General features: G+C 38.6%; 1 protein-coding gene across 4 annotated transcripts; it reads right to left on the bottom strand.

The window, feature by feature from the left end:
• Nucleotides 1-72,426: 72,426 nt before the first annotated feature.
• VRK1 (VRK serine/threonine kinase 1) lies at nt 72,427-118,476 on the bottom strand. Of its 4 annotated transcripts, none has more exons than XM_054275943.1 (13): nt 118,379-118,476; nt 98,033-98,188; nt 96,518-96,573; nt 91,839-91,908; nt 91,360-91,447; nt 89,854-89,962; nt 89,620-89,712; nt 88,490-88,622; nt 87,151-87,271; nt 86,217-86,275; nt 85,194-85,372; nt 81,139-81,238; nt 72,427-74,092 (listed from the first exon to the last, which is right to left on the bottom strand). In XM_054275943.1, exons 2-13 carry the CDS (start codon nt 98,181-98,183, stop codon nt 74,016-74,018), a joined length of 1,236 nt encoding a protein of 411 aa, XP_054131918.1. In that variant the 5' UTR covers nt 98,184-98,188; nt 118,379-118,476; the 3' UTR covers nt 72,427-74,015. The 4 variants fall into 4 exon arrangements, with proteins under 4 accessions (XP_054131918.1, XP_054131915.1, XP_054131916.1 ...); XM_054275940.1 differs by lacking the exon at nt 118,379-118,476 and adding an exon at nt 103,296-103,369; XM_054275941.1 differs by lacking the exon at nt 118,379-118,476 and adding an exon at nt 99,482-99,520.
• Between the last annotated feature and the right edge of the window lie 1,524 nt (nt 118,477-120,000).

The following is a 120,000-nucleotide window of genomic DNA, read 5'->3' as shown; positions in this document are numbered from 1 at the left end:
CAATATACAAGTGGCGGACATTAATTTTCACTTTGATATTCTGTCATACCAAAGCTCATACTTTCATATGAAAATTTAAAGATGTACTGTCTTAATACCGTGGTACAATTAGAGTGCATTTAAAAAAAAACCACCAAACACAGACTCGCTTCCTCTAGTCCCCACCAAAGAAAAGAACAAAGCCCTGCTGAACAGACTTCAAAGTATTATAACTTTTCACTGTTTTCTCCAGCTATATCCCCTTCATTATAGGAGCTGTTCAAAGGATTGACAAGAGCTGGTAAATTCTACTTAATGCCAATGATGCAGATGTGACGAAGTCAAGGAAGCAGTCAAAATTTCTCACCAATTTGGATTATTCCCAAATTTATGAAACTGGTAATTGAATATGGCCATTATTACCTGTGTCCCCATTTCAAAACATATTTGAATAAAAGAAATTATTTAATCTTCAAGAAGTTCACTCTACTCCCACATTCCTTTTCTCCCCACAAGTAACACAACAAATTGAAGCAACCAGCTGCAATTATGTTTACAGGAATATTCACAAACCTATTGAACATGAAATATTTCTAATAAATAGCCTGGTCTGGAAAAGAATTCCACTGAAAATGTTATTTTATTCTCTTCCCTTTCCCCCAGAGGATTAAAAAACATATATTGATGTCTTCTTTTGCAAAATATTTTTTGCCATTTCTCTCCATGTCTATTTACTGTTATTGTAAAAAGAGAAACAATAAATTAATCTTCCTAAATTAAGATGCTGTGACTTCCTAATTTGCCTGTCCAACTGCGGCTTCCATCAGGAGGAGACCACTTGGACTTGATACAAACTTGAGGGAGGATATCACCTCCAGTCATTTAACATGTATCCCACTTACAAGGAGTTGTGGAACTAGCGTAAGTGTCTCAAATTCCATTCTACCTGGACAATGAGTGATAGGCTGATATCTAGGAGTAGTGTCTGGAAGAGGCTTCTCAGAATCCTTTTCCACATTTCATACATTTTGCTCAAATAAGTATTTGGAGTACTGGAAAATAATCTGTATTAAAACCTTTTTCAGCATTTCCCCAGGACTGAAAGTATACTCACACTCAAGGTATTTAAGACACTTCTTCCACCCGTGTGTATAGGATTGCATGCATATTTTCTCTATCTTGTTCCTTCTGTTCCTAACACTGTCATGAGATTCAAGAACCTCTATGTCAGGGAACACAGCACAGTAGAGAGCTTCCATGTCTTGCAACACCTTTCAAGTTTTCCAAAGTATTCCCACTACAGCTGTAGAAATACAAAAATTGTCTGAAGTTGCATCATGACTGTGACAATACTAATGAGCACTGAAAATATGAATCTCACTGGTCTCTCCCAGAGAAATCCCTACTTCAACTGATTTCATCACAGCTTTTAGAGGATTGATACATAAAGGACCATGTCACAGTAAGAAAAAGAAATGTGCCAATCTCATCCTCAAAAAGGACCCTTCTCCCCAGTTCCAAATCTCAAAATCTCCTTGGTATGGCAGTACAGCCTATCAACGCCTGAAGGCTTCTCAATGACATCAGGAGTACAGATGAAACAGATTGAGCATGTCATGGGTTTGCTACCCAGCAAAGCTTGTGACCCAGGAAAGGGTGGATGAAAATGTGACAGTGAGCTCTGCTTCTCCCTTGCAAAAGAGTAGAACTCTTGTACCCTCAAAGACCAGAAAGTCAGTTTCTTGTTAGAAGTGCAGGAAATGAAAATGTACACATTTCATTCTCTGAGGACACAATGTTTTCTGGGAGCTTTCTGGATGATACAGACCAAAAGCTGAGCAACACAGCTGTACTGCAAGGCAGACCTTACAGGACAGGTTTAATAGGCAGTAGCTTTGCTTTGTTTATGGTCACATTACTTGCTTACACAGAGATATCACTAGAGGTTCCTCATTCTTTTGCCAGATTTTTAACAGCTGTAGAATAATCCATTTTCCTAGTTGTCTGTTCCCCAGTTTTCAGCAAATCACTGCTGGGAAGATGTGCACTGTCTGTGCAGGCAGAGCAACACAGAGATCTCCCCCATATCCCATAAGCATAGGGTCACTCAGCATCCTTAACAACACTAACAAATACTTGCTTTGACTCCCTCTCTCCAAGAAAATGCATCCCCAGCCACCCATCCTAACTTCCTACACAAGTTTTCTGCTGCATAAAAGTCAGCAGAGCAGTTCCTCTGTTGCCACGGGAGCAAAGTATCTAGACCCAAACTTAGCTCCTGGGTTTGAGCAAGTGTGGTTGCATGAGGGCAGGGTGATAAAATCACCAGGCACTGTCTCAGGAATTCAGGTAGAAGGGAGAAAAAATACCTACTGTCTCTGAGGAAAGGGATCCCCCACCACACATGGCCCTCATGAGACCAGAGGTTCTGCCTCAGTACTCCCAAGTGAATAATCCCTCCAATAACAAAATTAGGTACCTCATATTGTTTTACTCTAATTTTGACACAAGCAGTGGCTCTGCCTTTAAGTTAAATCTGTGTGCAACACAAAACTAAGTGTGGAGGGACAAATGGCCACTTACAGCTTGTCAAACCTCATTTCTCTGACTGTGGTAAATCTCCGTGGAAGGTTGCCACTTTGTGGTTATCTGCCCACAGTCCTGGATATCAAACTGGAAGCTACTTCCAGCAACTCCAGTCTGCTGAATGCCAAATGGAATGTCCACATCACCTGAGATATGCCTCTGGAGAACTGCAGCCAAAGGGTCACAGGATCTGGTTCTTCCCACAACCATCTCTAAAATCAGAAAGGGATTTTTTCCTTGCTTTAGTCTTTGCAGTTTTCTTCCTCAACTCCTAAGGTCATGGAATATTACAGGACTTGTGGAATTGCAGCAACAAAAACACAGATAAATATTTGGTCATGCTGAGCCTCGCTGCAGCCAGCAACTGCATTAATATAATGCTTGCTCCAACATGCCTCAGCTCCCCACAAGGTTTCTCCACTGGACAACTGATGGTGAGAGAGAAAATAGTCAAAAGGCTAATGCGAGCAGAAATAAATAAATATATAATAGCAGATTGAAGAACCTAAGGTTTAAATAAAGAGGTAGAGCATCCTCCTATATGGTCCAAAGACAGAGAGTGGAAACTAAATATACCAAGATTTTTAAGTTTCCAGTTGATTATTTCTAAATAGGCATATAAGGCAAATAGGCAAATAGGCATTATTTCTAAATAGTTGTTTGAAAATTCGTTTTTACCACTGTATACACAGAAAAACTTCACTGATTTTCTGAACTGGAAGGGATCGTTGCCTCTTTCCATACCTGGAGGTTACACACCCTTATAGGAAGAATTTCAGGTGTTAACTCTTTTATGGGTTTACTTGAAACATGGAAATAAAAACCAAAAAAACCACCTCTTCCTCCCCACACATATCTCTAGATGTCCATTCCCAGTGCAGAGGCAGGACCTTTGTTAGGAGTTTCTGTCTCTTTGAAGTATAACACTAAGCAACTATTGTTTTTCTAAATATACTCAGAGTTTTCAGTTTATTGCTCTGGTATCCAAAGAACTGAAATCAAACTCGGGGGGAAAGAGAATAGGGCACCCCACAAACACTCCAAGCTCCAGAGCAAACTTGACAGCTCCTTAGGAATTCAATCATCGTTTGAATAAAACCAGCCTGTTTGAATAAAACCAGCCTGTTCACTGCATGGCAATTGGTTTCCTGTCATTTCCAGTAGGATTTTTTTCTTTTTTTTTTTCCAGTTCACAACTGCCTTCTATTGTCAGTGTTTTGAATAGCCAACAACGATTTAAAGTGGTGAGGTCCTATCAGCATTGTTCTCCTGTTCAGAGGCACAGAGAACAAGAATACATCTATGTTTTCCATACAGTGTAGAAAAATGTAATTCTCTGTTTAGTGTCATATCAACAGCTCGTGTCCCAATTCACCGCCATGGGCAATGAATGACAGACTGTGCTGTCCATCCTGACAATGTGACCAAGATATCTGTGGTTTAGACTGCCATATCAGTTTTCCCCTTTCCAAAAAATGTTGCCAGAGAAATCTATTTTTGTTCCTTTATTTGTTTCTTTATCTAAATACAAAGTAGAGATAAAAATGAAATTGAGTTCATTAAACAAGCTGCAAATAATGTCTTGATAGCACAGGAAATGTTTCATTCCCCGCAATTTAACATTGCAGCATGTGCTCTCAATGGAGCACGGATTTCTTTATAACACTAATAAAAATAGCTGTAGTCCCATTCTTTCAACAAAGGCTTCCCCCCACCCCAGCAATTCTGTAGAATATATCTTATTTTCTAGTATAAAAAAGGAGCCTTTTTTTCTTTATAGGTAGCAGGCACATCACAGTTAAAAATATGTAGCTGAAGGGTGATTAACTCCTGGTACCATAGGTCTGGAACTGGCAATAAAGAGGTAGCTTGGAGCTGTGCAATGGAAACAGCACTTATTCAAGAGAAGAGGAGAAATGAAACAAAAGTTTGACAATGTTAGAAAAGAAATGTGAGAAATAGGTTGAGGCAGCTATGGCACAGCAATGATTTACATGCTGTTAATGTACAGTGGCTGTATGTTGTGCTCAGGACAATATTTAAATAAAAGCAGCGTTAGCCTTGGCAGCCTGTGTATTAACACCCTGAATTTATGTTGCCTCCAAGGTAAAGAGCATTTTCTTATTGTAACATATACAGGAATTACAGTGTCAAGAGAATCTTTGGCAGTATATTCTACCTTAAGAAGAGATTACTGGATTTCTTTCAATTTATTTTTATTTTTCCATCATTTCTTGAGTGTTTTCATTTGTTTGTAAGTTGTTGAGTGTGATGATAATTTTTTCTTTCTACTGCTTCAGACTTAAAAGCATTTCCAGCAGAGGAAAAAAGTAAATTTACACAGGCAACAAAGAAAAGTAGAGGTTTTAGCTTAATCGATGGTTGAAGTTGATGGAGTAGGGAAGCTGATGGAGTAGGGGCACCCAGGCTGCAGACCTGTGGCCCAAGAGTTTTCCTATCATGCCATGGTTACCTTTATATGAGCAGCAGTCTGGTGCTGTGGAGAGCAGAGACAACAACAATGTCTCTGAACAGGCCTTTGACACTCTGCCAGCATCAGAGTCATCTCTGTCTTGATCCTCCTTTGCTTTTTACATGGCTCCCCCAAAACTATCTGAGCTGCCAGGTAATGTTGGTCATAGGGGGATCTTAGCAGCTGGCTGTTTTGTGACAAATGACACAGAATCAGCAACAGTACATGACCTTTATGGATTCTGGCTGTCTCTTAGAAGAATGTGAAATATTCACAATGAAATACAAAACCTACTTGAAATTCAAGTTGTTCCTCAGACAATTACTATGGAACCAAAAGACCTAACTGCCCCGTATTGGTAAGATATTTATATTTCTACTGCCCCCATAAAGTTCTCTGCCTTGTGCATCATTACAGAAAATAACAAGAAGTCAGAGCTTTTTTAAGTACAAGGCCAGTCCTAGATGGCTGTCTGAAGTACAGATGAATGACAGTGAAAATAGCAATCCCAATGGTAGCAATATGATCTGGAGGCACAGCCTTGGAGCAGAGGTGTGAAACCTTCAGACTCAGCCAAAATAAACCACTGCTACTGTGGGGAGGGGATGTTGGGAAAAGGCACATAAAATTCAGGCATTAGTTCAGAAAAGCAACTGCAGCATTTGCTACAAACTTCTGAACAAAGCCCACTGAATCAGCAATATGAGTAAATCACAACATCTTCTGCCTCCCAGAGCAAAAAAGCTAATCATGTTAAGTCCCTCTGAACATCTGTCATCCTCCACAGTATGGAAAAGGTGAGTTTTAGATCAACAGACTCCAACACTGTCAGATGAACTGTAAGGAACTCAGTGACATACTTCAAGGGCCTCTTTTTTCTTTTCTTTCTTGTGACATGCCCCCTTCCAATTTAATTGAGAGCAGGTTTCCCTGCCCAAATTCCTTAGGCTATTATTTAGCATCACATGCAGAGAATATAATTCTGGGCATTAAATGGTTGTGGTAGGGAAATTAACAATCCCACAAGGTTTAGGACCTCTCCATGTGCTCTTGGTGGCCAGAATGTAAAAAGTTGGTAGCTTAAAAGACTGGAAAAAAGAATCCTGTGTTACTGCCAGAGCTGAAAGATATGAGTACTGAGTTTAGCAAGGAGAAGGATAATGGAGGGCTTCAGTCAAATTATAGGTATGCATAAAGGAAAAAGACTTCTGATTGTAAAAGTAGCCTAAATCAGTAAACAAAAATGGTATCAGATGCCAGGCAGAATTTGTATCTACACTTATAAATGTAGAATAAGACACAGATTTTGAAAGCAATAAAATATTGAAGCATCCTGCTTTATGACAAGCATCATGATAAGCCTCAAAACAAGTATAACCAGACAGTTTTGCTGAAGGATATCTCTGACTCAGTAATCATCCAATAAAGCTTTGCAACTCATGCTATGCATAACCAGTAGGATGCTAGACTAAGTTGTCACAACAGTCCTTCCTAGACTTAAAATTCTTTAAGAATTTAGAATTATCACAGTATCCATCCTCCTCTCTCCACCTGATGGTTATTCTGTGGGAGAATGACATAACACATTTCTGAGAGTTACCAAAAGCTATTGCCCTGTCACAAAAATATGTGTAAAGGTAAGGCAAAATCTGGGCCGATAAAGTAACCTCCAGAGAGAAACACAAGTATAAAAAGTATTTTCAGGTGAACTGATGCAAGTGCACAAATTAGTGCACAAGCACAAAGCGCATGCTGATCATAATATGGTATGATTTAAAATATTCCTTCAGGTAAGGTTTTAATAATACTTTAAAAGTCCTGACAGCTCCCTGTCAAGGTATCTCCATGTTACTAATTTGTAAAGCAACTGTCTTGCTCACAAAAGAATCCAAACTGGAAAACACATGGTGGACAAAGCCAAGGACAGCAGCAGAAATCAGTGCTGAGCCTTGGTCTGGTGATGTGTTGAGATGTGCCTCCTAAGAACCTGCATTAGCTTTGACGAGTCACATCTTCATGCAATTCATTTTCATCACACTGAAAGATGAACAAATAACTACCAGGCAAATAGAAGCTCTGCAAGGAGGAGGCAACACTGACAAGAGCATCACTAGGAAAAATTTCCCAAGTCACTCCCAGAGCTGAACACTAGAGCTGCAGTAAGTGAGAGACAAGATGACGATCTGTAAAAACCTTCTGTCGCTATGTCAAGTGAATGCAGTGGGACCATTTCATGCCTGCACTCCAGCCAGTGTTTGGGCTTTTCTCCACCCTTCTCTGAGGCAAATCTGTGTTCTTCTATAACTTCCTGTTCTCCTCATCCATACATCATTTACATCCTTTCATCTGATCTTAACCTGATACTAATCTATTATTTCTTTTCCAGGAACTTCATCGTAGTCATGGATTGATTTTATTTTTTGTACTCTGCAATTCAGTTCTCCATTCTTCTGTTGTTTCACACACTCCCCATCTTGTCACTATACATCCCAGCCTTCTGGTTTTCTTTCTTGCACTTCAGCTCTGTATTGTAGATACAATTCATTTTGCTTTCAGCACCTTCTCTTAGGACCATTGTGATGTTTGCTACATTTTTTTTTTACTTTTCCAGCTTGGTGTGTTCAAAAATCTTAAATTATGCAGCCTTGTGTTTTCCCTGGCAAACTGGCCAAGCTTCTTAAGATTACACTAAATTTGTCCCAGCCAGTCAGAACAAAAACCTGACTTTACTGCTTCTGAGTTCCTGGTTCACCTGTATATAATGAATTTCATTACAGCCTATGAATATAGTTATTTTCTAAAGTTTCTCTCACATCTGCTTTGATGGGATAGCATAATGTTTGAGACCCTTCAATGTGTTTGGACTGAAAGTTTTTCTTGGAAGTCTATCTATCTCCTTCACAAATACTTACCATTTACATCCGGCCCTGGTCACAAAGTGCTTTATTAAAAACTCCCTAAAACTAAAAAAATATCCATGGACGTTAAGCACTTCCCAATTTTGAAATGAATCACAGATTGCAGGAGCACACTGACAGACCTCAAGACTGTTTGCATTAGACCACTCAGCCCTCCTTGCTGCTATGTCCAGATTACATGGGACATGTTTAAACTCCATAAGTTGCATAGCCTGAGTTGGGAAACAACAATCCCCTAACCTGCTACAAAAAACTGAATAATCATGTCAAGATTCAAAGTGAATGGAGCATGTAACGTTTCCCTCATATTCCTGTCAATTTTTTGTCTTTTGTCTGAAAATTCAGGCAAGTTTGAAGCCCCATTGCTCTGACTGCTCCATGTAACTCCCTCATGTGATCCCAGGAGGATCACAAGCAGCAGAAGTCCAAGCCTCTTCCAAGTCCTGTTTTAAATTATGAGACAACTTCTGTGTGCTTTGCTGCCTGCAGGGCAATATCCCTCACTGCAGCACTGCATCTCAAGCTCCAGGATGCTTTCTCACACACCTTTATTCTCTCCTTCCTAGTTCCCAGGATGGTACAGAGCAAGATGCTGGTTGCTGTTGAGAGCTAAGGGGGTGGAGGGGGGAAAGGGCTACACATTATACTGCCAAAGTTCAGCAGCTGTAGTGAGAGAGAAAAGACAGCTGAGGTAATAAAAGCTTAGCCAAAATTTCTACACATAGAATAGGTAACCTATTTATTTTTAAAGGTTAACAACAACAACAACAAAAAAGACTCTAAAGAGGTAAAACTGGGAAGATGGATATATGTCTTCAATAACAAGTGGACTGGTATGACCCTGGCAACATCAAGCTCCCTACAGTAGCTCTTTCTCTGTCATCTTGGATATCACTTATTTTAATAACACATTTACTGATGAGAGTAAAACTAATGTAGCATGCAGAGAAGGATGGAATGGAAGGCATCTTATTTGTCAATACATCGTCACTGTCAGCCTGCTTTGGTAATAAGGTGAGATATGAAGAGCAGTCTGATTTTCAAAAACACCATGCACCAGCATGTCTCTTCATTTTCATCAGGAAGTGAGGGAGATCAGAAGTGTTGAAAAAAGTTGTCATTTATTGCTTTTTTTCCTCCCATAACTTATATACTTGTTGTCAAGGACTTTATCCATTTGAGATTAATTTTAGAGTTTATTAAAATAAAATATTTATGTATTAAATATCCTATTCTCATGATTCTGCCATTATATTGATATTTTTAGGTACTTTATAGTACAGCTCATGCTAATAAGGTGACTACTATTTTTCAGAAAGCACAAACTCTCCAGTTGGAAAAAAGAGTTTGAAAATACAGCCTTTGAGAACATGTACGACAATATTTTGCTTCATGTCTTGGGGGTAAAAAGATTTGACTCATGATTTTTGAAAATCTGAGGTCAGGAACAATTTGCAGATTGTTTTACTAAACCACAAAGTAATAATAATAATCAAAATCTTAGACAAAAGTTATTCTGTTGTTGCTACTGAGGAGAGATTTACCTCTATTTCCCAGGGATTACCAATATAATAGTCTTTAATAACCTGCAATTGTCAGAAGCATGTTTTATTCCTGCACTTTAACAATAGCCCAAAAGTGCCAAAAGCATTTGCATTTATCTTTAGCCAGTGAAGTAGATGGCAAGACCAGAAGGAGCTTTATCTAACAATAGCTCTGATGCCTTACAATTGTCTTAAATATTTCAACAAAGAGGTACCTCAGCATATTTCCCTGGCTACCAATGATTTGCCAAAGGTCAATAACTTTAGCTTTAAAGCCCAACTGATTTCTAAAGTTTTTCTTGCAGTTGGGAGATTAATCCAGACTCTTATAAACATATTTATGAAATAAGAGCAAGGGACTTTAGCCTAGCAGTTTGGAATGTAACACCATTTTGTATCTATATTATTTTTGGGATTAGAAACCATTAATTTCTAAAATTGTGCTGTGGAGCATAAGTGGCAACAGCTGTAGCTATCTGTTTGCTGTCTTTCCACATGGGCTATTTTCTGTGCAAGATATGCATGAAGAACACAAATAAATGGGGTACTACCTCTTTAGACAGGGCCTGGCAAATTTAAAGTAAAAACTAAAAAGCATGAACCATGTTTGCCTTAAAATGATGAACTTAGGTGTTAATAAAAATGGCATCTTAAGGCAAGTCCTTACACACTTCCTGTTTCTGTAATCAATTCTTCTTCATGCACAAACTAATACAATGCCTCTTCTTATTATGTCACTACTGTACATGAAACATTTCATGCATAAAATATTAATCCCAGACACAGGTCTCTGAGACAATGATTGCACTGGCTAAAGGAAGAAAGAGAGAGAGAGGTTTCTGAATATAGCTCCAGTAATGCTTTCCAGTCCCAAAACAAAACTGCAACTGTATTTAAGCCCATGGCTTTTCAGTAGCACATAAAAGCAAATCTTTGGACAGTTTAATGATGTGGACAAGACGACTGAGGGAGTCAGAATGAGACACACCATGTGTCCCATTCAAATTTGATCTATAAAAACCCAAAATAAACCAAAACTCAGTTACCTGGGTAGTCTTTGTACTTTACTTTTCACAAAATTTACCTTTTTAAAGAATTCATTCCAAAGTGAATCTGGGAAAAGTAAAAGTTGTGATTCTTGCCCCCTAAGAGGGGGTGTGAGATTGGGGTGGGGAAAGAGGGGGGAAAAAAGAGGAAAGAAATAACCTCAATAAAGGCAGCCTTAAAGTCTTCAAAAGATTTTTATTGTTAGGAATTGTCACTCCTTATTTCACACGGCCAGAATACTGCACTGTCAGTAAACTATTCATTGAAATATAAATATCTAACACACAGCAATTTAATTAGGAGAATCAGGCATGTCTCTGCTTTTATTCCTTTTTGATAGTACTATGGACTGTGTGAACTGTGCGCATGCCAGGTCCTTGCTGCCCCTTGCACCCAGATCCAGACCTTGGCTGGATCACACTTTTCCCCTGTGGTTCACAATTCCTTGGCAATTGAATCCACAGCACAGGGGGCAGAAAAGGTACAATTATTTCTTGCCACAACACCAAATCAGAACATGGCTGAGGTTTTACAGTATTAGAACAATTTCAACTCTGTCCTAACCTCAGATCTGCTGTTTAAGAAAGGGACCCATGAAAGTCTTCTGCCTTCCACAGAAAGACCATCCTCCAGAGTTAACTACTCAGGGTTTCATCCAAACCATTACTAAATATTTTCCCTGCTGGAACCTCATTTTCTTTTCTTGCCAGAGAATTTTGCAGTCTAAGAGGCCCACATAGAAAAACAATGTCAAGAAATCTTTTCAAAGAAGTAGTCCATCTGTGGCCAGGGGGATAGTTCACCTGAATGAAGAGTTTTAAACACAATAGAGTTCAACAACAGAATATGTTTTTCAGTAGATACAACTCTGCTAGACTGCAATCATTCCAGATAATCCCTCTGTGGTGTGTTGACCCTGGCTGGATGCCAGGTGCCCCCCAAAGCTGGTCTCTCACTGCCCTCTTCAGCTGGACAGAGGTTTCCTTGGTCAAGACTGGGACAGGGACCCTGATCCAGCACAGGCTCCCTACAGGGTCACAGCCTCCTTTGGGCACCCACCTGCTCCATTGTGGGCTCCTCCAAGGGCTGCTGGTGTATCTCTGCTCCCCTGTGGTCCTCCAGGGGCTGCAGGGCCAATGCTGCCTCACCATGGGCATCACCATGTCCAGAGCTCCTCTTCCCTCTTTCTCTGCACTGACCTGAGTGTCTGCAAAGCTGCTTCTCTCACACATTCTCACTCCTCTCTCCAGCTGAAGTTGCAGCTGTGCCAAAACTTCTTCCTCTTCTTAAGTATGTTATCTGAGAGGTACCACCAACATCAACTGATGGGCTCAGCCAGCATCAGGTCCAGCTGGCACTGGCTGCCCTGGGCATGGGGGAAGCAGCTCACAGCTTCCCACAGATGCCAGTAGCCCCCTCACTACCAGAAGCTGGCCACACACACCCAATATACTCCTTTTGGAATATGCCAGCTAGTTATTCTCTTGTCTCATTGCCCACAGTCTCCAGATCCTTCTAGATATTTATTTTCCTCTTTTGTCTTTATGAGTGATTCTCTCCATCTTCTGCTTTCCATTTCTCCACTTACTGACCTCTGAAGAGGTCAGTATGGTTTGTGGTGTAGTAGTTGTGGTTTCACCTCTGGACTGTGAAGTAGTGCTTTGTACACACAGGCCACAGAAAACCACATATTAAATAGAAATTAAAGGCTGCTCTACAATATGAATAACCGTACATTGAGATAAGGCATGTGCTGCTGGAACAAAAAAGCTCCACTTGTGCTCAGTATTGGGTGGGAACAATGTCCAATTGTCCAATTGCTTCTCTTGCAAAACAAATTAGAACTTCACTGGGGGTATCAACTAATTATCTCACAGAAAAAAAAGGTATTTCATTTGATATCAGTAAGCCTAAAGGAATATTTAGCTCCATCATTTCTGTATAAAATGACACTCTAAGTCCTGTAGTATCAAGAGGCTAAATGCTTAAATAGCCATGGTCACACACAGTAAACTTGCTACCTTTTGCCATTTGGAATAATGCATGGAAAATTGCCAAAGCTGTACCACAGGATTAATTACAGACCCATCACAAAATTCTAAAACCACAATACTTAGGCAGCTAAGTAAGAGTAGCTGTCTAATAGATTTAATCAACTGTAGGGTAAACCCTGAAAGTAGTAGATGTGATATAAAAAAAGATCAATGAATTTGAGTAGGCTATGATTCTAGTCTGCAGCTTTTTTCTTGGTGAAAAAAAAGCACTGATTTATTATATGCATTCCCCAACAATATTCTAAAAAAAGTATTTAAGTATAATTTAAAGCTATTTAAAAGTGACAGAATTCATGCTTCCTTTATATTAAAGACTGAAAAAAACCCAATTTCTTAACCTACTAAAGGTGATCCTCCTTGCCAGAAGGACTCCTACCAGGAAATGCAAGGGCAGCTTATCTGAAGGTTTTGTAACTGTTAGATGCTATAAATGTCACTCCTTACTGCTGGCACCAGGCTGCCATTTAGTTCTCAGTACAGAGAATGGGGAGTGTCCTTTCCTAAATTTGTTTAAGTGTCTAAGACTATTACCTTGGGCTCTTGGTCTCTCTCAGACATAGTACATTATTTTATAGCACAAACAAGTACACTAGCACGGCCAAACCCTCTTAAAACCAATTAAAAATAAATAGGACCTGACCATACTCACTGTCAGTTAGCAATTAGCTGGTTGTTTTGATAATCGCATTACAGAAGGGGCATCCACAGAAATTCAATCACTCCAAACATTAGCAGTATACCAAAGGCTATGGACACATAGACAAAGCAGTTCTGGAGCACAGGAAGGTTAATTTTCTCTCCCTCTCAACACCTACTCCCCGGCCTCAAAAAGGGAGATAGAACCAGGCCATTTCCCCCTCTAACATGCTAAAGCTTTCAAATAGCTCCCAGGCATTTTAGAAGCAGTTGTAGAGTGTTTGCTTGCCACTTTCAATTAAACATGGTACAGCAGTCTGATGTCACTGGGATCTACTAATAGGAAGAGTTTATTTAAGAGTGTTAAAACTCCAAACAAAGAACTGTCCACAGAGGTCTGCATTTTCTGGATAAACACTGAGGCATTTTATAGAGACAAGAACAGAGGGAATAACACAAAGCACTACTACTCTGCCTATAAACTCTCTCAACATTTGGTAAATGCAGATCATTTACTGCATGTCATCAAAATAATTGACTTGTGGGATTCAATAAAATTGCAGATAGCTTTGTATATCTCCTTGGAAGCAGTAGGTATCTTGAGAAGGAAAATTATTAGAAGTATTTTAGCCTCTAGTAGATTCTATCACCATTACATTTAACCAAGTTTGTTTCCCCATATGCTTTGATTAAATGGAAGCTTTTCTGGTTGGCCACCCTCCCATTTTAACATTGTGTTTTCAACTATTTTAATACACCTGAAGGGATTAAAAGTAGACCAAAATCCAAGTTGTTCCTGGGCCTATCTAAAGAGGCAGAGTGAGCAGCTTCAAGGTGGCAATAGAGATCAGAGAAAAAGTGGGTAAAAGGAAAAGAAACACGACTTGATTGGAAAAATGGTATGGAAGGAAGGAGATGATAAAAGTAGAATGGAAGTGCTTGATAACTAGAAAGAAGCTGTCAGGGGAAAGGGTTCATAAAAGTCTTTGTTTTTTAAACCAAGGGTACAATTAACTCTGTCTGTGAGAGCTGAACTCCAATTCCTTTCAAGCACCTTGAAAGTACATTAAGGTTCTCACTAGAGTCAAGTATGAATACTTAACAGAGCTGTTACTTAACTAGGTATTTATCATGTGTAACCATGAAGTTTGGTCCCAGCATCACATACCTTGATTTATTGGATGCTGCTGCTTTGACTTGTAAGTTGTTTCAGGATTAACTTAACAGCAACATTATGAAGACCAAGCAGCAAACACATCTGGAAGACCTCCAAACCTTCTTGATGAGCCCCAGATAGAAGTTCTAATCAGTTCCCTCCCTGTCCAAATAGTGCCTTCAATGATCTGAAGAATTGAAGGCCAAATATTGTTCTGAATTTTGCAAACGCACTAGGAGTAGAAAATATAAAGTGATAACAACATAAAGACTAGTAATCTCATTTTTATATTAAAAAAATGAAACATCTCAGTTTTATTCAAAAGGCATAAGATTATCAAAACAAAGTCACATCTCCCCATTCTATTTAATGCTTTTATATAACTCAAAGACTGAAGAAAGGACAGATCAATCTCACTTTTATTGATTGTGCCTCCTTCTAATCAGGTTCCCTGCCTCTTTTTCACACATGAATATACAGTGATGTCTGAGCAACAAATAATGCAGAGCAATGCTGCATCTTTAAAATTAAGATTCCTCCAGACTTTTTGAATGTCATGGATGTTTTTCTATTGCTGCCAGGCTTTATACATCATTGATTTACAAAACCTCTGGTTTGATATTAGATTGACTTGAAGTGCCTCACATAATGAGTAAAATATAAAAAGCAGCAAAAGATTTTACTCTTGGCATGCAGACCCTTGCTTGACTGGAGGCTGAAAAGAGAGAGGTGTTTCCCTTCCACATAACTGTGGCCTCTTGGGGTGTTTCAGACATGGGTCTACTCAGAAAAGCCAGTAAGGGACACTACTCACTGTGTGTAGCTACTGTCACTTCTGCTCCACAGGGGTAAAAATCCAATGTCTTCTGCATTGAGTTCTGGTGGCAGAGGACTTGCACAGAGGTAACTAAAGCCTGCAAAATTTTTGACCTGACAAGGCCCAGGAAATAAATCAGCTTGGGTCTCAGATGAAATTGGACAGGTCTCTAGTGCTCCTTAAACAAGGCATTTAATTTAAGAAATGTGCCTATTTGATAACAGGCTTTGAGAGACAATAGGAAGCCAAAATCCAAGAACATATTTACAAGGTGTATAATCTGAATTTTTTATGTAAAGAGTTTTGGGGCTCAGCCCACAGCCTTTCTCTGATACAACTCTCTCATGTCCCAGAAAATTGCTTCCTATTTCACAGATATTCAACTGCTTCTCATTTTATTTATTAATACTTCCAAATACCAAACTTTAAACTATAAATTATTCTAATATTGGCCCAAATATATATTTGTCTAAATACTATGAAATTCCAATAATAGATATGTTATGTGAATGTAGGCAAAAGGAATTCTATATATGATAGCATTTAACAGTCTCAGTGCAAAAAGAATGAAAGGAAAAAGGAAGAAGTAGGAAGTAGATACACATACAACATGTTTCCCAAAGTTATTCATGGACAATAGCAAGTAACATATGTGTGATTCAACTCAGCAAGAAATTGCTTACTCCACTGCATAAAATACAGCTGCCCTAGGAATGCAGCCCAAACCTGTTCTGCCTGCATGGAAAGGACAACCTCCCTAAGGTCCTGGCTGCCTCTGCACACAACCAGAACAACCTCAAAAAGACAAGTGGAGAAGACACACACTTTATACCTGACCATGGATAAGAATAGCAGAATTTCTGACTGCAACTCATGTTTCCTGACATTGCCCACATTTGGTCTGCAATTTTTGAATACCCAAAATGTTCTTTAAAAACTTTTCTGTTTTTTCCCAAATGGGTAGGTATTTTTCCATTGTAGAAACAGAAAAGCAAGGTTTAACTCCCTACCTCTTTTGTGGGCTGATTTGCCTTCATGACTTTGTAGTCAATCCATGCACCAACTCTGATTTAGGCAAGAAGCTGAAACAGGGCTAGAACCACCTTTTTTTCACCCTTCCACAAAAACCCTACAGCAAGTATGCACAGCCCCAAGCAGTTGCATTACAGAAAATGAAACTCAGCTGTGAACCCATTATATGGAGCTGACTGAGGCATCCCACATCCAAACTGGAATTCTAGTAAGATTCTCAGCAGATGCAGTTTAATGATGAAATAATTGAAAATCAAGGACTCTATCTTCTGCAAAGACAACATTTTTGAAAGTTTTATTTCCCTTATGCTTTTATGTTTTGTTATGCTTATGCATATATATCTTTTGTGAGAACAAAATTCAATTTTTAATCATTTTTGGCTTTCTAGGTACCTCAGCCTGCTGAATTGCTGAATAGTATTCAAAAAATTTAAGTTTACATGCAGAATAATTTTTGTGAAATTGTCTGTTTTCCATCAGCTGCATCAGAATGTTTGCCCCAGCTTTTACTTTGAGTTTTATTACTTCTTTCTGGATAACTCTCAATTTTCCTTTTCTCCAAAGATTAACATATCTCTTGTGAAATTATAGTATCCCAAAGGAGGTAATTTAATTACCTGCAATTCTACCTTTTTTTTTTTTTTTTGAGATTTCATTAACAAGCTTTTCTTTTTCATTCACAGCTCCTCCAAACTAAAATAAAAGTAGTTAAGTAAGTAGTCATGATGTTTTGGTTCCAGAACTGATTTGTTGGAGGCTATAGTGGTTCTGTTCTGTTGCCTTTCTTTTAGTATTAATTCTAAATAATCTACTGTGAAAAACTCTCACAATTTATCACACTTTCTGCCTGTGGCATTTCCTTTTAGCCCAAGGATAAATCTTTCTAACTCTGGCAAATGTCAGGAATGCTCCTGTGATACAAGTGATCCTACAATAATAAAAATCAACAGCTAAAAGCAGACTTTATTGTATTCATTATGATACTTATAGCCTGATATAAATTTTCATCTCATTCTTATTTAACAAAGGCTATATATTACTATCCTCTATATCACTGTGACCAAAAGCAGAAGACCATCTTGAGTTATGATATGCTATATACATAATCATTTTTACAGTAAAGCTAAATGAAGAAGTTATCATATTGAAATCATACTTAAAGCAGTGAAAACAGTGTTAATATTTTTTTATTTCATTTCAAGTATTTGTACCACAACAGAAACAAAAGAAAGCTAAAGTCTTTAACCATACTTAGATAATTAAATATTAGAATTCAAGAGCCTATTAACGAAATATTTGTACAAATACCCCAACAATCTGGAACCCACCTCAGCTTTGCCAGAATCAGAGCCATTAACATCCTGACAGCCACCAGCAGCACTGTCTTTTCAGTTTCCCAGGTTACTGGCAATGATTTTGTTGAAGTCAGTCACAGCCAGGTTGCCGATGTGTAAAGTTTGTCTCGTCTGTAACGTGCTCAACAAAACTTCAGCACACAGGGACATTGTGAGGTCACATAGCACACATAGTGCCAGGCTAAGGAATATTGAAAATGAACACTTCTCACCTTCCCAGTATGTTAGCGTCTATATCTTAGTGTTTGTCCCTCTATATCTTATCTTATCTTTGTTATGCAAGTGAGTATATCTTGTACTCTTTTTGCTGGGCAGAAATGACATTATTTTAGTTTCATGAAAATTACATTAAAATAGCTACACTATCATGTTTCTATATCCCACCCACCTCCCAAAAATAAACAAGATCCAAAGCTTTCCTTTGAAAATAGAGAGCTGATCCCAAACATGTTTCTCAGGACAATCACCATTCATGTCAAGCATTGTCCAGAATGCCAAGGAGGAATAACTTATTTTGTTTCCCATCCCTTAGAAAACATTGCCTTTGCAATCAAGGAAATTTCTCTTTGCATCAAGGGAACTCTTATTTACAATTGCAGCTCTGTTGATTTCTCTCATTACAAGGTTTATATATGAGAGGACTAGCTTAGCCCACTACTTCTGACACTAACATGCACTTTTCCAAGAACACAGACTATGGAAACAAAGCTTTGCATAGAAGAGCTTTCTTTGATTTTTGTCATCTTTGAGCCAGTGCTTAACCATCATCACATTTTTAGATCTGTCACCGGATACTTCTGAAGTACAGAAATAACTGCATTTTCCAAGTTGTTGTGTGTGCAATGTGTTGACTCCAGACTGGAAAACCACCCTGCCAGAACAACTCCAATGGGAGTATGCAAATCCTTTTTAGTAACACTGTTCACCATAAAACATCAAAACACTATCTGAATACATCTGGGAGATGAACAATAATTTTTTTCTGGTCAGGCTAATCTCTAGTCTTTAATATAAACTCACAGCTACAGAAGTGAGATGAGAAATAGAGTATGCAATGAATAAAAAGAATTTCAATGAGTGTGAGTGTTTTAGAGGTCCTTATATTTTGCCATTAAAATCACCCTTGACACACACAGTTTAGAGGGAAATTTTTAATTTTTCCCATAACATTTTAATCAGAAGATCACAGTTTAAATCAAAGCTACTTTTAGAAGCACAAATTTTACACTTCTTATTCCACAGCAAAAAAAAAAAGGGCATGAGAACAGTGACTTCAGAAATCTTCCCAGTTCTGGAGTTCAACCAAAAATTAGAAAAATTGATGATTACTTAAAGGAACCTTTTTTTTTTTTTTTATTTAATGGTGGTCAAATTTTTCAGGGCAAGTTTCTCTAGAATCAAAATATGATTAAAATTGCAAATCTATTTTACAACATCAAATAACTCAACTTGGCAATTAAGACAAATGGATATTGCACACAGCACACTTAATCTTATGAGAATTCAGCCACGAGGTTTACTTCACAGCACACAGCACACTTCCAGGTTATATCTTTTTCCCAGAACTGACATTTGACTGGGACATCACCAGACCAGCAACCTGGAATGCTGAATGTTTTTCCAGTTATTTCAACACCACAAATCCCCACCAAAGATACATTTTCTTACCAATTATGTCATTGTCCCATTGCCAAATATTAAGCCTAAGAGCTCCTGGAACCACTTTGGGTCTATTGTCATTAACAGCTTGCCTGTGTGGAAGCCATGCACACATCTCAGTGACAGCACACTAGATCTTTCCTATTCCCACAACAGACTTGTTATGATTAAAGCAATCACAAGATCATTTGTCCATCCTGAGCATTTACCAACAAACCCCTCCTGTTGATTGTTTCAATATTTCAAGTACAGACTCCCTCTCTTACCAAAAGTCTTAGGAAACAGCATCCTGTGATAGGAAAAGGCCAGGTTCAGTTCCCAGGACAGCCACCTGCTCTCTCAAGTGACCTCAAGGAAGCCACTTGTCCTAAAAAATGGCCAGTGACTCAGGAATGTCAAACCTGGTATTTCTTCAGTATAGTTTTCAGAAACCATTCATTTAATTCAGCAATAAGGTGTCTACCATCTGGGCAGCAAAACAGAGAGCAGCCCCTATGGAGGAGGCAAGGTAGAAAGTCCTGGGTGCCTCAAGCCAGGCCCTCCAAAACCAGTTTTGAGGCTCCAAATCTCTTTGTCATACTTCTCAATCTATAAAATGGAGACAAGAACATTTTCCTTCTGCCCAGGGATTGTAAGGATAAATACATTCCTGTTTGTGAGGCACTTACATAAGATAGCTAAGGGAGCTATGTAAGTTGATAGATTCCTTGATCTTAAGGAACTGTACTCTTGAAAGAAGCAGCTTGACTGAGTTATAAATGTCCATATTATTCACAATATGAAACTGCCAAAAGATAAAAAACATTCTAATGATATTTGAGAGCAGGAACTCCCCTTCGCCCCCTCATACTTTGAGGACTCTGTCCCTTTGGAAATGGTATGCTTTCCAGTGAGGAGGATTCCCTATTGTTTTCTTCCCTATTCTTTATAATGTAAATGTAACCTCATTTATTTATTTATTTATTTTGTCTCCCAGGCCTCTTTTCATCTGGCAAGATGGTGGGGGAGGGGGGGAGGGAAGAGGAGCTGAAGGAGGGGGGCTATTTAATAATGTCCTATTAATCGCAGCGCACTATCAGCAGGCTTTAACCCCGTTCCAATTCTTTGATTGCTTTTTAGGGATTAGAGCAAACTTCATTGTCATCCATTGCATTGCAAATAGGTAAATTTGAGTGATATGTACACAAAATATAGATAGGTGGATAGTGCCTCAATATATGTGCAGAGTATATACATGCATTTATATGGCTTGTACACACACACACACACACACTTATAAAAATAAGCTACATCTCCCTGTATGCCTAAGAGAAAAATCAAATCAAGGCACGGAGAAACTGAAAAAAAAACCCTACATGTATCATTCACCTGATTTCAATTGTGACTCCCTTTGAACCTCGGCCAAATCATTTTGTACATTAAAAATTGGTCAAGGATGATAAGATTCCATTTTCATGGTTGGTAATGCAGAACCGGTGAAAGAATACAATTACAGACCCCTGAGTAAACTCTGCGAATGTCAACTTGATGTAAATGATCAAGTGTCGACAAAGGGCTGGGGGGGCTGGGGGGTGGTGGGCAGGCAGAAATGGAGGGGAAAGAGAAGCAGAGGGAGAGAGAAAAAAAGGCTTCAACTTCCTCAGCAGCCTCACCCAGTCCCAGCATCTTCCCCGTCCCAGCCATTTGGGACCCGACCTTTCCAAGCCAACGAGGGGCCCCCAGACTCTCACGGCTGCCACCTCCTCTGCCACCTCCACGCTGGGTCGGGGCTGTGACACAAGTGACCTGCCCCTGCCTCCAGCAGGCCAACAAAAGCGAGCAGCCAGCACAAAGAATGCTTGCAAAACAATAGCATGCCTCCACAAAAATCCTGAGCCAGAGCCCAACACTCAGGGCTTGCATTGAGGGACTGTCAGACCCCGACCCCTGCACAGAGTGGCTGCATGGCTGCAGGTGCTCGTCCCCAGTGTCACCCTGGGCCACCCCCTGGCTGCCTTCCCACCCCAGCCCCACCACCCCCAGGGCCCCAGACAGCCCTGCTTGCTTTTCCCTGCCTTCCCTGTGAGCACTAAGCTGATGCCATAGCAACTTCTCTTTTCATATTGAGCTGACATAAGAATCTGAGGGTGAATGTTGTGGTCAAAGGGATGTGCAGAGCTGAAGGAGAGGAAAGGAGGCAGAGGTTCTCATCACTCAGCAGGGAGAGCAATGGTTTAAAAGTCGCTAGAGCATGATCTCTGTATTCCTTATACTTCATGATTCCCCAAGGGAGCTGACAAACCCCTTCACTTACTGGCAGGTAAACTGAGGCACAGAGAAAGTAAGGCACTGACCAAACCGTGTTCCCAAAATGCATCCTGAGCTGAGGGCTGACTGCCAGGGGCCTTTTTCCCCCAGCTTCAAGCTGACAGCCTTGCAAGGGGTTTCATGCTGGCCCTTGAGGATAAGGAAAGTTCATATCTAGGTCATGGCCACACCTCATCTGGTCCCACACTGCAGTGAGAAGCACAAGACTGCAGTGAACTTCTGGGAAGGCGATGCATAACCAAAAGTCTTTTTTGCCATTCATGAGCTGAAAGCAGGAGTCACATTTCCATTTATTTTAGAATTATCACCTGAGCTGATTAAAGCGGTTATCAACTTCAGTTGTTCTTTACATGTCGTTTTTGTTTCACATTTCCAATGTTTTCCCTGTGTGCGCCGCATAAATTATTGAAACATTATTTTATTTATCCATCCCCTTGTGACAGAAATAGGTTCTCTGAAAGCAAATCTTGTCCTAATCAGTTTTGTTTTTCTTGGTTTCTCTCCTCAGTATTGCCACAGCTTTTGGGTTAGTGAACACTAGTTTGCTTTTGTGGAGAACAAAAAGCACTGTGGGCTGATAAAGACAGGCTGCTAAATTAAAGGTTATTCCAAAGTACATCATTGGCTAGGAAACAATGGGCTTGTAAAACTTTTAGCAAGCTGGGTGGTAAAAGAAGATAATGCACTGAAGATAGGCAGGATGGGGATTGTCTAGAGCCCAGCAGCCCTGCTTCCCATTGAGACCTAACCTCAGCACAAAAGCTCCTTGGTTCACAACTACCTCCAGAATTGGCCATCAAGAGTACTAGAAAGTGAAATAAGCAAACCCCAGGGTGCTGAAATATGGGCTTAGGTTTATATCTCATATAAAAACAGCAGACTGGTACTGTCCGTTCCTACCCTGTACTCAATTCTTTTTATACACTAATACATCAATACAAAGTACTGTTACAGAAGCACACACTTAAAATGTTGCACTTTCTTCTCTTTTTGAGTGCTGTGTGTGCCATCCTAATTATAAGCAAAATAAAATTAAGCAATGATAAGCACATGATTTCCTACTAAAAACAAATATCACAAATATCATAATCAAGTTTGATGTCAACGTGATACAAGTTTTTTAGCTGATAAGAGGTCTAAACTCTAGCTAACTACCTGTACTTAAAATTAGCTCTGTTCAAAATATCCCTAGAAATACTATTAAAGACTCAAGTGATGTTTAGAATGTTAGCAGGACCGTTCTGGTTTTGAAGCACAGTTTCAAATAAAATGAATTTTAAACAGTTCAAAATGTTGCAATTTCTCACCTGCACATATGGCTCATGACAAATTTGAATACTGAGTGTTATCTGAATCTTAAACTCTGAACCAGTGTACACAAATACAGTTGGGGGGTTGGGCACTGCAGTCAAATCTATTTGCTTCTCAGGCTAAAATTATTTGAACAGTTATTATGATTTCCCTTTCCTTCCCTTGATTCCACATTCATGGTTCCTTTAAATGACACAAAATTATATTGCATAATATAATATTGAATATTGTATTATTGAATTTTTTCCTCCCCATTACAAAAAATAGACTGGACTGAACCTGTTAACTGGGAAAGTTAAGTCAAAGCACATCATCCTTTTTGACAAACATTATTACATGTTGCCAGTCTTTGCAGGTAATTACAGAAACTTAAACGTAGTTTGTCTTTACTGAATGCAAGGAAATGAAAACATTTTTTCTTTGTCCTACTCATATAATGAGAAAGAACTCAGGGATTAAATCTACATAGCATTCTTATAATATACAGCACAATCTATTTCAGCAAATGCAGAAATGACCATTTATATCTACCATTGCTGAAGCACTCCAGATTTGACATAAAAAAGACACAGCTCTAATATTAGATTTAAATACTGCAAATTACAGCACATGTTAAATAACTATTCCCTTGTGTATTTATAGCTTTAGGTTCTGAACTTGCTGTCTTGCATATTTCTTCAGACTGAAATTTTTAAAAGTTTTCAGTTCTTTATATAATTATTATTATTATTAATAACTATATGTTAATTATTCTTGATAAAAATAAACATATAGTCTTTGCCATGCTAAAGATGATTTACAAATATTGTTTTGCTAATAAATGGAGTGGAATGGTTTATTCTTTCAAGGTACTTGAATGGCAAATATTTTTTCAACTGTTTCTTTTAGCAATTCAAATAATTTTTTTCATTTTTTGTTTGTTTTTTTAAAATACCCATGCTTAATTTAGAAAGCAAAAAGCTAAATTAAAACTATTTGTAGAAAAATTAGGATATTCTTCCAGTCTGATTTGCCAATTGCATTTTACCACAGCTTTGTAAGTAGTTTATATCCTTTTTATTTGAACAATTCTGAGGCAAGTTTTTTAGGGAATAAAAGCATTTCATGCAGACGAGTGGTAGACCTAGGAACAGAAACACAGCAGCAAAACTCAGTAGTCAGAGTGAGTCCAGAAGAGGGCCAGAAAGTTGATTAGGGGGATAGAGCACATGTCCTATGAGGAAAGGCTGAGAGAATTGTGACTGTTCAGCCTGGAAAGGAGGAGGCTTCAGGGTGACCCAATTCCAGCCTTGCAGCAGCTAAAGGGAGCCTGCAGGAAAGACAGACTATTTACAAGAGCATCTAAATACAGTACAAGAGGGAACGGCTTCAAACAGCAAGAAGGCAGGTTTAGATCAGATGTTAGGAAGAAATTCTTTACTCTGAGGGTGATAAGGCACTGGAACAGGTTTTCCAGAGAAGTTGCAATTGCCTTGTCCCTGGAAGTGTTCAAGGCCAGGCTAGATGGAGCTTTGAGCAACTGGCCTAGTGGAAGGTGGGGGGTTGGAACGAGATGATCTTTGATATTCCTTCCAACTCAGGCAATTCTGTCATTTGTGTTCTCACCCTGCCCACTACAGCCAGAAGAATATCAATTAAAACCAGTAAGCAATAATTGCCTACACAAAAGAAAGTGACAAGCAAGGCTGAAACTTTACAGATATGACAATATCTGGGGAATAATGTACAAGGTTCTGTTTCTTTGGGCAAAGACTCTCTGAAATGTCACTGACTTTTAAGTATTTTGACTTTACGAAAAATATAATAAATAAGTTTGAGGTTTTTCTACAGCTACAAAAATCTTGTCTTTACCCTTCATCTACATTTCCATTTGAGAGAGAGCTTTTAGAATCTTGATTAGAGCAGTCAATCAGTAACAATAAAATAGTTTTAAAATTATCTTAAAGTAATATTGTTATAGAAGTACATTTAGGCATCAAGTTTTCAGTAATCTATGTTTGGCAGTACTAAATACATTATCTTCTACTACCCTAGTGGAGGGACAAGTTTCTCTAGCTGGTTTTAGTAGGGGAGCAATTTGCAGCTGAATACAGGAGCAATATAACAAGACAAGTGGATGGGTTACACATCCCGCTGATTTTCTTTATTGTTAACAATTCAGGATTCAGAGTCAGTTTCCAGTGGTAAATCATCCTAAATCTTTTTAACATTAATAGTGTATGGATTTTTTTTTCCAGGCAAAATATTCCCCACTATTAAGAAAACTTAGTAGATGAGTAACAGGTCACTTCCATGAAAGGATACTCAAGCAGCCCTGTCTCACTGCCTGCAAGCCAACAGCCCTGGTGTCCTGGTGTTGGTCTTCAGCCCCTCAAAAGTAGAGCAGTGCAACACATCTTGAAGGAAGAAACACCAGCAGAACAATCTCTGTCACTTCCCAAATAATGGGAATATATAAAGGGAATATAATGTATTTAACTTTCTACAAGAAGCCTGCCTCATTTGGAATACCTACAGTGAACCACACAGTGAAACATTTGTAATAGTCAAACACAGAGACTTAAGGTATAGGGAAAGGAAATGGTCCATGAAAGACTGGTCTACAGAGTTAAATCCCTACACCAGGCTCACCTCGCAGCCAATTTTGAAAACAGATTTCAGGTCAGGAAGTGGTAGGGAATGAGTTTAAGTGAATGTCAAACCAGCTAACCCTTCTCCACAAGGAGAAAAAGTAGTTCATGCAATCAGAAAAGGATTAAGGCAATTCAGCCTCTACAATGCTAAAGAAAAGCTCAGAAAAGTTCAGAATGTGCCCTTGGGCACTGGAACCCCAATAGCCCACATTCATTGATAATTATCTCACCTTTGGGTTTTGTTTTAGACCCTCATGTCTCTCTTCAGGAAGCGAGTATTGCCTGAATCTCAGTATAATCCCCTACATGGACCACTCCCAAAGAGAAGGATGTCCAAGACCACCCCAAGATAAGCCTTTCCTATCCTACAAAGGCCACCAAAAGCACTCTGGGAAGATTCCTGCCTCAAAAGTCTCTTTATATACTTTAGTTTTACTGTTCCTCCTCAGCCAGAAGTACATACAGACCTGGCCCTGCTGGTCCATCGGACTCTTCTGAAGATGCTCAATAGAAAATAAATCATAACCTCTGTCACAAGGACTTGGAGGTCAGTCTGTGTGTGCAAGTGCCCCTCTCCAGAACAGAATGTCCCCCATCTTCCCATGTTTGTCTCACCAGAAAACCCTGGGTTGCTGTAGCTGTTGGGACAACCAAGCACTGAAACAGGGCAGACACAGAGTCTCCATCAGAAAAGTTCTACTCTCCAATTGAAGAAGATATATGAGGCTGGCTTTAAATTTCTCTGTTACCTTAAATGGCCATTGAAGGATATGGCTTCACTCAAGAATTAAAACTTATAAATTTTGTTTGTTCTTCTGGAGTCACCCATACTCACACAGTAGCATTGCCATACTGCCAGGTCACACCCAAACAGATACATGAACTAGTTCAATACCCTTGTGCTGTCACTGCTCTCTCCCAAACAGGCACTAAAAAGGAAAGGGCATTTCCCAGATAGGATCTATCACTTCAAATACATTTGATTTTTTGATTCAAAACAACCTTCAGGTGTCAGTGCAAAACCACTTTTTTCTGTGTAGCTCATTGGCAAAAGATGAGCAAAGAAATGGCTGGAAGGAACTCTGGTGGTGATTTGTTAATAATTTTGATTAAATTTATTGTAGTCACATGGTTGCTGTTGCATTTTTATCCACGGATAATTATGGAGTCTGCTCATTTTATGAGATGTATTTTTAAGAGTTTATCAGTGGCTTGGGATGAGTGCTCTTTTGTTTAGTGATGTATAAATTTGAATAATAATAAATAACAAAGTGGAAGAGAACGAGGGAAGGGAGGAGACTGAAGTCTGGGAAGATGCTGCGCTATGGATGTCTGGTGCATTTGATCACAGCATAGATGATACAGCAGTGGGCATTATAGAGAGCCCTAGTATAAATCAGATTAGATAAATATTAATTGCCATGTACTAACTGTGCACTTTACTGGAGTATATTGATGTTTTCAGTCAAAGACTCATGTTATTAGCATACATTTAATGATCAGTCACTTCCCTTTACGCCGCTGCAATGTTTTGCCGAGCAGACACCAGCAAACAAGGCTGTGCTGGTGCTCGGTGACACTGCCTCACAGCCACATGTGGGTTCAAGCTGGCTCTCCCCAGTGCTGCACCCTGCCAGCCTCACACTGTGGGGCAGCCCAAGATACAGACACCTTCCAGACTGACTCTTCTCAATCAAAGGCTATGCAGGAGCATCTTGTTATTGAGGATGCATATAATATATACATAATATATATATGTATATAATATATACATATACATATACATATAAATATATATATACATATAATTTCAGTACTATCACAGCAGCTAAATAGTTATCATTTTGTCCTTGCTGTACTAATTGTGGTGTAGAGGAATTCTATGACTTATTGGACCACTATTAGCTTCACCTAGGCACTTGCAAGGATTTGCACTCCCCTTCATAAAAAAACAGAAACAGGACTTCATCTCTTACATATTAAATAAAAAGTATTAATTAAAATGTTGTTCCTACTCAGAATTGAACAGCTGCATTCACCACAAAGTTAAATTTGGGGGGAAATTTGAGGTTAACCATCAACGTTGAAATAATACTGATTTGGACAATTTTGATGTGTTAAAAAACCTTCTTAATCATACAAACTTTCAAAGAAAAGAAGGCATGCAAAAATGAAAAAAGCCTAATTGATTGGTTAACATTGAAAAAACCACAAGAAACCTACCCCCTCATCTGTCAAAATGTCATTAAACCAAGACATTACTATGGAAAAGTTTGATTTTGACAAAGCTGCACTTTCCACTAGTAAAAGATCATGTAAGGAATTTTTCTCATGATTAATACAAATAAGTAACAAGGTATTCTCTTTCAAATTATTTTGGTGGATTTGAGGAAAGTTGTATTACTTTTAGGACTGAATGAGGCAAAGTGTTTTTCAGCTGTGCATATACCACAATTAAATCACGAAGCAATGAGTGCACATGTCAGGCATTTATTTGGGGTCTTTTATGAACTTGTGCCGTGGGTCTGTATTTTGTACCAGAGGAGTGAAAGCTGTGTTTTGATGCTGCTTCCTGCACTGCTTGTTTGGCTGTAGGTGCTCGTGCCTGTTTTGGGGTGGGCGCACAGCTGTGGCGAGAGCACTGTGCTGTCTGTGTGCTGAGCACAGCCTGCTCTGCTTCTCTGCACAAACCTGGAACATGCCACCACACTTGGTGGCTGTGCTGAACGCCTTTGATACATGTTATGACAGTGCTGCATTGTGCTCAGCATCACTGCTGCTCGCTCTGTACGGCAGGCATGGATTTAGCTGTGTGATTATACTCTAATATCGCTGGGCTCCACGCTGCCCAGTTGTGCCAGGCTCACACGGTGTGCTGTGTGTTACAGTGATGCTGACAGGGCTGGGTGGCAGCGCTGGGCACTTTGCAGTTCTGCTGGGCTCCTGCAAGGTGGAGCAGGGCTTTGTGCGGTGCCAGGCTGGGCGAGGGCAGCGGGGACGGCTCCTAGCCTGCCTTGTGGGGATGTGCAGAATTAGTTATGTAATCTGAATGCTGTGAGATTTTTGCATTAATGTTGTGTGCAGCTCTCTGCTGCATGATTGTGGGGTATTAATGTCAAAATCTTCCATGATCTACTGCCAAGTGGTTGTGGTGGAGACTCTGATAAAATCGTGGCTTTTCTTAATAATGCAGGATTTTAAGAGACAACAAAATGTATAGGAATTGTTCTATATTAAAAATGCAGCATAATTGTATAATTACAATATTTGCATCATGCTAAACAGATTGGCTGGGTTATTTCAGATTCTTTAAAGTCGGGATGGCATCAGGCCTACAGTATTTCTAAACTGTTTTGCCCGTCTGCAGTTGTATAATGAAACACCACAAATTTTACCCGGCAATACTTGTGCTTTCTAAGTGCTGCATTATGAGCATAAAATTACCAAATGTACTGAACACACTTACCAGCACTGAACTAAAATCCTTTATCTCTCACCCACAAATTAAGTCTCCACAGATCCTTTTTTACAATTCTGAAGTAATAAATACATATATATTTATTTCTACAACCATTTTAAGAAATTATAAGGAAACCCACACAGTAGTTTAGCAGTTAATTTACAACAGTACAGCCTCTCGAGCAAGTATGTAAAACAAACACACATAATTTATTTCCCTCATTTGAAATCCCTGCTCCCTGACAAACAGACAGACAGACTCATACACACAGATCACTACAGCCCAAATTGGACATCAGAGAAGAAACTAGGACTTCTTTGCTATCATCCGTGATAGCCCTGAGGGTTGAGGAGTGGCCAATTTACAGCATGAATATAGTCTGGGGATACATGAATCATGAATCATGTTTGATGTATGGAAAGGCACAGTCACTCTGAAAGGCTGCAAATGCAGTCATCTGCTTTTTAAGTGAAGAAAAAAATGCTTGCAAAACAACAACAAAACTGGTGAGATGAAATACCTGGGAAATATTATTTAAAAGACACCATCTTTGCTTTTTTTTTTTTTTAATTGGGTTGGAAGGGGTTACTTCATTATGCAGCAAATTAGAAAATTCATAATTTATCATTGCACCCAGTCGAAATGCCACCCAACTGAGTCGCACCCCTGTGAAAACCATCACATAGTAACAAACTGTCAAAGCCTGCTGCAGCCGACGGGCAAAATTAATATGCAAATGTATGCAAGAAATTAAAAAGCAGAATTACCCAGGCAAATGAGGTAGCTATACTTGAATTGTTAGAATTATGAATAATTACTGCGAATTTTCTGCTCCTAATATAACTTGTTTTTTGATAAACAAAGACTTAATTATCGAGATGCGCTGGAGAATTTCCGTGGCGCTCATTAATCTTGCAAAAAAAACAAGTCCCTGGTGCCCAAACCGTAATGAAGAGCGCGTGCCCTGAATCTTCAGAAAGATCAGAGGCACCAGGGTGCCAGGGCTAGAGAAAAAAAATGACAGTGCCAATGTCCCCTCCTGTACCCTGGAGTGTCATAACGTCTTCCACTAACTATCAAAGGGACTTATTTATGCCAGCAGCTGAGCTATAAGTCCAATTTACGATGCCTTAAGCAGTGGTGAAATGATCTGTTGATGTGCTATGGAAATGCCATCTTGCAGTAGCTCGATTTGGTCCCAGTGATACCAACAGGATGAGGACCCTCCGCTCCTCTGTTAATGGATGCAGCATGACAGACCATAATACACAAGAGGGACAATCTTTTAGGACCAGTCTCAATGGTCCTCCATTAATCTTGGTTCTGCAGCGCTGTGGTGTCCATGGGAACAAGGGCATTATCATAAGCATTGGTTTTAAATGTTCCCATTAGGGATTGCAATACAGGGGAGAGATGCATGGGGCAAGAAGGCTAGGGGAGACAGTCCACTATTAGTTTACACTATTTTTTATGACCTGGATTTGAACCATAATGGGTGGCTCAGAGAATTTTCTCTTCCTAAATAACATAAAGAAAACAACAAAGGACGAAGCAGCTAAGTGTACAGCATGGTGCAGTGCTGCATGTTTGTCTTCTCTGTTTTTACAGCAAGGAAATCAGCATGGCCCTGGTGGGCTGAGATAATTTACCATGAGAAAGCAAAGGGAAAATAACCCCAGGTACTCTCAGCACAGACCAAATCGAACCCGCTGTGAGCTTATTATTACTTAAAAACTGGCATCTAAGTGGAAATGACTGACTCTCTGTCATTATCCCTATTACCACCATGATAAACCCAAGCAGATGATAAGGCAAAATTACAAAACATCAGTTCTGGAGCTCAGAGGCTACTTCAGGAGCTCAAGGCAAACTGTGTTTTCATATGCTTCCTTCTCTACACACAAGTCCCCAAATTTCCTGATGCCTTGACAGAACCATTTCACTGCATAGGCAAATTGTCACCTTTTAAACCAGGGCATCTGTCATTTTTATACCAGGGTCTTCCACTCAGTCATTCTCCCGCTTAATCCTCCAATTTCTCTACACATACAGAGCGGCTACAGCACTGCAATGTTTGAAATTTCATTCTTACAGCCTGCATTACACTCAGAGAGGGGAAGGATGGGGTGACAACTGCCTCACAACTGACAGAAAGGACACCCCTCCTGACCACAGGGCTAGATTTTTTTAATCAGCTGGAAGAGCAGTTTGCCTGGGGAGGAATGGAACTTCAGAGTGAGAAGAGGGGCACAAGCAAAGATTACAAAAAGGTTCTTCCAATATCTTCTCCCATTCTCTCTCCCTTCACATTACCATGGCCAAGAGAATGAATTTTCCCCACATATTCCTTCTGTCTCCTTCCTCAGCCTCTCCCTACAGAGGGGTGACTGGCACATTAGCATGGAACGCTAACTTCTCCAGCAGCTTCTCCCTGGTGCAACAGAGCTAGAGGGAACCCAGAAAACAAAGCATTGCCTAGATCTGAGTAAGTTACATCTGGCTTAGCAGGCTGATAATTCACTTCACTTGTTGTCTGTAAAAAGGGGTTATTACAAAAGGAGCAGTAATTGTGTCTGACATGGTTGCCTACCCCCATGCTGCTCAGCAAGCAGGACAGCTGCTGAAGTTCTTACCAATAAAAACTTTCCTTTTTCCCCTAGAGATGGGGGAGTTTAATGTTCCAGTCCTGCTAGTGCCCAGGCAAGGTTCCTAGAAAGCATTCCTCTGTTACAAGTAGTGGCGTCACAGCCCTCGTGTCTGACTGTTAACACCCCTGGGGCAGATGGCCCCACCACCTGATGATGTGGGGCTACGAAGGTAGTTGTCATCTTCTTCTATTTCAGATAAGCAGGATCATGCACTTGTTGACACTAAAAGCTGCTTCTCAGCTACTGGCCACTGTAAGTCTCAGCATTTCATGGTGATGAAACCTCAGGAGGAATAATCCCATATGGTACCAGCTTTTGAAAAAGCTTTCAAGAAATAAAATTTCTTTCAAGACTGGTTTCTTTTTTTACCAGAACACTTCAGTACAAATCAGAGTCTTTCCTTCACCTCCTTCATGCACATGCATGGGGAAGAGATCCAAGTGTGCAAGATAGAAATTATTATTATTATCAGTGGCCAAAAAATGCACAGTTTAGATTCTTAACAATCAGTCTTTGCTCTTAGTGAACTGGAAAGGGCTATAAAATATCCCCTGCAGAGGCTGGAGCACCAGTTACAGAGAACTCCCATCCTCTTTCCCATAATTACCACATCTAGGCAGCACACCAGAAAAAGATCTACATATATAAATATAAATATATATATATAAATATAAATATATATATATATATGTACGTGTATGTGTGTATGTATTCATGTAAATATATATCAATGTATGTATGCTCCTGACAGATATCAGATATGGGTGCATATAGAAGGTGGGCATGCAAGATAGAAGAGGACTTCTCAAAATGCTTTTTGCAAGCTATTGCAACAGGACCTGGCAAAAAAAAAAAAAATCAGAGAAATTACTTTCCAGTAGAAGAGACTGACATTGTGAAAAGACAAGCAAGAGTCCTGGTCCACTCAGGTTTGTGCAAGTCCAAGCCTCTCAGTGAAATGTAAATGTTTTCAATCCAGGTCAGTGTGCTACCGTGGCAGAGCTGCACACACACCATGTGCACCTTTCTGACACAACAGTTGTTCAGCTTGCTACACAAATCCCTAAGGAGACTAACAATTTAATGTATTTAAATAACAAATATTTTAGGGTAGAAGAGCTGTGCTTCTAGTTGTCAGCTTGAGGGTCTTTACAGTGATGAAAAGGGGGGAAAATATACTTAGATTATTCCTGGTGACCCACATACAGCAAAACATCTGCTGACGACATGGTTGGCTTTCTGCCCAAGTTCAAGTATGAGCTGTCTCCAGCTGATCATCTTTGCCCTCACCATAATCCATAGAGCCCACAGCAAGCAAAGGAGATAGTCAGGGATGTAAAAAACAATTTGACCAGTTGAATAAGCACAAACCCCCATGAACATGAACACACATACTTCTAACATAAACCTCATCTTAAAAAAGGTGTTACCATCATACACAAAATTCAGATTATGATTCTATAGGTAAGAACTTACTTGTGTTTAGCATGGACCTTCATGTTTGCAAAACTTAAACTGTTAGAAATTTCAGGTCTTAGAGAAATCCATGTGCAATAGGATTAGAGAAAACACTGGAAACAAATAAAAAGCCCCAATAAATATTTTTTGTACTGTCAAATTCCACTGCTGTATTTAGTAAAGAATTAATCGGTTTGTAGGGACATTATCTATAAGCATTTGTGTTATTTACATCTGAAATGGTTTTAGCCTGTCATGGAAAGACATTGATATTACTTGCCTACCAGCCTCACCTTTCATAGTTTGTGGTTATTTCTTTTTTTGTTATTATTTTTTATTCAAATCATTAATTATTCCCAAGTTCCAGGCTTCTTGTGCTTTATTTGCCAGCTAGGGAAGGCTCCTGGCTGGACCTGTGGATTGTGAACAGAGAAGGGCTGGTGGTTGAAGTGCATAATGATCACAAAATTAAAAGAGGTTTTTCATTCTTGGAGAAAAAGGAAAGGGGGTCAGTAGAACTGCTACCTTAGACTTCTAGAGGGCAGACTTTGATCTGGGTAGAAGGCTGGTTGAGAGAGTCCCTTAGCAGTCAGTCCTGAAGGGCAAAGGATCCAGGAAGGCTGTACATTCTTCAAGAAGGAAATGCTAAAGGCACAGGATCAGGCCATCCTCATGTGCCAAAAGACCAGCTAGCATGGAAGAAAACCTGCCTGAAAAGAGAGAGAGACACAGCTGGAGCTCAGGAAAGAAAGGAGAGTTTATGTCCTTTAGAAGGGGCAGGCTGTTCAGGAGGACTACAGGGATATTGTGAAGTTATGCAGAGTGAAAATTAGAAGAACTAAAGCCTAGCTACACCTTAGGCTGGCTACTGCCATAAAAGACAATTAAGAATGTTTCTATAAATAACTCAGGGCTAAATAAAAGGAGGGCTAAGAAGAATTACTATCTTTTATTGGATGTGAGGGGAATGTGAAGATGAGGAAAAAGCTCTGGTAATTAATGAATTCTTTGCCTCAGTCTTTAATAGTAAGACCAGTTAGGAGGCTTCCAAGCTCCCTGAGCTGGAAGACAGGGATGGGGAGCAGAATGAAGCACCTAAATTCAAGGAAAAGTGGTCAGTGAGATGCTACACCACTTAGACACTCACAAGTCCCTGGGTTACTGACAAAGCTGGTGGAAGTGCTTGCTGAGCCACTTTCCATCATTTACCAGCATTCCTGGTCAACTGGGGAAAATTGGCAAACATGACACCCATTTACACAAAGGCCAGAAGGAGGATCCAAGGAACTACAGGCCTATCAATCTGATCTTGGTGCCAGGAGTAGATCATCTTTGGTGCCATCACACAAGACATAGAGGACAACAGAGGATCAGGCCCAGCCAGCATGGGTAAAGGAAATACAGGTCCTGCTTGACCAGCCTGATGTCCTTCTGTGACAAGGTGACCTGCTTAGTGGATGAGGGAAGATGTGTGCATGTTTTCTACCTGGACTTTAGTAAAGTCTTTGGCACCCTTTTCCACACCATTCTCCTAGAGAAACCAGCTTTTCATGGATTGGATGGCAAGCTTTTGTTAGATAAAAAACAGTCTGGCCCAGAGAGGGGTGGTGGTTGGTGCTACTTCCACCTGGTGCCTGGTCACCACTGGTGTTCCCAAGGGCTCAGGCCTGCTTAATATCTTTACTGATGGTATGGACAAGGGGATTGAGGGCACCCTCAATCAGTTTGCAGATGACACCAAGCTGGGCTGGAATATTGTTCTGCTGGAGGGTAGGAAGGCTCTGCAGAAGGATCTATACAGGCTGGATCAATGGGACAAAACCAATGGTGGGACTCCTTGGCCCAAGTGCCATGTTCTGCCCACACGTCAACAATCCCTACAGCTCTACGGGCTGGGGCCAGAATAGATGGAAAGCTTCCTGATGGAAAACAGCCTGAGAGTGCTGGTCAGCAGCAGCTAAACAGGAGCCAGCAGTGCCCAGGTGGCCAAGAAGGCCAATGGCATCCTGGCCTGTGTCAGCAATGGTGTGGCCAGCAGGACCAGCGCAGGGATTGTCCCCATGATTGTCAGCACTCGTGAGGCCACACCTCAAATCCTGTGCTCAGTTCTGGTCCCCTCAGGACAGGACAGGAAAGAAATCTAGGTGCTGGTGCATGTCCAGAGAAGGGCAATGGAGCTGGTGAAGGGTCCAACCTAAATGATTCCAGCCTATTCTATTCTATTCTATTCTATTCTATTCTATTCCTTGTTCCTACACTCAGGTACTCATTATTCTCCTTTTTAAACTCATCGGACTGCTTAGAGCACAGCCATAACCATACCTGATTTTGTTCAAATTAATAATCACTAATTTGTGACCATAAGGGAATTTTTTGCAGCTTGCATTAAAGATGTAAGAAGTGTTGCCATGCAGTTCAGAAACCCGTGCAGCAGTCTCTTATTTTAGTGTTACCAACAGGGAGTACTGCTTATTTTGTTGTACTTTTTATTAGTATCAGTAAGAATATTGTTTCTTCTCAATAAAGGCCAAAGGATACTGTGATTCAATGGGAGGAGAGGGTGCTCAGCCACCTCTCATTACAATCTTTTCTGGCCCAGCAGAAAGCCTTGAACTGTCCCCTAAAATTCCTAAACCAGTGCCTGTATTTGGGTGAGGTCTTGTAATACACAAACTGTTTAGACAATTTGAAATACAAGTATATAGAAATGTAACAGGAAAATGTAACAGCAAGCGACAGAATACATGATCCCTTAGGTGCTGTAGCTGGAGGCTTAGTGGCAGATGATGCAGCAAAATGGCTTCAAGATGGGATATTTACAAAATTGCTTTATGAGAATTTTACACTGCTAATCACAAGGCTCTAATAATAAGTCTTGCCTTACTAATAGAAATCTAAGCACTAGCTTGCATTTTCAGATATTGCCTCTGCTAAACTGTGTTGGAAACTTGTAATATTCCATTTTCATTTCCAAACCCGATTTCATATCTGACAATTTTAGAATTGCCTTAGCCCTTCTGAATGTACTAGAAACAGAACTCCTCATTTGATTAATTCTAATAATTTTTAGTCATTATTACTTTTTAACATATATTGGTATAGCAGATTAAATATTATTTATAGTCTTAATTTGTGTCCTGTTTGGATTGTACAATCACAGGACTAACTTGGCTATCACTATTATCATATTGTTTTATACTGCTCCTAAAATTAAAATCCATTCTTGTCTTTAAGTGTTTTATTGTACTTGTCTTTCTTGCTTTGCATTGCATAGTCCATGATTAATTCTGTTAGCCAAGTGCATATGGCCTGCTTGGCTATCATCCATTATCTTCATCATTGTTGCCTCAAAATGAGCACTTTATTATTACTTTTTTCATCTTTCCAATTACCAGATGTGCTTTTGCATTCCCTTACTTTTCCTACTAGACTGAGATCTACATCTAGAGTAAAAGTCCCAGTTCATTAGTCATTGAAGATTAAGTGATTTTTCCCTGGCTAACTACAGAAAATTTGAGGGTTAGTTCCAGTATTATAGAAATAAGTAACTTCTGAAAAACAGAAGCAAGAATGTCTGGCTGTTCCTCTAGGAAGAAGGCTTCATTTGTTGTCAGAAAATTGGTAGTTTGGTAGATTATTTAGATAAAAGAAGAATTCCCTCTGGAAATCTTGTAACTACATTTGATTCTAGTATCTTTCTGAAGTCTCACAAGTTTTATCTATGCTGTGTTTTGCCCATACCTGCCTGTCATATAACTGATTTCCTGGAATGCATCCCCTCAATACTCTCAATTACAAAAAAAAAAAAAAAAAAAAAGCCCACACAACCTGAAAAGGTTGTGAAAAAAGTCTATAAGCAGCATCACTCACTGGAAAAGCCTCTTGCAAAGTATCCAGCCCATATTTTCAGGTTCAGACAACATAGTGTGGTTCAGTGTGCCAACACCTGAACACTTCTCTGACTGCATTAAAACCCCTAACCATGCAATGTTCATTTAGCCAGCAGGTTAGCTGTGCTAAATGTGACACACAGTAAAACACCTTGACAAAGTAAGGGTAGCTTTTTTTGTTGTTTTTGTTCATTTCATTCATATAATTTAAAGAAAAAAAATTCTTATGCACAAAACACCTCAGTCCACTCCAGTATTATTTCTCTGTCTTAAATACAATTAGGGTATTAATTTTTTGTTGTTGTTGATATTTTATAGTCCCATTATTGAACATTTTAAAAAATCACCAGATAAACATTTCATATAATGCCACCACAAACTCTTCTTATGACATAGATATTTCTAAATGCCCATGATTTTTTTCTATATAAGGTCTTTTGATTAAAGAAAAAATTAAATAAGGGAATATCTATCTCTCAAACCTTTGTACTGTAAATCTGTTTCTAGGCAAGGACTTACTCATTGCCTCACAAAGCAATGTTGGAACCAGACCTGTGCATGACCCGGGGATACATAAGGGAAATGTTATAAGATAAGTAAGGGAGGAAGCTGGCAGACAAAAACACTCTAGCTTCTGTTTTCTGACCTAAGTATGCTGCTCTGGGCATTTCAGAAAAATCTGTTAATAATCACTTTGAAGGAGGAAGAAAACATTACAACAGGAAAAAATCCCATAAAGGAGTGAGAGAATGTAGGCTGAAATGTTCAGAAGTGATTAGGGTGACAAGTTTCAAACCTCCCCCAGTATTCTGATTTTCAGGAGAAAGGCATGTAGTTCCCAAAGCTTGGGTGCCTGAATAAAGCAAACAGAGCAGTGAGTTGTGCAGTCCAGGGCAGGTCAGAGGAACTGCTAAAGTGCTGCCACTTACAAGAAAATTTGCAAGATTCTTTCGTGCTCTAGCACTTAGCCCAAGCTTTCAAAAATATTTTGGGGGACTTATTTGTTCAAGTAGCACTGTATTATTAGCTTGCCTGATGCTGACCACAGCCTCTGAAAATCATGTTCTTTAAACTGTCCCTTTTTGAGCCTCTCAGAATTGAGGCTACCTTCTTCCCCTAAAGAAAAAGCTTTGCTCCTCAGGCAAATTCTTCCCCTTGATCTCTCTAGATCTGATGTTAATACCTTCATGCCTCTCTATAGCCTCTCACTCCAGGCATAGTGACATTTACTTCAACAGAGCTCTGCCCAAGTGTTGTGCCGTAGTGACATATCCAGACTTGGTTCTTCTGTGCCTGCAGAAGTAAAAGATGTCCCATATGTATTAAGATGACAGGGCAATGTGTTGAAAACTTCTACATATGAGGAATCTTATGAAATCAGATGAAAAGAGATTGCAGAAATGATAAATGTCATTTATACGCTGGCAGGTTAATATCGTGGCAATGTCTGGATATTCAACTAAACATCACCGGGAAAAGTTTGACAAGTCTGGGACAGTATGGCATGGCTATTTCTCTCATTTGGGCTGGTATTTGCTTGATCTGCTTTTACCTTAATAAGTTTGCTCTGAGCAGAAGAGCAACTCTGCATCATCCCTGGTGGTGAAAGATACACAAAATGCCTTTTTATCTCAATGAACAGTTTGCATTCTTCTGCAGGAATTCAGAAACTTGCTATTGCTGAAATGCCCTCTCTATCTTCTGGTACTGTGGTTGTACTAACAATGGCAGATTGCCTTTGGTAACCCTTTGTTCTGAAGTTTTAGTGACAAAGTGTCTGGATACAAAACTTTGTCATATTATGTTTTGAAGATTTTGTAGCACCAGAAAGTGGAGTGTGTCTGTGAGCATTTGTAATGGAGAAAAGCTAAGTGATAAAGTGCACCTTTAACATAATGACAGTAATTTAGTCTCAGACAGTGAATGCTATTATACCTTCTTTTAAAGACTAAAATCAGTCAATTGAAATGACAATTATGATAATCCTCATGTAATGAAGATTATTTTGAAACAAAAATCTTTTTTGTTATGTGTGCCTGTGAGTGTGTGTGCATTTACTGGACCCAAGTACAATCTCAAAATTCTCCTTGTCTGGAAATTCTATACAAATATAACAGTATTTCCTAACCATTCTGTTGCTTTCAGTTGATATTTAGTGCAAATTGACTTCTTTAAAAAAAATCATAGAATCATTAAGGTTGGAAAATATCTCAAAGATAATCTGTAGAGATGCTTTGATCAAATGCTCTGAACATAGAGCTTGGAGAAATGGGCACCCTTAACAGGAGTGGTTAGCTTGATCAATCTTAGAATATGACATGATACAACCTTCCCAAAGCACCCCATGTAGGTACCCTCTGTTTTATCTTAACTTTCTAAGGGAAGCTGCTGTGAGCTTCTAATGCACCACATAGGTAATTAACAGTGAGCAGTAATTCCAGAAAATATTGTTCTACCTAGGAGTCAGTCTGTGATGGGTGGGCTGTCAGAGTCATCTGAGTTCAGGAGAGAACATACCCACCATCTGAATTTAGTTCTTATACGGGCTAAATTTTCAAGGTCTAATGGAAGTCTAATCCTACAAAACTACAACTAAATTTATAATTTTTCTCATGTTCCTTTGAAAAACTTAGTCTGTTTTAATGAATTAAGGCACTCAGAAACATTGTACAGCAGAAATAAAATGGCACGAGAGCCTCAACAAAGACGTGCACATACAGAGAGCTCAAATGAAAAGGAAGGTAAAGAAAAGATTTTCTGGGGCAAAAGGGGTAATAAAGGGAATAAGGACAAGATGACCATAGGCCTCCATGGTCTGATGTGAATGTTATATAGAGCTCTTGCACTATGAAACAGCTCTGACCCAAAATACAGCAAATATTATTATTATGAAGATTACAAAACATTGGAGAGATACAGGTATAATTTAGTCAAACAAAGACGTTTGTGAGCAAATGTAGCTACACATTTTGTAAACTACTGGCTGCTTCAGTTTTTCTCAATCTCCTAAAGGTACTTCTCATTCTACAAAATACTTTTTTAGGAAAATTGATATGTAAATACTGGTAAATGTTCTTTTGTTCAAGATTTTCTATTTTCCATTGCTCAGTTGATTTAAAAGTAGAGAACTAATGATGAACCTCACAGAGAATGTCCCAGAGACTTCCTTAAGCCAGGTGACAGTTTACCTGTAGTGTTTAGCAATGCTGTAGGATGCATCCCTTCTTTGTTTAGGGGTGGCGATTAAAATCAGGTTATTTTGCATTTTTTCATTAGCAGAGCTTTATTCGTGCGAACTACCCTAAAAGTGAAGTTCATGTTAATAAAGCTGGTTATTTCTGGTTAACAAAGCTGGTTATTTCTTCTTAGACCTGACCTAGTTCTAATAATTTGCCATTCAAAAGATGCAGAACTTAGATCTTTGCAGGAAGTTGTTACAATTCACTGTGAACAGTGGCCTAAAAGGGTTGCTGTATGCAGTCAAATACACTGGCACAGTAGGGAAATGTGATCTTTTCTAAGGCTATTATTCTAATCATTTCATCTAGTCCCTTGTCCAAATATGATATGCACTAGCACAAAGTTAATTTAATTTTTTTTAATCCCTGCAACAGTACAAAAACCCATGACAAAGCAGGGTGTCAAACATGTGCTTTTAGGAAGTCCTTCATTGCCTGTTAATTGTGGATTGCAATTGTGTCAAAGTGATCTAGATGACATTGCTCTGCTGACTGTTTTGTGGTGATATTTAATAGCTGGAAGGCCAAATGCAGTACCCGGCATTCACTTTAAATATGCCTTAGTACTGAGTACAGCTTCTCACCATGAAACACATCTCAGCCATGAACAGCTGATTGTACCCTTACACACACTCTTTTTTCCTGTTTTTTTAATAATGTCTTGGCCCTGATGCTGACAACAAAGTTCACCCTGGCTCTGCATGAGTCCCTAATGCAGTAGTGAGGAGTTCAGCTGGAAATCTTGCCAGGGTGCCTTCTCAGGCTTGAATCCACTGCAGCACAATGGCCCCAGAACTACCTAATGAGATTGCTGGGCAGATTCTAAAAGTATTGTCTAAATCCTCCAGGCCAAACTTTGCCCTGGTCTCACATCAGCAACCACAGAAGAGAATTCAGCTAGCTGTCCTCTCCTTCCTCTGCTGCAGCTCATGAAGAAAAGGAACAAAGCCTTAGTCTTCTAGCCTCTCCAGAAAGCTGCATCATACCTGAGGGTCTGATATAAGAGACCCACAGAAGCAGGTTGAACCAATTCCCCTCTTTTTCCATCCTCAGCTGTTGACTAACACCAGTGCTGAGAGCCCCAGGGACGTGCATGTGCTCAGCAGCCATTTCAGTGGGAATTAGGCACTCAAAGACACCAGCAGTCCAGGCCCATGAACTCACACAGCATTGCCTTCAAGGCTCCTTGCAAACTCCTCACAAAATTCCTGACAGGTATCTCTACCTGTATTGTCCTGAAGGGAAAACTAAAGGAGGTAATTAGAGCCTTGTAATGAAGTAACATCTGACGACCTGCAGCCCAATCTGCTATCTGGGTCAATAGATAGATTATGTCCTTAGACTGACTAATTGTAGGCACCTAATTGTATTAACACAAAAGCAGTGATTCACGCAGTGGCAAAGAAGTGTTCACCCAGCAGTCCTTCCCTCTTGGAAAATTACGTCACCCCAGGGCTCTGATTCATGATCCCTGTCAAATTTAACTGTGCCAGCTCAAGAAATGACTGCTACTCCTGTCACAGCTAAGTCTGAACACCCCTACTAAGGAATGAGACAGCAAATATTCTCCCTTATTAAGGACAAAATATAGCATTGCACATTATCTTGGAAAAACTGTAGCCCAAGACTGAAAATAGGCAATATGTTACTTTCATCATGTGCAAGAAGATGGAACCAATCACTGCCCATTTCTGCCTCAGTTTCTCTCTTTATTGAAGAAATTGTTAAAACAGGACTTAAACGATCAAATAAATGTTCAACTCCATCCTGATTTGGTGGACTGAACATTGATTGTCTGGTCACACAGAACAGCTTGGGAATTCCAGCCTTGAAGTCAATAAATGTTTGGGGGAAAAGGAAACTCCACTATCATGCTTCAGGCTTACTACTGTGAAAACTGGTCTAAATAACTTCAGCTCAGATAAGCAGATTTTAATTTAGGGATTCTGTCAGCGTTTATTTCTTTCCTGATATTTTTAGCCAAAAAATATCTAGTTTATGAATGGAAAAGCTCTAATATTTTTGTGGCAAACGTCGACAAATTAAAATTTTGGCCAAATGAGAAGGTTCTGAAATTGAAGTCCACAGAAATGTGTATTCTGATTTTTTTGAATCATTGTGTTGTGTGGAGGAACATTGCAATTGCCTGAAGGGCTAAATTTCACCAAATAACTCTTGACAATAACTAAATGCATTCTCCTATAGGGAAGATTGGTTCCATTACTATACACTTAATGCTGGAAAAAATCCTTTCAACCTCAAGTGTTTAGGATTTAGCTTTTTTAATTATTTCTCCTTCCTGCCCAACATATTATTGCTGTCTCAGAAGTCCATGTGTCTTTTATTGACTTTGAAACTATATTTAGGGACACTAAGGAATAAAAAATCACCCACCAAAACAAAACCAAACGTCAGGTATCACTATCTGTCTCATAGGCTGAAATGCAAAGCAATAGCATTCCATCAGAAATGCATGCTTCTCCTCCTCTATTACAGGCACTCCTCAGAATAAAAATTCTATTTGAAAATTTAGACAAGCACTACATTCTGTAGACCTGAGTTTTAACAGAGTAACACGATGAATTTCAGAAGCATCAGCATAAATATGAGTGCAGATTGCCTGGGTTTCTATGCAGCTACATCCATCCTTCAAACTTTTTTTTTAACCTACCTTGTGGCTAATGACCTCAGGTGGGAATATGAGAGTATTGCATTTAAAATCCAGGAAACTTACAGGCACAAGCCAAATATAGGTTTTCTGCAGTTCTATATGCTCTGAAGAGACAGACTAAAATCAGAAACTTAATCAGAACACCTTCCACTTATTTTTGCTGGAGCTGAAGTCAGCAGAACATCAATTGCATTTTTGATTTTCCATCATAGAAGACTGACAAAAGCAAAATACACTGTTGGACACTGACTTCTAAAACACTGTAGAGGCTGAGCACTCTGCAGTTGATCTTTGCTTTTAGAGAGGGCTTTGACACCACAGCCCTGGGAGAGACAACTGGAGAGGGATCCATGCTCTGCTTTAGCAACACATTTCATCCCAGGGGCCCACAGCCACTCCAACCTCAGGAGGACCTGGAGCCTCTGAAGAATACCAGCTCCCACCAGGAAACTCATGGCCAACAGCTACTAATGAACAGATTCATCAAGGGTTTTTTCTGCTAAACTTTGCCAGCCCAAGAAACAATGGTTTTCAGGTTGCTTTGAGACCAAATATCTTTAAGCACTGGGAAATAATTCTCTGACTGAGAGTTCACCATTAAAGATAGTAAACTGATATTATATTAAAAATAGTAAAAATAAAAGCCCCTTACATAATTTTGCATTTTTATAGACTTAAAGAATGTCAATTTATTGAAAAAAAATAATAATAACAGTCCACTTACACCCAGCAGAGTGATCCAATAATAATGATGTATTTTACAATGTATGAACTTTGCCACGTGCTGTAGAGGTATCAAAAAATCAATACAACTAAATTGACAAGTTTGTCAATGATTGAAATTAATTTCCTTTTTTGTAGTACTTCACTAAACTGAATTCCACAGTGTCATATTAATTAACATCCCACTCAGATGGTCTGTCTAGATGGAAAATGACTAGGTTATCTCTGGGCAATTTCAGTGAAAAGTCTGTATTATAAGCAGAATAAAACAGTGGAAGATATTCACATAGAGGCACAAATTATTTATTTACTAATATAATTGCTAAAGTAATTGAAGCAATCAAGGTTAAAATTTCTAGAAGATGCCAGTCATTTTCAGGTGGACTCTAAGGACTCAGTGTTTTCTGAAAAATGTATATTTATGACAGTCCAGAAAATCCATGTCTACCTGAGGCAGCATCACAGTCTTTGACCAGAAGAAGGCCACAAGACCCAGTAATTAATTTCTAAAGTTACCAACACACTGACTAAACTGGGTGGCTGTGTCTCATGGGACTCAGAGAATTAAAAACAAACAAACAAAACAAAATAAAACTCAAAACAGAAACAAAACTTTAACAGGGTCACAGAGGAAGGCCTTTTGCAGTTTCTGAATATAAACTTGTGGAGGTATTCAATTTAATATTAAAAATGTGTAAGATGAAGTTTAGAGGGCTGGACTGCAACTGTTATGAAATTCTATGAAGATAAAAGGGATCAGAACTCTCAGCTGTGATATGCAGTTCTAGTTTTGTTTTAGGGAATTTGGAGAATTTAATTTGAAAGACTCTTTGGCTTCTCTCTTTTTTTTCCTATTTACATTCCAGGCAACAAGAAGTATGGGGTTTTTTTCAGAGTAAACATTTTGTTATTTGCAGTTATGTTTCTGCAGCTGAAATCAAGCAGCTGGATCAGAGTGCCTCTGAGACAGATGCTAAGGACCATGTTTTTCACCTGGGTCTTTTGGGCCATGCCCTTAATTGGAGCTTAGTGTCCCATTAATGGTTATGCCTCCTGGGATTTTTATGACCATTTCAGAAGCGCAGTTTCTGCCTAATGTACTGCTGCACAACAAAGAGTCCTTGTAGTCATATCCCAAAGGCCTCCCTATTAAATATACAGCAGTTCTCAATTAACCTGGCGTTTAAAACCACAATAGCACTAAAGGCTATCTGCTGTGCAAAGCCGCTGGTCTAAACTGATAGCATTTAATTTTCCCCTAATGCAATTCTGTCCATATGCAAAGACCAGCTTGCATGTGACACTAATATTTGACTTTGTGCTCTGTTGTGACCAGGAGAAGGGATTTCTGTATCCATGAGTATCAGTTTCGGGGCATTAGGATACTGAAATTGACCTTGATTGTATCTCAGAGTTCAAAGTAGCTGCAGGTTTAGAGAGTAGCCACAAGTTCCTATGAAGTTTAAGCCACTGCAAGAACTGTGTAACAGCTCTTTCTGAGAGATCTGGATGGTGGATTTTACAAAGAAGGTAATATATTCACCAGTATATACTAATTTCAGCAACAGTGTGAATGAAAAGACAGAGCTGAAATTATTCCTTTCTCAAGAAAATGAGTTCTACTTTCTGAAACACCTGTGACAAGCCAAATCTTAACCAATTATTTAACCACAAAAATACACAGACAACTATGTTAAAAAGTCAGCTTCCCAAATAAAAGTAGATTTTAAGTAAGTGAACTTTTCAGGCTGTTATTATTTTTACATGCTCAAAAAATGTATTTTCTAAGCTTTCTAATGCATTTGCTCCAACTTCAGTCTCAAAAAGGTCTGATGACATAGCCACAAAGAAGTGTATTTAGCTGCTGATCCTCTGAATTTACTGAAGCAAGTAGAGATAAAATACATAAAGTCTGCACAGCCTCAAGTAAATGGCTCAGCAACAGATATATATTTGCACATGTCTAGGACAGGAAATTAAACTCTTTCCCTTGTTTTTTACCTGAGTTTCTGAGTTTTAGGCCCCTAGCATGCTCCTAGAATGCTTCTAGGATGCCTTCCTTGCTGACTGATTCTCTATATCAACTGGAAAACCATATTGATGGGAAGAAAAATCTGGCTTCCTGCAAAAAGCAGAGTAATGTTTGCAAAGTTATGGGAAAGGTAAAAAACCACAAAGAAATAAACAGACATGAAAGCAAACAGTGTGTCCATTCTTCATCTACAATCCCATCATTCAGCATCACCTGAGATTTCTCTCTACCTGCTGCTGAAAAACTTCTCCTGAGCTTTCAAAAAATCAAAGTAAAATTTTAAAAACAGGAAGTTTAAATAAAAAACAAGCCAAAGAAGCAAAACAAAACATAACAAAAATTTTTGAAAATTATTCTGTAAGAATGTAATTTATTTCCAGAGAGAAAGCTTTTAGCAAAAGGAAAACAACTCCCAAGTACTCTGCCAGGGAGAGACAGGCGTAGTGGCCTCAGCACTGTATTAAGTCTGTGGAGGTACCAGTTCAGAGCAACAGGTTTTTTTGTGTGAGCCCAATGTCAAAAACACCTACTAGAAGAACATGAAGATCAGAGACTTTGATTTCCTTAAATATCTAAACTTAGTTCCTGCTACTAAAGTATAAGTTTAAAGGAATATGCTAAGGGAAGCAGATATTGGAAGGGGTGAGAGGGAGCAGAAATTACATTCGTTTTAGGCTGTGATTTGCTACATTTCTATGAATAGATTAACTCTGAAATTTGTTCCACTAAATAATTCCCTCCAGCCAATAGCTTTTAGGTTCTGATTCATCATCCCAAAACTATAACAAATGATAAGGCTAATTTGAGGTCCTTCTCCATAAATAAGGTCCAGCTGAGCACAGAGAGGTACAATTTGTTGTAGAGAAGGAAAGACTGAGGCTGACCATACAAAACGGAATGTTACTCACCACTGATGGCTGGAAAGTGCCTCCTTATGAGAAGGGGAGTCTGGGTAAAGGTTATCAACATCTCCAAGATCTTAAGAATACATTGCTCTGGTTCCTTAACTGTTGTTTGAGTGCTGCTCAAAATAAGCCCAGCCAAACAACAGCCCAAAACTACAAACACTTTCCTCTTTCTTTTGCCACTCCTTCTGCTACAAATCATCAAACATTTTTCTATATGTTTACAGCTTGCTGATTTAATTCATCAACCCAGCAAGGAGATGTGCCATTTAATATCTTTGTTGGTGGCATGGACATGGGATCAAATGCACCTGTAGCAAGTTTGCCAACGACACCAAGCTGTGGTGCCATTGATACAATGGAGAGAAGGGATTCCAGCCAGAGGGACCTGGACAGGCTGGAGAGCTGGGCCTCTGCAAACCTCATGAAGTCCAACAAGGCTGAGTGCAAGATCTTGAACCTGGGTCAGGGCAATCCCAAGCACAAACACAGGCTGGGCAGCTGTGGATGGAGAGCAGCCCCAAGGAGAACAAATTGATGGTGGATGAGAGGCTGGACACGACCCAGCAATGTGTGCTTGGAGCCCAATTGTACCCTGGGCTGCAGCAACATGAGCATGACCAGCAGGTCCAGGCAGGTGATTCTTCCCCTCTACTCCTCCTCTGAGGCCCCATCTGCAGCGCTGTGTCCGTCTCCAGAGCCCAAACATAAGAAGGAGGTGGACCTGTTGGAGTGAGTCCAGAGAAGAGAAACTCAGAGAGAAAATAACTCAGCAAAGAAATACCTACTTTGTTGTTGTTGTTGTTTTCATTTCTCGCCTAGTTTCTGAATTTGAGTGAGCAAAATTGACTAACTCAAACACCCAAACACCTGAGCCAAACCCATCTCAAACTAAGCAACATATGTGCAGTTCTGAGCTGGACTAGGAGTTAGGGTACAGTAGAGTTAAGCTCCACTCCTTGACCATGATGATTTAAAGCATTGGCTCAGATGTCCTGAAAATATGCCTTGCAACACACAAAACTGAAATGACTCCAAGGTAATTCCCATGAAAATTTTTGGTGAAGTTATACCTCACCATCATCAAAAGGAGGTCCCACTAAGCCAACTAATTTGATGAATCAACAGGGGGCAAATAATGAGAAGAAAAATGGCTTTACTTAGCATAAAGAGATGACTTAGCACAACAAAATAAAGAATAATTGTCACGTTAGTCCATGGGAGAGGACTGGAGTACACAGCATGAAAAAAAGAGGTGGCAAAAAAAGCAAAAGTGGCTAGTCATGATTTAGAGATTCACCTGGTGTTTTCATGTTCACCCACCTCTTATCTGAATGCCTGCAGCCACCTCAATGCATTTCATTAACTTCTCTGTGAAGTAGCTAAGATTTCCCATGACTTGCAGATGGTGAATCGAAACAGAGTACCCAAAAAAAGAAAAAATACAGGTCTTCCTGGAATGTGAACTAAAGATCTACCATGTTCGCTGGTTTTAACAAATAAGAACAAGTTTCTCCTGGTTCTGATGGCAAAAAATGAAGGAGATAAATAATAGAACTTACATCAAAAATCCACACTCACCACACTCCCTCACAGAAGCCTTGATTATTCAAGGCATAATGTGTTCCTTCACAATGTTTGTATTATTAAACAAAATTTGTAATGTTAAAGATATTAAAGAAAAAAACTTCAGTTAAGTACATTGAGAAAGCAGCAAAGGCACTTCAAGCAGAAAGCTGCCTTTATCATTATAATAATAGTATGGAAGAGCTTTATGGGAAAAAAAAAATAAAGAATCAAGTGTACAAATTATCCGACATTCATTCCATGACATCCTGAGAGCTATGTTAGTCCTGATAAAAATATCCAGGAGGATGGCACATTGCAGATGGCACTTCATAATGCGCTCACTTAAAAGCAGTCATTCCCTACCTCAGAGAGAGCGCAGCTTGATGAAGGCCATAGGACACTTGGTTCAGCCAGTAAAAGCTGCTTGATGAGGCATCTTTAGTTAGTTACTTAGTAACTTATTCATTCATTCATCTTATGCAGAAAATTTTGATGAAACTTGAAGAAAAAATCATAGCCTTGCACCTTCTTTGTGAAATTCAGAATCCAGAATCTTGTTCAAATAATGTCTGCTTCTCTGAAAATTACAAGTGTGAAAAATGGGTTAAATTGCCCTAGTCTTTCACCTCTGGAAACATGAGCTCAAACCTGACTTCCTACAGGCTACCATTGGAATGACTGACTATTTGTCAGTGCCACAAAGCCAATAAATTACTGGGCAACCTGATAGGATTGATTGTCAAAAGATGCCCAGGAATGGAATATCCTGTCCAGGATGAGATGCCTAAGCAAAACCCTGTAAGTGACCTTCAGGAGCAGTCCATCTCACAGCCCACCCTGTTCTCATCTCCTTTCTGCTTTTCAAAAGAAAACCAGTTTGCCTACAATATCACAGAGAAGAAGATGTCAACAAATACCAAGTACAGAATATAATTTTCTTTGTAAACACAATGTCAACTAACAGCACAAATGTCATATTTACATTCATCTTATTAAGATTTATACCATTAAATGTTGGGCTTTAAGAATTACACTATAAATGGAATATAATTTTCATATAAAAGGGACAGTATATTTTTAAATCAAGCCTGTAGAAACTCACTCATCAGTGGTTTATGAAACTTGAGTACACTGATGCTTCAGTACTCAATTAATGTCAGGCAATATGGATTTCAATCTGGCTTGAAATATATTTAAACAAATGAAGTAGATACAAATGTTGGCTCTTTGGCCAGCTAGAGCTAAAAATCCATTTTCTACCCCATTTATAATAAGAAGTAATCTGAATGTAATTTATCTAAAGCACAATATGTTTCCCTAATTTTTACATGTAACCATTACTTACAGTTTAAGTAATAGTTATATCCACAGATCTTAGTGCACTTAATTGAAAATGCATGGTATTAAAACATAAGGCTCCATCCTTCAAAAATAAAAGCATTATCCTAAGCAATAATTGAAGTGGGGGAGTAGGGGCTGGGAAAAGGCAAAGGAAGGGAACCTTAACAAAAATCCTTAAATGAAAATATTTCTTCCCTTTTATGTTATATTAGGATTGTTTTTGAATAAAATTAGTCTCTCTCAGCCCCATATTTCAGTTTAGATTACAAAATCCTCTCATCTGATTGTCACATTTTACGCTGCAGTCAAATCCTTCTGCAGCAGAGTGACATGTCAAGGGTGACAATGACAAATTGTCACTAAGTAAGGAATAACACATGACAGGGCATTCGGCCATAATGAGATATATGCATGCCTTGAGAGCGTCTGCAGGCATGAGGCTGAAGGGCGATTGCTCCCAGCACTTATCATGTTGCTAGGTCTCATTAAGACTTTACATGCACTGGAATAGATTTCCAGTGATTAAAAGAAAAGAAAAATATTTATGAATGAGTAAATCATGGCGGCGAGTTTTGGTTTTATTCATACTTCCCAAGAAGTGTATATGGTTTATAAGGCCAGGTTGAAAAAGGAGAAAGGGCCTTTTTTACCCTCCTTTAAATTTTTTATGTTACTGTCCATCATGGCAACACACAAGTTCCATCCCCTCTAAATGAATAGCAACAGTGAAATCTTTGGCCTAATGGACTTGATGGTGCTCCCTGACACATATTCATTTGTAGCCATAAACTTTACATGGGCTAGGTGTTGCTCTTCAAATATATAATGATTTTATTAATGTCTCTTTTTGTTGGTGTGGGTTTAGATGTAATACAGGGGCATGTCAAAGTTCACAGAAAGGTTTTTAACTTATCCTTTGTGATTTGATTTCTAATGACTTTTTAAACTTAGTACCTCTTAATTAATAATAAGCACAACCAGTAAATCCTGACAAGACTATGATAACATAGAAACTTTTATGAAGAAGGTCAGACCTGTGGTTAAAAGGACATAGGAAGTCATATATTCAGCTCAGTCTGTGTCTCTCACCACCAGAGAAGGAAGATGAGAAGATGTTCTCATGGGTTTATTGCAATCCTCATGCTATAGATCTGTTTGACCCAGGATTCAGGGCAAGATGTAGGACATTGTTTGTACAGAAAAAAAAATTAAGTCAGATGACAAGAATTGTGTAGCACTTAGGGTCCCCCCACTGTCAAGAGCAGGTTGACTGACCCTTCCATGCCCCATTTTCCTTGATTAAAAAAGGCTGCCATGAAATCTAATTTTTCCACCATCTGTAGAACACACAGAGCTTTTGGGACTAAGAATAGCCCCAATTCAGATTTCAAAACCTCTTGGTATTAATTTATGAGAAGTTTGTCACCATAAGCAACAGCAGTCAGTGATTTTCTCCCACTCAAGAGGAAAAAAACCCTATTTTTTTCCTAAATGTGAAAACCGAAGTCTCATCCCATTCTCTCCTGAAATACTGTTGTCTCTTTTTATTTTAAAAAATGAAGATATACAAGCAACTTTGTGGATACACGTCAGATGTCTCAATATTTACAAAACTGAAGTGTTACTCTCAGATTCTACCACTGAAGTAAGCAAGTTGTTGATGGTATGTTGTACCTTTTATGGTATCCAATCTATGCAACATTAGGAGCATCTTATTCTAAACAGAGCTTCATCTGTCTGAAAGAAAGGAAAAGCTATCATGGCAGACAGTAAAATGGAAGAAAAGGTGACTGCTTTGGAAGAGAGAAAACAAAGTCAGCCCCAGAGTCCAGATGCTGAGATTGTGTCCCTGCTTTGATGCCTCACACAAGAGCACAGGCTTGCTAAAACAAACCTTTGTGTCAAATAATTTAATTAATCACAGTAATAGTATTTCTATAATATCCCTCACTTAAGAGCCTCACAGACCCTTCATAGAAAAAACTCTTTACATTTTGCTACCAGATATGCCTCTTCACAAGTTCTAGGGTAGTATGACCTCAGCTCAATCCAAGACAGCAGCAAGAGGAAAAACAGATCTCCCAGATGTAAGAAATTTTTCCAGCATGAAATTCTTCTGGGTATCCCGAACTTGCTTCCCAAATCTCAGTCACAATAATGCATAAAACCAGAACTGACCTTAAAAGCCTTTAAGTTTGGATTTGAAATAGAAAAGAATCTGTGGGTGCTACTGCACTGCTAGGAATGAGGCAAATCAGAGACTTTCCATTTGAGAAAACAGAGCCTATCAGACTGGCCTCAGGCCTTGGATCCAGACCCCTACCCACTTACATCATTCCTGCCGAGGTATTTTTCTTCCTGCCAAGGAGAGCAGTTTGTGCCCTTACCTCTCATCCAGCATGTCCCCAGCCATACATTCCAGCCTCTAAACAGCAGTGCCAGCCACCAGCCCCAGCTCTCCCATTCAAGCAATAAAGTCACGGGCCTCTTGGATCAGGGAACAGCCCCTGTGGCTGGAGCTCACAACCTTGGATTCGCTGCTCTCACGGCAATAAATGAGTTATGCAAGTACATAAATTTCAATTACTCACTGCTTTGGAAAGGGATTTCTGGATTGTGTTATCTGTGGTTATATCCTTGGCAGTGGGGTCACGCAGGCATTTGTCAAACAAGAGCGACACCTGGGTTGTAGCATTCCCTGGAATGGGCTGGTTTATGCTTGCAACCCTTAACTGTCCCACAGAAATATGTTTCACAGATGGGATGGTCATTGAAACAAACTGGGAAGTGAACATGATGATGGCAGTTTTATGCATTGGCAACTTGTCTGTTTTAATTTTAGACTTTCTTGATGGCTGTGTTGGCCCTTGACAGCCATGGCCCCTGGATATTGCAGAACAGATTTTTATTTTTTTTAAGTGTATCCTCTTATACTTATTATATCCTAGCCTTTTACAAAATAATGCAATTGCTGCTGCTATTTATGGAGAAAAATGACAACAATGAGCCTAATTTTCAATTTTCACCCATGAACTCTAATCTGCATTAATATATTGACACTGTTGTTTGCATGAGGCCCATTCCAGAGCAAACACACAAGGAGCAATCCATGTTGAGCACAATGGGGACATGCCCCAGAGACACTCACTCAAGTTAGGGTGTTACACCTTTCTGACCAGCACACTCCTCTCCCTACAAGGGCAATATCTTCCTCTGCACCATAAGAAGCACAGTAGGCTCTAGGAATTGTCCAGATTCTTTGAGAAGACACATTAAGGTCCAAGAGAAATGTTGTGGGCAGAGAAGATATAGGAAACATGCCCAAATAGGTTTATATGCAGATCTGGGTGATGGCCAGCTTGGGCTCAGAAGTGAAGAGAAGGATCTCCCAAGAACTTTCCAGTTTCAGAAGTGTGGGACCTGGTGGATCCTCAAAGGGAAACACTAACACTGGATGTGGGAGGCCAAGTGCTCCTAGAGGTCCAATCTGCTCACTATTTACCTCAAAAAACCCAAGAATATTAACCAAAGCCTCAGGGAGCTAATTGGACTGAAATAAATGAAGCTGCAGTAGCCAGGGAATTTTGAAACCAAGGAAGGTGTGAATCCCTCTCAAAAGAATGAGCAGAGAGGAAAATAGAGGGGAAAAGGGAAAATGAAATTACAGCAGGAACCTCCATGTAGGACCCCAAACCATGTATAGATTATCATATTTTGAACACATTTGGATACCAAAATATACTGAGCAAGTGAAGTTTGATTTTGATTATTTACATTCCTTTATGCTGCCAAGTATAATGAAGGCTTTTTCCTCTTCAAGTAGCAAGTACAGACATGGGCCTTAGCTAGGGTAGGTGCTATAAATAGCTAATCAAAAAGAAAGTGGAAAAGACCAAGATTCTGAAATGAAAATGTTTTGCTTCTTCTGAGTGACTTTAAAACATGTCTGGAAAGCAGATCCTAGACTCTTTCCACCTAGTGTTAGAGTTTTCCACTTCTGTAGTCTATGGTAATTGTGTAAAGCTTACACTGAGGTGAGAAAAGGCTCACAGAAATAGTCAAAAAGTTTCTCATGGCTATTTTCTATACTCACTCCATCCCTGTTCCCTGAATTGGATACCTGGGAGAGTGGGTAAGGAAAAGTCCTGTCTGCATAGATGATTTTTCCAGATTTAGCAGTCTTGTAACTGAAGCTTGAAGCTAAAACACTTTTGTACTACAGCAGTGCAGAAAATTGTGGATGTCTAAAGGAGGCCTGTGGGGCTGTGCTGTGCCTTGTCCATCCACTGCCACCAGAACCTGCCTGTCACTCTGCCCAGGGGTTGCTAGTTCAGCATGGGAAGGCAGGCAGCAAGGGGAGAAAGGAGCACAGCAAAGGTTCCTGCAGACCAGACAGAGCCACATTTGAGCCCTGAGGTTCAGCAGTACTCAGGGAGCTGCAGCATTCCTCATGACAGACAGGAGGAAGCCCACAGCCCTGTTACAGCAGTAGTTTCAGCCAGGTCAAGTCCAGGGAACAGGAAAAACGGGATGAAGTGATTTTCCCAGCACCTCCAGCCAAGCTTAAAATTTTGTTTAAATGGGAATTGAGTCCTGAGCCTTCAGACAGAAACCTCTTTGAGCTGAGAGTGAACCAGAAACAGTTCTAGGGTTGTCTCATTTTTTCAGTTTGGATGTGTTACTAACACAGTATAACGCTACAGTCAGCTACACATCATCCCAACTGTAAAAATTAAGAAGAGCTGTTGAATGTCAAGTGATGAAGCACAAAGTGTCACAACTTCAAAAGTCCTGTTTTTCTGGCAATATTTACTTATTCACATGACACATTAACATATGTAATAAGTACATAAAAGAACGAATGTCATATGGAGAAGTCAATGTGTACTCACAATATACTGAAGAGTATTAGGAAAACCTTAGATAGTTTCAATTTCATTATTCATATACCTGAAAAATAATTCATATGCTGCAATAGCAGCCTTTCCACCTGTGACTGTAGAGAACTTTGCACTGTCAGGGTCCATGACTATTGCTCCTCTTTTCTGCCTGAACATACCTATAGAAAAGAGTTTCCTTTTCACTGAATTTCTAAAGGAGTTATGGGGATGAAAAAAAAGTAGAGTTATAAAGAAGAGCTGTTCTTGAGGAAGTTATTTTGAGTATTTTTAGCTCTAGCTTTGCTAGCAAAGGCTCATCCCATCAGTCTTTAACATATAAACCCTGCACTTTATTAAACGCTGAGATTGACACAGAATTATTGCATAAGATTATGACCAGATCTTGAAAGTTCATTTTGTCTCAGCCCATTCATTGGAACACACTTAACTGCTTTGCTTGCTTCCAAATTATGTCTAATGTCCATTGCATGTGTCATATGGCAAACATCAGCCAGTTCTGCAAAAGCTGTTTCTAAACATGTTTGGTTTGATTGTTTTTAAGGCAAGTTCATTTCCTCTACCAAATTTGAAGAATAGACAGCCTGACATGTATGCAGCATTTCAGCTTCACGGTCAATAGTCTTCATTCATTATTTGGGTGCGAAAATAAAGTGTAAGAAATGAAATGCTGCCACAGGCTTCCCTACATCTGATACTAGTAATCAGTTTCTCCAATGAGAATATTTTGGGCTTGGTGCATATGAAAAGAAAATAGAAACATAAAGGTAAATGATGTAAATATATGAGCCAGGTAAAAATAAAACAAAAACTTTAAATTAATTGTAGTATATTTTAGTCTGGTTCATCTTAAATCTGAACTCTTCTCCTTCAAAAGAATAAAGATTTTATTCCTATCCATTCTTTCTAAATTACAACAGATACATTTGCCATATTAAACTTCTAAGGAGTGTGGAGATCCTTGGGTAAATAAATCTCCCAATTCTTAAACTAGCAGAACAGTAGCAAAGATGCTGACTATGTGGTATTCGTTAAATAAACTAATACATTTCACAACTGAACTGAGGCCTTGCTCTTACCCTCAGCCTTGAACTTCGACTTGACCTAATCCCATATCAACCGATAACAGTTTGCCATCTGTCCTTGGTCAGCCCAATGGAAGACTTCAAAGGATAGAATTAATAGCATATAGTTTGGCCTTGACATACAGACTGTATCTGTTCTTACTTAAAGAACAATAAAACCTTGTATTTAATTTCTTTCCTTTTTTTTCTTTCTTCTTTTTTTTTTAACAGATGGAGGGCTGGTGTCTTATTCCATTCTGTCACCCCATCTGGACGCCTTAAATGTGATACTAAGGGAAGCATGGGGTGAGCCCACCAAAAGCTCAATTCAAGTTGAGATACAGTAAGAAAGGAAAGAAAATAGACTGATACCAATCTTGCATCATGGCAAAATAAAGGCATCTAAGGCTGCCACAGGGGAATGTGGAGAAGAAATCAGCACTGACTCCTGAACATAACAGTGCAGGATTGGAGTTCACTTTAAGTTCTCAAAGAAGTATGGATGCTTCATCAGCAACACCAAATAGAAAATAAACATTTTAGTCCATCAATTTATGTGTCATATTGCAAAGCAGCAAACCACAGGCCTAAACATCACAGGAATCATTTCCTGCTTACTATTCCTCCTGAAGCTTCACCACAGGAAAACCTGCCTTGGGGAGTTCAAAGAATATGTTTTACTCTCACTGCAAAATTAACTGGTTTGCTGTTTTCTATATTATCTCTTCATCATAATCTAGAGTTCAAAAGGTGTTTTGATTTAGTTTTTTTTGTGAAATACTCCAATGCTTTAATACAACAATGGCATTTTTTTAACTCAAGAGTGGTAGATTTAGGTAACATTCTTTAAGGGATGAAGGGACCCTAAAAGGAAGGACTGAAGGATTATCTGCTTAACAGAGGGCAAAGGGCTGAACATAGTAATTCCTACAGGAGAATATATTTTCCTTACTATGAAAATGTAGCAGAGCACTGCATGATTATAAATATCCTACCAGTGCTTGCTGACTTCTTAGTCTGCAAATGCTCTGCACAGACAACTAAGATGTCTTCTCTTTCCACAACTCTAAGTAACTACCATATTCGGCTATAAAATAATAAATAGCAAATGGGTTCATTTTTAGTGGTTGTTCAGAGTTTACATTGGTTCTTTGAATAGGTGGACCCCAAAGTTCCCTTGAATTGCAGGACAGTGAAAAAACCTCATTAATGGTGGGACACTTTCATGTTAAAGTGATGTCCCTGCTCCTAAAAGCAAGAGCTTCAGTCCCAGTTACCTCTAAACTAATACTTTCATTCCAGTATGTCCTGACATTGGGAAACTTGGTGGAAGAAATGAAGGATGGCAGGATAATACAAAGGCAAACTATTAACAAGTATTAGGAATTTAACTCTATCCTTTCCTGGTGTCTGCAATCATCTGTAGATATGAAAAAAAAAAAATATAATCCCCTTTCATACTAGTAAAGGGTGTTGGTGTATTCTCTATGGACAAAAATTCTTCATAAACTTGTCATGGTAATCAAAGCTTTGACAGACAATGCCAAGTCCAGTGATCAAAGCACTGTAAAAGTATGAATAGGTTTCTCCTCAAGGAATCTCTGCATAGAGCCCTACAAGCATATTTAAGAATAGTTTTCACTAAAATAAAAGAAGAAAACACAATTTATCCAGCCCAAAAATATTTTTGTTTTCTTTTGTGTGACAAAAATAAAACACTTGTATTTTATTTGGATTGAAAATAATTATTTGTGTAGCTTTTGGGGTTTTTTTTAAAGAGAAAATACAAATCTAAATCGTTTCAAAGCTGCTGATGTCCCCTTTTCCTTTTTTCACCTCTGACTTTTATTCACAATTTTCCATGTTTACGGAGATCACTTGGAACAGAATAGCCCTATTTTCAGTCTCCCAGGACAGCACCCCAGCCCCAAAGCAATATTTGAAGTATGAATATTTCCTATTGACACTGTTCCACTTTGGGAAATAAGCATTTCTTAGATCAAAGACAGAAACTTGAGTGCATATCTTAAACACAAGGCTGTACAATTACTTTATATAAAATATATCTAGCTTGAAAGCTCCAATGTAATCTCAGCTTCTAAATGCACTCTGGCTGGGGAGTTATGTACTCTTTTGACATACAGGAAGGGCTTGATTTAAATCCCTGTCATCAGTTCCTCTATGAGAGACTACAGGATAGCGCTTCTATGGAGAGCAGCCCCAAGGAGACAATTTTTCAGGAAATAATAAATGAACGTGCATCTGTGTATGTGCTGCAACTTCTGTGAAGCCGAGAACTAGGAAAGGAGGATTTGGATGTGAAAATATCCATCCTCTGACAGCACCTTGGGCACTCAGCATGAGGCAGACCAGCCAGCACCTAAACACACAAATCTCCAACCCTCGACTGAACCACGTGGGAAGAGCACCTGCTAGCATCACTACAAAGTGGAAATCTTCAGAAATGGTTTTGTTCACTGGTGCAGGGTGTTTGTCCCTTCTTTCCTCTAATGGACACTTCTCCTGTTCACTAGCAAGCCTATCTGCTTTGAGAGAGCACCTGCAATGATGCTGGGAACAGCACCAGCCTGGGCGGGAGGAAGAATTTTACAGCCCTTTACCAAAGCCTCTGTTTGTCCCAGACTCAGTCTGCATCTCTTCCAAAGGAGCCAGGCCGGGGTATCTGTTTGAGGCACCAATAACAGAGCGGTCCTGTTTCCTTAATGATCTGTCCTTTCTCCACTGCAGAGGAAAAGCAAGTCAAGTGTGTCCTTATACACCACTTTAGTAAAATGGATGTGCAGTACGCACTTCATTACAACCACCGAGGGAATTAAAAGTAACTTGAGCAAATGGCCCCAGCTCCATGTAATTATCTTTTGAAGACACTCGAAGACAAAAGGAAAAACCTCGCTGAACCAGCTCAAGAGCAGCAGAGTTTGCCGAGGGACAGGCGAGCGCTGAGGCTGACCGCGGGCTCGGCCTGGGCCCCGGGGCTCCTGCAGTGTCCCTGATGGGACAGCAGGTCCCAGGCTGATGGCCTGGACAGCAGGTCCCACGGCACCGGGAGTGTGCAGGGCTCTCAGAGGAGAAGCCCTTGCAGGGATGTGTGCAGGACAGGGCTGAAACGCGCCGGGCCGTGTGTCTGAGCAATGCTGCCCTCCCATGGCACTTGCTCGGCCGCTCTCTGCTGAACCCGCACCCCTCAAAGGCTCCAGCAGGCCTGACCCCACCGCAAGGACAACAGCGGGAGGGGTGATGAGCCCCTGTTACTCTTTCAGGCTCTGAAACACTATTCCCAGGTGACTGATCCAGCTGGCAGTGCCCACACTCAATCCAGCCTCTTGTAATGGACCACAGCCCTTCCCAGCCTTCAAGTCCCTTTTTCTCATCAGTCTCCAGGCTTTGTAGCTCATTCTCATGTTAACTTTTTCAGAGGTGATGCAACAGAGAAGCAAGAAGCACAGAAGTCTGAGAGCATAAATATTCTTTCAAAAACGAGCCTTCAAATAATGACAAGTACAAGACTGTGAGAGGTTCCTGTAGTGACATCCAGGGGGACTGCAGCCCAAGCCCAGGCCTTGGGCAAGCCCAGCACTGAGCTTCCTTCTTCTGATGGAACAGTGAGACCTCCCTTCCTTGAAGGACAATTTTCTTTTGAAAATAGTTTCTAGCTCCTTTTTCACCTACTTACTTCTTTGTTGCTACAGAGTGGCTGAAAATGCCTGTAGTTCTAAGTGGCTGCAAGTCCTGGCTGTAAAACCTGAATATGTGTGAAGATTTTTTTTAAATAAACACACCACTTGTCCAAAATGGGGCACAGAAGGCTCAAAGGCCAGTAAGTAGTTCAGTAACAGCAGAGGCAGCCACAGCTGAAATGCATTTATGTGGACAAAAGCCCACAGCTACATTTTTGTGACTGCTCTTTGTGGAGAAGGCAGCTTGAACTGGGTTTAGCTCACAGGTTTACAAGCAGCTGCAGAACATGAAAGTATAAGGAAAAAGAAATTGTAAATTGAAGAGATTTAGCATGGCAGGAGAAAATGACAATCCATTGACTCTGCTCAGATCCAGTTGTACCCTGAATGACAACTGCATATTTTGTGCACTTAATGTAGTTGGCTCCATAAGGCAGTCAGAGGCACAGAGATGCTTTTAGCTAAAGGGGAACACTACCTCTCCCTCAAATCCCTGGGAAATCACTTCTCCAGCACAGAAATAGGTCTGCCTTAAGCCACACCAGCCAGCTTTCCAAATCCACTGTGGTCAGAGCTCTGCAGTTCTAAAGCAAACCAGTAGCTTCCATGTTATATAAAAGTTACTGACTTTGTGTTTACCACGTGCCTTCTCAGATGCTTCTTGAATCTGGAATGTTTCCAGCATACATATATAGTTTATATATGTTTATAACTTTATAAAGTTTTAAAAGCTTTGGCAGTCTGTCAGCCAGAGCTGTGGTATAGGTCTAGTGTGTTTATGGAGCATGAGCTGGGAACTTTCAAGCATCTTTATGGACTTGCAGGTGGAGGTAAGTCAAAGCTGGGTCCCACATGAAGAGGATTTCTTCTGTGTATTAAAAACAAAGTTTTCCTCCAGCCACAAATTCCTGACTGAGCTTCACTGTAATCATTCAAATCACCAGATCCCAGAAGAGCACTCCTCCTGGGGACCTGCAGAGCCCCATAGCTGTCTGACTGGACACACAGGCTGTCACCCCTGAGTGCCACCCCAGGTCTCACAAACCCCTGGCCTTCCTGCAGCCCACACTGCCTTGCACATGATGACAAACCTGAGCTGCAGGCTTGGCCCACCCTCCAACTTCCAGCATGCCTTGTGTGCCATGGCCATGGTCTTCCTCTTCCAGGCAGGATAGCCAGGGCATCACTTAACTCTGGCCTTGCTGTGCATGAATTGTGCCAAAACCCACTGAGAAGTTGAGAATGGAACACCAGAAAGTCCACTACTACCTTTGGATGAAGAATTTATCCTTAGTTTCAGTCTTTCACCCCACATCCCACCCCCTTAAACATCCCTGGGCTTCTCCTCATGAGTCCTCCCGCTCCCAGCTTTGCTCTGTCCTTGAGCAAAACCACAGGCAGGCATACACCCCAATCTGTGAGTACCTGGCAGCTGGATCTTAGAAGCCTATTTCTGAAAAAAAATTATTCTCACCTTGCATGATTGCCCCTTTCTATGGGCTACCACACAGACTAGTATGTGGCTCCACAGGTTTTACCACCCCACTCTGACATGCGCTTGAAACCTGATACACAGCTTTTGATGGTAGTCCACAGCTGGCTTCCAGCAGGCTACCCCACAAGCAGTGGAGATTTTGCATATAAAACTATTAAAACACAAGGTAATGTGAAGTGTCAACTTCCTTCTGGGCTGCTGTAGCAAGTACTAAGAAGAGGAAGACAGAACACATTTCTGTAATGACCCAATTACACTCAATACAAAAAAGCATGGAATGTCATCTTGGAGAGGCTGTATTCAACAAAAATGGATCTAGGAATGCTGGACACTCTTGTGTGGGTTTCTTACATTACCTGAGCATCTGTTTCAAACCATCTACTGACAAAGTAATTTCCCCCCCAAAATTTCAGAAGGTAGGGGCACCACTTTTGTCTCTCCTCATTATCCTCAGAAAGTGAAGCACAGCTATTTTTACTAACATTACAAAACACCTTACATTTAACCCAAACTTGTAAAAACAGTGGAAGACTTTTACTGCTCTAATACACTAGGTTGTGCATTGTTATTTCCTTTTCTGAGAAAATACCCTCTATGAATTTATATTTAGAATTCTTCCTACAAAATGATGACCTGATTGCAATCATGGAATTACTAAAAAAATGAGAAATTGTAAATAATTATTTCAAAAGGAAAATATACCTGTTCTTTTACTAATGATGTACTAGAAGCTTACTTTAAAAATAGTATCTACCATTTTGAAAAGATCAGATCCTCAAAATGCAAAGAAAGTTATGCTTGTTCAGTGTGCCCACTTGTATGAAGTGGAAGGTTTCAGGAAAGTAGTGGGAGAGTTCATACAACATGTTGCAAATACTCTAGCAATCAGAATTTGCTTTTGAATATGATTTTTTTTTGTTGTTTATGAAATGCAAAGAACTTCTCAGAAGCAGGCTATGAGTTTTATTATTTCTTAAAGAGAGATGAGAAAGGCTCAAAGACCAATCCAGTCTCAGCAACAGAGACAGGCACTGAACCCAGCAGCAAGTTGACTTCCCTGCTGGAAGCATTAGGAAGTTTTCCTCAGATAAAAAGGCAGAAATGTGCTAACTTCTGCCCTCCACAACACCTACAGAGTACTAGCTTTATAATTATGTTGATGATATAACCTATCCAGTCAACCATCTCATGTCCACATAGGTAATTATGTTTTAACTGCTAAAGGGCTTTGGGAAATTGGCAGCCACGTGAATGTTTGGTAGGTGCAGCGCATACATTTGCCATCTTAAGGTGATTCATGTGATTCCCAGCCCAGGACTGGCCAGATGATTGGTTCAGTGCTACCCTTCATATTTAAAAGCAAACGGACAAGAGAAACAATCCAGAACATACACTACTCTTTGTTGTGACTTATAAAGGAGTTTAGAGAAGAACTTGTATAGTTTCCTCTGCAGATAGATAGCTCCTTGAATTTGAATGAATAGACTGAGGCTGGCTTACTTCACAAGGCCTCCACAGGACATTAACATTGGACCTAAATAATTTAGCTTGACAATTAATCAAGAACAAACATTTTTCAGGGCTTGTATGAACTACCAGGAGATGAAGTGACATGGGCTGTCTGGGAATTCTATATGCAATTTAGTACCTGACTTAGAGTGTGATGCTGAGCAAGCTGAACTGTGTTTCTGGTCCCCTGTTTCCCTTTAAAGGGAAGAGGTTACCTAGTTCCTAGATATGAGCTTCTCCTGCTGATGCTCAGTTCTTGTAGAATAACTTAGCATCTTTGGAAAAAAGATGTACAAAAACATTATTGATCCCAAATGTTTAGCATACTCTGTTGTTGCACTCAATGAAACAATCAAATATAGAACATGTTCCTGCAAAGCCAGCATGCAGAAAATTCTCTATTGTCTCTTTCTGCTTTATCAAGCAGCCCACGGAATTCTTTAGAGGCCCTAGTCAATACTATTTAAAACATCAAGACTCATTTTACACTCCACGTTCTTTGTAATTTCTCTTTCTCTCAAACAGGTAATATACTACTGGGAAGAATGCCTTCCCTTTATAATTACACCACACAAAGCTTCAGACATGCACATTTCAGGTGAGTGCCTGAAATTTTGAAGGCTCTCATTGTCCTTCTAATACAAAGACACTTTCTGGGGGCCATTGCTTTTGGGAGAAAGGATGTGTGTTTTGTTTCCACTCGATGTTACGGTGAAATATAATGTCATGACCACCTCATAGACTTACTGGTAATCCATTTTGTGAAAAATCAAATCTACCTATTGTATATGGATGGCTTTATGATAATGCAACAACCCATACAGGATAGCCTAGCAGCAACTGGTTCCAGCTTGTCCCTGCCAATCATTCAGCTTCCACTGCAGTCACAGGGCTAGCATGTGCCTCTTGACAGCCCTGGAAATTACTCTAAACCATTTCATCACATTCCAAACCAACACTTATTGTGATTACAAAGTTAATAGCTTAAAATGGACATTCTAGAATTAACCCTGTGACCTGCTAGATTGGTGACAAGGAGACAGCAAAATGTGATGCAGGCACCAGGCTGAGTGACAATGCCTGGTGATGCCTGAGGCTCCACTACTAGAAGCAATGTTGGAAAATAGAGGTAATTGTAGATTTTTCATTTCTTCTTTGGCATCCAAAAGTTTGTTTTTCATAATTGACTTTGACATGTGACTTAATGTGTGACTTAATGTGACTTAATGCATGATATATATATTCTATGAGAATTTATATATATATATATATATTATTCCCAATAAGAAAATATCAGTGATGAGGCATAGTGATGTAGCTTGATTGGACACTTGGCTAATTCTCCACTGCTTGAAGGTAAAGGGGAATTTCTCAGGAAGGTGTGTGGAACTCTTGGGACAGTACAGGTATTTAGAGCTGTTCAACAACTACTTTTGGCCAGTACCTGAATGATTTGCATCCAGCCCAGTAATGGATGATATTAAAGTATTATGAGCCAGGGAAATAGAATTATTTTTTAGTTTAAAAGGCGCTTTAAATTCTACTTCTAAAAACAAATGAAGAAAAGTCCCAAGCCCTATTTTAACAAAGGGTTGTACCCCCAGCAGGTTTAGGTAGTTCACTGCAATGAGCAACAATATTAGCACTGCAAAGGGGGCAGGAACACATAACCAGGGAACAGCAAAAGAAAATGGGACTGTGCTACTGACCACAGGTGCCCACTGGCTTGGCTTAGTTGAAATGTGAATCTATTCTGTGATTGATATCAAGGCCATCTATAGAAACATGTAAGACAGGAATGAACCAAATGAGTCTCATTCTGTAAGACTTAACAGTTCTGAATGTGAATTTTAAATGTCTGTACAAGAAGAAAAGAGATTCTGGTGATGGGAACATTGCAGAACAAAAATGTTCTAACCTGAATCCACACAGTATAAAGCATTAAGGACATTTTTATCTTTGGAAATTATTTTACAGTTAACTGACTAAAAACTCTGAAAAGAAAGCCTCTTTTAATTCTCTCTCCTTGGATGTGCTATGGGAAGGATTTAAAGAACTATATTTGATCCATTGGGTTGAAGTACTCACAGTACTGTACATTGTTTTAGTGTACTAAATTTAGTTGACTTCTGTCTCTTTCAATTACCCTTCTAAAAAGGGTAGGTGAAAAATAATGTATCTCTTTATATAATTTGGTTTGCTGTTGATTAATTTTCCTCTTCTAGTGCTTGCTTATATTTTGCAGGGTAGGAAGGACAAAATAGCTTAAGGGGGGGAAAAAAGCTCTTTTTCTGAGTTTGAGCTTGTAGATTCTTCCCCTTTATATTTTTATCTCATCAATATAATGTCAGGATCATTGATATGGACAAAAAAGTCTAACAGAGAATGGTCTGAATCTTAACCTTGGTAAAATAGACCAACAGTAAGAAATCTTGAAAGTAAAAATAAATTTCTACACATGCTATCCTCATAATTAGTATGAAGAAAAACTTAATACAAGTTTTATATAAATAATCCACTGACTAGTCTTCTTTTGGCACAGCAAAGAACTGTGGAGGAATAACATGCCCTAATTCTTAAAAGAACCATGCTCTGCATCAGAGGTACTTCTCAACATTTCAGAAATAGTTCAATTCCATGTGGTATCACTTATGTGTATGCCCTCTGGAAGCTATCTACAACTCTTAACACCACTCAACCTCTCAAAAGGAGGCAGAAACCAGGCTTGAATACTGGGGCAGGTCTTGAACTCAGCTGCTGCTTTGCAAAGGATGCAGGAGTGAGAGCCAAAGGGTTTCTGACCGTGATGTCCTCCAGCCATCAAATAGTAATCAAATAATTTGATGAGGAGGAAGCAAAAAAAAAGATTAATGTATCTTAGAGATCCGTTAAAATTTCAAAAATAGTAATTGCTGTTCTTGACTGCTCTAAAAACCTTTGTTCTGAAAACAGAACTACGCAGCAATGACTTGCCCTGAATTTCTGCAGAGTCTGAATGATCAAAGATCTGTTGAAGTTTTATTTACCCACCTTGTTTCAGTGTTTAGACTGGGCTGATAGTCTACAAAGACAAAAAAATACCCCAGGCCTTCAAAAAGGAAGGAAATGCTTAATTCAGAGAGACACTAATTCTTTCTAATTTTCTTTTCTAACTTTTCCAACCTTCTCATTGGACTTATAAAAGTCTCCCTTACTATATTTGATAGTGCTTCATTAATTGTCAAGATTAATCTACCACTAAAATTAAATGCAGAAAATCAGCAGTCATCACATATGCTTGATTGTTTCCTTCATAGAAACACAAAGCAAAAAATCCAGATCCTGGAAGAAGACCTGGAAGAACTTATGACAGAATGGAAAATCCTTCTAGAGCATCCTATAACAATAAATGACAGTAAATTGGGTAATACACTATGGTATTAAAGGCAGAAGTGATGATTATAAAGTGTACATGGAACTGGGACTTATGATTTCCTGGAGACAAGTGTCTCTGGAGCAGCTTTCCTAAAATTCCTCCTTCCCATCCACCCATCAGATGTTCCCTACACTTTCTCTTGACAAATGTCTTCTCCAGATATATGGATGTCACCAGGAGGAGAGGAGGAACAGACCACACCTGCACCATAGCTTGTACAAACACAGTTAACTGGCAATGCTCACAAATTCTGTTATAAGGTGTGTAGTTATGTAAGTTTGATAGTCTTTTGTGGGCTGATGGCTTAAATAATTTGCCTGCAGATCATACACTAGAAACGTGTCACTGCTTGTGATACAAGAGCAGGTGTGTTCTTGCCCATTACTGGAATGCAGCTACTGGGGCAGGGTTTGAAATTTACCAGTTCAGACAAAGATATCGTCTTTAGGTTGCAACAAAGGAAATAAAAGAATGGAAATCTCTTAGTAGACATTAATTTTTTTTAATTATGGATATTTATTTAATGAATGCTGTTCCTGTTAAAGTTTCACTTTTTGAACAGGCAGCCATTCCTAAGACAGAAAATTATGTCATGCCCTTTGCCACCAGAGGTTTGGATCACTGTTTGACTGGTGTTCTACTAGAATGGTCAGCTGTTGGGCACATAATATCCCCTGGCACTTCTCTGAAGAAACCCTGCAGTAGAAATATAACTTGCAATTTTTAGTTGGACACTCCATTGCTTGCTGCTGACCCATATGGACTATCCATACATTCAGGCAGGTTTCCTCAGGGGAAAAAACCTCCCAGTGGAATGTGATATGACTTACAAAATTCTTTGTCCATCTTTCATTCTAGATACTTGAGACTTCAAGAGATAAGTAGGGTCTCTCCCTTGGGGACTATTAATATATTAAGAAATTCAAGCACTCCTGAGAAGCCATACCTACCTGAGACATATACACAGAAAACAAGTAAAGGAATACTCTGGAGGCTGAACGTCATACAATTGGATAAAACTGTTTTCTAGAAGAAATTACTTCCTTGGTACATTTCATTCCCAGTTTGATGGTCTTTCAGAAAAACTAATAGGATTGTCAAAGGTAAAATGATAATGTGGAAATGCAGTGAGTGTAGGCTTCTCTGACGAGTCATCAGATGTTTCTGTAGGAGAGTAGAGTGAAAATGGATGGAAGGGAGAGAACAACATCTGTAGAACTTATAAAGATCTGAGAAGACATTAAAGTGAAGAAAAGAAATAAAAGGAGAGTACTTAGAGCCCCTGCCAAGCTGTGAAACTCAGGTGACCCACAGTGATCTAGTGGGTCCCCTAGTAGCTGTGCAGGGCTTAGACTTCTGGTCCCAGGGCTCTGAACACTGCAAGAGTGATTGATTAGAACAGTGCAGCAAATGGCATTGTCTGTGCTGAAATGGGGAAGAAATCAGAGGCATAGGATTGAAAGAGACAGCTGAAGGAAAGACCCAAGGCAGATGGTTCTGTCCTGCTTTTACCAGGCAGATGTGATGAGGGAGAAGTGGCAAGGCAGCCAGGCAGCCACGCTTGTAAGCAAAGCCCACATCTTGATTCATCAGCCTGTCCAGAACAGCCATTCCATTTCCTCAGCTTTAAGCACAGTGTTGTGCCCTGGCCTACTCCAATGCCTACCAGCGCCCCAGGTCTTCTGCATCTCCCCTCATTTTCTGTATTCTTCAGGGCAACTTGAATTTCATTAGGGCTAATAATTAATCTAATGAGGCTAAAAAATTAGTCTAATAAAGCTAACATACTTGTTGAATAATCAAAATACTCCCCTGAAAGGCAGAAGGAAGAAGTATATTGCCATGAAATAAACAAAATAACTAATAAAGGAAATTTATTTTATCACAGATACTCAACTTCTCACATTCTAGTGCAGCAGGTATGCAGAGGGGTAAGAAGACAACCACATCTTGAAAGAGCTTATAAGAGACATTTTGGGAAAAACCTGTGAAGAATGCAGCAAAGAAACATACACATTTAAATACTTTTTTTCTCACTTCTCCGACTCCTCATTACCTTGGACACAGTACCTGTAATTAATCAAGGAATGTCAAGTTCAAGCACAATTTCTGTGGTTCAGCTCAAGTTACTGGTTTGCAGCATGCAATTTCACTTCTGAATTACTCATTCCTTGTTAGGGTCTCTCTTGCAATTTTGCTCCTACCCCTAATCTTAAAGATAATTCAGCAGTGTGCTTGACAGCCAAAAATGTCATTATCTTCCTAGCAGGCAAAGGATATACTTTGAGAGGAATATAAACTTGATTTTCAGAGATAGTAGTTATCTGCAGCCCTTGCTGGCTTCAAATAATATTTTGGGCACTACTACCTCTGAAAGGTCAAGCTTTTAATATAAACAACTGGAATTCACCCCCAAACCAGAATAGTTTCCATGCACTGAAAGAAAAGTCTTCTGGTCAGATTTAGAGAAAATCTTGGGCAGTGCTTTCACCAGAAATGGATGACAAATTTCAAATTGTTTTTAAGAGGGCTTTGCCATGAGGGAGGGAAACAAGCAATCAGTGACACAACTCACTGCCACACATAAACCATCTCACATATGAGAATAATAAAGGCAAAAACTGTTGTCAGTCTCCAAAGAGATTTATCAGGTGATACCTGGTCTAGATAAGAGATATTTTCAAATTCTGCCTCCTTCCACATTTGACTACACCAATTAAAAAGCCCAAAGCCTACAAATTACTGATGATCAGCTCTCTCAGTGACAGAGGAAACCAGTTGTTACACCACACCCAGATGTCTTCAGCACTACATTGTCTTCTAAATGTGGTGCTCTTTGCTGTATATTTTTTGCTGTGGCTATCACAAAGTATTGTTAGAAGTGAGTCAGGGACTGCACATTTGCTACTGCAGATCCACTCTCACCAATCCAAAGGAAACAGCTCCACAATGAGAGATTAGTGAGAATGTAAGAATGAAGGCATTATTATTTTTTTATAGATATATCTCTTTTCAGAAAATAATTCAATTTATTACTTAAACACTGTTTTTGTTCAAGTTTAGCAGCAGATAGACAAAATTAGCTGGAGGGTTACTTACTTTCAAGTAGATCCAGTGTTCCACTCCTCTCCTGGCAGAAAGAGAAAGCACCTTCAGGTTTTCAAGGCACAGATCGTGTATTAGTTGTGGTACGAAGTAATTTCTTTTAACATTAAGCTGTGCAATTCACCAATTCCCAGAACTGCATGTTAGAGTTTGCATTCTGAACAAAGCTAAGTATCGTCCCTTCCAGGGCTCTTTTGTCTTTTAAATGCATCCTCCTTGGTTGTATTTCATGTTATTGTGTTCTCACTGCTTCTGTATAAATGAACATATTAATCCTTAATTTCCTGGGTTTCTAGCTCCATTTGCCAAGGAAGAATTTTTCTTCTCTCAGAAGCTGCAGATGCAGATTCCCACTGTGCCAACTTCTTCCTGTCTGGAGTGGTCTGGCAAAAGGAATTAGTTCAGGAAAGTTCATAAAAATGTATTTTTTTCTTTTTACTCTTACTATACTTCACAGCTGTCTCACTGTGTTCTCATCACTTTTCTTTTGAGTATACTTATGAAAACCCATCACAGCAGCTGAGGTCTGCAGGGTTGGAAAGCTGACCTTCCAAGACAAGGGGTAGAAATATGGGAGCCAATCTTTCTGCCATCAAATGACAGCTCATCCACAGCTCTGTTACTCTTAGGGGTACTCCTGAGAAAATGCAAAACCTCAATTTTGACTTGTTGCAGCATTCTCAATGGGGGAGAAAAAGCTTCACATATAGCAGCTTAGGAAGCTGTGAAACTTGAGGGCCATTTCACAATTTCAGGTATTTGTATGCAGAACTAAATGCAAGGACATTAAAATCTGGCATGGAAGACTACATGGGCAAGATATGCAACAGTCTGAGAGAAGACAGGTTTTGGTAGGATAAGATGAAACACAGACTCCAGAATGAAGTACCAGTGCAATACTGTTTGTGATTTCATATTTAAAAACATGGCACATCCATGTAGAGAAAAATAGTTGAATTGTAGCAGCCAGTTAGAGCTTTTGCATGTTTCTAAATCCCAAACTGGTGCTGTAGAGGTACCATTCCACAGAGATAAAGAACTTTGCATCAAAAGAAGCATCAAATTCATGGAATCAACTTTCTAAATCTTCAGCTGCTGAATCTTGATAATTTGAGTGAATAAAACTGAAATGCCTATGAGTTAGCAGCAGTTGCATAAAGCTATCTGCGGTCCCAGCCAGGACTTCAACTTTTAAAAAAAAGTTGATCCCACCACATCTGCTTTCTCTCTGCCTTTGAGAAGGGACATAATGAAAATCACTTCTCACAAAGAACAGATTCCTTCTCCCTCTGAGTACCTCATCATTGTAAAGAGCCCAGCAGCCCCAAAAACAACATGGGAGGTAAAGGAATTGGTATTTACTCCCACAGAGCTTTTGCAGTCAGTTTGATGTTGCAGTGCCACTATAGGCAATGGGATCTGACTCTTGCTCAAAGAGCACGAGCTCTGTGTTCTGTTCTACAGCTGAACTGGTAAAACTTGGAAACTCTAATTGAGATGTCCCACTACATATGCTGGCAAAAGCAGATATCTACTGGTTATTAAGACACAATCTGGAGTCTGCCTCACACCTCCTACAATGAAGATACTGATACTCACCTATCATCACCTATACAGGGCACTGCAAACCATCCTTGAAACAGCTCATCAGCAACTGGTAGACTCTCTGTTAAAGCCATAGCAGCATTAATATCTGATGTCTTCCCAAAAGTAATTTTTTTTTTTAAGCAGAAAAGTCTGAGAAAGGCATTATTAGTCACAGGATGAACCAGTTAATCTCCTGTCTACACCTCAAGAAAGAAAAGAGGAGGAAAAGCTAATTTAAACAAATGCTACTAGGGATAAAAAAATTCAGACTGATGCTACATTAAATTACATAGGAGGCTGAGGTATCCAGCCATGATCTTCAGTAAAAAAGAAAATTATAGGGTCTATCAATTAGAGAAGTGGTGCTCTGAGCCTATGTGCTGGCATGCTTACAGTTTTTTTTAATGTCTGGCAGGATGTTTTACAAACTAAACTCAGCAAGATGACAATTCCACCAGAAGGTGCTTCAGATGGTTTTGCTAATAATTTTGATCAGCTGAAATGGAGAAAAACATCATTTCATTTATTTGGCTTTTCCAGAACCTGTCAAATCTGAGCAGAACCATTAATTGCCCCCTTCTACATCTCCCCCTGTCATCTTTCCCACCTTCTTCCAGAAAGGACACACTTCAGTTTATTTACTTTTCCTACAAGTATTCTGCACATCAGCCTTTGTTGCCAAAGCAAACTCTGGTCATTCTTCGTGCACTTCCTTTCTAGAAGGAAGTGCCATTTCTTGAGAATATTCATTGGAGGCTGGTACTGCTACTGCTGCAAAGATCTAAGTGCTAACCACCATATATTGGCTTTTGTTTTAATAGCCTTTTAACCAACTTTGTTAATGGACTGAATGCAATTTAGATATGGAACTTGGCTAAAATGTAGCTTCAATTGGCTATTAAAATTTAAGAGCCAACTAAGATAGCTAATTACAAAAAAGCTCCAGTGATAATGCTAAGCAGAATTAGTAATAGCAAATGACAGTCTGTCTAGTCTTATTCCCAAAGGGAAAGAAACTCTTAACTGAGAAGTCAACCAGACAACGTGCAGAAAACCTAATTGCATTACTGGTATTATGGCATTCCAAATCTGGCAGCTCACTGGGACAAAACAGTGAGAAAAGTCTGTCAAACTACTCAGGAAAGAACTGACCCCCTTCTTGATGGTAGCTGCAGCAAATATTGGGAATTTTTATTTTATATTAACTTATTGGAAAATAATCCTGTAAAAATTATCAAAAAATCACCATCTAAAAATATGTTATATCCATCCTGAATTTGACTGTCTCTCCAGATATATTAGGGGAAAATATAAACAATCTGTCTGCAAAACATTCAAGCACTAAAAGAAGCATTCTGTGCTTCATTATCAATATCCTCATTACACCATCAGCTGAAGTGCTGACTAGTTCTCCTGTGAAGATTTATCATGTATGGTGGCCACTTTGAAACATAGGTAGCGGAGTCTTTAACATTCCCTTCTCAAGCGTCTCCCTGCTGTGCCTGTAAATGTCAGTCCAGTTTTTTCACGGCTGCACGCACAGATTAGAAACAGCAGGAGAGCTTGGGAGTATGACTACAATACTAGTAAGGACACTTGTCTTCATGGCACTGCTCAAGTGATTCTTGGAATGCAGGACCCTGCTGTTTTCTAATATTTACACACAACTGGAGTCATCAAGAGCAGTAAATGCAGTCTAAAGGCAGCTTGCTTCTTTTGTGTTAGGGGCTTTACTTTCAAACGGGGATGTCAACAAAATCCGACTGCACCCTCCGCCTCTCGTGGAGTGCTGCATTTCCCCATCAGCGCTCTGCAGAGCAGAGGGAACACGTGTGTGCAAGCAGCACTGTATGTGATCCATACGGCAGCGCTGCGGGGATGATCACAGCCTGCCCTGCGCTCCTCCTGCCCGTCCCACGCCTTAAACACCACTGCAGTTACAGCCAGCTGGAGCCTGGGGCTTTGCAGTGCCTGGTGAGCAGAGACAAGCCCTGAAACAACATTCACCTTGAATAAAAAGCACCCTTTTCCTTCACAGAACACCTGCCAGGACATCTTTTCCCGGGACATCTTTGGGGTGGGAGGAGGTAAGGGTGGCTTATGAAATTCGTACCTCAAAACATTCTTTTCAAATATATGGAAATAACTGTTTGTTCCATTTGGCTTTGGTGGTGTCAAAAGAAAACACACTGCTTGAAAACTTGGAAAGTAATCAAAGGAAGTTTACTGGTAAATAAGTTACTAAAAAAAACAAAATGTCAGACAACTGAAATACAAAAGAATGACATTAACTTTGAGTATGTGACAAGGAAGAGAATACAGTATGCCTTCCTGACAATAGCTATTCAGAACAGTGTAACACACTTTCTGAACAAAATGATTAAATGAAGTCATTAAAATGGTAGTTTGATTTGAGGAGTTTTAAACATGAGAGAGGCTTTAGCAAACCTATTTTTACATCTGAAATGAAGAGAATGCTACACTTAAAGTTGTCAGCCACACTTTGCTAACACCCAGGAAGACGAGCTTAACAGTCAACAGAAATGAGAAAGCACCTCTTAAATATGGTATTCCAGTTTTATTTCAAAAAAACAGATTCCCTTGTTTCAAAAAGTAACTTCATCATTCATTCATTTGACATTTCATGCTACAACATATTTATTTAATCTCATGAGTTGCTACTCAGGCATTATACAATCAAGCAAGCTGGACATCCACACAAATACACTCTCACTGGCTCATATGGATTCCTTTTGGTTTGCCAAACTTTCGGTTGGCCTGATAAGAATGATGTTCATGCCTTATCATGTGTATGTTGCAGTAGATATATGAAAAGTAGCAGTGTTTCACACTGGAATCCAACACTAATTTTTAACTAACACCTTTGAAGAGAGGACTCAAAGCTAACCAAGGAAGTACATGTACAAAAGGATTTGGAAGATAACATGCTCCTCAAGTAAGTAAACCATTACTGCTGAGAGAAGCAGATATGAGACAATATTTCATGGGAACTAGATCCTGCACAAAGTTACTCACAATTATATTCTAGTCTTTTCCCTAATATAAAAAGAAAACCTGAGGGGGTGGTTGAGAATAGGCATTGTTTTTTAGTTGGTTCTTTTCTTTGCCCTGGGCCCTTTGTCTGAAATTCTGGTCTCTTTCTTTCCAGAGAAACTGTGAATAATTGGAAAAGTGATAGAAACACAAATACTATGCAAAAAATGGCTAAAATTCAGTACCTGTCTTCCAAAGAATTAAATGCATTTTATATAAACTACAATGGAAGGACATGATTTTTGCCTTATGTCCTGTTTTTAATTCAAACACTTGTAACATATTTAAAAGTTATTTATGCTTTTTCAGATTTCATCTCAGTGTGCATTTAAGTGACCACCAATATGACTTTACTCAGAACTGTGAGAAATCAGATGCAACACTGCTGTTTCTTATACAGTATCCATAATGAAACTAGTAAAAAAGGCTTCATCTCTACATTACAAAACAGGAAAAAACCACTCTTTTAGTTTGCCTTAAAGACATGAATTCATGTATATAAAGAATAAAAATGCATCCCCACTTCACAAGTTGGTAAAATTTTGCATTAGTATTTACATGTATATAAATTATGCAAATATTTTAATAAAACATTTATTCTTCAAAAACAGGTACAAACAGCAGTCCATGTTTTTACAGAACTCATCATTTCAAAAGGAAAGAAAAAGATTCCAGTGCTACCAACAACAACAAAAAAAATTCAGAAATGAGCCACAGAGCAACTTAATTTGTTGCTCCATATATTATTTACTTCTTGACTCTCTTTCTGGTTGCTGTGCTTTTCTTTGGTGAGGTCATCTTCTCGGTTCTGGCAGCAATTGCATCTGCAATTCAAGCAAAACAAAAACTGTGTGTTAAATAAAATAACAAAAATAACAAAAACAGACCACAAGAAAAAAACTTTAGTCTTTAAAAGTATAGCTCAAATCAAATCATTTATTGAGCTTCAAGTGGGGATGGGAACATGCCACGGACAGAGGAGAAATCTTCAACTATTTCTGGACACTGACCTTCTCCTAAAAAACATGTTGTTCAGCTCAACTTCTCCAAGAGTATCATCACATGGAGTTGAGTCATTTTTTTAGCTCATCTTCACCAAAAGAATTAGATCCTCTACAAAATCTACACCCCTCCTTCCTCCCCATGTGCCAACTTTTAGTTTTATAATGCTTTCCAGTACTAAGCTATTTTTTGGACCTGGTGCTAAGCTCATCCAGCTCTGGGATCACAATTTAACCCCAGACAGTAACTACCTATCATGCAGAGTTCATTCACTCACTCCCCCTCCCTTCCCAGTGGGAAGTGGAAGAGAATTGGAAAAAGGAAAAAAATCCCATGGGTTGAAATAGGAACAGTTTAATAATTACAATAAAGTAATATATAATAATAAAAAAGTAAAGAGATTAATTATCACACATGCAAAAAAACCCCAACCCACAAGTGATGCACAATACAAGAGCTCATCACTCACTGACTGATGCCCAGCCTGACCCTCAGCAGTAACTGGTCCCTTCAGCCAACTCCCCCACTTTATATACTGGGTATAACATTCACTCTGGCCAGTCTGGATCAGCTGGCCTGGCTGTGCTCCCTCCTGGCTTCTTGTGCATCTCCTCACTGGCAGAGCACAGGGAACTGGAAAGTCCTTGACTTAGGGTGAGCACTGCTCAGCAACAGCCAAAACATCTGTGTTATTCTCATACTGAATCCAAAACACAGCACTGCACCAGCTACTACAAAGAAAACTAACTCTATCCCAGCTGAAACTAGGACACTTAGCAATAAAATCTGGTCTGGTATTCTCACAGTTTAGTGAAATGTGGCATCTTAGAGCATTCTGAATGGAGTTCATACAAGGGGAAGTAGAAGAAAAAGAGGTGAAAAAGAAAGGAAGATTTCTATTTGGCCATGTCAGTTGTTGAATCAGCTCAGCTACCAGTGCAACTGTGCCTACAGATTGAAGCCATCACTTGACAATATTTTATTAACAAAGGTAAGGCATAATCCCATCTAAATAAGACTCCTAGTAAAACAGGCAGGCAGGTTGTTCAAAGAGACCATACCTAAAAGCAATAATAAAAACCTCCCTGCACTTTGATTCATGCCTGCCTACTGCCAGGAAAAGGAAGGAAAAAAAACATCACTGCTCATTTCTGTGAATCACATTCAACTGTAGTCACATTGACAAAAAAATATTACACACAATAAAAATTTCTACCTTTTTGCATGTACAGTAACAATGAAGTATTTTTTATCTCCTAGCCATGTAATGATTTTTTTTTCTTCTTAATCCTAAATTCCTCCTTGAAGACAGCATGCCTAACTACTTCAGTTCTTGCTTGCAAAACTATCTATAATTCCACAATCCATGTCAAGTGTACAGGTAAAGAAAAGCAAAACTGAATTTCATGGAAGACCTGAAGAAAGAAGCTGCTTGCTTAAGACAAGCAGTCACTGATCATTGAAGCTCAATGAGTAAATTTGGGTGAATCAAGGAGGCAGAGAACAATGCAAAACAAAATTTTACAAAAGAAACCCAGCAGTACTGTGTGTAGTTCTGGGCTCTGTCCTACAAGAGGTCTGAGAACAATGGGGAGAAAAAGTGGTTTCCCATTCTTTAACAAAAACAAGAAGAAAACATTGAATTCAACTAGTTTATCTGAAGAAAGTAAAAAAATAAAAATGGGAGACATATGATGTGCAAAAGGTTGCTGCATGAATGTGATTTTCATGCCCACAGTGGCTAGAACAACTACTAAGCTTAAGGGAAATTCATATTAGGTAATAAAAATATTAAAATACTCCCCCTTATTAAATCCTTTGTAATAGTAAGGACAGTTAAGTATTACAAGTGGTGTTGACAGGGAAGTTTTAGAATAATCATACAGCATTAGCATCTATCAGGATTAATATCAAAATAAATTGATTCGACTGGTGTATAGATCTCTTCTTGATGTCCCTTCTCATCTGCCAATTCTACATACACTGTTTTAGAACTCCACAAGGCTTACAACTAAGAAATAAAACTGTGCTCAAGTAAAAAAATTAAAATTTTTATAAAATTACAGAAGTTCCTTTGGTAAAAACAAAACCACTACTTTCCTGTATAAATTGTCTCCTTTGATGAAAAGGAGGACAGTGTGAGATTAGGAAACATGAAAACACCGCAACTGAGCAGATAAAATCAGGTAGGATTTAGGTGACTTCTAAGTTACATCATAGGTTAGAATATCTGAAAACAGAGCAAATATCAAATGGGAACTTAGGCCAGGATGCAGCATTTAATGAGTTAAACACCAACAATCTCCAATCACTTTGGGCAGTTTGAATATGGAGCTAATGAAGAGATACTTTTCTTTTAAAGAAGATAAAAGACAAAATCTTCTTTTAAGAAGACTGTAAGAAGATGAAGTCTTCTTTTAAGAAAACTCCTCCTTCCTTTAAGGAAGAGTCCTCTGACAAGCTCTTTCCCAGTTCAGCCAGGGAACCCCTACATAACTGAAAACACCTGGTGAATAACACTTCTCAGACCAGCATTCTTCAGTGCTCTGAAGCTGCTGAAGAAATTACAAGGGCAAAAAATAGTAGTTGTGGTTAGTTGGCTTTTTCTGTTTTCACAGCAGCTCTTTTTCTACAAGAATTCAGAAATACAACTCAGGAAAAAAAAGCCAGAAGAATGCAAACATGGACTTGAATTCCAGTAAATACATGACTGTGGGGTGGGGATGAGAGAGAAAAGTCAGTGAAATTGTGGGATGGAGCTTAGCTTTAGCTACTGTGTTCTGCCAAGTACCCCCTTTCCTGCAACAAATAAAGCAAATACTTTTCATATTCTCATAAGGAAAAACATCAGAACACAAGAATCTATTATTTATGACTTTATGCCTCTGTATTTCTTACAGATAACATCAAATATATGAGTGTTCTTTAAAAAATTTTCATATAAAATTGTTCCAGATGAAACTGAAACTGGTTTACTTCTATTTGCAAAAATTGCTTCACTGAAGATATTTCAAAACACAATTGTACATAAACAGAAATCATTTGTCCCATGCAGCACGAGTCTGAAATTAACCTTCCCCTTTGCCACACAGCAATTTGCAGGAGGGAGACAGTTTAATTCAAAACATTACTTGCAATCTTGCAAAAGGTTAGTTCCCTGTAAAAATCTGAGTCACTGTAGTATGATTTTTCTTTCCTGTAGAAAAATTTCACTTGCAAATTTTATATCTGAGTTTGAATTGCAATACTTGTTCAACATACTGCAATTCATCTTCAGGTCACAGAAAAACAACCAAAAAGCAGACAAAACTTTTTTTCTTAAATTACTTAGTTCTACATGTAAAGTCATTTTGTAAAACCTTGCACATGGAAAATTTTCATTACAAGATGTTTTGTTTTAATACTTTTTATTAGCAGCAGACACAAGAAAGTCCCATTAAACATAAAAAGGGAACATAAATTACTTACATTTTATATGTGCTTAAGTGCTAGAAATGATCTGAAAATATTGTACAGAAACAAGTTTAAAATATAAAGGTAGATTTTAATAAAGAACTGTGTTCCAAGCACACACAGAAGTACACAATAACACTCCAATATTTTACATGTTGGACACTAATTTTTTCTCTTTATTATGATTAGTGACACATGTTCAAAGTAACTCTCAATGAATTTGTCACTAGCAAATTGCAGAAAAAAACCCTACTATTCACAAAGAACCACAAAGATAAATTAAATTTAAAGCAAATCTATTTTAACCTCCCTATCTACAATATTTAAAATTCTTTAACATTAAAAGCACCTCCTACCACACCTTTTCTAAGTTAAATAGCTTTTGAAGATCCTCAAACAATTCTTTCTTCCTCCTCCTACAAGTCTGAAGGCTCCCCAGCCCCAGCAGACTTCAATACTGGCAGACTTCCTATGGCCACTGAGCACCTTTGGGAACTCAAAATGCCACAGAGCTGATCAGGATCTTTTGGACTGGACCAGACAAACTGCACAGTCAGATGTGGTTAATGCTGATGAGCTGAACAGCAAGAGAAGAGGCTGCAAAGCTCTTGCCACTGCTTTCTGTTGAAACATTTATGAGATGTTGTTTGAATACCTGAAGAGCGACCACCATTCCACGATATTTATGCCCCTTAGAAACAAATAATACAGAATTTCAACAACTTTTAAAGCATTGCTGTATGACTCAACCTCAAATTGTGCAACTAAGAGGCATCAAGAAAATATCCATTTTACTGAACTTTGGGGTTTTTTTTTTAAGTTACAGGAAAAACCATTTAATGGAGAAACAAGTCCATGGTAACACAAAACTAGTCAGATTTGGAAACACAGTTTTAAGTATTTCTATAATAATCAGACCTTTTCAAACTATAAAAGCATCAGGATCCGAAACTATTATGAAACATTTGCTCTTTCCTTCAACACTGGTTTATGAATCATGTAATAGTTGCTAAAGTTTTTAATTCCAAATTTGGAGAGAATCAAATGAGTAAGAACATGTATCACATTTCACCTGAAAGCATTTTATATACTCCCTCCACTTGGTATTCATTAAATTGAGTAGTGTAAAAAGGTGAAATTAGAGCCATTTCATCTGTAACTTTATTGAACTAGCAAGTTTTTCTCATTTAAGCTTATGTTGAAAATCTATACAGCCTCCCAAATACCTTTACTTAGTCTCAAAAAAACTCATTGTCTACAAAAAGCTGAAGTTACCACCTGATTGCAATTCTTCAAGTTCTTTTCCATCTCCTTCTATAAGAATTTCAATTTACAATCCCAGGAAAAACTAGTATAGTATAAGAAAAGAAAGTATGTTCTGCACATGTGTATCAAACCACAACCAGAAAATAGTCAAATGTTTTGAGTATTTTGTTAAAAAGTCTTAAATTATATATAAAATGCTGAAACTGTGTCAGCATCATATAAGCATAAAAGCTAAAACTGTCAGCATCATTCTATTGCTTTGAAAGAAAGTATAATCCAATTAATACTTTTTCAGCCACTGACAGACTAGAGAATTTATAATAAATTGAAATCAATAAGTAAATACACATTCAAAAACCAGAAATAATCACTGGCCTTAATGATTAAAATTCTATAATATGAACAGCTGAAAATGACCAAAGCAGAGTCACCTCCTGGAATAACATTATAGCTTCATTCCTTGTACTTTGTTCCATACAGTTTGAATAGGTATACCAGGGTAAATCCAGAACTCACCAATATTATCACTGTCTTTGAAAGTTTACAGTTTCCCATCCTGCAATACTCCATCAAACCATTTTTAAACAAGAACATTTGTTTTGGGGTAGACTTCAGTCCTACTGCTTTATTTTTAGACTATTTGACCACAGACAACATCTGGTATTTTACTTAAAATTATACATCAAAAATTCTTTAGGAAAAATATCTTTGCTATTCAGTTCACATAAAGCAGTTTAACTGGACACTCATCACCAGCTTTCCCTATACAAATCTATTGAAGATTTCTCACATTGGATTTTCAATAATCCTACTTTATCTGTCCATGACTTTTTCCATACTGCACTGAAACTATGCCAAATTATGTTGAAATAATAGCTTCAGCATTTTCTATCCTTATAGATAATCCTTTCCTTGACTTTAAACACGCTTGCTTTTGGAAGCTGCTGCTGTTAGCCCTTGGCTTTAACACTCTGTGTAGAGGAATCCTGAGGAGTCAGCATGTTCTAACAGCGAACTGGACAAGACAGGAGGACAAAAATGAGAATGAGCAGAGAATGAATGATGGCAAAATGAAAATAAATTGGTTCAGCTACCAATTTTTATCACCAGCAATTCCACCAGCTTTGGGCACTACTTAACTGGAGCATAGTCCTTTCTTACATAGAAAGTTGAAATATTTTAACTTTACTTAACAAAGTTAATCTAAAAAGAAACTGCAAAAGATCAAAAGCACTTGAACTGCTAAAGGTTCTGTTGGGTATTTTATGTGGCTGGGTTTTGGTAAGCTGGGGTCAGCTTCAGGGCTAGCCTTTGTGGGGAGAGGCCAGCTGCTCTCCTGTGCCTGACACAGCCCTTTCCAGCTGGCTCCAGTACAAACCCACTGCAGGCCAAAGCCTCAAAATAAGCCCATTGTAGGCCAAAGCTGAGCCACACTTGTTTGTGGCACCTCTGTGGAAAGATTTAAGAAAGGATAAAAAAAAAAAATCACTGAACAGGTAGAAAGGGAGTAGCAGTGCAGGGAGAAGAGTGGGAAACAGCAGACAGAACACCAAAGTCACAGGTGGAAGTGGTATTCCAATTCCTCAGAGCACATATTTCCTGTAGCTCAGGAAGGACCCAGAATGGAGGATATCTCCCCTGCAACTCATGTGAGAGCCCAACATGGAAAAAACTGATATTCCCTGAAAAAATTGGACCATCTTTTTTTTACCCCTGAAAGACTGCAACCCAAAAGAGAGAGCCCACACTGGAGCAAGGGGAAAATGTAAGGATGAAGGAGCAACAGAGATCACAGCACACTTCCCCTTCAGGACCCCTGCACTAAACAAGAAGAGTGGTAGAGTTTAGGGTGAAATAGGTTGAGCTTGGGGGAAAGGGAAGGGAAGGAAATGTGTTGTTTTACTGTTTATCACTACCCAAATTTATTTTAAATTTGCAATATATTACATTTATTTTTCCCAAGTTGAGTCTGGTTTGCCCAAAACAGTAAACAGTAAAAGATTTCTTCATCTTTGTTTTAATTAATGGGTTTTCTCATCCTATTTTCTCCACTGGGAAGGGGAGCAAGTGCTGTGTGAGGATCTGGACTTTAGCCAAGGTATCCTGCCACACCAGTACATGTGACTGTCAGAACAATCTTTTGACTTACTTGAAATAGCAGCTTTCTTTTTCTTGGGACTTCCTGTATCTTCCATTTTTGCCTCAGTGCTCTCACTCGCTGCAGCTGCTGCCACTGCCTTTCTTCTTTTCTGTAAAAAAAAAACCCACCAAAAATTAGCAGTTGAACTCAAGAGCAAGAAAGATCATGTCAAGCAGACAATATCCTCACAAGGTATTCCCTTATATTATATATTATAAAATGTCTTCAGTCATAGAAAAGATGTATTCCTGTATTAACACAAGAATACTGGTACTAATCTATACACAATTTGAAACAACACTTCCCCAGTCTGCAGATCACTTTAGCAGCTGAAATTTTGATTTAGGAAAACATGAGGTGTTGTGATCATAACCTGGGTTTTTTTTATCTTACACTGAATAAATGTTACAAAAAGGAACAATCTGAAAAACTTAAAAGAACACTTAACATTTTATCTCAAGTTCTTATTAATTGGATTTTCTAAAGAAATTACACCACATTAAAGCCAAGTTTGTTTGGATCCTTGCTTTTCAAGGCTTTCTTTGCACAGCTCAAAAGCAGCTAATACTCACTGACAGTACTTTTTTTTTTTTATACCAACCATGGGTTCTGTTCCAAAGGGAGGTATTTGGAAAATCTGAACTCTATTCAAGGTACATTATCTTAAAACCCCTAAATGGACAGAACTCTTATTATCTGTGTATCACAATTAATCTTGTTATTGCAAAGTATTCCTGAACTAGTTATGGAAAATCATTGCTTTAAAGCCATGATTTTTGCAAAAGATGAAGTGACCTGCATTGAGCATACATGAAAAGCATTGAACACTGAAGGAGTTTTACTTTTCCTTCTTCTTAATTTATTTATTTTTTAATTGTGTGAGACTAGAGCTTTACTAATACAGCTTTAAAAGTGGCTACAACTTCACACAGCTCACAGGAGAAGGGGAGAGTGCATTACATCTTTCCTTTCCAAAGTGTTGCTTCATGATTACCATCTAAACCCTGCTGGGCTGAACAGATTGGTTCGATAATTACATACAATAACTGCAGTGGGCAGGTAACCCTCAGCTGGCACAGGGCAGCTCCCCTGTGAGAACTTCCATATGCAAACTGCACTGATGGAGTGCATTAGGTACATCTTTCCTGCCGGTGCACAGGCCTGATTACCGCCAGCCAGGACTCCAAGGTTAGCATGTCAGCAGATTTGTGATGCATTAGGCAGGAATAAACACAGACACTTTTGTTCATTCTGACCAAAATTAAGGAGGACTATTTCAGCACTGTACTGCTTTTATATGAGAGATAATGCATCCCTCCCGATTGTACTAGGAAACATTTTAAATGCTCATCAGAAAAACAGATATTCAATACATATTACAGAAAAGCAAAATACATTTATCTTGTTTCCAAGCTTATTTAATAAAAAGCGGTTTCTTAATCTTGATGCAGGTGAATTACATAGCAGTAGAAATCAGGCAGCATTCATCTGACAAAAGCAACACCTGCACATCTGAACCTGAACATTAGAAGGAACTACAAATCACTAAGATCTGTATTTTTCCAGGCTACTTCACTCCCAATATTTCCCAGACACTCTTCGGCACTGAACAACAGTAAAATGTGGTCTTGCTCTAAATTATTTAGTCAAGAGCTTGAAATACTTCCTTCAATAAATGGTACTGCTAGCTTCTTGTTTGTCTAGAACTACTAGAGAATTCCACACTCACAAACTAGCATGCTTAATATAAAGAAAAAAGAAAAGAAAAAAAAAAGGGAAAAACCTCAAGCACATCTGTGGACTATGTTTCATTTACTCATACATCTGGGGAAACTTGAGACATGATATAGAAAATAAAATGCTAACTTTTAATACAGCAGACATCTGAGACTTTTACCCAGATACCAATACTGGAGAATGACAGATTCCAGAACAACCATGTTTATATGTAACATGTAAATGCCCACCATGGCTCAATTAGCTGATAGCACAGGAGAATCCTACAGTCTAAGAAGGTATTTACACAGATGCTAGAAATATTATCTCCTAACTACGAAACACCATAACTTTGGAATGTCAAATAACACTGTTTTAAGAAAATATTATGGTAGATTGCACCAAAAGCAATGAAGAATAGGTGTGTTAAGACCTGCTGTGATTAAAAGATAGTAGAACCAAAATGTCATAAATATTTTGTGTTAGAGGTCACAATATTCTCAAGGGTGGATGCCAGACTGCATTTTTCTTTTTCAAATTAGGGATTAAGTATGTCAAACAAAATTCAGCAGGTGATAGAAGATTCTGGCTTTCAGAGGCAAAATGCTACTGATCAATGGCAAATATATTTATGGAGAATAGTTTTTAATGAAGTTTGGAATTTGGAGCTTATTTTTAAAACACTACTAAGTCATCTTCTACCTTAGCCTATACTGCAGCTGTCACAGGCCTACAAAACTCAACACAGAAGGAAGAGTCATCTGTTCTGGTGTTTGGTCAAAAGCAAGAATGTTATGATGCCCATCAATCTTATTCTGTCCAGACACCAGCAGTAGCTGGCATGAAGTAGCATCAAGTCCACTGAAATATGAAGCTGACAGCTGAAAACACTTACTCAAGTGGGCCAGTGGCACTCCCTCTTTTATCTAAGTGCTTTGTATTTGTGACAACCAAGTAAGCTGACCATGCACATGGTTCTCAAAGTATATACAAACAAGAGAAACCCAATGAAAAGGCTTACTTCTTTTTGCTTGGAGGTAAAAACATATGGAAAAGGGTTATCCCACCCTTTGGAAATGGTTTTGACTGATACAGGCTAAAAAACCAAGATTTTTGAAGTTTTTATTCTATTGCAAATGTGCACCAGACATCTCTGCTGGACAAGGACATAAAAGGTCACAGATGTTGGCCCTGCAGCAGGCCAACTTATTCAGCAAAGAAACCAGCCAACCATTAAAGAGAAATTATTTTTTCCCCAAAATACAGGTCACAAGCCATATCAAACCACAAGGGGAACAGAACTTATGCTGTCAAACTCTCCTTTTGGAGGGACTTTTACACTCAGTTCAGCAGGAAATATTAGTATACAGATCACAGCTGTATGATTTTAGCCAAAATAATTACTGGGAAAAAAAATCTAAGAAATGCTGAACATGTATCTTCAGAAGACTTTAGAATCCTACAGGTTTTTTATTTCCTGCTTTTCCCCCATCTTTAACACACTGCTGATCATGCCAGTAAGCAATGCAACATACTTGTACTATTATCCTGTATAATAATTCTCAGTTCCCTGGTTCATGCTAAAGCAATCAGCAAACTGCCAACCTGCTATTAACAAATGTAAATAAAGAAGTAATAAATGCAGTTTGAAGTAGAAGATGATAATTACTGTCCCATTATGTGACCACTTTTTTATGGGTATAAGGTGTTTAAACATACACTTTCCCTAAAGCTTAAAAAGTCCGTAATGCCGTATTCAAATTGGAATTCAAGTCTAGAGTTTAAGGCTTCTTAAATACAAGGAAGAAAACACCCCTAGCCTACCAATATAGTTAAGACTCAAAAACAACATATTAGATTAGTGAAATCAATATGTGAATTCCAGAATCAAATACTTGGCATAAAGACGTATACTTAAAACTAAGCTTTGTACTAGTCAAGGAAAGGAAATTAATACAAAACAAAAACTAGACTAATCTTATATATACTTTGATCCATCTGGAGTTTTACCAATTTAAAGAAATAAGTAAATTAACCAAATTAATGTTCAAACATCATTATATCTAAGTATACAAATTTTCTTATTCAAGGTATTATCTACTATAAAAGTACCTCTATAAACATCATTCTGTATAAAGTTTTATTAACAATAAGTTAGTTATTATTTTTCTAATTAAACTTAACAATTAGTTAGGTTTAATTAGAAAAATAATGTGTGCAACTAGGACTTAGACACTTCACTATTTAATTACTTGCTACTGGATTAAGTTATGAGACCTACTTCCAACATCACTGACTCTTACTCAACCAAATGCAATAAAAGATGACATGAATTTTGAGAGTAAAACCTTTTGTGCAGGATTTCTGTCAAAGTCTCCATTTTCAGCCAAGCCAAAGTCAAGCAAACCATCATCTTTTTGTCCAATGGCCTTGAGACCTTGCAGAAGTATTTCTCGGAAATGCTGATAAACAGGTTTCTCTTCATAGCTCAGTACCTTCACCTTTTCCATGTATTTGGCTATTTCATCTAAAGAAATGGCACCTCCAATTAATTTCTATTTGAAAACATTTTAATCATTCACTTTTACTACAAAAGAGACAGAAATTATGCACGCACTACTTATGCTATTCTTGAAATGGTTATTTATAAACTCATAATCATTATGTCTTTACTACACATTTTAGAAAAAAATTATACCAAGGTTCATTACCCAGTGATGACAGCATCACTGTTTTCTACATGTTTATTGCAATGAAGAAAACAGTCAGTCGTAAAAAACCCTAATAGGCCAATTTTCACCAATGAATGCTTATTTACACAGTATTTCTTATGTCTATATTTAAAAATGTGGAAAAGGAAATTCAATGTTATCTCAGAACTTCATCAGTTCAAGACTGAAACATATACTAAATAATACATGAAACATTAGACCACTGAAAAAACAAACAAGTCACACTTGAATGAGAAAACTCTTCTGATCACAAGGAGTGGCTAAAAATAACTAAATAGTAAGATCCCAGGAAAGTGTATTTCTAATAGAGTCAGTTTAAAAATAATAAATAATGTACTCAGCAAATCACCTGTGCCAAATAGGAACAATGTATACTTCAAGGCTGCACTGCTTCTTAAATTTCCATACCTAAAATTCAGTTGTGAAAAATCAATTTGCACATCTCATGTTTGAAATGAATACTGGGCTACACCAGAAACACCACAGTGTCTGTAGTGTACAAAACTGCACCCAAAATGAAGTCTAGACTTCTCTTAAGTAACAATCTAATTCATGCCACTTTGCTGTTCCTGATTGAAAGGAATAATTAAAATAGGTAAAAAGTTCAGTAAACAAGTATTTTAAAATAGCTCCTCTTACCTGGTTTATTTTTCCCAGGAAAGCATTTGTCCATCAAAATGGAAATATTATCTCTACATCTGAAAAACAAAATTAGTCAAAACTACTGTTTCTTTTGAATTTTCAATCTTGTCCTGTTCTTATAAACTATTTAAGTACCCAGTTTGGGCCACTGTCAGACACAAGAAACACTACTGCATAAGCCTCTGTTATGACTTAGCCCAGCCATTTGTAGGTGTGCAGCACATTTCAGAGCCTGATGAATGCCAGATGAGCCATCTGAAACAGCTTTTGATTCTCAAAGGCAAGTAGAAGACTGAAGAAAAAGAACTGGTCCATTTTCAACCACCACATACTGATGCTAAGGAAGCCAAATAACAAATATTTGTTAATGAGACAGAAACTGCTGCACTGGAACAGCTCTCTTCATATTAAATATGTGACAAGAGAAGGCTGATCTGGGCTGAGGGGAAGATGAAGGCACGTTGACATTGAGGCTGAAGGACAAAATGAAAAATAATTTTAAAATCTCGTAACAGTAGTGCTCTAGCTGGAATGATATTCAAAGACATTTAAGACTCCCCTTTAGCCTTCACTTTTGCCACATGCATGAGAGCATGGTGTTAAAGAGACTCACACTCCACACTTCTCTTCCTGTAAAGCACATCTGATGGTTACCTGCATCCTGCTAAGAGTGCCTTTGGCTTCACCATGGCAATTCTAAAGTGCCAATACTGCAGTGGAAAAATAAACATCTCAGACATGCAAAAGAAGCCAGCAGAACAGTACAAGTGAAGTTTAATTACATGTCAAGGATACATGAGACACAAAAGGAAAATGGGAGGTATATACAATAAGAGCAGCTTACCAAAAGGGAACATACTCAAAGTACAAAGCATTTCCACAGAAAGACATTTTCATTTTCAAAAGAGAATGAAAACAAACAGCTTCTCACCTGATTTTTGAGTCCCTGACAAAATTTGGATCTTTCAAATTATCTTCCCATGGTAGATGGCCACTAAGCCAATGAATCATACAGTAACCCAAGATCTCCAGATCACCACGTCTCGATGGTGCTACATATAGATGCACATACAGAAAAAACAACCATAACATTAGTTACTAAAGCACACACAGTTTAACAACAGTAAAAATTTATACATTTTTATGTTAAGACAATGCTAACACTACTTTATCTGTTACTTATGTCTTTATTTTAGCATGAAAGCTAGGAAGGAAAAAAATATTGTTCCTACATCTGGAAGGATCACTTCTTTTTCAAGCCCTTTATCAACCTCTCCTATTCAAAGACATGACATGCTGCAGTTATCCAAATTTGGGAAGCTTTTTAAGTACTCAGGTTGTGGAAAAAATAGAACAAGTTAGTGAAGTGATTGACTTTCAGTTCAAAATAGTTTTTACTTCCCTTCATCTATAAAAAGGTAAAAGTGCTGAAACCCCCACCTCCCCCAAAAAATATTCTACAATGCTGAATTATTTTATGGGGCCTGAAAACTGAACAAAGGACTGTATGAGATCAGATCCCAAAGCCTTCACAAAAAAAACCCACCTAAACAACCACAAAAAAAACCCCACCAAAACAATTCACATACACAGTGACCACAGACTACACCAGAAATATAAATCAGCAGATCAAGTTGTCTTTGGTTCTGTTCAGCTTTAAGTATCCTCAAGTATATAATCATTTTCAACAACTGTTATTTTTGTAGAAAACACTCTTATGCTAATAAAGCAAAATTTAAGAAGTAAGAAAATGAAATTGATTTTTACAATAAATCCTCAGTGATTAATCAGACATAAACCTGTCCTTTACATATTCAACCTTTTCTCACTTCTTGTTTTTCAATGTTCAGTGACTATAGGCATAATTAATTAATTAAATGACATTTTTTTGAGTTAAAATAAAAAATACTTTCCCATCGATAACAGCAACTATTTTTCTCCTAAAAGCAGGACCTATTTTTCTATCAAGATCTACCAAGCACTATTCCATTTATACTTGGTTAATAAAAAGCAGTATGCTGAACCTTATCTTTATAAATTAAGGAGCTCTTAACAAAGTTAACATTTAAAATACAATTAGTAAAATTTAGTAAATAGAAAAAAAAGAAAAATGCCAGCATAACACATGAAGAAAAGAAATTTGAAAAAAGGAAAAGTATGTTTTTTAGAATCACAAACCTGGTTTGTTTATTTGCTGCACTGAGTTTTATAAGTCCTCTCTTTATAAAAAGGGATATGCAAATGCCTATTACAGAGTTTTACATCCTTACCCACACCCTTGTGTGCATCAATACTGGTATATTCCACAGTTCCATCATGGCACCTTTTAGGATTTTCTTTATATACTTTGTGAACTCCTTCAGGACAGTACCGGTGGGCAAGTCCATAATCCACCAGGTACACCTGGTAATTCCCACAAAGCATTAGAAGGTTAAAGAACCATAAATACAAAAAATACACAAATAATAAACACAACTCCCAACCATTCTCACAACTTCTTTGAAAGTATTAAGAATGGCAAGTTGTTCAACTGTGAATAATTCTCAGTACTTTATTAAACTTAACACATATGATTTGAAAACAATGTGTCAGTTAGGTTTCATTGTTTTCCATAAAGCAGTCTGATCTGGGAGTCATTTCTTGCTTGCTACAGAAGGCAAGTACAGTACAATAGTTATTACCAGTAAAATGAGATTTTAGAAAAGAAAAACAAACCCAAGTAACAAGCAAAAAAAGAAGTAATGTCCATAGAGTTATAAACACATTCACTGTGCTACCCTCTTTAAAGTCAGCTGACCCATTTGAACAATAGTGCATACTACTACTTCTCAATCACAACACAGTTACTTTAGGAGAACTGAAATTACTATTTTACATCTTTCACAAGCTAAAACATTTGAGCAAGAACAAATCCATAATTTGAATCTTTAATATGCATTGTTTGAATAGTAAAGAGATTTAAAAACGCAGAAAAATGAAAGACTTCCATAAATCAAGTGGAACAATCAACACTGTAAAGACCAATTTTTCCAAGTAACAGAACACTTATCTGATGGATTTCTTGAACAAAGCAGAGGTAACAATGCAGACAGGCAAACATAATTTACCAGTGTGCTACATAATTTTTGGCTTCCACCTGCAAATACCTGTTTGTGAGTCAATTTTTTAATCTCAAGAATTTCTCTGGAATACTAGTTAGGCCAAATAGTCAACTGATAACTGTCCAGAAAAATGCAATAAAAAATCACAGAATATTAACTAGATATAAACGTCAAGCAAAATAATGTTACCATATACATTCTTAAAAATGAGCTTCTGCTAGATTTCACAGGTTCAAAACACTTTCATTGTTGTCAAATAGAAGGTTTAAAACATGAGGAGTAAAATTCATTATAAATACCTGATTAGGGTTCTTGTAACTCAGAAGGAGATTTGAGGCCTTGATGTCTGCATGCACATATTCATGCTCATGGACATATTCCAGAATATCAAGCTATCAAAACAAAAGTCATTTAAATGCAATACCCAGCTCTGCCCACCAGAGGACCTGGACTCGGCACAAAAGTGGGACTGAACAGAGACATTTAAACAGGGAAGATAGATTGAGAAAAAAAAATGTATTTTTTAAACTTACTACTCTCAGGCCTAATTGTAGTACAGTTTTATGGGGAAATTGTTTTGCATTCTCTTCATACATCTTCTGAAGATCTCTGCCAAATCGGTCCATTATCATAAATCGATAGCTAAATTCAAGGAGGGAAAAAAAAAAATCAAAGCCAAAAAACTAGCAATTTTTATTTCTGTGTTAACTGTGATTGAATTTGTCTCTCTCAAAAGAAACTGTGGGGAATACTTGAAATACAGCATTTTTTTAACACTGTACATCAATTCTTACCTTTTTCACATCAGCTAGTCAAATGGTCATCCATCAAAAGAACTGCTCTATATTCTAGTTATGCAACAAAATAACAAGTGCTCACAGAGGAAAGCATCCCTACTGTAACTCACTATAGGCAAAACCAAGCATCATCTACTTACAAAAATGCATTTCTTAGATTTTTAAATAGCTAAGTGATTTAACATGTTTGTGTATAATGTTCCTTTACTGAAATCTGTTGCAAACTTTTTTTGACCGATTGTTAAAAACAAAAACCTCTCACTTGCCAGAGGTGTTCTGATATTCATTGCTATAGCCAAACTGGTTCTAGAACTAGGAGAGTTCATAGTGATTATATTAAAGAAATTCATGCACTAAACACTGAATGCAAAGTCACTTTTATTTGCAGGATTAAAAAAATGCTACATTCATTTTGCTATCAAAATGAATTTTGTTTTTACATTAGGTTAGTTTTACAATTGAGGATCTACTGAAACTGGTATTTCTGACGTACAAAGGCACCCACACTGACTGTTTTATGCCACACATAAAGTGAGCCACACAAAGCAGCCTGACCTACAGTAAGCTGCCAGAGAACTATGAAAACTCCTCTGCAGCACAGCTGTTTAAAGAAGGGCCACCAGGAAACAAGGACTATTACATAAGCAAGCATTAGCATCAACGGCCAAGTAACAAACACCTTTCCTGGCATAGAACAATACTAAAAACTATCCTTAGACTTAAAAGATATTTAACATGAGACTAGCAGTTATTCCAGCTCACAGATTAAGCCAGAAAAAGCTCCATCCCTATGGAAAATAGAAGAGATTTGAGAGAGTATTAAGTCCTTAATATCTGTGAGTGAAAATACACTTTAAGTGCACACAACAAGAAGAACTTTACTCATATTATTCCAGGACTTGTACATTAGAAATTCACTTTCTTTTAATTACAATATAAAAAGGTTCTAATCCACATATACATAAAGAGCATCATTATTTTACAGCAGTGTTCACAACAAATGAAATCTCAATTATAAACACTGTAACAAACACAAATAGGAGTTACAACCAGAATACAAACAAAATATACCTATTTATATAGTCCCTAAACATACCCTTGCCAAGCATATGAAAATTTGTAGCAGAAGTTAACAACAAGAAGATAAGCAGAAAATAGACCTTGCAAAATAACTTAGGCTTAAAGAGATAATGTTTGTGGATGAAATAAATGCCAATATATGTCAACAAAAGATATATTCACCTGTTTCCATCTCTTTCATGCAAGCCAGAACCCCAATATCTTGGTACACCTAAATATTTCAGTTTATGGGACTTAGTCCACTTCTGAACTGAAAATACAAATAAAGTTAAGTTCATGAATTTGCATGAGTAAAGACTTACATAAAAAGGGAGTAGTCACATCACTTACAGTTTCTGCATACCTGTGAGCTGCTTATTTCATGGAAATGTATATGCAAAGTATGCAGGAACGTTAATCACATATCCATTGTAAGGATAGAGATGCAACTCAAGTTTAAATTTAGACAATACTACCAACAGAATTACAAACAACTTTTTACCAAAATCCTCTAATTTACTGTATATCTGAATTCAATTTCAATAATTTAAAAATTATCTTAAAATTACCTAAAAGTATACTCAAAGTTTAATCTTACTTCTACAGGCTCTATTTTCATATATGGCTGTAGGTCATTAAAAACATTTTAACAGACTGCTTACTTTCATTTGGCTTAGCAGCTCGCATGTAGAACCTTAACTCAGTAAAAAGAGGTCCACTCTCGCTGGGTTCCTTTAAGACAATTTAAAATTCATTAAAAATTGCTGTGTTAATGCCTAATAATTATTAAAAGCTGAAGCACATTCACCCTATAAAAACATACTCTTCCTCAAATGCTCTACCTGATGCTAACAAACTCAGTAGAATATCTTCTTATTATAAAAGAAATTTAGCTCCAAAAGCTGCTTTTATTATAACTGGCTTGACATTAAGAGTATCAAAAAATACTGCCCCACAGCAAAAGACAAAAGAAATCAACTGAAATGTATAGAAATATTAACAATTATTGGCAGAAGTTAAGCAGAGAACATTAAACAACATTATCTCGGATTCTCCAGATTACAGCTGGATTGCATCAGTTGTAGTAGCCTTTAGTGATTTTAAAATAACACCTAAAATCATTTAATGAAAAAAATCTTAACAAAAGTTAACCTCTTATTGAACATAAGGCGTTTTGTTCCCTTCATACATTAGTTTACCAAGATAAAAATAACAGAGCATTTCAAAATTTCTCTAAATTATAAGAACTACACCTATTTTGATTTCAGAAATACCTTGTATTTAGTACATTTCAGTTCCATTTTTAAGGGACAAAACTATAGGAACAATGTACTACAAGTAAAGTTCAAGAGAGAAATTCCTGTTAAAACACCAAAGATTTTAAATACTGCAAGAACAGAAGATGGGCAAGTATCTTGATTCCACATTTCCAGAACATGGTAAAGTAAAAAAAAATTATCCCAATTCTTGTCATTTTTGAGTAACTCATTTTGAGATGAGCTTAAGCAATTAATTTTTGTCTAGTTACTCATAGATATCCAAATCCATTCTCTCTCTGTGAAAATACCCGTTTTGGAACATCCTACACTCAAAAAATAAAACATACGCAATTACTGGCAAAGAAACTCAAGAATAATACAATCACATGACATTAGATACATACCAATCTTAAATGGGTTTAATTTTAACTTTTAAATGCAGATGTGATCCAGCCAATTGCTACAGGCCAGAGTGTAACACGGAGCTAAGAGAGGCTCACTGCTGTCCAGTGGCACTGGAGCAATGCAGAGCTCAAAGCGCCCTGACCATGGGCTCTGGAACATGGGATACGCTGGGAGCAGATACCCCCAGCTGGACCTTGGGAGAACACACTGGGAGCAGATACCCCCAGCTGGAACACGCTGGGAGCAAATAACCCCAGCTGGAACACAGGAGGACACACTGGGAGCAGATACCCCCAGCTAGAACACACTGGGAGCAGATAAACCCAGCTAGAACACACTGGGAGCAGATAAACCCAGCTAGAACACACTGGGAGCAGATAAACCGAGCTGGGACACAGGAGGACAGACTGGGAGCAGATACCCCAAGCTGGAACATGGGACACACCAGGAGCAGATACCTCCAGCTGGGACATGGGACATGCTGGGAGCAGATACCTCCAGCTGGGACATGGGACACACTGGGAGCAGATACCTCCAGCTGGGACATGGGACACACTGGGAGCAGATACCTCCAGCTGGGATATGGGATATGCTGGGAGCAGATACCTCCAGCTGGGATATGGGATATGCTGGGAGCAGATACCCCCAGCCTGGGCACCACTCCTAGGCCTGGACACTCGATTACAAAGCTACTGCCTGTCTCCACCTCCCTTTCTCCAGCAGCACTGCACTGATAAACAATGGAGCCAAGACAGCTTCCTGGCCTCTCCTTGTGAGGAGGAACCAGAAAAAATCCAAAGCCAAAGAGCAGACAGTTTGTGTGATAAACACACACAAACTTTGCTACCTGCAAATTTACTTTCACAGTTAGTATATTTATCCACAATGGATAATAAATCAGTAATACAGAGATTATATATGCAGAGAAGAAAGGTAAAATAGATTCTCCTATTTTTTTTACTTGACCTATTCACTTGATTCTGTATAGCATTATCTATCAATACCCTAACTTATTACAATATGAATTCTCATATATAATTTTCATTTAATTTACATGGATTTCAACAATGTTGTTTTCCTACTAAAATACAGAAAAAAAAAAAAAGTAGGCATTAAGAGTTCTTATATTATTTATCCATAAATAAATTATTCCAAAAAAATTTATGCCTCCGTGCCAAAAATTTATATCTTTCTCTGGTCAAAAAGAAAAATCTGCCATCTTATCATGCTTGGAGAATGGATAAATGATTCAACCATAGACCAGATCTTTATGTTGACCATGAAGGTGTTTTCCCACAATACCATTAATTCTACCTACAGATTAAGAAATGCATATATTTGATGCTAAAAAAAGCTCTCACAGCATCCACTATTTGCCATAATAGTTCAGAAGGAGTGCAAACACAAATTTCTACAGCTTTATGCCCAGGGTCATTCTAAATACATGACTTATAAAAATGAATTTAAGGTCTTATTCAAAAAGATAACATAATGAAAGACTATAGAGTACATGTCAAAACCTAACAAATTTCAAGGAGTGTTTTAAGAATTCTGATCTTTTTCAGTCAGCAATGTAATGAAGTGTAATTAAACCCTGCATCCACTCCTGAACAATGACATCTGAAAAGTCCACATGTTAAAAAGCATTTCTTTTTTAATAAAAACTGTGATTCATTTCATACTGCTCAGACATCAATACTATGAGGATATGTCAAAGACTAAGCCAATTTCCATCCTGCTCTAATAGCTTAATTTGAAGAATGTTACTATAGAAGCACATATTTTGTTAAACACTAGTAATTGTTCAAAGCTGTTAAGCACTTTGCTTCAGCTGATGGAAAAACCAGAATCCACCCAGGCATCAGAAAATGGGCTCTTATCTGAAGTTGCGTTATACCAGACTGTAGAGGCATAATATGTTATGGGTCATTTGTGAGGCTAGCACAAAGACTGGGGCTACTCTTTATTGCCATAAAGACAAAATTATGAAAGTCAAATTAAAATTGAGAAGTCATCTGGGATATTAGCAATGGAGGTATTTACAAAATGCTGCAACAAAGTGAATCTAGCACAGGAGCAACACAAAAATTGGGGCAACTCTTAATTTAAGAGCCCAAAGAGAAGAAGATGGATGGGCTTCAACAGGAAAAGAGGGTAACAGGAATTACACACAGCATAAAGTAATGCATATCTGATGGTTTTCCCAGCAAGTCAAACCAGATTCTTCCATGGGAATGAGATGGTGCCCTGCTTCCTAATCAGTCCAGACTCAGCAGGAGCCAGCAATTAGAAGCCACTGCCTCTCCCAGGCAAGCCACTGCTGTTATCTGCCTCTAGAACAGACGCAAAATGGACACCCCACCCTGAAGAGGACAGGCTGGCCACCACACCACTGCAGGCTGGGGCTCCTGCTCTGTCTGGAATTCCTGCCCACAAACACCTAAGGCAGCAGCAGCAGTAGATCAATGTTGAAAGTGTGGCAGCCTGACAATTGCTTAGCAAGCACTGCTTTTTTCAGCAAAGGAAAACATTTCGGAGGGAGGGTCATCACAAACTGTACCTTTGATCTGCCTGAACAGATCAAAACCAGTATTCTATTATTTCCCTTTAGTCAGCAGATGTAAATACCAAGATTAAAGGCACATACTAATCAAAATGTATTTTACTCTAATTTAACCTAACCTTATAGTTTCAGGAACAAATGTTAAAAGCACTAACATGTACACAAAGTGGTTGGCTACTGTAGCAAGGTATTTCAGAATCATCATTTAGCTTAATAAATAAAATGTTAAAACAGTGCAGTTCTGAACTGCACTGAGAAACTAATCTTCTACACTGTGAGGTTCTTGTACAGTTCTCTGGTATTTACTTTTATTGAAGGAACAGAATCACCACCAAGAAAATGAAGGATTCTGGATCTACTATGACTATTGCCATAGTCCTTGTTTTTTACTAAGACTGTGTAAGATCTTACCATATCTAGGCACTCTGGCAAAATTTAAGAAAAAATACTTAATACCTTAGGAAGAGCAATAGCCAAATCAAGTAAATAACTTTTTTTTTTTTTTTTTGCCTAAAACCATAAGAACATTTCAAGTAATAAGAAGATTTTGATTATTTGCTACAATGGGATAAAAATAAACAATCAACAGTGCTTTTTCTTCTCTCTGATCATTAGGTTAAAAAAATTATGTCAATGTTATTTTGGCTCAATATAAATTAGAACATGTATGTGGCTTATGAAAAAACATTTTCATAAAAAAACTTTTTGGAGACCTCAGGAATTAAAATTTTGCTGTTTCTAGTCATGAGCCATCTGTCAGTTTATCAACATCCAGTGGTGAGCAACAGTTCACAGAGACTCACTGCTGAATCACAGAAATTCTCCAAAAGCTAGACAGATTTCATTCATTTGGTGATATCTGTGTTGTTTATAGGAAGCAAATGAAACAGAATCTGATCCATTTCATGGATCCTTTTCAACTCCACTGATGTTCTATCATGATGTTCCTCATACACAGGAGTCCCAATTCTCAGCAGCATTCCTCTGTATCCCCACACTTTTATTTCAAACAGCACTTTGCAATTGCATCATTTTCAGAAGACATTTTAAATTACACATTCCATTCTAGAACAAATATTTTGAAGTTGAGAAGTAAAGACTCAAATGCTCTTACCACTTTTGCAACATAAGGGGCATCGCTGCCAACCGACTTTGAAGAATTAACATCAGCTGTTAAAAAGGAAGCTTTTATTAGTAGTAGGAGAGGACAGCATACACTCACTTGTTATGCAGGGTGGACAAACAGACAACAAAGTAACTAGTGCTGACATGAACACAGAGCAGAACCTTAGCCTTTGGTAAGAGAATCACAGTATATGTGAAGGCTACTGCATACAGATATTGCATTCTTGCATTCTCCCTTCTTTTTGAGGAGTACAGGCTGTTTATTAAGTGAAGGCTTCTTTTTTTTTTAATCCAATAACTTTTTCCTATTCAACAGTGATTCTTTTGCTTTCTAGGACTATTATAAACATACACATTTGTGAACATAAAGAAGAAAAATAAATTCCATGCTGCCATGTCACGTATCCAAAAGTGACCTTCTGTTGCTACTAAGTTGTTGGTATTTGTGACAGAAGATATAGATATGAAGAACATCAAGTTAGGCAAGTACAAAGTACAGGAACAGTCAGGGTCACAGCTTTGTGCAAATAATGGGGAAGCAGAGCAGGAATTCCAGTTGGAACTCCAGTAAATTTAGTAGCTCATTGAGTGAGGCTGAGTAAGAAGTTGAAAGCTTCTTTGGCAAAAAGCCACCCACTGGTCCTGTTTTTTCTCCTTAACCCACTTATGCTGCAGTCTGTTCATTTTAAAAGCAGGACAGATTTTTTTCCTGTTTTCCAACTCAGTACGAATCCAGCACAACCTTTTCCCCAAGATGAGGAAGACTATATTATAATGACCATATTAACTTTCATCCCTTCAGAAGTGTTTGAAAAATGACTAGAGTAAATGAAGCAGAAAAGTCTCAAGACCTCTCTTATCTGTTCATCTGTCCAAGTGAAAGAGCTACTAAGTATGGAACACTATTTCACTTTTAGAAGTTTTCCTTGCAACAGAATTGCAAAACAAGACCTGAACTGAGGCTCTGAACTGTAAAGTTCAACACTTCAATTTGTTTTTAGCACTGATTACATTAAAAAAAAAGTATATGGCATGCCAGAAGTTCAGAAGGCAATGAAAAAATAAAAGCAATACCAAAGTCAAAATCAGTCCAAGTACTGGCTGACCAGTAGCCTCCAGATATATGCACTGATAGTTTCAGTTCAGAATTCATCATTATAAAGACAATCATGCAAAAATCCAGTCTTTCAGACAGACCAAAATTCAAATTGAAATAAATACTAAACTATCCTTTCCATGGCTAAAAAGTAATAAAGATTTTGATTTTTAAAAATAATGAACTACCACTGAAAACTCACAAAACTAGTGCTTGAAGCGACCATTTGTCTATTTCCATCTTTTTTTTCCAACACCATGACCCAAGCTAAGGTTCTAGCAGAAAAGTTCATGTGAAGACACCATTCTCTATTCATATTTCTAACTTAGGGTCAATTTTTCATTGTTTTGAATGGGGAAAAACATCTACTCTCCATTTTAAAGAATTATCAAAGGTAGCTGCACTTACCAAGGTATAGGCGTCCAAAGCCTCCCTCCCCTACAGGGACACCCAATTTCCATTCTTTTTTTGCTGTGTCTGCTAGAACCTCCCCCAGACTAAACAATTCAGCAAGTTTCGTTTTGGAAGGGGCTTTTCCAGCTGTTTTCTTCTTGGGCATTTTCCCTAGAGAGAGTGAAGGGATGGAAAAATTAAAAAAAAATTAGGTTACATGTTGATCCAACTTATTTTACATAGAAATCTTTTAGAAATACAAAAAAGAATGGGTTGTTTAAGCCCTGATTTGTTACTACAAAGATGCTTGAAAAGAAATGCAATAAGCAGTTTCATCGGCATGAATTAAAAGTGAGAAACAACGAATTTTTCCAGGCATCACAAAAAAAATTTGACAGCAAAAATCTTCACAAGAGAAACTTATTACAAGACCTTGTATAATACATGCTAAAAAGATCTCAGAATCTATCACACTCAATCAATCACAAAACTCACAGGTTTAAACTTAGAAAAAAGTAAATTTATGAAATAAAGCTCATCAGTTTTCCTAGAGTTAAACTTGCAAACTGAAAAACTGCAAGTCCTCAGTGGTAATATGAGGAATTCCTCTTAGCTGTAAAGAAACACATACTACAGAGACCAGGAATGAGAATTGCATCAGTACCATGACTGAAATGTGTATTGCAATTGCTGTATTTTGCCAAGTGTAACTTACCAGTTGTATTGCTTTCAGCATATTTTATATCACTCTCCTAAATCAGAAATCTCACATGGCATCAATTATCTTCAAAGAAGTACATTTGATATTAAATATTATATCCTTTATACATGGAACATCTAAAAGAGCCTAGTCAGAGAGTAACGGACTCTGGCAGCAAGTCTGGAGACATCACAGTCACTCAATATATGCATAAAAACAGAAAGAAGGTGCATCATTCCAGGACAAAATTCTTCTTTTTTAGGGTCCTTGGTAATTTGAGAAGAGTGAATACATTACTTACATCTAAATGAGAAACTTTTATGAAGTACTCACGTCACAGAAAGATATTGGTATTTATCACTACCTGCATTGCATAAGCTTCATCATTATCATAAAACAGGATGTTTTGATTCTGCATTACTTTTCCATATTTCCACTTCTATACAGTAACATTCTTCCCTACTATCAAGACACATCTTACACATAAATTTTAAGACTAGCTATACCCACATCATTATCCAGTCTCTTCAAGAAACTCCTCTCTACATCCCTTTGTCTTTTTTTTTTTTTTATTCTTCAAGGTGATACATAGTTTACTGTCTTGGAGAAAGATCTTTCCTCCAGATTTTCTACAGGAGAAAAATGAGACTTTCAAGCACCAAAGACAATTACAGCCAGTTCAGATAAGACCATACCAATGAGAAAGCAATGGTGTCAAAGTGTCAGAAAGAACAGAGCAGTAGAAAAGCCTACATATCACTTACAAGAGCAGGCCAGAAAGATCACTGCAGACCTTTAAGCAGCTTCACAGGACATCTAAATCAGGAAATGGATTAAAACAAAGGGCAGACTGAAATTATTAGAAGTGCTAATGAAATAAACCAGAAGCCTGGAGCCCCAAAGCTGATTCAAATAAGGCAAGAAAATGCAAAAATCAGCAGCATTGCCCAGTGACTCAGATGTGGGACAAGATTACACATGCTGTCATCTAAAGGATACCAAAACATATCCAAAATGAGCACACTCATCCTCAGGCTAAGAAATAACTTATTGTCAATATAAGAGCCATGCAGAGGGCTTGAAGGACTGCACCCCCTTGATCTCTGAGTTATTACAAATAATTTGGGCAAGACTTGGACGGATGCACTTAGGTACTTAAATGCTGGACAGATTGTTGTCAGTAAAAGAAAAATTTGTAGCCTCTCTTACAAGGTTAGATAAGGCTAGCAAGCCTGTGAAACAAAGCCATTGATACACTCTACATCTTTGACATTCACAGTGAGACTCTTGATAGCAGCCTTGCTTAAAAAGGAACTAAATTTACTTAAAATAGCTCCTCAAGAGTATCAAAGGAAGAGCTGGTGCTTCCCTCTTCTTCCACACCCCCGCTTATTTTGTTTAACATGGTCAATAATTGTATGCCTGAAGGTATTTATTTAAAAAAAAAAAAATTGTTAATGACAACTTTCCTTTATCCATAAAAGCAAAAATTCAAAATGGACATAAGTTTGAACGTCCCCAGCTGGGAACCCTGCCCTTAACAAATACACTAGATACACATACATGGTTTCTTGGCTGTCTGTATTCATACCCATCTGTTAACATGGCACTGTGCCTACTTACAAGTTGGTCAAACTATCAGTAGGCCATAGGTGCCAAACACTGATCGCTTGCAATGGGCAGCATGCATGATGCTGAGCACTCAATCTCTTGCAAAAAAGCTGTTACCCAAGGAAATATTTAAGCAATGGCTGCACATGCTTTCACATGTATTTGGATAAATCCATTCAAATATCTTCTATTGACTGACACTGAAGACATCTGGACACAGCAGAAATTCTCTACATGAACAGATAGAACTAGAAAAAAAACCACAATAAAAAAAATTAAAGACAACTTAAATTGAGTGCAAATTCTATCATTCTATATGCTTTTCAAATCATAATACAGTAAACACAATGGGTTTGTGAAGAAACTTATGCACCAACAAACATGACAGAGAGCTGTCTACTGTACACTGCAGAACTGGAATAAAGCCATCTACTTCTCCCTAAAATCACTTTTAAAAATTCACCACCACCATCCCTTCAAAAAGAAAAACAAATCTTAAACTTTCCTCTCAATACCTCTTTCCATCAACAAAGGAAATATTTTCTATCCACAGGTATTGTGAAGTTTAATTCATTAGTTCCTGCAATCATGCTAAAGTCCTTGGAAACAGTGCCATGGATGTCAAGTACTGTACTATCATTCAAGTGTCAGACCTGACCCTACTTAGCTAAGGTGCCTGACAAGAACAATATTCAAGGTGCATGATTGTAAACAGCAGCATTTTATGTTGCTACAATGTGCTCAAAACAAAGATTTTCCTACTAACAAGTATGAATAACAGAAGTCTATTTGTCTAAACTCTCTCCAGAAGCCTCTTAGTAAGTACTACAAAGGCTTCCACCTAATAAAACACCTTGGAAGAAACAGAATGGACTGTACTTGAGATAGCACGACTCTCTGCATATCAGTGGTGTTATCTTTACAAATGTTGCCTGCCACAATTGCTACTTAAGCGATACTTGAACTCTTGGAATAAATATGAATAGCCACTTCTCAATTCTTGTTGCCATTCATTATCAACAAAACTCTGAAATGAATACAAAACAAATTTATTTTGAAGGAATTTCTGCTGTGTGTCAAGTCATACTGGTTGCTTCCTGATCTTCCTCTTTTATTTTCTGGAAATTGTAATTTTTACAGTTGTTTATCTTAGGAGGATGTATTTTCATTGTCAACCCTGAAAGGCAGGCTGGTGACCTGTGCTCCTAGAGGAGCAGGTAGTTCCAGCAAGGCCTGAAATCTATGTGTCATTAAAACTGCTCATTAGTCAAAGCAAGAAATCCATGTCTGCCTGAAAAAAAAAATTAAGACAAGGAGAAAACAAAACTAAGTTTTTGCTCAAGGAATTGGGAAGAACATGACACTTAAAGACTCCTGAAAACTGTAGAGCTGTTTCATGGGAGGATAAACACAAAAAATAACTGATGTGTCAGTGACTTGTCACACCAGTGAACAAAGATTTTCTTGCATAAATTCAGACATTCTGTGACTGGCCGATCCCTGTTTGTGAAAACCTCTCCAATCAAAGTTCCTGATTAAGATACTGGATAATTAATGGCACTCACACAAGAAGGGCACTACAATTCTCTCCCAAAAATTTTTTTTAAAAATTCCTTTTAGACAAAAATAATAAATACCATTGGTGGACCACAATTACTGAAAAATATGTAATCACAACAGCAGCACAGTTGACCAAGGAAATGCCTTTTTTCCTTTTTTGCTAAACAAACCAAGATGACTTAATATTTCAGAATGCAGCTTGTTCAGAGGTAGGAAATAGTCATTTACAAGTGGAATTACTGTGCTACTAATTTTAAATTGCTTTTTAAAGAATACATTACTTTTTTTACGTTTAAGGTTATTTAAGGTTCTCCTGAAAATTTTAATCATCACTCAGTTGTTGCAATAAAAACCAGTGAGCATTGTACGGTACCAAATCATGTCACTCCAAATCACCTCACCTCTATATCAACTGCAAAATGTGAGTGAGACACTTAAAGGCTTTTTGATAATTTAGCACACTGTATAAAAATCATCAGCTCTGAAATTCACCAGGAATCCAACCTCATTTAGGGATTATCCCCAAGAATTCAGTGGGCAGTTTATTCCTATAGATGAGGGCACAAGCCCTTCAACACAGGAACAGTTATAGGAAGCTTCACAACAGCTCTTGTATTTTTCTAAGCCGTAAAAAGGGTCCATGGATTCCCTACAAATTAATAAAAGCCTACAGTTCTTAGAGTGCTTAAGCACAAATTGAAAACTAAAGAGAACAACAGAGTTCACCCTGTGTGCAACTGCTGAAGTCTCGAACAAGGAAGTCAAACAGAAATAGGAATTGAAGAAAAACCACAACCAATGATAGAAACCAGCTTAACCCAATTCTTACACACCAGGCCTTCCCTGATCCTAAAATCGCAGATTTTTGTGATTTGTAGGCCTGTGTTTAAAAAAAAAATAAAGTTTACTTTAAAGCAAAACTCAGGAATGCCTCCCAGCCAAGGTGATGCCACACCGAGACAATCCCGAAGGTGACCAACCTCTAAAGTGGCACAGAGCAAAGTTTTACTCAGCCTCCTCCGCCTAGCTTTAGTGCTAAAAAAACAAAACACAGGAAGCAAAACAACTCGGGCCGCGGCCACCGAAGGAGCGTTAGAGCCCACAGCCGGCAAAGGCGGGGCCCAAACCCCACGGGTGAAACTGTGCGAGCGCCGCGGGTTGGGTCGGGAGAGGGAGAGGGAAGGGAAGGGATCTTCCCTGCCCTTGCGGAGGAACAAGGCTCGGGCAGGCCCCGCGGTCCCACCGGCCTCCTCCGCGAGGGAAGCGTGGAAAACCGCCCGCAAGCCGCCAGAAAGGCCGGGGATGCTCGGCACGGCGAAACAGATGAGAAATAGTGCCCCAAAACTCGCCTCCAAAAAAAAAACCCCAAACGTCTGCGCCCCAGAGGCAGCCGCTGGCTCCAAGTACCTCTGGGTGAGCGGGCCCGGCGCCGCTCCTTCCTCCCGGTCCGAAATTCCCGCACTGCCCGCGGCCCCGGCGGCCCGCCCGCCCCAGCGCCACCTCCCAGCATCGCCCGCGCCCATTGGGCCGCCGAGCGCGGCCCTCCGCCTCCGTCCATCCCTGGTCGCGATGCCTACTGGGAAATGTAGTCCGCAGCCGTAGCAAGTGGCCGCAGGAGGGCCCGACATGGACTACAGTTCCCAGCAGGCACCGCGGCCCGAGATGGGCCAAGTGCTGGAGTCTTTTACGGTCATGGGGGCGATTGGGTTGGCGAAGACCTTTAAAGCCCCTGTTCATCGCAAAACCGTGCCTAAGTGGCACATCCACTGGTTTCTGGGACATTTCCAGGGGTGGTGACTCCACCACTGCCCTGAACAGGCAGCCTGTTCTAGTGCTTCACAGCTCTTTTCAGTGAAACAATGTTGAGACTTTTGAGAAACCTTGGTTTCTTATGGTGCAACAAGTTTGGGAAGGCCTTTGTCAAGCTGGTACCACAGGATCAATTAGGTTAGAAAAGATCATCGAAGCCAGCCTAGGACCGAACACCACCAGGTGAACTAGAGCAGGGCACTGAGCCCAGCCCTTCCTTAAACACTTCCAGGGACGGTGATTCCTCCTCCTTCCGTTGTCGGGTACAAAGGTCCGCACATCCAGCCCTGATTCTGCCCAGCTGGGAACTGAGAGAGGAGCAAGCCAGGGAATTTAGGGGATGAGGCAGGAAAATAACAGGACAATCGTTTTGTTATTTTACTGGGTGTTTCAAACTCTTAAAATGCATTATGATTTCATGGCTACTGTCCTGACATGCTGCAGTTTTAGAGGTACTAAATAGTACCAAAGTATTATCTTTGTTCAAACAAAGAACTATCATTCTGTGCTATGTTCATCATGGCAATGCTTACACAGATTTCCTTGACCACTTGGGCTACATTAATAATACCAGAAATGTATTTTTGAAATACTAGATGCTACTAGAGATGTTCAAGAATCTGAACTGTTCTGTACGTTCTAGGGTATTACTGTTCACAGGAAAGACCAAAAGTTTGTTTGGACTGAGTGAAGAACACTAATGTGGTGGTGTTCGCAGGGGTCCCAGGATGAGGGAAGGGACGAGAATCTTGACTCCATGTTTCAGACGGCTGATTTATTATTTTATATATATTATATTAAAAGAAAATTATATATTAAAACTACACTAAAAGAATAGAAGAAAGGATTTCATCAGAAGGCTAGCAAGGAATTGAAAGGAATGGAATGAAAATAAAATCTTGTGACTGACCAGAGAGTCTGATACAGCTGGACTTTGATTGGCCATTAATTAAAAACAACCACATGAGACCAATCAAAGATGCACCTGTTGCATTCCACAGCAGCAGATAATTATTGTTTTTCTTTTCCTCTGAAGCTTCTCAGCTTCTTAGGAGAGAAGTCCTGGCAAAGGGATTTTTCAGAAAATATCATGGTGACACACTACCAGACATGATAGCATTTCACTTGCAGTACCATCCTCTTTAGTATTGTGTGTATTTTAGGAGACCAGTGTCTGAGTGCTGTTAAAGGGTAGATAGGAACAAAACTGGTTTTGCCAATCTTTCCAGGTGTCTACAAGTTAGACTAATTTTTGTATTTTTGGGAAGGAATATAAATTTTTGTTTATTAATTCCTTCAGAGTGCAGTGAATAAGAAACTGTTACTTTGAATACTTAATCAATTTGATGAGACTATTTATTTACTCAGTGAAGTTACTACACATCTGTCTAAAAAGTTCCCCATTAGATAAGGCCAACATCTAAGTGTTCCTCGCCAAATAAAGGTACAATATTGGCTTTTGTTAGGGTCAACTTCCTAAAGAACTTAATAAAGAATCACTTCAGCAAAATAAATACTTACCTCTTATTACAAATGAAGAATCAGACACAGAGATGCTGGGTAAAGTTTGCTTAGCTTGAAGTGATAAAGGAAATTTGTAACAAATCTCAAAGTAGGACCTGGTTTACTTGACTCTTAATTCTCTATTATGAATTAAAAAGACATTATTAATTATACTTTTCAAAACATTTTAAATTCAAAATGAAGGTGCTGGGGCAGGAAAAATACTTTTAAATCTTGCAGCTCTTAAAATATCATCTGTATTTATTCCCCAAGTAGTTAATTTGTAAAAGAGGAATGGAATATGGGGTAGAAGAGATCCAGTCTAAACAGTACCCAATAATTCAATGGAAAGGAGATGAAGTATTAGAAGACTTAATGAAAACACTGTGAAAGAAAAGCTACTCAGTGAGATCCATTGGAACTTTCACTTTTTTCCTGGCAGTTTTGTGATGCTAACAGACACATGATTTTAAGGGAAAAAATTTTAAATAAGTTGAAGCTTCTAAGACGAGAGCTGTTTGAAGTGCATTAAATTAATCCAAATTAAAGGACTTTTATGAGTTTGTAAAGCATTTCTGTGTTTCCTTTAGTCAAGGTCCAAACTCATATGCATAGGCAGTTTTCCTCTACTTAAATGACTGAATTGTCTTGACTGTGAAGTGTCTCCCCCCATCCCAGTTAGAGTGATATTTATAGGTACAAATGCAATTTATCTGGGGGCAGTGTATATCCTACACTGTAGATTCACTCGCATGCACACAAACAGCAGTGCATAGGATCCAACTGTAACGATGCAAAGAACTTCTGTTTATCATCAAACATTTCATATATTCCATTACATGTGAAAGAATTATTATCTGTCCTGTTGCAGTGCAATGCTTTTTCCTGTAATGGAATTTTACTCTGCAAATTTATTTTGGTATTAAAAGGTTCCACTTTATAATGTCTATGGTTCAATCAGTGATCTAAAAGGCACTTAAATACTTTGAACAAGATACATAAAACGCTTTTATTGCAAAGCTCTGCTGTATCTACCAATTTTACCATTGATCTCTTTCCATGTAAGGCAGTTCTGGAAGCTGCCCATGCTGTATAAAATCACATGGTGGCTTTTGATCTCCAGCTGGTGATTAAAGCACATTATGGAGGTTTGAAATTTTCTTGTGGTCATTAGCATACCTCCAAACACTTCTCTGCTAAATAGTAGTGTTGTCACTATATGCTATTTAAATTAGAAGCCAGAATTCTATAAACTTATTATTTGCTATTCTTTGTAGCTCAGAGGATCCAGATCTCTTGAATGAGGTGAGCTTACACTTAGCTGTGGACTTCCTGATCAAATAGTGATTTCTTGAGGTGATTTGGCTCTAGAAAAATGCACAAAAGAATGAGGTTATATTTTTTAAAACCCTGTTTTGATGCAAACAGGGAGAGTTCTGTGCCTTGTACTCCCTATCTACAGTTCCCTATTTCCCACTGCTTAAAAACATCACTATCACTTCCAAGGTCACCAAGCTGTCATATGTTTTCTACAGTGGATTTTTAAACAACACAGTATTAACTCTTTTGCTTGAAAGTGGAAGAAATAGTATCTTTCTGCTACTTTTTGAAAATGCATTTGTGTGTTGGGAAAAATACAGAATCACCATGTACTTGTTACTTCCTATAGCAATCTCTTCAGTTCTTTTCACAGAAAATAAATTAATATGCCAGCTTTATATATTTTTTTATCTTTCACTTTATTATATTAGATTGCATCTTATTTGTATATTTTTACCAACTATACCTTGCCAAGAAGCAAAGCTTATTGAATGTTACCCAGATACAGAGGAAAACATAGCACATGTTCAAGGATATTACAGTCAGTAAATACCAAATAAATTCAAAAGCCTTGTTAGTTGTTCTACCCTGTCTCCTGACTCCCCAAAATAGAACAAATATAGGTAACCTGGTTTCTGACAAGTCAGTGGTTCCAGATGGTTAAAAGGGAATAAAATCTGGGTCGAGGGAAAAATATTGGCCTGGAATGGATTTTGCAGTTGTAAGGGAGACATTTGAAAGGACAGTAAAACTTGTGAAAGAGATGTGCAGGCAAAATATCAAGGTTAGCAGTTATCAGCAGACCTATGAAGAACACAGTTTTGAGTCAATTATACTGTGTGGCACCTTGAATTATTTAAATCTAGGAAATAATAATTTCTTGTCTCTGCATTTATCCATCAGTTTCATGAGAGACAGCACTACAAATTAATCATTTAGGTAATATTTTTACTTATAAACTGCATGCTAAAACAGCTAAGATCTTTTATAAGATTTGGAGACAGCCGTGTTTGTCTGAGGAGCATGTTGTTCAGAGAAAAAAAACAACAAAAAGTAATGAAAATTAGCACATTTCATCCTTTTTAGTATCAAAAGTTAATCCATATTCATATAAATAGGTTTTTTGGTGAATTAATTGTCTCATACAAACTTTCTTTGAGGAAGTGAAAGGGGCAGAAATCTTTGTCTGTTTCCTTGGAAGGAAATGTAATACAATGAAAATTAAAAATAAACCACGGCAATTCATTATAATTCATACTTGTCTGTCTTCTGGCAAGCTTTATTGTACAGAAATAGCTGTCTGGAGAAGAAAAAGTACTTACAGATCTGCTATTCTATACTTGAGCATCGCATGGAATCCTTCCTGTCATGCTACTGCGCTGCATGATGTTGGTGTTCATGACTATGCAAGTCTCCATCATATTTACATGACATGTAACAAAATATATGATTTGGGTAAGAACTGGTTTTCTTCAGTCTCTAATGGCACTAAGAAACTCTAAAAAAATGTTACCACTAGGTGTCTCATTTGGTTTCGATGTACTACAACCCAAGAGCAAGAAATGCTCCACAAAATTTGACAAAAAAACAATTGATTACCACTGACATCCCCTCCTTCATTACACCAGCACACCCTCAATTTAGTCACATGCATTATTGTAATCAAGCTGTCAATCAGATTTTGGAGTATTTCATTTTTTGACATAATTACAGCAGAATCCCTACAGTCTAGAACATGGGTATGGCAAGATTGATATTGTGTTACAAAATGTGATCTGACAAAAAAAGAAATGATGCTTCTGTGCAAAAATTAAAGAAACACTGAACTGCTAATATATTTACCCTGGAAATGTGTTGCATAAGGTAGATTGTCAGGAGTCAATATAACTGTCTGCCTATTCACTGTTCTTCTGCTTTAAATGTTTTCTGTGTCATTTTTATTTTTGCTTACAAATATATAGCTTTAATTTTCTTAATTGGAACCAACTGTACAGACAACTTTTTTGCTTTTAGGCTTACAGCGAAAGATTTAGAGAAACAATCAGAGGAGAAAGGGGATGCCAAGGAGACACTTGGGCTGATGTTGATATTCCACTGAGACAACCCCATCTATGAAGAACCACAAAGCCAATGGGCTATTTTATTGGCATTTCTAAACAGCTAATTGATAAGAAATGTAGAGTATATATTGATACCTTTTTCAAGAATTTCACATTCCTGGTTTTTGATGTATAGTAGAGAAGGTAATTTTTATTGTTAATATTTCAAGACATGAGAGATGCGAGTAGAGGTGGAAGACTCTTTAGATGGAGATCCATCTGTCAGCAATTACAAGGGTTCCCCTGAACACATATGTTACAAACTTCAGCCTGGCTCAGGTGAGCATTAGTCAGATAGAGTCTCTCTCACTTTTGGGACAACAGTTTGTCTTTTAACCAAGAAGGTAATTTTTACCATCTGATGACTATTTCATGTTGTCTGTGAATGAGTTTGCAGACCCCAGCATCATTTTATGTAGACAGATGTCCCCCTTCACGAAAACAACTGTCACAATTGGCAATGGTTATCACACGTGCTGGCAGCAGCACAGGCTCAGGGTGAATGGGAGGAAGACAGGAGAGCATCCTCTGGCTGCAGGGAGGCAGGAGAGGATGGTGGATGTTTGCAGTCCCTGTGGCTGCAGGGAGGCAGGAGAGGATGGTGGATGTTTGCAGTCCCTCTGGCTGCAGGGAGGCAGGAGAGGATGGTGGATGTTTGCAGTCCCACTGACAGTGCTGCATTTCAGTGTGCAGGACTGGTGGTGCAAGGAGTGCTCTTTGCTTTAAAGGCCACTTGTTTGGATATTTGTAGACAGGTATTCCACTAGAATAGCTTGATACAAATGTGTGTAGATAGCTTAGGACAGCTTCTTGTCTGACAATAAATTAATAATTGCTTTCTTTCTGATGGTAGGTGGGGAAAATTGCAAACACATTTTTCACTGAAGAGTTATGCATGGCTTTAAGAAACTGCAGAAACACACATGTAGCTTCACACACAGTCTCAGCACTTTTCCAACCTCGACTTCAGGAGACACATTGTAACTCTGCTCCTTCTCTCCATCTTCTTTCTGTCCTCAGGGTCTCATTTGCTTATTTTCCATATCACAGGCACTGGCCCTGTTATTCAGAGAACTACTGTTTTACTTGAGTATTATCTCACCTCCTAAGACCTCTGTTTTTAAGATCTGTTTTTTCAAGTTCAGTTGCTGTATTTTCATGCAGACATCTGCTGAAAGCATTGAATTAATTAATATAGTAGTAGCAACTAGGAAAACATGATAATCAGTTTTGTCCTCTGCCACAGTGAAATTACCAGGGCAGAGAAAAATTGTGTAGAATCTGATGGGCTCTCTGGTTTATGATTTGTTACTGGGACAATAGGTTAAATTTCTGGCTTTTCCTTCCATTCCTCCACCTCCTTTCCCTTCAAATGCTTGAACCTGACTCCATCCACCCATAGAAAAGATGACCTTGCATATCTCATGGTGGAGGTGGTGAGTTCCACATTCCCTGCAGACTGGCTGCTTTTTGACAGGAGATGCTAAGTCTTGTCCCTCTCCAGCTGCCTGTAGCTCATATTTTGTTGAAGCATACTAGGAAGAAAGTGTTTATTGTTAAAACAGCTAATTTTTTCAGTAATGACGTGGCTTTGAAGATATTTAAATGGCATGAAACCTACATCAATGATATAAATAAAGAAGCAAGTTCAGCAGTTTTTATGACACTGTATACTGACAGTATTCTAAACTGTCCACTAAACATTTTTCATTCTCCCTGGAATATCAGCATACTGACTGCAATATTTCCATCAATGTTCTTTTACTTGCTAATAATCAAATTGAAGCCATCAACCTTTTCATTTAGAACTACTTGCTCCAAAAAGTAAGCACAGCCATTTGAAACAATTTTGTAGCTATGTCAGATAGAATGTAAGTTTTAAATTGTTGAATTGTAAGACTGCCACCTCGTAAACATATTATAATGTATATTGGTCTATTTTGGTGAACAGCTGAATAATAATGTACTTTAGAAACAGTTTGAAATGTATCTTCTAAGATATAAAGCAGAGAGGATGACTAATATGAGAACATGGCATTTCACAGTAAACTTAATGAAAGCTTGTGAAAACTACAGTATCTCATCACCACACTGGCTGCATTGGCTGCAATACAGTCAATACTATATTGACTGCTAGAAAGGCTATAAGTATAAAGCATTCCATCTCTCCTGATGAAAGTAACTTAGCTGGGTCAAGATTGATGGGTGAAAGAGTAAATATTCCAGCTTCATGAATTTTATATAACTTATTCTTGAATATTTTTTAGAATTGTGTCCCGTCTCCTTGACCAAAGTAAACTTTGCTTTTCCTTCATTTTCAAAGAGCCTTTTGAGAATGATCATTAAAGTAGGAGCATATTTTTAATACATAATTTATCTGCAGAGCCCCAAAATAGAGCCTGTTTTGCCTGCATTTCTAGTTGTAAAAACTTGAGAGGGTACAACTACTTTTAAAAGGAGTAGATTGCCTGATGAGGTGTTTTAGCCTTTTTATTAAGTTATTTATTTAAAGTTGCAAATGTTTCCTGAGTGCTGCTCTTTACTTGGCTTTATATTGTTTGTGTGTGAGGCAGCCTCCTAGCAGAAGGGCAGTTCTGGCTCAGGCATGAAATCATTGGTGCTGTTTGCTCAACCCTGCATGCAGACAGAGCTAAATTATCCCAAAGTGCACATGCTGTCTCTCTCTCCTGCTTGTGTAGATGTTATTCAAGCACTTGTTTGGGGATGAAAAGCTCCCTTCCTGTAGTCAGCTACCATGGAGTACCTATTCAACATAGATTCTCCATTGCCGCTCACTCTTAATCAAGACCCCATGGTATGGCACACAGCACTCACACTCCAGGCATCAAAAAAAACCTACATACTTTCCAAAATCTTTAAAAAACCCCAAACAATATAATCTATAAAACCAGAAACAATATAGTCCTGAATAACCAGCTAAATACTGGTTTGCTCCCACTTCAGCACTGATATCTTTGTTCTGTTGTTTAGATTAAGCTCAAAATGTAATTGTTTAGTGACCATTTTTTGTGTCATATGAAAGAGAGAAAGGCTATGTTTGGGAATGTTCAGGATGTGATGCAAGAAAATTTTCTCATATAAGAAAATTGAAAGGGGAAATCGTATGCATGGAAGTTTGCAATTGGTCAGATAGGCCACATAACCTTTTCCTGCAAATGTTGTTTGTCACATCTCTGAATTGCCAGAGCATCTGCTGGAAATAAAAAAAACTATTATGTCATCCTAGAATCACAAAGGTGAATGGAAGGAAGACGTGTGCATGTGTAGGTATGTACTTTCCTAGGGATATCCTGAAAAACATTTGTACCTGGTCTTTAGAACAAGCCACTTGTGAACAATTAATTCACATTACAGGTATAATATACTGGGTAGAAGTATTTGAAGTTTTATTACTGATTAAGATTCTAATTTATTATGTATAATAATCTTTAGTTACTAAACACTCAAAAGATGGAAAGCATAAAAGACTGGAAGGACATATGGATAATTTTCTTCATAGAATGACATATTTAACTCACACACAGCCTCAAGGTTGTTGGTTTATTTTTCCCCCAATGGAAAGCTAAGCATAAGGTAAGGAGTGCAGGTTATTATAAAGCATCTGAAAAGTTCCTTGTAAAACACCATTTTTAGATGAAGGGATTTTTTTTTTCAAATTAACAACATAGTGTAATGCAAATCAACCATTCTGCCCTTGTGTGGTCATTTTTACCAGGGCAATATGATCCTGGATTGAACATGAATCCTTAAAGGTGTGGTCTTAGAGTGTCTTATTCACTTTTGATGTGTTGTGAATTCATGTTTCACATCAATAATGAGCTGCAAAAACGTTCAGGGTACTAATAAACAAAATAGAGCATTGAAATAGTCTGTGCCCTACTAACAGAGGAAATAACACAAAAAAAAAGTCAAAACTACCATGAGAAATATGCACACAGAAATATTCAGAAAACCCATAGGAGATGTTCCAAGAAAGAACCAGAAGGGACATTTGCCTAGGAGTAGAAGAAGCCTGGGGATTTAACAGATGAGTGACAGAGATGACAGCAGGTAGGAGTGGGCAGCTGAGGGGTTTGGTCTGGTGGCAAGGAGAAAAGAATTGCACCTGGTGTTCTGGGCACAAAAGTTGTTGGGAAATAGACCAAGCACAAAGAGGGCAGACAGTCCAGACAGAAGAGGGCAAGGAGAACAAAACTGGAGTTACTGGAGAGAAGACATGGCCAACTGGAAAACCTTTTCAAATCAGCACAGATTGTAGAGCAAAGGACAAGCAGAGGCAAGAGGAGGAAAAAGAAAATATGGCTCTTGCAAAGATCTCCACTACTCTAGTAAGTAAGATTTTTCCAGCTGAGGAAAGAGGCAAACTGAAGCAGACAAGGCAGCAGGTAGAAGATACTTGCCAACTTCAAGTTTCCCAGCCAGGTTTGTTTAGTATGGTCACACATGCTACTCTTGGCACCTGCCAAGTTGACCATTTATTTGTAATGGTTCAGAATTTTACTTGTTCCCTTTTCACTGCTTCAAATGATCCTGGGTGACTTGCATCAAAATCTAGTTTAGAATGTTATATGATGGGTATCTGGAAAAATGTGAATTGTACAAATAAAATTAGGCATGTATTAAGGAGCAGCTTTTTGCCTGCTACAATGCAGCTCTGCCAATGCACTTCAGGCTTGACTTGCAATACCCTGCATAAAAATCAGTGCTGTCTCTCTTCAGAGCAGTGACTCAGTCATGCTGAACTATGCCACCTCTGTGGCAGAATATAGTCTATTGTATCTGTTTTATAACCTTTATGACTCAGAATCCAACACAGTTATCACAAAAAACAGAGCAGTTCCAAAAGTGTATTTGTAATGCAGACAATTTAATACATCATCATTCAAAGAGCAGTTGAAATTTCAGGCTGGTACAGCAAACTATGTCTTAAATAAAGACTTGCATTATTAACAAGCTGCATCATGTTTTTCAAGATCCATGGAAGAAGACAGGAAAGGGTGAGTTTTGTTTATTTTTCCTGACCTCATTACTAACCAAAACACATAGGACTGGACAACTCAGGGTCCTGAAACATGGGTAGGTTTACTTTCTAATCTTGTGCTGGATTTGAGCTATTGACCTCTAGCAAGGCTGGTAAAAAAACGATTGCCAACTTATGTAAACAACTGCAAAGAGTTTAGTTGTTTCAGTACATTTCCTAGAGAAAAACAGGGTACAAATAACAAAAACAGCCTTATCTGCCTGTTTTGAAGTCAGTATTGCAGACTGAAGAGCAGCAAACTATTAGTTTGTCTAAGCAGGGAACTGTTCTGAAGTGTGTCTCTGTGGTTTCATGTCACACACAGACACAAGCTCCAACATTTACCTGACTTGGTTCCTGTTTAAGCCAGTGGTAACGTGCAGCCATAACAACATTTCTTACCATGAATAGGCAAATTTTGAGCCACCAAGTTAGTGTTTACCTACTGTTCTTGATTCCTTAGTATCAAAAAGGAAACTCAGATGCCAAAAGCTATTTTTGCCCCCCACAGAGAAAAATTTATATCCGTCTTTTACAGGAGGTTTTGAAAATGGTATTACAGAATTGTAGATAAAGGAAATTCACAGTTTGCAATAACATGGCCATCATGGCTGCTCTGATCTTCTTACCTTTAGCAAAATAGATTCTGATCCTCCTTGAGAAGTAGCTTCTTCACAAACTGAATAACTGAGTTTAACTTATACTGCTAACAGAGATTTCTTTTGTGACACATTGAGCCATCCAGTGGCACAGGCTGAAAAGACTACTGCATATACTTGTTAATGCATTTCTCCAGTGCCTTTCTCTATATCAGAGATGTATCAGTGGTTACAAAAAAAACAAATATAAAAACCAAAGCAACACACTCCCCCTCCCCCCCCCAAAAAAACCAAGCAAGCAAATAAACACACAAAAAAAGCAACAAGACAATATCAAATCTCTGTTTAGTGATAAGTGATAACTGCAAAGACCTAAAGGTAATGAGCATTTCTATTCATTTGAAGTCAGATAGAAGTAGTTTCTTGACATTGATTTCATAGAGAAGGGAGATAGGGAAAAAAGAAAGAAGCAATGAAAAATTTCAAAAAGGAAAAGTTTAAAATTCCAGGTTGAGGCTGCATATCTGCCCTCAAGTCACTTCTTTACACATCTATGCTTTTCCAAGTTGAATATTTAAAATTAGATCTCAGTCTTTGGCCACCTGCATATTCTTGTCATACCAGTTTGAGTTCATTAATTTACCCCACATCACCTCACTTTTGTCAATGCCAGAATCTTGTGACTGAAAAACAATACTTTAGTATTTGAAATAGGTAGAGATAAGTATCTGAACACAGGAGAGAACCAATCATTGAGGGCTTAAATGAGCAACTAATTAAATATAGTGTGATTTTAAATTTTTTTTAAGATTGTAAGAAATTAAATGCTGAATAATGGTGCTGTAGCAGTAGTTGGTAGAGCTTGGCTTAGTGTGGGCAATGAAGAAAGATCATTAACAAATAAAATAGGGAGCACCTCAGGGGACACGCCTACAGACAGTCTGTCACCCACTGGTTTTAACATTTCATTTCAAAATTTAATTAGATATCAATTTCTGAATGCCTAAATGAAACCAGCCTCTTTCCATTGCACCATCATGCATCAGTTTTTAGTGATAAATTTAAGGCTGTAACAAGGTTCCTTGTCCTAAATTTTGAGGGGAAAGAATAACAACAGAAGAAGAGCCAGAAATGACATTCCGAGTTCTAGCAACCAACAAACCATCCAACAAAAGTAAACAATTTTAATACCAATATTTAACTCATTACTGATGCACTGGAAGCAATAGCAAGGCCTTAAAAAATAATATTATTTCTTACTAACTTCAGAAAGGGTAGGACTGGTGTCCCTGGTTAATAAGGAAATGCTTCATTGATCACAAAAGCAATGTGAGTCTTCCATCATTCTAGTAAAATTTATGACATGCAAGTCAGTAAGAACTATTGTAGACTGCATGGGACTCCCTACTGTCAAATAGATCATTGCAGAATCTGGCTGCAGCTACTTTAGGATGTCATAAAGAATGAAAAGTGTTCTATTTTGGAAACAAACTAAGCACTAGTCAATGTTTCCCTTTCTAAAGTAAGCAAGTCAGTTCAATGTCCAGATGATGGAGCAGGTGTACTCCATGTCACAATGCAGAGTCTTGATGTCTGCTTTCTTACTGAGACAATCAGTGTTTGGAAGAGACCAGTAGCATAGATCACATCAGGATTTCAAGTTTTGCCTGCCAAAAAATAACACAGCTACATTTTTTTGAAGTAATTGTTAGCTAGTGGGAAATATGAACTGTTGTGCAAACGTGAGAGCTGCCTTCATTACTGCTGTCATTTTCACTGAGGGTTTTTTGGACCAGCAGTTCCTATGCTTCACAAATAACACAGTTGTAGTAGGCTTAGCTGTGTTCTGCAGCAGGTGGGCAGGATGAGACTGTAAACCATCTGTCCATTCATCTATCTTAGACACATATCTCCCCTATTTCAATTATACTCAAAAGTCATTTCATTAGATGACTGATAAATTCATTCCCATTTATACATGGGGAATGAAAGGCTCGGGGTGCTTCCATCATTCCTTTAGACTGGGGCTTAAGTCTGTAGTGTCCATTCTTTTTGCAATAGTGCTCCACTCACTGGACAGTCTTCCTTCATCCTCTCCAGCATCTTTCCCTATCTGAGGTTCCCTATTTATTTCTTTGTGTGGGCTGTAGAGTGAGTCAGTTTACAGAGTTTGCCTCTTCACATTAATTCACTTTATTCTGGATATTCAGCATATGAGGTATTCATAGATACCCTAATGTAAATGGACTGAGCCAGTCTCCAAGTTTCATAGTTGCACTATTCCCATTTCAGTGCAATCCTACCATTTCCCTGAGTATTGCAGTGAACTGCACTGAAGTAGCATACAGTCTCTGGGAGTGATGTTAACTGTGGACTGTGTCTATCTAAAGTGAAACATCAGGGGGTTCATGTTCCCTCCAGAATGGGAAAGGACAATTTTACACAGGGCTGTTGAGCTCCTGTCAAAGAGCAGATAGCTGTGCCAGCAGTGGCAGGAGTGGCTGCATGCTGCATGGAGGAGACCCAAGGGCAGGCAAATGCTCCCTGGGGCTGCAGAATCTGAGACTTGGGCACCCTTGTACTGCAAGGGCAGGTGGAGGCTGCTCTGTGTTGAGGCTGCTGGCTCAAACAGCCCTGAAGGCTGTGCCTGTGCAGCCTGTGCCTCTCCCATGCCTCTGCAGAAGAGAGTTTCTATGTCCTTTATTATTATTTTAAATTTTCACCAATATTAATTACCTAGTATGAAAGCAGGCAACACCTGGGCAAAAGGAGAATCTTTTCAGTAATGCTTACTGTTGAGTACATATTCATACAAAGAATTGCAAAATTTCCACATGGAGCCAAACATGTTTGGACAAGGTCTTACGGGGAGGGCATCCCGTCTGCAGGCAGCTGACTGTGCAATTGGAACTGGAGCAGTCAGCTGAGAAGCTGCACCTCCTCTGATTAGTATTGCCCAAGATGACCCTGTTCCTCAGCAGATCAGCAGTGCACCTCGTGTCTCTGCCTTTCCCATAGACACTGTTGAAGTGCTAATGCGAGGAACATGGATGTCTTATTTGCTAGAAACCCTGCAAACAGAGAAATGATTAAACTGCAGAGGATAGGCACAAAGCTCAGCCCCACAACCCTGTTAATTGCTTAATATGGCATCGTGTGTAACAGATTCTCTCTGCCATGGTAAGGGGCTCTTTGTTGGGCACTTAGCCCAGTAGCAAACACAAGCTGGTTCAGCTTTGCAGGGCCCGTGGTACAGTGCAGGGGGGCTTCAAAGTCTTCCCAGAGATTGCTTCCAAACAAAGTTTCTGCCTGTATTCTGAACCAGGGGGAAGTTTCTGATGGGAATTCCTGTGCATAGAAGGGGCTGCACGTTCTCAAATGGACAGTGGACAGCAATAGCCCGCTCATGCTCTGCAACAGCACTTGTGGTTGCAGCATTGAATTGATCTCTAAATTGTGAGACACTCTGAGGGTGCAAATCCTCCCACTGGCAGCACCTGGGGTCACTCTAAGGCCTCTGTTTTACTTAAACCTGAGCAACTGGCTAATGCACGGTAAGACCTAACTGGCCTTAGACTATTGCCATTTCCTTGATGTTTTCCTTAGCCATTGCCCTCACAATACATGCAGAAATTGAGGTACCTTCTCGCAGCGTGAAACCCCTTATTCTGGCACAAGAACAACAAAGCTTTGTTGTTCTTCAAAGCAGCACAAACACATCACGATAGTGAGAAGCCAGCCAAGTGTCTCCCGGGCCGACAGTGCATCCGGAGCTGCGTTCCCTGCAGGTCAGCGGGGCTCTCCGAGAGGTGCGAACCCCCCACACCCCCAGAGCCCAGAGAGCGCACGGGAGAAGCGGGGCGAGGAAGAGGAAGAGGAAGAGGAGGGTGCGCGCCCCGACCCCGCCAGCGCTGCCCTGCAAGCCGCGGCTGCATTGCTGCAAACACCGCATCCTCCTGCTGGGAGCGGGCTGCTTCTGCTGCCAGCCTCGGGCCTGGAGCGAAATGAAATTAAACTCTGCTCCCAGCGAGCGGGAAGGTGAGGCGAACTTGGAGGAGCCGGGTATCATGCACGGCCCTTGTGTTACGCACAGGCACACGCAGGCAAAGTCACACTCACCTGGGGGTCACGCAGCAGTGACAGCCACACTCCATCTGCTCGCCAAGAAAGCCAACATAGTGTTAAAAAGCAGCCAGGATGCTCAGACCAGATTGGACTTTAGACAGGAAATTATCTTTTCAAATTTTGGTTGAACGATAAGAAGCTTTTAAAACTAAAGAAATGAATGATGTATGCAAAGCTGTACTTGAAATGATTCTGGTGTTGCAAATTGCCACGCTCTTACTGTGGAGCTGATGAAAATAAATGAAGCTCTGCGTTGCTGGGCTTTTTCCTCCCCCTTCTAATAAATGAAATGAAAAAGCCCCATTATTGAGCCACCTGCTTCAAATTCCTAATTGTGGTAACTGAATTCTGAAATTATTTGTTAGCTGTGTAATATCACACGCATTAAAAATACTGAGAGGCTATTAAGTTCTTTAAAACCCAGCACTGGATAAAAAGGTGCAGCTATCTTCAGATTTTTATTTCCATGAAATAACTTTTCCAGTAGAGAAATATGTTCAAATCCTACAAGTGCATCCTGAAAAAACCCTGTTAATTTACCAGTTAGAGAAGCTGCAAAGTAAAGACCCAGGAGAGGTCCATTGACATATTTAAATATTTTTTAAATAGTGCTGTACGCCATGCTGTTCATATTTTTCTAGCATATAAATATAAATGTTTCAGAAGATAATAGAAATCACATGAAATATAAATGTAATATTTCTAATGAACAGGTGAGTGTGTGTACATGTCTCTGAAGTGTCTTGCAGTATGCCTGAACTATTGCTGCATGTGTGTATAAAGCATCTCATTTAATTCCTAACAGTTTCTCATTTTAATAATGTTCCAACTTAGATTTCTATGTATATAGTTTTTATAAATTAAAAGAAAAGATAATTATCAGGACAAGCTAGAAAGAGTTGTTCTTGAAATATTTTTTTAATCAAAATAATGTTTCTAGTTGAAACTCATTGTTTTGATCTTTTTAATGTGAAAGGACTGGAATCTGTTAAAAAGATCTTCTGCAAAAAGTTGTTCCACACACATCCTATATGGTCTTTTTTTTTTCTCCCCACAAATACAAATATGGATAATACAAATATATATGCACATACAAATTCCTAGACTAGATGCAACCATTTCTCTTAAATTAACTTCTTACATGTGAAATCTCAGCACAGAAATGAGTAAAGGGTTAAAATAACAATCTCAGAATTCAACTCAGCTGTGACAATATTCAGCACATTGAACTGCTGAAATCTACATGGAATTAGACATCCTTTTGCCCATCAAACCAAATTAACTGGTTTGCTGTTACCTTGCACAAGCAGTATTTTCGAGGACAGGGCAGAGGAGGAAAAGGGATTCTATTGCCCATCACAGGCAGCTCTCGCAGAGCTTGCCCTCTTGCTGCCTTCCCCACTTCCAGCCTGGAGCCAGGGGTTCCCGAGCAGCCCGAGACCAAACCCCAGTGACAACAGTTCCCTCTCAGCTTTACACTGGCACACAAAGGTGTCCTGTTGGCAGCAAAACCTGCCTTCCTCAAACAAGAGGCTATTTCAAACATGAGTGCAAACACTTGGAATCTGAATATTTTTAAAAGAAACAACAGAGCAAGAGGAAGGGAACAACTAAAG

The sequence above is a fragment of the Melozone crissalis genome, unplaced genomic scaffold (assembly GCF_028551555.1).
Source record: "Melozone crissalis strain CALT ecotype California unplaced genomic scaffold, PUWL_Pcris_2 ptg000018l_1, whole genome shotgun sequence".
NCBI classification, from domain to species: domain Eukaryota; kingdom Metazoa; phylum Chordata; class Aves; order Passeriformes; family Passerellidae; genus Melozone; species Melozone crissalis.
Note: the sequence above shows the minus strand (reverse complement) of the source record. Positions and strands in the feature narration are given on the sequence as shown.

What these genes read in the sequence shown, in the direction of transcription:
- VRK1 (XM_054275943.1), bottom strand. Translation starts at nt 98,183, where the DNA reads ATGCCCAAGAAGAAAACAGCTGGAAAAGCCCCTTCCAAAACGAAACTT. An exon ending in GTTACAAGAACCCTAATCAG is followed by an intron (nt 88,623 to 89,619) that starts GTATTTATAATG and finishes GGGAATTACCAG; the next exon opens with GTGTACCTGGTGGATTATGG. An exon ending in AAAGAAAGCTGCTATTTCAA is followed by an intron (nt 74,093 to 81,138) that starts GTAAGTCAAAAG and finishes CTTGAATTGCAG; the next exon opens with ATGCAATTGCTGCCAGAACC.